This window comes from Oryctolagus cuniculus, chromosome 4 (assembly GCF_964237555.1).
Source record: "Oryctolagus cuniculus chromosome 4, mOryCun1.1, whole genome shotgun sequence".
Classification (NCBI taxonomy): domain Eukaryota; kingdom Metazoa; phylum Chordata; class Mammalia; order Lagomorpha; family Leporidae; genus Oryctolagus; species Oryctolagus cuniculus.
In genome coordinates, this window is record NC_091435.1 from 17,062,538 (window position 1) to 17,206,716 (window position 144,179).

At 39.1% G+C, this 144,179-nt stretch overlaps 2 long non-coding RNA genes and 2 pseudogenes across 2 annotated transcripts; 2 read left to right on the top strand and 2 right to left on the bottom strand.

The window, feature by feature from the left end:
- The first annotated feature begins 1,556 nt into the window (after positions 1-1,556).
- On the top strand, positions 1,557-108,147 carry LOC127494004 (uncharacterized). Its single transcript, XR_011387753.1, has 4 exons — positions 1,557-1,780; positions 95,807-95,941; positions 100,374-100,462; positions 104,645-108,147. It is a non-coding gene; the product is annotated as an uncharacterized lncRNA (long non-coding RNA).
- Positions 72,195-74,172, bottom strand: LOC100338670 (pyruvate dehydrogenase E1 component subunit beta, mitochondrial-like; annotated as a pseudogene).
- Positions 76,488-91,678, bottom strand: LOC127494006 (heterogeneous nuclear ribonucleoprotein A1-like; annotated as a pseudogene).
- Positions 108,148-132,680: 24,533 nt separating the features above from the next.
- On the top strand, positions 132,681-138,135 carry LOC127494008 (uncharacterized). Its single transcript, XR_007924775.2, has 3 exons — positions 132,681-134,073; positions 135,946-136,159; positions 137,235-138,135. It is a non-coding gene; the product is annotated as an uncharacterized lncRNA (long non-coding RNA).
- Positions 138,136-144,179: the final 6,044 nt, after the last annotated feature.

Below are 144,179 nucleotides of genomic sequence, written 5' to 3' on the forward strand. Positions count from 1 at the left end.
TATGAACCACTGTTCATTCAGGAACATGTCATTCAGTCTCCATATGTTTGCATATTTTCTGGAGTTTCTTAAGTTGTTAATTTCCAGCTTTATTCCACTGTATTCAGAAAAGATAAATGATATAATTTCAATTCTTTTGAATTTGTTGAGACTTCCTTTATGGCCTAGTATATGGTCTATCCTAGAGAAAATTCCATGCACTGAGGAAATCAGTGTGCATTCTTCAGCTGTTACAGAGATGCAGAGGCAGAGAGAGTGAGGTCTCCCATCTGCTGGTTCATTCCCGAGATGGCTGCAATGGTTGGAGCAGCTGGAGTTACGCTAATCCAATGCCAAGAGCTAGAAGCATTTTCCTGGTCTCCCATGCTGGTTCAGGGGCCCAAGGACTTGGGCCATCTTCCACTGCATTCCCAGTCCGTAACAGTGAGCTGGATTGTAAGTGGAGCTGCAGGGATTCGAACAGGCGCCCATATGGGATCCTGGCACTTTACCCACTAAGCCACAGCAGCAGCCCCTGCATTTCCTTAACCCATGAGTTTGCTTTTCATCACTTTTGTGTAATTCTATCATAATTCTTTTGAATTCCTTTTCAGGCATTTCATCAATCTCTTCATCTTTTTTTTTTTTTTTTTTGACAGGCAGAGTAGACAGTGAGAGAGAGAGAGAGAGAGAGAGAAAGGTCTTCCTTTTGCCGTTGGTTCACCCTCCAATGGCCGCCACAGCTGGTGCACCGCGCTGATCCGATGGCAGGAGCCATGTACTTATCCTGGTCTCCCATGGGGTGCAGGGCCCAAGTACTTGGGCCATCCTCCACTGCACTCCCGGGCCATAGCAGAGAGCTGGCCTGGAAGTGGGGCAACCAGGACAGACTCCGGTGCCCTGACCGGGACTAGAACCTGGTATGCTGGTGCCACAAGGCAGAGGATTAGCCTAGTGAGCCGCAGCGCCCGCCCCAATCTCTTCATCTTTACATTGTGATATTGCAGCATTATTGTGTTCCTTTGGGGGAGTCATACTGTCTTCCTTGTTCTTGTTCCTCATGTTTGAAAGTTATTTTTAGGTATTTGTAGAGCTACTTATTAGTTTTCTCCTTTGATGGATTTTATCTGTGATGTGCCTCTGTGACATATTTCAGTCTCCTCTCCTTCAGTGGATATTCAGAGGTGTGTGCTGGGTGAGGCCAGGAATCTCTGGTTAGTGTTTGAGAATGGTAGAAGGGTCTAGGGTGACACCCACATTGGGCATGGTAGACCTCTAAGTTCAGTAGGGGGGAGGGTGTGATCACAGTGGCTAGCGTGATCACTTTCTCACCTCCCCTCTGCCAAGTTGACCAATGCCCAGCATGAGCCCACAGTGGCTACACCCCACTCACATCCACAAGAGCAACACAAAGGATTGTACTGTGCTCTCTGTGAACACAGAGCCATCTGTGCACAGAACCTGAGTACCCACCCCAGGTACTCAGGGATATCTGATCCTTGAAGCCAGACACAGTGATCGCCCAGAGACCCAGCTACATTCCATGCCCATTGTGCAGTCACAGAATTCTGACAGTCATAGCATGAAGGGCTCCACCTGTCACAGAGAGCAGGGCATCCACTCTCAGCCCTATGAGGCTGCTCCATTTGTGGAGAGAGCTGAGACCTTCCCAGACCCAGCTGCCTTTTGGTGTTCTGCCTTGGCAGTTTAAATACAGGCACCGGTGATACATGAGGAGGGTGCACCTCACAGGCTTAAGTGGGTGTCCTGCCCCCTTCCAACTCTCCAGGACAGACTCAAGGTCAGTGGAGACCGCAGATTTTTCCCTCAGATATAACCCGCTAGTCACACATGCAGGAGCTGTACTTGCATGGCTGGCAGCTTGTACTTTCCTTTTAAGATGGCATATTTCCTGGGAGCCCTTGTGGAGGGGATGGAAAACAGACAATGTGGTCTTGCTTCATGGGTTTAGGTGGGCACCCTGTCACTAGCTAGTGCTGCAGGCCATGTTCAGAGTCCTGGTGGTCCCCAGGGTTCTCTCACAGGCAATATCCCCAGTGACACGGGTTGCTGTAGTCTCCTCTTATTTCTCCATAAGAAGATGGTGTATCCTGATGCTGATTCTGATACTGGAAGGAGGGGAACACAGGACCACTGCCTGACTTTTTATTGCTGAGTATGGTGCTCTGCAGGAGTAGGGGAGGGGAAGAAGCAGTTCAACTTCCTTGCTCCAAGCCTGGTAGTTGCTTTCCAGGCTGAAGTAAAAGCCAGTAGGTGCCTGTGGAATTCCTTCTCAGCTAAAACTGTGGGCAGAGGGACAAGAGATGATTTCTTCCTCCCTTGTTGTGGAATGATTGTGGCTCACAGTGGGCAGCTGGCTTCACCATGTGGTTGGCTGCAGTGATGTCCCTGCCCTCTCTCCTTCTGTCCTATGGAGTTTTTGCTGTTTTTTCAGTTCTTTGTCAAACATTTCTGATAGTCCTCTCACAGATTTTGATATGTTGTTTTCATTTTCATTTATTTCAAGAAAGATTTTGATTTTCTTTTCAATTTCTTCAATGGTCCATTGATCATTCAGTAGCATGTTGTTTAATTTCCAAGTATTTATGAGTATTCCGTTGTTTTTCTCATTGTTGATTTCTAGTTTTACTCCTTTATGGTCCGAGAAGATAAAATATATGATTTCAATCTTTTTAAATTTGCTGAGACTGGATATGTGGCCTAATACGTGGTCTATCCTAGAAAATGTTCCATGTGCTAATGAGAATTTGTATTCTGTAGCTGTTGGGTGAAATGTACTGTAAATGTCTGTTAGGTTCATTTGCTTGATTGTGTTTCAACTCTGATGTATCTTTACTGATTTTTTTGGTCTGGATGATCTGTCCATTGATGAGAGTGGGGTGTTTAAGTCGCCCACTATAACTGTATTGGAGTCTATCTCTGTCTTTAGATCTAATAGTATTTACTGCTTATGTCTGGGTCATCTTGTGTTGTGTGCATATATGTTTATGATTCTTATGTTTTCTTGCTGAATAGAATCTTTCAATGTCCTTTTTAAAAAAGAGTTATTTATTTGAAAGGCAGAGTTATAGAGAGGCAGAGGCAGAGAGAGAGAGAGAGAGAGAGAGGGAGAGAGAGAGGGAGAAAGGGAGAGAGTGAGCGTGCGAGAGAGGCACATTTTCCAACCGCTGGTTCACTCCCCAAATGGCCGCAATGGCTGGAGCTGTGCCTCCTCTGGTTCTCCCACGTGGGAGCTGGTTTGGAATTGGAGCAGCAGGGACTTGAACCAGTGCTGATATGGGATGCAGGCACTGCAGGTGGCAACTCTATCCACTACGCCACAGCGCCGACCCCCAGTATTTCTTGTAAGGCTGGTCTGGTGGCAGTGAATTCTCTGTTTTTGCTTATTTGGAAAATACTTTATTTTTTCCTCATTTTTACAGGATAGCTTTGCTGGATATAATATTCTGGGTTGTGTGGGGAGCAGCCCGGACTGGACTGAGTTACTGGAATTAAGACTTATTCTATGCATCTGCTCTCCCACAATATGGCGCTGGGAGAGAAGTAAACAGCTTCTGCACAGCTGCCTCCAGTTCAACCAATAAACTGTAGGACTTGCTCCTGATTGGAGAGCAGCGTACTCGGCGTGTGGGCAGCCGAGTTGGGATTGGCGGAGGAGGACTATAAAGGAGGAGAGAGACGGCATGCACGAAGGAACATCTAAAGGGAACATCTATCTGAAGGAACACCTGTGCAGCCCCCGAGAGAGCCGGCCGGCCGGCGGTATGCTGCTCCCCCGCGGAAGTGGGGAAAGTGGCTAGGGGGAACCACCCTTCCACGGAGGTGGAAGGGACGGTAGCCAACCCAGGAAGAACCAGCAGCAAACCCGGGGAGGGCCGAGCAGACAAAAGAACAGCGCAGGGTCCTGTGTCGTTCCTCCACGAAGACGGGGAGCGACATAATGGTGCCGTGACTCGGATATGAAGCCTAGGCAGGGCTTAGTGTCGTTCCTCCACGAAGAGGGGCAGCGACAGGGTTGGAAGTATTTTTTTCTTTTAAGATCTTGAATATATCATCCCACTCTCTTCTGGCCTGTAGGGTTTCTGTTGTGAAGTCTGATATTAATCTAATTGATTTTCCTCTACATGTGACTTGATGCTTTTTCTGCCTTTACGATTCTTTCCTTGTCTTTAACTTTTGACAATTTGACAATGATATGTTTTGGAAAAGAAATTTTTTGGTTGAGTCTGCTTGGAATTCTTTGAGATTCTCATGTCTGGATGTCCATGTCTCTTTTAAGACCTGGGAAATTTTCAAATATTTCATTTAGCAAGTTTTTAATGCCTTTTTATTTTTCTTCCCTTTCAGGAGTACTTAACATATGAATATTTGGTCATTTAATGGTATATTTTACATAGACTTTCTTCATTCTTTTAAATTCTTTTCTCTTTTTTTGTCTGATTGGATTCTAACCTTTTTTATTATTACCTAGAAACCTTTTATTTAAGGTATACAAACTTCATGTATTTCATAAATACAACTTTAAGAACATAGTGATTCTTGTTGCCGTATCCTCCTTCCCACTTTCACTCCCACTCATCATCCTCCTTCCTATCCTATTCCCATTCTTAATGTTTACTGAGATATATTTTCAACTAATTTTGTACACATGAAATTAACCATACTCTAAGTAAAGAGTTCAACAAATAGCATGGAAAAAAAACTGTTCCCCAACAGTCAAGACAAAGGCTGTTCAAAGTCATCGCATCTCAAAGTGTCAACTTCACTTCTACAGATTACCTTTTAGGTACTCTATTAGTTACCACAGGTCGGGGAGAATATATGCCATTTGCTTTTTCGGGACTGGCTTATTTCATTAAGTATAATGTTTTCCAGTTACATCCCTTTTGTTGCAAATGACAGGATTTCACTTTTTTTAATTGCTGTATAGTATTCCATGGTGTATATTTTCCACAATTTCTTTATCCAGTCTTCAGCTGATGGGCATTTGGGTTGATTCCATTTCCTAGCTATTGGGAATGAAGCTGTAATAAACATGGGGGTATAGATAACTCTTTCATATGCTGATTTCATTTCCTTTGGGTAAATTTCCAGGAGTTGATTGTCTGGAGCATATGTCAGGACAGTATCTAGGTTTCTGAAATATCTCCATGCTGTTTCCACAGTGGCTACACCAGTCCACATTATCACCAACAGTGGATTAGGATATCTTTCCCCCACATCCTCTCCAGCATTTGTTTGTTGATTTTTATATCAAGCCATTCTAATGGGAGTAAGGTGAAACCTCATTGTCATTTTGGTTTACATTTCCCTGATAGCTAGTTATCCTGAGCATTTTTTCATGTGTCTGTTGGCCATTTGGATTTCCTCTTTTGAAAAATGCCCATTTGAGTCTGTTGCCTATTTCTTAACTGGATTGTTTACTTGTTGTTTATTTTCTTTAACACTGCATATATTCTGCATGTTAATGCTTTATCAGTTGCATAGTTTGAAAACATTGTTTCCCATTCTGTTGGTTGACTTCACTTTGCTGAGTGTTTCTTTTGCAGTACAGAAGCTTCTCAATTTAATGTAATCCCATTTGTCAATTTTGGATTTGATGTCCTGCACTTCTGGGGACTTTTTCCAAGAAGTCTTTGCTTATGGAAATGTCTTGCAGGGTTTCCCCAATGTTCTCTGATAATTTGATGGTTGGTCATAGATTTGGTCTTTGATGCATTTTTGAGTGGATTTTTGAGTAATCTGTAAGATAGGGGTCTTATTTCAAACTTTTGCATGCAGAGATCCAGTTTTCCCAGCACAATTTATTTATTTATTTTAAAGATCTACTTATTTTTTATTTTTATTTTATTTTTGACAGGCAGAGTGGACAGTGTGAGAGAGAGACAGAGAGAAAGGTATTCCTTTTCCATTGGTTCACTCTCCAGTGGCTGCTGTGGCCAGCATGCTGTGGCCAGTGCACCGTGCTGACCCGAAGCCAGGAGCCAGGTGCTTCTCCTGGTCTCCCATGAGGGTGCAGGGCCCAAGGACTTGGCCCATCCTTCACTGCACTCCCGGGTCACAGCAGAAAGCAGGACTGGAAGAGGGGCAACAAGGACAGAATCTGGCGCCTCGACCAGGACTAGAACTTGGTGTGCTGGTGCCGCAGGCAGAGGATTAGCCTATTGGGCTGCAGTGCCAGCCAAAGATCTACTTATTTAGTTGAAAGAGTTAGACAGAGAGAGGAGAAATGGCAGAGAGAGCGAGAGAGAGAGAGAAAGGGAGGGAGAGAGGGAGGGAGACAGAAAGTCTTCCTCCTCTGGTTCACTCCCCAATTGGGTGCAATGAGAGCTGTGCAGATCTGAAGCCAGGAGCCAGGCACCTCTTCCAGATCACCCATGTGGGTGCAGGGGTCTAAGGACTTGGGCCAGCTTCTACTGCTTTCCCAGGCCATAGCAGAGAGCTGGATTAGAAGTGGAACCAGCTGGGACTGGAGCCGGCATCCATATGGGAGGCCAGCACTGTAGGTGGTGACTTTACCCACTAGGCCACAGCACCACCCTCTCCACAGCACAATTTATTTTCAGACTGTACTTGCTCCAAGGATTGATTTTAGCTACTTTGTCAAAGATAAGTTGGTTGTGGATGTGTGAATTCATTTCTGGGGTTTCTCTTCTGTTCCATTTGTCTTCGCATCTGTCTTTGTGCCAGTTTTGATTATATCTACCCTGTAATATGTCTTGAAATCTGGTATTGTGATGCCTCTCGCTTTGTTTTTGTTATATAGGATTGCTTTAGCTATTCAGGGCCTCCTGTGTTTCCATATGAATTTTAAGCATTGATTTTTCTATATCGAAGAAGAATGTATTTGGTATTTTGATTGGTATCACATTGAATATGAAAATTGCTCTCAGTAATATGGACATTTTGATGATATTGATTCTTTCAACCCATGAACATGGAAGACTTTTCCATTATTTGTTGTCTTCTTCTATTTCTTTCTATAATGTTTCTAATTTTCATTATAGAGATCTTTGATGTCCTTGGTTAAATTGATTCCAAGGTATTTGATTTTTTGTAGATATTTTGAGTGGGATTGAACTTAGAAGTTTTTTCTCAGCCATGACATTGTGTATATAAAGGCTATTGATTTTTTAGTTTTATTTTTATATATTGCCACTTCACCAAACCCTTTTATGAGTTCCATAGTCTCTTAGTGGAGTCTTTTGTATCTCTAATATATATAAACATGTCATCTGCAAATAGGGATAGTTTGACTTCCTCCTTCCCAATTTGTATTCCTTTGATTTCTTTTTCTAACATAATTACTGTGGCTAAAACTTCCAGGACTATTTGAAATAGCAATGGTGAGAGTGAGCACCCTCGTCTGGTTCCAGGCATTAGTAGGAATGCTTCCACCATTTCCCCATTCAACAGGATTCTGGCTGTAGGTTTTTCATAAATTTCCTTGATTGTGTTGAGGGATGTTCCTTTTATACCCAATTTGCTTAAGCTTTTCATCATGAACAGATGTTGTATTTTATCAAATGTTTTCTCTGTACCTATTGAGGTAATCATATGATTTTTGTTCTTCAATTTGTTAAAATAGTGTATCACATTGTTTGATTTGTGAATGTTGAACTATCTCTACATTCTAGGGATAAATTTCACTTTGTCCAAGTGAATGATCTTACTGCTGTGCTACTGGATTTGATTGGCTAGTATTTTGTTGAGGATTTTTGTGTGTATGTTTATCAGGGAAATTGGTTTGTAGTTCTCTTTCTGTTGCATCTCTTTCGGATTTTGGAATTAATGATGCTGGCTTCATAGAAGGAATTTAGGAGGATTGCCTCCCTTTGAATTGTTTTGAATAGCTTGAGAAGAAGTGGAGTTAGTTCTTCTTTAAATGTCTGGTAGAATTGAGCTGAAGCCTTTTGCTACTGGGTTCTTCATTTTGGGAGGGGTCTTTATTACTGCTTCAGTTTTTGTCTCAGTTATTGGTATGTTTCAGTTTTCTACATCTTCATGGCAGAATTTTGGAAGGTTTTATGTGCCCAGGAATCAATCCATATCTTCTATGTTTCCCAAATTGTTGGTATACAGCTCTTTGCAGTAATTCCTAATGACTCTTTAATTTCTGTGGTATCTGTTGTTATATTTCCCTTTTCTTTAATTTATTTGAGTCTCCACCCTCAATTTTTTTAGTTTTTAGGCCAATGGTATATAATTTTTTAAACTTTTTCATTGATATTTTGAATTTTTGTTTCCATTTTGTTTATTTCTTCTCCAATTTTAATAATTTCTTTTAATCTACTAATATTGTGTTTGATTTGATGTTGCTTTTCAGGTTCTTTAGATGCATTGATAGCTCACTTATATGGTGCCTTTCCAGTTTCTTGAAGCAGGCTCCAATTTCTATAAACTTTCTTCTTAACATTGCTTTTACTTCATCTCGTAAGTTTTGATAAATTGTATTGTCATCTTCATTCATTTCCATAAATTTTTAAATTTCTCTTTTGATTTTTTCTATGATCTACTCTTCATTTAGGAGCACGTAGTTCAGTCTCCATGTATTTGCATATGTTCTAGAGATTCTTGATTTGTTGATTTCCAGCTTCTTTCCATTGTGGTCAGAGAATATGCATTATATGATTTTGATTTTTTGAATTTGCTGAGACTTGCTTTATGACCTAGCATGTGGTCTATCCTAGGGAAAGTTCATTGCATTGGTGCAAAGAATATGTTTTCTACAACTGTAGGATGAAAAATTCTGTAGATATCTATTAGGTCCATTTGGTCTACCGTGTTAATTGACTGTCATTTCCTTGCTGAATTTCTGTCTATTTCAGCTGTCTGTTGCAGAAAGTGGGGTACTGAAGTCCCCCATTACTATTTATTATAGTCTATGTCTCTCTTTTTTAAACTTCTATTTAATAAATATAAATTTCCAAAGTACAACTATTGGATTACAATGGCTTTTTCCTCCCTGTAACTTCCCTCCCACCCGCAACCCTCCCTTCTCCTGCTCCCTCTCCCATTCCATTCACATCAAGATTCATTTTCAATTCTCTTTATATACAGAAGATCAGTTTAGTATATATTAAGTAAATATTTCAACAGGTTACACCCACACAGAAACACAAAGTGTAAAGTACTGTTTGAGTATTAGTTACAGCATTAATTCACATTGTACAACACATTAAGGACAGAGATCCTACATGGGGAGTAAATGCACACTGACTCCTGTTGTTGACTTAACAAATTGACACTCTTGTTTATGGCATCAGTAATCACCCTAGGCTCTTGTCATGAGCTGCCAAGGCTATGGAAGCCCCCTGAGTTCACCGACTCTGATCATATTTAGACAAGGCCATGGTCAAAGTGGAAGTTCTCTCCTCCCTTCAGAGAAAGGTACCTCCTTCTTTGATGACCTGTTCTTCCCACTGGGATCTCACTCGCAGAGATCTTTCATTCAGTTTTTTTTTTTTTTTTCCCCTGGGTGTCTTGGCTTTCCATGCCTAAAATACTCTCATGGGCTCTTCAGCCAGATCCAAATGCTTTAAGGGCTGATTCTGAGGCCAGAGCGCTGTGTAAGACAACTGCCATTCTATGAGTCTGCTGTGTATCCCACTTCCCATGTTGGATCCTTATCTCCTTTTTAATTCTATCAGTTAGTATTAGCAGACACTAGTCTTGTTTGTGTGATCCCTTTGACTCTTAATCCTATCATTATGATCAGTTGTGAGCTGAAACTGATCACTTTCACTAGTGAGATGTCATTGGTACATGCCACCTTGATGGGATTGAATTGAAATCCCCTGGCACATTTCTATCTCTACCCTTTGGGGCAAGTCTGATTGAGCATGTCCCAAACTGCACATCTCCTCCCTCTCTCTCTCTCTTTTCCCCACTCTTATATTTAACAGGGATCACTTTTCAGTTAAAATTTAAACACCTATGAATAATTATATGTTAATTAAATAGTTCAACCAATAGTATTAGGTAGAACAAAAAAAAATACTAAAAGGGATAAAGTATTAAGTTGTTCATTGACAGTCAGGACAAGGGCTGATCAAGTCACTGTTTCCCTGGAAAATGCCATTTTTCTGGTTTCCCCCATCTTCTCTTTGTATAGATTTTTATAAAACCTAAATATTTGTTGAATGAATTATGTTACTGCCCACATTATACAGTTTTTTCATTTTTACTGGGTATATAATCACTGCCATATAATATCTTTAAAATATACATGTAAATGGATTATAGTAGTTTCACAAGGTTGTGCAGTTACCACCATCTAATTCCAGAACATTTTCATCACCCCACAAAGAAACCCAGTACTCATTAGCAGTCAGTCTCCATTCTTCCCTCTAACCCCTGCCTCTGGCAAAACACCAACTTACTGTCCACCTCTATAGATTTGCCTGTTGTGGACATTTCACATGAATGGATGCATAAAAATGTCTTTTCATAACTGGCTTCTTTCACTTAGAACAATGTTTTCTTTTTTTTAACTTTTATTTGAAGAATATAAATTTCCAAAGGACAGCTTATGGATTACAATGGCTTCCCCCCCCCCCCACAACTTCCCTCCCACCCACAACCCTCCCCTCTTCCGCTCCCTCTCCCCTTCCATTCACATCAAGATTCATTTTCAATTCTCTTTATATACAGAAGATCAATTTAGCATACATTAAGTAAAGCTTTCAACAGTTTGCACCCACACAGAAAAACAAAGTGTAAAATACTATTTGAGTACTAGTTATATCATTAAATCACAATGTACAAAACACTTAGGACAGAGATCCTACATGAGGAGTAAGTGCACAGTGACTCCTGTTGTTGACTTAACAAATTGACACTCTTATTTATGGCATCAGTAATCACCCTAGACTCTAGTCATGAGTTGCCAAGGTTATGGAGGTCTTTCGAGTTTGCCAACTCTAATCATATTTAGACAAGGTCATAGTCAAAGTGGAAGTTCTCTCCTCCCTTCAGAGAAAGGTATAGAACAATGTTTTCTAATTCATCATATTGTAGATATATCATGGCTTCAACCCATTTATGTATAGAATAATATTCCATTGTTTGGATATACCAATTTTATTTATCCATTCATAATTTGTGACATTAATGTGGTTTTTATTTTTAACTATTATGAATAATGCTGCTATAAATATTTATGTTTTTATACAGAACACATACATTTAAATGTAACTTATCAAAATTGAAAATTAATATTCAAATGATTTATTGATATCTATGATATGAAAATTTTTTAAATGTATAAAACATACCAGTAGCATTTTGTCTTGTCTTCATTTAGACTTTTCTGTTTAGTTTCAGAATTCATTTAAAAATTATTTTGGTATATAAAAAGAATACTGTCCTATATTATACTACTTGTTTCTACTTTCCCTAAAGAAAAGTACATATGGTATGTGTATATAGACATATTTCTAAGACATAATTTTAATTATTGAATACATTTCAATATTTTATTTTAATTACTGAGTTATGTCTTCTGAAAGGCCACCACAAAACACACCAAACACCAGAATAAGGAAGGGGTTTATTGACAGGAGAAACTTGTCAGGGTGGAGGAGGGAATGAAAAAGAGGGACTGGACCAGGAAACAGGCCTTGATATAGATACACAGGGATGAGGGATTGGGAACAGCTAAACCTGTTAGAGTCGGGGTGGGACTGCCACTTATGGTTGGGCCATTTGGTCACCTGACTCCTAGTAAGCCAGGCTGGGTCCTGGAGAACCTACTATAGGAGTCGGTAGTTGGGCTAGAGCCCAAGATGGCGTCCAGGGTTTGAGATGGTGATTTTAGATAAGATGGCACCATTTCACTACCGTCTTCTGTACAATAGAATTACATTTCTTGAGGACAATTCCTTCAGATTATTCTCCATTTTTCCCTTTCTTTCCCTTCCACTAGCAGCTGGTGGGTACCTGAAATGTTTGCTGAAATGAGTTTATAACATATGTGGAACCATAGAAGGATCAGGATTGAAAGGATTCCTAGAGACCAATAATATTGTGAATAACCTTGGTGATACAGCATTTTTAATTAAAGGTAGATTTTAACTAATTTCTGTAATTTTGGTTCTTACAAGTTTAATCACCATGTTCTATTCTATTCTATTCTATTCTTTCTATTTAGCACAGAGAGATAAAGGAAGAAAGAGAGTGAGTGCTCCTACCCACTGATTCATTCCCCTTAAGTCTACAATAACCAGGGCTAGGTAGACTGCATTTAGAATCTAGGGACTCAGTTCAGGTCTCCTATGTGGGTGACAAGGACCCAAGCAACTGAGCCATTATTACTGACTCTCAAGATGTGCACAAACAGGAAGCTGGAGTCAGGAACTGGAGCTTGGGTTCAAACACAGGTACTTGATATGGGATGCATGCATCCTGAGTGGTGTCTTAATTACTAGATAATATTCTGACTCCTGTGCTGTATTCTTGAATTATCCATTTGGAAAGACTGAAAAAAGAGTTATATGAAGAAAGAATATATTACCACCTCTAGTCTTGCCAAAGTGATCCAACGTGAGAATGATCAAGCTGCCAATTTTTGGGCAGTAGAAAAGGCAGAGAAGCTTGCTGAGCTGCACTGAGAATATGCAACCAACAAAATCGCCACTGAGAAAAGCTCTACATTACATAGCCTGTGTTCCTTCATCGGCACATTGTAAGGAAAAGAAGGGGATGGACGGGGACGTGGTAGGCTAAGTGACTAAGCAGATATGTTGATTTTTTTAAGAAGTTGGGAAAGGCTAGATAATGTCTGGGACCTCACTATATCAATGATGAGACTACAAAATGCAAGGAAGCAATAGTGTAAAGAAAGTGTGTTCTTTGTGGAGGAAAGTGGTGGCTATCTTTGGGACAGGACACATGGAAGAAAAGCTCAGTTGAGAGTGTTAAGGGCATTGTATGAGTTTCCTATTATTTCCATAACAAATTACCTTAAAATTAGTGGTTTAAAACGATCACATTTATTGTCTCAGTTTTTAAAAAGATTTATTTTTTGCACGACAGAGTTTTACACACACACACACACACACATACAATGAGATAGATAGAGAGAGAGGGGTACCATCTGTCCATTGATTTAGTGCACAAATGACCACAACTGCCAGAGCTAGGCCAGACTGAAGTTAGAAGCTTGGAACTCCACCTGGGTCTTGCATTTGGGTGCAGGGGCCCAAGTACTTGGACCACCTTCTACTGCTTTCCCAGGTACATTATCAGGGATCTGGACAGGAAGTGCAGCAGCTGGGACCTCATGAGATGCTGGTGTCATAGGCAGTGGCTTAACCCAGTCTGTGAATACTGGCCCCTATTTCACAGTACTATAGTTAAGAATTCCAGGTGCACTTACCTGGTTTCTCCATTATGGGTCTCATAAAGTGGTAATTATATTGCTAACTGGGTTCTTGTCAGGAGGCTCTGAATGAAAACCTGCTTTTAAACTCATCCAGACTTTTGACAGAGTTCAGCTCCTGCGACTCCAGGACTAAGATCTTTCTCCTTGTTTGCTGTCTTCTTGGTGCCTTACTCAGCTTAAGGCCACTGGCCCCTTATATTACCTCCTCCACCTTCAAAGAGCACTAGTGGGTAGGGCCATTTTTATGCTTTGAAGCTCTCTGATTTTTCTTTCAGCAGCAGAATCAATATTGACAGAAGAATTTGCTGATGATTCTCAGATAATGTGACAATTTAACTGAGCCTCATCAATTCACCTTATACATCAACAAATCTTATTTGAAACTTCATTTTTAGCCAGCAGTCCATATTCATTTTCAGCTTTAGAGGAAATTATTCTTCATATCTGGTGTGTTAGATATTTGTTACTATAATGAAATACCTGAGGTTAGGCACTTTACGAAGAAAAGAGGTTTTTGGACCCCACTGGTTCAAGCCTCTGATGAAATGTTGCTTCTGTCAGCGTCCTGAGGTGGTGCAGGGCAACACATGGCAAGAGACAGGGAGCACACAATACTTAGAATAACGTTATCATTAAAATGAAAACGGTGGGGGCCAGCTCTTGGGCATGGTAGGCTATGCCTCTGCCTGTGACACCGACATTCTGTATGGATGACTGTGAGGCCTGGGAAAGCAGTGGAAGATGGCCCAAGTTCTTGGGCCCCTGAACCTGCATGGAAGACCCAGAGGAAGCTCCCAGCTCCTGGCTTAGGATCAGCCCAGCTTCAGCTGTTGTGGCCATCTGGGGAGGGAACCAGTGAATGGAAGACCTTTCTATCCATCTCTCTCCCTTTCTCTCTCTGTAATTCTACCTTTCAGATAAGTAAAAAATATCTTTTCGAAAAATTAAAAATAAAAAGGGTGGAACTTTGGTGTAGTGGTTAACATGCTGCTGTGGGGCCAACACTGTTGTGGTGTAGTGGGTTAAGCTGCTGCCTGTGATGCTGGCATACCATATGGGCACTGGTTTTTGCCCAGGCTGCTCCCCTTCCAACCCAGAACCCTGCTAATATGCCTGGGAAAGCAGCAGAGGATGGACCAAGTGCTTGGTGCCTGCCACTGATGTGGGAGTCCCAAATGAAGCTCCTGGCTCCTGTCTTCAGCCTTGTCCAGCCCTGACCATTGTGGCCATCTGGGGAGTGTCTTGGCTTACCATGCCTGAAATACTCTCATGGGCTTTTTAGCCAGATCCAAAGCCTTAAGGGTTGATTCTGAGGCCAGAGTGCTGTTTAGGACATCTGACATTCTATGAGTCTGCATAAGATCAGAGTTGGTGAACTCAAGAGGCTTCCATAGCCTTGGCAACTCATGACGAGAGCCTTGGGTGATTACTGATACCGTGAGTAAGAGTGTCATATGTTAAATCAACAACAGGAGTCACTGTGCACTTACTCTCCATGTTGGATCTCTGTTCTTAATGTGTTGTACTATATGAATTAACGGTATAACTAGTACTCAAACATTACTTTACACTTTGTGTTTCTGTGTGGGTACAAACTGTTGAAATCTTTACTTAGTATATACTAGGTTGGTCTTCTGTATATAAAGAGAATTGAAAATGAATCTTGATGTGAATGGGATGGGAGAGGGAGCGGGAGATGGAAAGGTTGTGAGTGGGAGGGAGGTTATGGGGGGAAAAGCTACTATAATTTATATTTATTAAATAAAAGTTCAAAAATTAAGTCAAATATTAAGTGGAATTTACAGTAAGTGCACAAAACATGAAGAATTCATTCCCTTTCTATTGTATAACTGACAATTAGAGTGGGATAAGAGTACCACCCTGAATCCTTTTCTGGCCTTACCATGAGTGCCTTACCTGTGTCCCACAGTTGTATCCTTCTTCACATAATTTTATATGGGTTGATATGCTTAGGCCTACATTTTTTATTGAAGATTTATTTATTTGAAAGTCTGAGTTACACACTGAATTACAGTGAGTTATTTATTTGAAAGTCTGAGAGGCAGAGAAAGAGAGAGAGAGAGAGAGAGGACTTTCACCCACTGGTTCACTCCCTAATTGGCTGCAATGGCCGGAGCTGTGCCAATCCAAAACCAGGAGCCAGGAGCTTCTTCCAGGTCTCTCACATGGGTGTAGGGGTCCAAGGACTTGGGCCATCTTCTATTGCTTTTCCAGGCTATAGCTGAGAGCTGGATCAGAAGTGGAGCAGCTGGGTCTCGAACTGGCACCCATATGGGATGCTGGCACTATAGGCGGTGGCTTTACCGCCTACATCACAGTGCCAGCCCCAGGCCTAAACTAAAAAAAATTGTTTAGCCACAACTTACCTTCTCAATCACATATTTACAAACTACTTCTATATCATTTATAGACATGATTAGAGCAACTTTGTTATGAGAGCTGACTAAAAACAACTTATTATGGTAGCACTAGGTTGTACTCTGTCAAATATTGGTCAGTGTGCACCACAGCTTTGTAGGATTTATGGAGCTCTTCCAGAATACACTAAGGTTCTCTGGGTCAAATATTTGAAATTTCACCTACGTAGATTCCTTTATTTTCTGGATGAGGAAAATGAGGTCCAAAGAGATGTGTCCCAAATGGGCTTGCAGGGCAGCACAGCCAAGGTGAGGCAGGTGGCAGATTCTGTATGGCCTCTGTTCCATTCCATAGTCCTTTGATCAACTGCTGATACACTGAATTAGCATGTTGACTGACTTTGTGGTTCCTTTGCTGAATCTTGTGTTTGTGATTAGCATTATTGATGTTAGAAAGAGGCTTTGGCTGTTGCTGGTATAATTAACTGTATGTTACTGGCTGGCATTGTGACACAGCAGATAAAGCTGCTGCTTGAGAAGCCGGCATCCTATATGGGCACCAATTCGAGTCCTGGCTGCTCCACTCTGACCCACTCCCTGCTAGTGGCCTGGGAAAAGCAGTGGAAGATGGCCCAAGTGCTTGGATCCCTGCTATCCTTGTGGGACACCTGAAAAATGCTTCTGGCTCCTGGCTTCAGTCTTGCCCCAGCGCTGAGCATTGCAACCATCTGGGGAGTGAACCAGTGGATAGAAGATTGCTTTCTCTCTCTCTAACTCTGACTTGTAAATAAATAAATAACCTATAAAAATTAACTGTATTTGAAAATATAAATTGGCAAAAATACTGTAGACTCCTTTCTATCATTTTGTGAATAAGTTGTAATTATCCATGGAAGCCTTCAGTGGTCTTTGTAAGGATGACAGTTAAAGTTTGACTCCTTAATTGATTGGCAGTGTAAATATTAATTTCTGATTAAATGGTGTCATCTAAGTACTAGTACTTCAAAACAGTTGTGGAGAAAGTAGAATTAAAGGATCAGTTTTGAGGCAGATGTTTGTTGCAGTGGTTAAGTGGCCAATGTATTGGAGTGCCTGGTTTAAGTACTGGCTACTGTGTTTCCAATCCAACTTCTTGCTGATGTACACAACATGGGTAGTGGTGATGATGGCTCACATACTTGGATCACTGCCACCCATCAGGGATTCTTGGATTGAGTTCTTCTATTAGGTTTCTGGCTTTGGCCTGGGCCAATTCTGGCTTTGGGGAGTGAAGTAGTAGATGGATAATCTCCCTCTCCCTCTATTTGTGCCTCTCTCTCTCTTTCACATGATTGAAAAAAAAAGAAATATGAAAAAACTTCAAAAAGTTCACGGAAAACAGAAATAAAAGATCAGTTTATTTCAGTGTAAAAACTAAAAGTTTATTTTGGTGTGAAATTTTTTTGAAAACAAAGCATAAAGAGTTCTTTAAAATTTTGTAGAAAATACATATTGTGATAGAATATTCATGAGCTTCATTTTTTTTGTATCAACATAAACTTTCCTTTTAATTCCATTTTTCATGATCTGTTTTATGTGTCCTCATAGATTCCTGCTTTGTGAATTGTGGGGAGCAATTCGGACTATACTGTTACTGGAATTAAGATTTATTCTATGCATCTGCTCTCCCACAACATGGCGCTGGGAGAGAAGTAAACAGCTTCCTCACAGCTGCCTCCAGTTCAGCTAATAAACTGTAGGACTTGCTCCTGATTGGAGGAGAGCGGCGTGCTCGGCGTGTGGGCAGCCGAGTTGGGATTGGTGGAGAGGACTATATAGGAGGAGAGAGACGGCATGGTGGGTGTGGGTTGGTTGGAGAGTGCATTGGAGAGTTCGCGGGGAAGTTCGTTACTTCGTTCTTTCTCATTTCTCTACTCATTCTTGCTTTGGGAGTTTGCTGTTTACTTATTCTTACTTTACTATAGAAAGGACTTGTAAAAAAAAAGGGAACAACAAGCGCCCGGTCCGGTGCGGCTCCTCCGCGTGCGGAGGAGCAGCAAGTGGTGCCGTGACTCGGATAGGAAACCTAGGAGGGAAAGACCGGGAAGAAGTGGGAAATTACTGGAGAGAGAGACTAGCAAAGAGCCTAGGGGAAGGCCGGACGGAAAGAGTGCCGGTGAAAAGCTAGTCAGAACCTAGAAAAAAAGCCGCGGGGGAAGAAAATTAGAAGCTAGGAAGGAGGTATTAACTGGGAACGTCTGGGAGACTCAGTCTTCCATTACGCTCACTGCTCCAACATGTCACAGACGGTACAGACAATGGAGTTCTTTGGCTACTCTTTGCCCACTGGCTACCTCTTCCTCCTCCTGGGCACCATCCTCTGTTTCTCCCTAAAGATCATCCATGGGCTAAATATGGTTTCTCTCTCTCTCTCTTCCTACTCCCCACCTCGTCGCAGCTTTTCCTCTAAGCAAGGGAAACGAGGGGGGAGGAAAATTCATGCATTCGTAAGAGCAATCGTAGAGACGTCCCCCTGGTTTCCACAGCAGTGGAGGCAGGTGGGACGGAAAATGCGCGAGGCTGGGGAACCGATAGAAGTGCTGAAGCTGTGGCAACTCGTTGATCAGGTGCTTCAGAACCCCACGGAAGGGATCGAGTTGTTGCTTAATGAGGGGAGTGAAATGCAGGAAGAATTATGGCAGGGCAGCCAGGCGAGCAACTATTGTAACGAACAAGTGAGAAGAAAATCAAAGAATGATTTAGAGAGCCAGGAAGCTTATGGGGGGGAGAAGGAAGCTGAGGAGGGAACCTCGCCCCCGAGAGAGATGCCTGGCCATACAAGGCTGGCAAATTCAACCACAAAGGATGAATCACCACCCCGGTATCGCCCATTGGTACTACCAAAGTTTCCTCCTGTAAAGAAAAGCCCCTTTTTTCCATATGAGATTGAAGAAGAGTGGGAGGAAGAAGGAGTGATGGAGGGAGTAGGTATGCAGGAGGAGCTAGAAAGGCCAAGAACCGAAAACAAGCAAAGGGGAGCTGTTTATAGAAAACCTGCTTGGGAGCAGTACCAGGAACCAGGCCAGGTGTTTCCTGTAATTCAGGATCCACAGGGAAACAGGGGATGGACGCCTCTTGACCATAAATTACTTAAAGAGTTGCAGCAATCAGTACAATTGTATGGGCCCCATGCAAGTTACACTCAGGCAATCCTTGATAACATCGGGCAGCAAGGCCTAATACCTGAGGATTGGAGAAACTTAGTAAAGGCGGTGTTAGGCGGGGGTGACTTCCTCTTGTGGTTAGCTGCCTATAAAGAATTTGCGCGAGAATATTCAAAGCAGAACTATCAAACAGGGAATCAAGCATGGGATGAGGAAATGTTAAATGGAGAAGGGCGATTTGCCTGTCCCGATGAGCAGGCCCGATTACCAACAGCTGTCCTCTTACAGGTGAGAGAGATAGCAAGAAGAGCCTGGAAGGTGATACCCAGAAAAGGAGAAGTAAGACACAGCCTAACTAAGATAGTACAGGGCCCTACCGAACCTTACGCTGATTTCGTGAACCGATTAATGGAAGCAGCAGGAAACATTTTCGAAACCGTGGAAGAAGCAATGCCCTTAGTCAAAAGATTGGCGTATGAACAGGCCAATAAAACATGTCGGGAAGCTCTTAGACCATGGCAGCATAAGGACATCCCTACCTTTTTGAAAATCTGTAGGGATGTCATGGATGATGTAGTTTCTGGATCACATGCTGCAGTAGCAGTAACCCGACAATTTAGACAGAACATGAGGGGACGTATATGCTTTAGATGTGGTCGAGAAGGGCATCTAATGAGGGAATGTAGGGCCAGATTTCCAGCCCGAGATCGGCAGGGCATAGAGAACTCGAGAAGACCAGGCCTTTGCCCACGCTGTAGAAGAGGAAATCATTGGGTCAGTGAATGTTACTTTAAAATAAACAGCGCAGGCAATCCCCAGAGGATGCCAAATGAGCCGGGCCCCATAAGAAGATCAGGTGTATATGGTCAACAGCAAAAAAACGGAATGTGGGCCCCTGCACCCCGGGGCCAAAACAATCGGTGGGTGCCACGGTCCCAAAACCAAATATTTACCGCGCAGAGTTACGAGCCACCGAATATTCGGTACTGACACCTCAAATGGGGCCACAAGCCATAGAGGTGAGGGCAGAAGCAATTTCAGCGGAGCATAACGGACTTGGAATAATCGTAGGAAAAGAAACAAATGCTTTGAGAGGCCTAATGGTCATCACCGGAGTCATTCAATTACCTTTTGATAAGTTAAAAGTGCTAATACAATCTACAAAGGGTATTATTCAAATCAAACCAGAAGAACCTGTGGCTCAAATACTGATCATGATTGGAGCGCAGGATGTTCATGGACCCCAAGGGGAGAAATTTGCAGCCTTATCCCTATCTCTAGCAGATCGACCTCTGTGGACCTTAACCATTAGAGGAAAGTCGATTCAGGGCCTGCTAGACACAGGTGCGGATGTAAGTATAATTTCGGAAAATGATTGGCCGAAGTCATGGCCCCTTCAGCCAGGAGATAATACTTTAGTAGGCCTAGGTGCGGCCATGACACCATCAAGGAGTGCTCAGGTGCTTCATTGGCAGGATCAAGAAGGGAACAAGGGAAATGTGTAACCTTATGTTAGTGCACTCCCCATCACATTATGGGGAAGAGACATTTTAGAACAATTGGGACTGACGTTAACAAATGAGGATCAATTGGAGAGTTCTACAGAACGGCGTATTATGTATAAAAAGGGATATCCGGAGAGAGGATTAGGCTCCAGAGAAGGCAGAAGGGACCTAGCCCAGCCCAAAGGCGATTTTAAAAGACAGGACACGGGTTTTTCGTGGGGGCCACTGAGATGCAGCCGCTGCCATTGTCATGGCTGGACAACAAGCCAAAGTGGATACCACAGTGGCCCCTTACCCAGGAAAAGCTGGCTGCGGTAAATGATATAGTATCACAACAATTAGAGGCAGGCCATTTGCAACCATCAACCTCCCCATGGAATACGCCAATATTCGTGATAAAGAAAAAATCAGGGAAATACCGGTTGTTGCATGATTTACGGGCTGTTAATCAGCAGATGCAACCCATGGGGGCATTGCAACCCGGACTCCCGGTTCCTACTATGATCCCAAAGCATTGGCCACTAATAGTACTCGATCTGAAGGACTGCTTTTTTAGCATACCTCTACATGAACAAGACACTCAGAGGTTTGCTTTCACCGTACCTTCCATTAATCATCAAGGTCCCGACAAAAGATATGAATGGAAGGTGCTTCCCCAAGGAATGACTAACAGTCCTGCCATATGCCAGCTATATGTTGACCAGGCAGTAGAGCCGGTTCGACAACAGTGCCCAAAAGTACAAATTTTACACTACATGGATGACTTGTTAATAACGGCTGAAAGTGAAAGTCACCTAATGGAAGCATATAAGCTGCTGCTATTATATTTGGAAAAAGTTGGGTTACAAGTAGCGCCAGAGAAGATACAAAAAGGGGAAGTAGTACAGTACTTAGGACTTAAAGTAACTTCTGAAAAGGTAACCCCATTAGAATTTGAAATTGCAATAGATGGGTTACAGACCCTTAATGACTTCCAAAAATTATGTGGCAATTTAAATTGGTTGAGGCCCTATTGTAAATTAACTACCGAAGATATGATGCCATTATTCAATATTTTAGAAGGAGATGCCCAGCTTGATTCCCCTCGTAGATTGACAATAGAAGCCCGCTTGGCGTTACAGAAAATTGAAAAACAAATTAAAGCAATGCAGATGGAAAGATGTGATCCACAACAAGCCCTAGAAATATTAATTTTTATGGAACAGCTGTATCCCTTCGCAGTCATTTGGCAAGGAGGACCCTTGTTGTTTGTATACCCACATTCACATGCACCGCGTGTACTATACACCCAAGGCATTGCGGTGGCCGATTTAATATTAACAGCAATAAAAAAGGCGACAGAAATGGCGGGGAAGACTCCAAAGCGATGTGTAGTTCCCTTTGCTCAAGAGGCAGTAGAAGCCTTTACAAGGGAATGCTGGCAATGGGCATACATAGTTCTCATTCTACAAATAGAGATTGACAATCACTACCCTCGCCATCCATTTGTTAACTTCTGCACACAGGTTTCAATAAAACGGGTGCAGAAGGTGCGAAGGGATCCAATTCAAGGGGCAGTTACCGTATTTACGGATGGAGCTAAAGGCGGAACAGGAGCAGCTATATTTAACAATCAACGATATTTTGTTTTAACAGCATCCCCTTCTCCACAACATGCAGAATTAGCTATTATCGCAACAGTATTACGCAGAGAGAGCGCACCCATGAATATTTTGTCTGATAGTGCATATGTGGTGAATGCAGTTCAGATGCTCGCTACACAGTGCCTTATTCTTAAATCCTCCTCAGTCTATTCTTATCTAAGTGAAATTCAGGGGTTATTAAATCAAAGAGAGCATGCTATTTACATAGGCCACATAAGAGCTCATTCTAATTTACCTGGCCCACTTACTCGAGGAAACATGATGGCAGATCACTATTCAAGATTCTTGCTTGCATGCACCGCTTTGGAACAAGCTAAAGAATATCACTCTAAATGGCATGTTAACACCCACACTTTAAGTTTTAAATTTAATATTCCCCGCAAGCAAGCAGAAGATATCATTAGATCCTGTGAAAAGTGCGTTGTTACCATAGTTCCAAAGATTCCTACGGGAGCCAATCCCCGTGGCCTTAAACCAGGACATATCTGGCAGATGGACGTTACACATATCCCCTCTTTTGGGCGACAAAGCTGTGTTCACGTCACTGTAGATACATACTCAGGTGTAATTATGGCCACAGCCATGAATAAAGAAGGAGTACAACAAGTAATCCAACACTGCTTGCAGGCTTTTGCAGCCTGGGGAGTTCCTCATGTGATCAAAACGGATAACGGCCCAGCGTATACATCAAAGCGTTTTGCTGCATTTTTGAAAGAATTCGGAATCTCCCATATTACCGGTATTCCATACAATCCACAGGGGCAAGCTGTGGTAGAACGCGCTCACTTATATTTAAAAAATTTAATAATTAAACAAAAAGGGGGAATAGGGGAAATGGCCACATCCAACAAGGATGTCTTGGCCCTAGCTCTTTATACAATTAATTTTTTGAACAAGAAAAAGAACGGTAAAACACCTGCAGAAATGCATACTCAATCAGTTGATAAGGAATCAATACAGTGGGTAATGTGGAAGGATTTACAGGACAACCAATGGAAAGGCCCGTTCCCCTTACTCAGAAGAGTACGAGGCGCCGTTTGTTTTTTTCCACAGGGGGCGGCACAACCAATATGGACCCCTGAGAGAAGAATTCGGTTGATAAACCTGCCAGCAGAAGATCTAGAAGAAGAAAACTCCATTTGAGGAAGAAAACAATGAATAACCAATCCCTGGGATCTTTGGAATACGGGACATTTTTCAACAAAATCTGAAGTAGCACGACAAACAAGAGTCAATAGCATGAAGATCACACTGAACTTTACACAGGCGCGTATCAACGCCAAAAAATAAAAAGAAAGGGGGATCTGTGGGGAGCAATTCGGACTATACTGTTACTGGAATTAAGATTTATTCTATGCATCTGCTCTCCCACAACATGGCGCTGGGAGAGAAGTAAACAGCTTCCGCACAGCTGCCTCCAGTTCAGCTAATAAACTGTAGGACTTGCTCCTGATTGGAGGAGAGCGGCGTGCTCGGCGTGTGGGCAGCCGAGTTGGGATTGGTGGAGAGGACTATATAGGAGGAGAGAGACGGCATGGTGGGTGTGGGTTGGTTGGAGAGTGCATTGGAGAGTTCGCGGGGAAGTTCGTTACTTCGTTCTTTCTCATTTCTCTACTCATTCTTGCTTTGGGAGTTTGCTGTTTACTTATTCTTACTTTACTATAGAAAGGACTTGTAAAAAAAAAGGGAACAACAAGCGCCCGGTCCGGTGCGGCTCCTCCGCGTGCGGAGGAGCAGCAGTGAATATCTGTATCCATTTCAATTACCTTTCATACGTTGCTCACCTAAAAAGGCCTTATCCAGTGTGTAGGACAATTTATATAAGCTCATTTATGCTTTCTTGCTAGTAAATAGTTGGTAATACATGTCTGTCTGTATGAACAAATGGGGATATTTATTTTCATTAAATCTTGATAGTGAGGCTGTGAGAAAATAGTAGTCACCATTAGCCAGGATTAGGCACCTGACTGTACTCTAACCAGGCTCTTTGAGCCCCCTTCTCGGCTGAGCCATAACCTTGGCCTTTATGGAAATGAGTGGATGCTAACATAGCCTCATTTCTAGATCCCCTTATTGAGTGCCTGACTGAGAAAATGCAGAGCTGTGAAAAAGATTCGCTGCCTCTTCCAGGCAACACTTAAAGAAGGGGTTGTTGTCTCCCAGCCTTTGTGGGACGATAGGTGGCTAACCCTGATGGACTCCAGTTGGCAAACATGGATGGATTTCTTGTGAATCAACTCCCCCTGCAAGCTTCTTATAAATTTCCACCTCCTGACTACTGAGTACCTGCTTGCTCCTATCCTTACTTCCTCATTCTCTCTTGAAAACTCCCATTCACTACTCTAAAAGAGTTTAGTTCATATTGGACTTTTTCTCTGTTCCAAGAGTTTATTGCTGATTAAAATCTGTCCTTATCACTTTAAGTCCTGTCTGGCTTTATTTATTGTTGACGTTTCAACTTCCTTTGGCAACCACTAGAAACTGGAGTGCATGACCAAACTGGCTTAAGCAAGTTTACAACTATAGGCTGTGTATAATTCTGAGAGTCGATGAGGTCTTAAATCCTCTGATCCCTTAATGTGTTTTTCTTCCCCCTTTATCACAACTGCAAATGAATTTATAGAAAACAGGAGTTGCTGCTGTGGATCCTTGTGACTTCCTGACAAGTGGTTGGCTTTGCTGTCCTTTAACTTTCTGCCCTTGTTGGTGCTACTGCTTTTGAGACACAAAAACTCATGATCAGTTGGGCTCCAGAATCATTCCTTGTAGAACAGAGTTGGACCCATAGGTACTAGGACATCAGGGTGGGGGAGCAAAGTTGGATTTTTGACCTGAGGGCTTGGAGTTTAAGGGAGTTATGGGTTCACTTGAGATCTCAGATGCTATGGGCTGAATTATGTCTCTTCCTACCCCCTGCTCTGCCATTCATGTCATTCATCTATTAAAGTCCCAGAATGTGACTGTATTTACAGATAGGCTCTTTGCTGTAGAAATCATGTTAAAATGAGGTCCTCAGGTGGGCCCTACTCCAAGATGACCGATGTCCTTACAAGAGGCAATTAGGACATTGACACTCACAGAAAGACCATGTGTAGAGACAGGGAAAGATGGCCATCTACAAGCCAAAGAGTGAGGCTGCAGGGGAAACCAACCCTGCTGACACTTTGGTCTCAGAATTCCAGCCTCCAGACTTCTGAGAAGACAAAATTCTGTGGTTTCAGCCACATTTCCTATGTCACATTGTTGTGGTCGCCTGGCAGCCTAGCAGACCAATCTGCCAGGGCAGTTTGTCTCTGATTTGGCCTCCCTGAGCTCTGTCCTTCATGTGTGGCTACGGCCTTGGCTCTCAATCTGAAGGCTCACAGGCTGGAATTGGGTTAAACATGCGGGGTGCCTAATAACATTCCTTTCCATTAGAGCAAATTCCAGGAGGCAGCCTAATGCCCAAATGACCTTAAAGGAGGAAGTGGCCTCAGATAGAACCTCAGACTCCCAAATGAGAAACTTCCTGTGGACATTCCAAGTGCTTCTAAAGATGACCTCGCAGATGTAACATTCTGGGTAATTTTTATTCTCTTCTCTGCAGGTGAGGAAATCTTCCTTTAGCTCCAAATAAAAAACACATACTCTGCTGCTAAAGAAATGGAAATGATTTCTCAATTCCAAAGATGGAAAGGCCCCAGGGTTTGTGGCTCTCTTCCTTCTCAGTGAGATTGTCTAACTCTGAAAATCCACCCTATCTGCTAGCAAGTAAACCAGGAGGGGCTGTAACTTAGTGTTTAAGCCTCTGCCTCCAGTGCTGGTATCCCATATGGGCAATGGTTTGATGGTTTGTGCCCTGGCTACTCCTCTTATGATCCAGTTCCCTGCTAAAGTGCCTGGGATGCAGTGGAAGATTGCCCAAGTGTGTGGCCCCTGCATCCAATTAGGAGATCTGAAAAAGGCTCCTGGATCCTGGCTCTGGTTTAGCCTATCTGGCTGTTGTGGCCATTTAGGGAGTGAACCAGAGGATAGAAGATCTTTCTCTCTGTATCTCCCATTCTTTGTCTGTAACTCTGCCTCTCATACAAACAAACAAATAATTTTTTTAAAGAAAAAGAAATTAAAGGGATACAAATTGGGAAGGAAGAAGTCAAACTATCCCTCTTTAAAGATGATGTGATTCTTTATTTAGGGGGCCCAAAGAACTCTACTAAGAGACTATTGGGACTCATAGAAGAGTTTGGCAAAGTAGCAGGATATAAAATCAGTGCACAAAAATCCACAACCTTTGTATATATAGGCGATGCCATGGCTAAGAAAGAACTTCTAAGATGAATCCCATTCACAACAGCTACAAAAACAATCAAATACCTTGGAATAAACTTAACCAAGGATGTCAAAGATCTCTACAATGAAAATTACAAAACCTTAAAGAAAAAAATAGAAGAGGATACCAAAAAATGGAAAAATCTTCCATGCTCATGGATTGGAAGAATCAATGTCATCAAAATGTCCATTCTCCCAAAAGCAATTTATAGATTCAATGCGATACCAATCAAAATACCAAAGACGTTCTTCTCAGATCTAGAAAAAATGATACTGAAATTCATATGGAGACACAGGAGACCTCGAAAAGCTAACTCAATCTTGTACAACAAAAACAAAGTCAGAGGCATCACAATACCAGATTTTCGGACATACTACAGAGCAGTTATAGTCAAAGCAGCATGGTACTGGTACAGAAACAGATGGCTAGACCAATGGAACAGAATAGAAACACAAGAAATCAACCCAAACATCTACAGCCAACTTATACTTGATCAAGGATCCAAAACCAATCCCGGGAGCAAGGAAATTCTCTTCAACAAATGGTGCTGGGTAAAGTGGATTTCCACGTGCAGAATAATGAAGGAAGACACCTTACACAAAAATCCACTAAACATGGTCTAAAGATCTAATTCTGCAACCAGACACTATCAAATTATTAGAGAAACCTCAGAGAAACCCTGCAAGATATAGGCACAGGAAAATATTTCTTGGAAAAGACCCCAGAGGCAAAGGTAGTCAAAGCCAAAACTAACATTTGGGATTGCATCAAATTGAGAAGTTTCTATACTGCAAAAGAAACAGTCAGGAAAGTGAAGAGACAACTGATAGAATGGGAAATAATATTTGCAAATTATGCAACCAATAAAGGATTAATAACCAGAATCTACAAAAAGATCAAGAAACTCCACAACAACAAAACAAACACTGCACTTAAGAGATGGGTTAAGGTCCTTAATAGACATTTTTCAAAAGAGGAAATCCAAATGGCCAACAGACACATGAAAAAATGTTCAGGATCACTAGCAATCAGGGAAATGCAAATCAAAACCACAATAATGTTTCACTTCACCCCAGTGAGAATGGCTCACATACAGAAATCTACCAACAACAGATGCTGGTGAGGATGTGGGGAAAAAGGGTCACTAATGCACTGTTGGTGGGAATGCAAAGCCAGTATGGAACTCAGTTTGGAGATTCCTCAGAAACTTGAATATAACCCTACCATACAATCCAGCCATCCCACTACTTGGAGTTTACCCAGAGGAAATTAAATTGGCAAATAAAAGAGCTATCTGCACCTCAGTGTTTATTGCAGCTCAATTCACAATAGCTAAGACATAGAATCAACCTAAATGCCCATCAACAGAAGACTGGATAAAGAAATTATGGGATATGTACTCTATAGAATACTATACAGCAGTAAAAAAAAGATGAAATCTGGTCATTTGCAACAAAATGGAGGTATTGGAAAACATCATGCTGAGTGAAATAAGCCAGTCCCAAAGGGACAAATATCATATGTTCTCCTTGACAAGTGACAACTAACTGAGCACCTAAAAGGAAACCTGTTGAAGTGAAATGGACACTATGAGAAACAATGTCTTGATCAGATCTTGTCCTGACTGTCGAGGAACAATTACTATTTTATTCCTTTTAGTATTTTTTTGTTCTACTTAGTACCATTAGTTGAACTCTTTAATTAACACACAGTTATTCTTAGTCGTTTAAATTTACCTGAGAAGTGATCCCTGTTAAATATGAGTGGGAATAAGAGAGGGAAGAAATGTACAGTCCGGCACATGCTCACTCGAAGTTACCATTAATGGTAGAGCTAGAAATGTGTCAGTGGATTCCAATTAAATCCCATCAAGGAGGCATGTACCAATGCCATCTTATTTGTTTAAGTGATCAGTTTTAGTTCATAATTGATCAAAAAGATAAGACTAAGTGTCAAAGGGATTACATACATAAGACCAGTTTCTGCAAATAATAATTGATGGAATTAAAAAAAGAGAATGATTCTACATGGGAAGCAGGATGTGTAGCAGACTCATAGAATGGCAAATGCTCTAAACAGCAATGTGGCCTCAGATTCAGCCCTTAAGGCAGTTAGATCTGACTAAAAATCCCATGAGAGTTTCTCAGGCATGTTAAGCCAAGACACTGTGCCAAAAAAAAAAAAAAATTGACCTAAATGAAAGATCTCTGTAAGTGAGATCCCAGCGGGAAGAACGGGCCATCAAAGAAGGCAGTACCTTTCTCTGAAGGGAGGAGAGAATTTCTACTTTGAATATGGCCTTGTCTAAACAAGATCAGAGTTGGTGAACTCAAGAGGCTTCCATAGCCTTGACAGCTCATGACAGGAGCCTCGCATGATTACTGATGTCATAAATAAGAATGTTAATTGTTAAATCAACAATGGGAGTCACTATGCACCTGCTCCTCATATAGGATCTTTGTCCTTAATGTGTTGTACTGTGCGAATTAATGGTAAAAATGCTACACACTATACTTTATGTGTCTTTGTAGGTGCAGTCTGTTGAAATCTTTACTTAGTATATACTAATTTGATATTCTGTATATAAAGATAATTGAAAATGAATCGTGATGAAGAATGGAATGGGAGAGGGAGTGGGAGATGGGATGGTTGCAGGTGGGAGGGAGGTTATGGGGGGAAAAGCCGCTATAATTTAAAAGTTGTGCTTTGGAAATTTATATTTATTAATAAAAGTTAAAAAAATAGAAAGTAAACGAGGAAATTGATCTTAGGATTGGGAGGAGAAAATCACAACTACTTTCAAAATATATCGGCCCTTATGGTTTCAATGGCACGTCCTAAGGTAGGCTATGATGTGCCTCATTCTGTCTCTTGCTTTAGTATTTGCGTTCTACTTGCCCTGTTTGTTGGCAATGATAGACAGCCTTCCTCCCCATAATTATATTGTTGGCAGTCCCTTTGGATATTTGAAACGCTTAAACACAGTTAAATAAATTGTGGCTTTTCCAAAATAAAGAAACTAAGAAGGGTGAATCAGGCTGTATTCTGCCTGATGTCATTTGTGAATATACCAATTTGGAATCTATCAGTTTTTTATGTTTTGGGATTGACACATTTTTTCCCTATGGATCCTTACATTTAAAGAAATATTTTAATAGCAAATGTTTTCTATTTTACTTCTGTGAATTTTATATTTAAAATGGAAGTACATTTACTTGTTCTGTCTTCTTACATGCAGTAGACTTGGATGGGAACAAATCAATTATTTTGAAGCACCTAATAAATATGCTAAAAATAATGTTTAAAGTGTAATTTTTCTAAAATTTACCAATATATGTTAACTCATAGAGCCTTGTATAGTTGATAAATCACTGAGTTACTGGGTACTATGATTTTAATGTGGGCATATCCCTCCCTAAATAAATATGTGGAAATCTAACTCTATTTTTATTTTACAGATTTTTATTTATTTATTTGAGCAATAAAGTTACAGAGAAAGGGAGAGACAGACAGAAAGGTCTTCCATTCACTGGTTCACTTCCCAAATGACTGCAACAGCCAGAGCTGGGCCCATCCAAAACCAGGATCCAGGAGCCTCCTGTGGGTCTCCCATGTGAGTGTAGGGGCCCAAGCACTTGGGGCCATCTTCCACTGCTTTCATAGGCCATAAGCTGGGAGCTGGGTCAGAAGAGGAGCAGCTGGAACATGATCCAGTGCCTATAGGGGATCCTGACAACACAGGCAGAGCCTCAGCCAGCTATGCCACAGGGCCAGCCCCAAAATCTAACTCTTAATAAATGCGACAGTTTTAAGAGATGAGACTTTTAGGTGGATAGAAAATCATAAGGGCCTCACCCTCATGAATGCGATTATTGCCCTTATAAAAGAGGCTGAAGGGGCCTGCCTCGCCCCTTCTGTCATGTGAAGGCACAGAGGAGGTATCGCCTCTGATTAACAGGTTCTCATCAGACACTGAATCTACTGGCACGTTGATTTGGCAATTCTCAGCCTCAAAGACTGTGAGAATACATTTGTGATGTCTGATATTTGATCAGTTTGAGGTTTTTATTATTGTGGGAGGAATGGACTGAGACATGAGATACAGTAAAGAATTCTCAAGATTGATGCGTTAGTCTGGAGAAAAACTTGTAAAAAATGCAAATTGGGGTTGGTGTTTGAGGTGTTACATACTGTTTAGAGTGGCTGCCTCACACATAGCTGTGCCTATATCCAGTAGCTTGCTCCAACTTCTGATCCGAGGTTCCTGCTGAAGTGGTGATGGCTCAGTAGTTGGGTTCCTCAACCCTACATGGGAGACCTGAATTGTTACTTTCTGGTCATTAAGGGCACATGGGAAATGAACCAGCAAATGGGAGAGTGTGTGCTCTCTGCTTCTCAAATAGATAAATAAAAATCTAAAAAATGCGGAGGGATAAGCAAGTAACTGATTGTGGAGTATGAAGCAATACAGTGTTCCTAGGAGAATCATTGTCTTCTCCTGCCTCTGAATGAGTTAGGCTCTCATGAATCCTGTATGTGAGTGTTTGAGGTCTTTGACCACTGGTGCGACCTGAGCTATTTGAGTAGCTAACCCTATCGAATGTGTTCTCCTGAAGTCTTGAAGAACATTGTCAAGTAAATAGCAAGAGAAATATCACTACTTTCACACTTCTTTTTTCTTTTTTCTTTTTTTTTGACAGGCAGAGTGGACAGTGAGAGAGAGAGACAGAGAGAAAGGTCTTCCTTTGCCGTTGGTTCACCCTCCAATGGCCACCGTGGCCGGCGCGCTGCGGCCGGCGCACCGTGCTGATCCGATGGCAGGAGCCAGGAGCCAGGTGCTTTTCCTGGTCTCCCATGGGGTGCAGGGCCCAAGCACTTGGGCCATCCTCCACTGCACTCCCGGGCCACAGCAGAGAGCTGGCCTGGAAGAGGGGCAACCGGGACAGAATCCGGCGCCCCAACCGGGATTAGAACCTGGTGTGCCGGCGCCGCTAGGTGGAGGATTAGCCTAGTGAGCCGTGGCGCCGGCTCACACTTCTTTTTTCAATTGTCTAGCTATTTCAAATTACATAATCACATGAGCATATATATATATATATATATTTGTGGCTGGTGTCTGAGCTACATTTATGTTAGAACTGTTGCTGAGGAATACAAAATATCTGAGGTTCACTTTGAGAGTGAGAAAGTAGATTTGAATCCACTTCCAATAATGCAGAAAGAATGTCAGGCAAATTTTTGGTTGAAGTATTATGAAGGATTTAACTTAAGTGATTGACAAAACACCAAACATGCGTTTTTCTTGCCTGTCTTCTCACCTCCCTCTCTTCTTTTTTCCCTGCCTCTCTTTCTCTATTCCTTTACTTTTTGTTCCTTTTCTACCTGCCTGACTTCCTTCCTCTCTCCTTTCCTTCTTCCCTCCCTCCTTTCACTATTTCTCTATTTTGGGTTCTTTTTCTGCTTTTTTCACTTGGAGGGAAGAACAGGATAGCTGGAATCAAATAGTTTTTTTTTAATTAATTAATTTTATTTATTTGAAAGAGTTACAGAGAGAGGTAGAGACAGAGAGAGAGGTCTTCCATCTGCTGGTTCACTCCCCAGATAGCCACAGTGGCCAGATCTGTGCCCATCCAAAGCCAGGAGCCAGGAGCTTCTTCTGGGTCTCCCACATGGATGCAGAGGCCCAAGGACTTGAGCCATCTTCTACTGCTTTCCCATACCATAGCAGAAAGCTGGATTGGAAGTGGAGCAGCCGGGTATCAAACCAGCACCCATATGGGATGCTGGCTCTTCAGGCCAGAGCTTTAACCCACTGTGCCACAGCACCAGCCCCAGGTTTTTAACTTTTAATTTAAAAAAGTAGACAGATATAGGAAGAGACAATGGAAGCCAAGAAGAGAAGAACAGAGCATGTGGGTAGCCTGAGACAAACAGACATCCTGAGCTGCCTACTCCTGTGGCACAACTTTAAGCCATGGTCTTTAAACATTTGTCCTACACTTAATGCACAGAAGGGGCTGGGCACTGTTTAGAGCCCAGGAGGAGGAGGACCACCTGGTGCACAGCACAGTTTCTCTATATTGTTAAGGGAATTTGGCTCTGGGCCCCAAATTTGCACGTCCTCCTCCACCAAACAAGAGTCCAGCACGCTCCAGATAGGTAGCAGAGCAGGACCTATTTTCAGTTCTCCTCTTTTTGATTACAACTGCTTAACTTTCTCCTAAACATATGCAGTTCTGTCCTTGAAAAATATTTTAATAAATACCATTTTCTCTGTCTTGATAAATCTCCACTGGAAACTAAATATCCCAGTGATATGTAATATCCCTTCTAGATTGGTATGTGGGGCAATTATTATTCTAAATGAGGGTGAGAGAGGAAGAGACTTTGTGGGAGACAGGACTCAGTAAGGTTAAGTTCCAAATGTTGTAAAATTTATTTGTGAATGTGAAAAGAGAGAGGTTCAAGGATCATATTAATGTGTTCAGTGTCGCTCCCCGTCTTCGTGGAGGAACGACACAGGACCCTGCGTTGTTCTTTCGTCTGCTTGGCCCTCCCCGGGTTTGCTGCTGGTTCTTCCCGGGTTGGCTACCGACCCTTTCACCTCTGTGGAAGGGCGGTTCCCCCTGCCACTTTCCCCACTTCCGCGGGGGAGCGGCACACCGCCGGCTGGCTCTCTCGGGGGCTGCTCAGGTGTTCCTTCAGATAGATGTTCCTGGTGCATGTTGTCTCTCTCCTCCTTTATAGTCCTCTTCCACCAAACCCAACTCTGCTACCCACATGCCGAGTACGCTGCTCTCCTCCAATCAGGAGCAGGTCCTACAGTTTATTGGTTGAACTGGAGGCAGCTGTGTAGAAGCTGTTTCCTCCTCTCCCAGTGCCATATTGTGGGAGAGCAGATGCATAGAATAAGTCTTAATTCCAGTAACTTAGTCTAGTCCGAGTTGCTCCCCACAGATCCCCCTTTCTTTTTATTTTTGGCGTTGATACGTGCCTGTCTTCGGTGCCCTGTGGCACACACTCTGCTCTGCTTGCTAGAGTTGCCCACAGGTGCTTACAAGCCCTACCAATCAGGCAAACCAAATCCGGGTCCTCTCTTCGCCATGTTGTGAGGAGGTTTTTAGGCGCTGATGCATGCCTGTGTTCGGTGCCCTGCAGTGCATGCTCTGCTCTGCTAGAACTGCCTGCAGGTGCTTACAAGCCCTAGCAATCAGGCAAACCGAATCCAAGCCCTCTCATTGCCGTCTTGTGGGGAGACTTATTGGTGTTGATAACGTGCCTGTCTTCGGTGACCTGCAGCGGGTAAGCTGCTAGCCACCAGCAGGTGCTTATCGTCTTACTAATCAGGCAGGCCGAATCCAAGCCCTCTCATTGCTGTGTTGTGGGGAGGCCTTATTTTTCTCTATTTCTCTATCTCCGGGCATTCCTATTTCTCCTATTTTACTTCTATCTACCAGCATTCCTATGTCTCTCATTTTATTTCTAAACTTCTGTTTCTCTTATCCCCGTGGCTTCATCCTCCCTAACATATTTTTCTCTACCCGGTATGTTTCCTAACTTTTCTTCCAACAATATTCCCCTCTCACTTCTCCTGGCTTCTCCCCACAGTCCGTATCCGAGTCCAAGTTTCTTCTAGGTTTCACTTTCACTTTCAACCTGCAGTCTGTATCTGAGTCTAAGTTTCTTCTTGCTTTCACTTTAAATCCTAGCTTTCAATCCTAACTTCTTTCCCACAGTCCGTATCTGAGCCTATGCCTAGGCTTTCAATAGCTTCTTCCGGCACCTTTTCCGTCCGGCTTTCCCCTAGGCTCTTCTAGTCTCTCTCTCCGGTATTTTCCCGCTTCTTCCCTCCTAGGTTTCCTATCCGAGTCACGGCACCATTATGTTGCTCCCCGTCTTCGTGGAGGAACGACACAGGACCCTGCGTTGTTCTTTCATCTGCTCGGCCCTCCCCGGGTTTGCTGCTGGTTCTTCCCGGGTTGGCTACCGACCCTTCCACCTCTGTGGAAGGGCGGTTCCCCCTGCCACTTTCCCCACTTCCGCGGGGGAGCGGCACACCACCGGCCGGCTCTCTTGGGGGCTGCTCAGGTGTTCCTTCAGATAGATGTTCCTGGTGCATGTTGTCTTTTTCTTCCTTTATAGTCCTCTTCCACCAAACCCAACTCTGCTACCCACATGCCGAGTATGCTGCTCTCCTCCAATCAGGAGCAGGTCCTACAGTTTATTGGTTGAACTGGAGGCAGCTGTGTAGAAGCTGTTTCCTCCTCTCCCAGTGCCATATTGTGGGAGAGCAGATGCATAGAATAAGTCTTAATTCCAGTAACTTAGTCTAGTCCGAGTTGCTCCCCACAGTTCAGCTCCTTTCTCGGGAGTTTGCTTTGCAAGAAAGCCTACTGTCTAGTGTATTCTGCCATTTGAAAGACAATGTGCACTTTTAAAAATGATGTGACTGGCCCTGTGGTCCATGAGCCTAGAGTTGTTTTGCTTCACTGTGAAATGAGTATGTCATAGGCTTAGTAATTTTCTGCCTTCTAGTGAAATGGTAAGAAAGACTATATGTTGGCTTAAAGGTTTTGCAAATTAAATTATGAAATATTAGTCTTATGGCAGATTTCATGTGTGACATTGAAACCAACATTTCCAAAGAATGGAAATGATTCAGAGCATTATGTTTATGACTGTGGAAGCAGCAGTCAGAGGTAATTAAAGAAGCCACACGTGCTGGTGACTAAGGGTATAAATGAGATTTATGGAATGATGATGTCTTTGTGTTGCTATACCAAACTCAGCAATTTGGAAAATAGTGTCAAGGATTCTGAGTCTCCTAAACAATTAGAAACAACATGTTTCTACACAGCCAATCATCCATGTTGTATTTCCTGGGTAGGAAATAACTTTATCTAGTCCTGTAAATGGTTGCTTTCATATTGCACGAAAATAAAGTTGGTCTTTTTTCCCCTCCAAGGCGGGGTATCTGCAGGGACAGTTCCTTTTATTGTAATCAGAGAAAAGTTTGTCTGAAAAGGGAGGATGCATGAGAGCATTGACCTGAGTTTTTCCCATGAGTAGTGACCATACGGTGCCTTTGATTTTCCAGTAAGATCTATTTGGATCTCTATCCTTCCTTCCTCCAACTCTGTTTCTCTCCCTCCAAGGCTTGTTCTCACCTTCTTTTCAAGATATGATTAACAGTTCCTCATCTGTTTGGCTTCTCAAAGGGCAAAGGAGAGGCCCAGGAGAAACATACATATCTTAGGAAGACCCAGAGCTGGCTACAGTCTCTTAAGCCAGAATCTCTCTGTGAAGACTCCTCAGTCCATAGGATTGATCCCTGTCCTTCACAGAAAGGTGCTTCTGTTGGCTGCAAAGCCCAGAGCATAACTAAGACACAAAGTTCAATGTGTCATATCAGTTTCTAACAAGACAGACCTGCAAAGACACTCCTCAGACTCACTAGCTTAGTGGAAAGGTCACTGCCACGCAATGTCAACAACCAAGAGTCTTGGGAGAACAAAGAATGTTCAGGTATGCAAAGCTTTTCATAAGTTATTTTAGTGAATAGTGATAAATCATATTCTTATGACTTCAAGACAGCATACACCAGCAAGAAACGAAAATGTACGCTGGAGGTTTGAAAGATATCACACATGGCTGAAGGAGTTGGCTGTGTGGGAGAATAAGTGCTACTTTATATTTTTATTTCATTTTTACAAAATAAAGCAAAGTTTTTTTTTAAATCATGTGGGATAGAGTCATTTGCATCAGATTCTTTGCAAATTTAGAAAGCAGGCACAATTTCTCGAAACTATAAATTCTGTATTCAGTTTAAGAAAGTGTATTTTTGATTGAGGTTAACACAGTGGTTAAGTTAATGGAAAACATGCTTCCATTTCAGAGTATTTCCACCAGAATCACTGGATTCTGTACCACAGTCTGTTCCTATTTTGAAAAAAAAAGTAGTGCTATCATATGACCTAAATATGCATTTTTTCTCTTATTTAACTCTTCTACATTCATGTCCTTATTTTCTTCAGGTATACTCAAATAAATGAAATAGTAGGAATTCAGATGAAAATGCTTCCAAATATATATATCCTTAATATTTCATAGTCATAAAAATTGCTTATAACTTGAACTTCATCTCAAAGTAGGGAGCACCATTTTTTCCTGCTGCTACTTGAATGATGTTGGAATTAGGGAGAGAAGCAGAATATTTAAGGAAGGATTCCTCAATCCTCTATGAGTTACCTTTTGGCTGGTAACAAATCAAATTCATTGACTCAAAATAGCAATCACTTTTTTGGGGGTGCATGTGGATCTTATATAGAAATAGTTGACCTAGCTGGTTTCAGCTAGGTAGTGCTGCTCCAGGTTGGGTCAAGTTGGGCTTAGCTTCTTGTTTGGGCTTAGGCTTGTCAATATGTGTTAATTCTGGGTCCCTGTCTAGATGGGCAGTGGCTATCAGAGCAAGCTCCTCTCAAGGTGAAATTCAAGAGGGCTAGAAGGAACATGGCTTAAGCAAAGAATTGGTGCAGTATTGCTTTCACCCATGTCTCAGTGTTCAAAGTGAGTTATATGGCTAAGTCTAAGGGAAATTTCATGTAAGGATCTCTAACGTCCATTGATAAAGGCATGGAGCAGAGTAGAATTGGAAGCCATTAATTTAACCCATCAGAAACCCCAATTCATTCTCTTCTTCCGACAAACAAGAAGGTTGATATTATGTTGTTTTTGCTCTCTCACTGGTCAGCCAGTCAGAAAAAGGGAGGTAAATGCTTTCAGAAATGATTTAGCTTTCCTTAGGCCAGTAATTTTCAACCTTTGGTGTATGACGGGATTACTGGTGAGGATAATACAGTACAGATACTAGATTCCCCTTTAAAATGTGGGAGAGCAACTCATTTATATATATATATATATATATATATATAAAAGATTTATTTATTTATTTGAGAGGCAGAGTTAGAGAGAGAGAGAGATATCTTCCATCTTCTTCTTCACTCCCCAAATGGTTGCAGAGGCCTGTGTCCTGGGCCAAGCAGAAGCCAAGAGCCAAAAGCTTCTTCCAGGTCTCCCATGGGGATGCAGAGCCCCAAGGACTGCCTTCCTAGGTACCTTAGCAGAGAGCTGGATTGGAAGTGGAGAAGCAGCGACTAGAACCAGCAGCCACATGGGATGCCAACATTGCAGGTGATGTCTTTACTTGCTACGCTACAACACCAGCCCTATCATTTATATTTTTAAAAAATTCCTAAGTAATTTTGATGTACTTTAATGTTTGAGACCCACATCACAACACTAAGGTTTATTTACGTGGCCAGCTTGGTTCTCAATTCTATGGAATGCTGGTAGTTTGGTAAATGTGATTGATTACATTACTCAGCTTTTCCCACACGTACTGTACCTCTTTGTTCCATAGCTGTTAGAGCTGGCCTTGTGACTTATTTTGAGGAATACAATGTAGGCAGTTGGAAATACTCCCCATTCATGTGAGGCTTGAAAGCCATTATGCTTTATCTCTTTTGCTCCTGCCCTTTGCCATGAGAAGAACTTAATGTCAGGTAGCCACAGCTTCATCAGCCCATGAGGGGTCAGAACCAGTCAGTACTAGAGTGTTGAGGGCCCTGGAATGAAGGATATAAACCAAGTATATGACTGGCAACACAGTCCCTGTAGCTACCTCATGGGTCTAAATATAAAAAATAAATTTTAATCACTATAAGTTGATAATTTTTGGGATTGTTTTTATACAGCTTTACTACAGCAAACTGAAAAATACATCCAATAACTAAACGTGGGTATAAACTGGGATAAGATATTCTATGCTGAGTTCTCTTCACATATTACTTCCTGATTTCAAGATCCTTTTTCATGACTTACTTGAGGCTTTCTTTAGTGATTGTTTTAAATGTGACCTAATCTGCTTGAAAATACTTGAGGAAGGGGAAAATTAGTTTCTAAAGTAATCTGACAAGGAAGTAGAACATTCTCAGGATTGTTCTTTTTTAAGTTTTATTTTTTATTTATTTAAAAGGCAGAGTTACTGAGAGAGGAGGAAGAGTAGAAGGGAGAGAGAGAGAAAGAGAAAGAGAGAGAGAGAGGATTGCTTTTGATTCTAAATTTTTCCTTTTAGGACTTCTTTCTTTTCTCCTAGATTAGAATATTTGAGAGTAGTAATATACTTCAGAATAAGAGTATTTTTTCTATTTGTTTGATCAGAATGATAACTCACTAATGATTATTAATATATAACTATGGAAATCCAAAATATTTTACATGTATTAATTCATTTAATTCTCCCAACAACTCTATAAGGTGGGGACTAACATTTTCCTCAGTTTGTGGGTGGAGGTTTGGGTCACACAGACCACACAGCCTGTAAGTCATAGCATGGGGAAATCTGATCTCATAACCTGTTTTTTTGATCTTTTGGCTGTTTCATCTAGTAGTGCTTTTTTCTAAACAAGTTATAATATAAGGATGTTTATTCAAATAAATTTCAGTAAAACAAAGAAACAAGCGCCACAGTATGACTAAAATTACACCACAGGAAATCCTGGGTGGGATTAGCTATTTTCCTATGAAGAAGATGTTCCACACAGGACTCCATATTAGTGTTTCCACTAGAGTGTCTCTTCTTTCTTCATTTTATTTTTATAAAGGGAAAAATTTAATGTATTTAATATGTGTAGTATTAAGAGCATAAATATATTTCCCATCCTACTTGCTTAACCTGACTTCATTTAGAACAACATAATACTCTAAAGAAAGCAAGCTGTCTACTTTGCACCTGCAACAGAAAGATTCTGGATCTCAGAGATGAAATGTACTACAATACATCCTTGAGAGTGAATGACAATTTTCTATTGCATAGTCCACCTTCAATTTCCCATAGTTTTGCTTTAGACCACTTATTTTCTCCTCTGTATTCTAATTCTTTCATCAAATAAACAGAAATTATGGCTTTTCATTCCATTTTGACCCAGAAGCCTGATGGTAAATTATACAATTTCTAGCAAAGCATTTCATTGGAATAAAAATCCATCAGAACAACATATTTTTATATATTCCATGAATTCATAGCAATGAGAAACAGCTTGCACAAGCAGAAGTAGCAATCTAAAAGTTGTATAAGTAATAGCATATTGACATACCCTTAGGTACTGTTGTATTATTAAAAATGATCTAGGAGGTACAAAGGATATTAAAAGAAAGAAGTTGGACAGAACACAGATGTGTTAGGCAGACCCGATTGCTAGGAGGTGATTATGAATACTAACTGATATGATTTGAAAATAAGAATATGATAGAACTCAAAGCTAGTTTTATGAGTTTGTGTTCAAATTCTTTGCATTTTGGAACTTACCAGATAGTGCCTACATCAAGGGGTTAGCCTGGCATTCAGACTCATATGAAAAGTTTCCCTATTCCAGATTTTATTTTCTTTTTATTGCCCAAGGTTAAGAAATCTCAGTAAACTGTGAGGCTGTACTAAAAATTACTTTAAGATATATCTTAGCCCATTCAGGCCTTATTAACAAAATAGTTTACACTGTGTAGCTTTTAAATATCAGACATCTATTTCTTACCATCTTGGAGATGAGAAGTCAATGACCAAGATCCCAGCACATCCAGTGTCTGGTGAGGGCCCATTTCCTAGCTCATAGTTCCTTCTTGGTGTGTCACACCATGGTGAAAGGAGCACATGAATTCCCTTGAGTCTGTTTCGTAAAGACACTGTTGCAATTCAGGAGGGTTCTTTCAATAGCATCATATTGAATATTAGGATTTTAACATGGATTTGAGGGGGACACATTCAAATCAAAGCTGGAGATAACTCCACAAGGGCTTGATATGATAACTTACAGGAGATGAACATCTTTTAGGCTCAGGAAAATTTTGAATCAAGCATAGAAATGTTGAATAAGATGACATCCATACTACCCACGATTTATGTGTTGCCTTGAGACTGTCCTCCGTGTACGCATATGATAAGTATTTATACTAGGGGAATTTGGGCTGTGTATCAGGATATGCTTGGTAAGACTTTAGTAACAAGTAAATTCCAAATCATGGAGAATTTAAGGAGTTTTCCTGCTTTTGCTGTGTGTTCACAAGGAAAGGAAGGGGGATTTGCTTCAAATTGTCCTCATCAGGGGCAGATGGAAGGAAGCCCCAGGGTTTGGAGCATTCCTAATAAATGACTCCAGGGAAAGAAGACATAGAACTGGATCTTGAGGTTTTCAGACTAGAAAGTGACGTATGTCACTTCTGTTTATATTTTATTGTCCAAGCACATGGCTAGACTAAACTTCAATGGACAAGGGAACACACGATTGCCATAAATCTGGAAGACTGGGAGGAGGTGATTTATCATTAGTGGTAATGCAACCATCATCCATTAAATAATGTTAGACATGGGTTCTAATTCAAACTATTCAATCTACATAATTTAGATTTGTGATTTCAAGGTTAAAGAGATGAAATTGAATTTTATCAACAGTATTGGAAAATTTGAAGGTAATCAATATGAATTGTACAGATTCTCCTTATTTAAATGAGTTCACTCATGTCCCAGCAAATTAATTATAAATTTAAAATTATATAATTTGAAAATGCATTTAATACACAAGGAACAGGCAACATAGATGGGAAATTTGTAGACATGACAAGACATGAAAACACAAAACATAATATTTCTAAACCCTGGCAACACAGTGCACTGTTGAGTGTTGGCTGTTTTTACACATGATCATGTGGCTAAGTGGAGCTGAGTTTACTGCCACTGACCATCACCATGAGAGAGCATTGTTCAGCAAATCACCAGCTCTGAAACAGATCACAAGCCAAAGTTTTAAGTACAACACCTATCAAATACGAGTTACTTTCGCAACAAAATTGTTAATCAAACCATTGTAAGTCAGGGACTACTTGCATTTATGTTTATTAAATAGGGAAGGGTTATTTAAATGCTGGTAAATGTTTCTTTCTTTTTTATTTTTGAAAGTGATCAATAAATTTCCCATGTTTTGCAATTTAAAATAAAGCAATCTCTATAGATCAGCTCAAGATAGGGGCATAGAGAAGGGCTTCACTTTCCTCAACCACAGAAAAATAGAAAAATATCAGAAACAGGAAGGAAGGACTGAATTTCCAGCAGAATGACTGAAGAAGAACTTCAGTTGATTGGAAAATGAAAATGTGGGATATATATATTTATATATATTAATTATTTCTATGACTGAGTGATATTCCATCAGGTGTATATATACATATGTATATATACATATACACATGTGTGTATATATAATGAAAATGTGGATATACATATTTATGTATATTTTTATATATTCATTCTTTCTATGACTGAGTGATATTCCATCATGTGTATATGTATATATATGTATGTATATGTATATTATATATACACATCATGTATATATAATGAAAATGTGTATATAATATTTATGTATATTTTTATATAGTCATTCTCCACATGATGGAATATATATGTATATATATATATATATATATATACATGATGGAATATCACTCAGTCATAGAAGGAATGAAACCCTGACATTTGCAACAAAATTGATAGAGCAGGGAATTATAATTCTAAGTGAAATAAGCCAGGCATACAAAGACAAATATGCTTTTCCTTATATGTGGAAGCTGATTCATATATAGAGTAAGAAAATTGTGTGGATGTTAGAATATTTGGCATGTAGACAGTTGTAAATATTGGCTTCTCTAAGCTATATCATCTGCATGACAATGTACCCTTCGCTTCTCACTTTATGATCATTGTCATCTATCTCACATTATGTGTCATTAATGAGCTTATTTTCAAGAAAAATACCTGTGTATATATAATATCTAAATATGAAATGAATATGACAAAATGTTAAACATTATTAAATCTTAGAATTAAAAAAGGATCAACAACCAATACATAGAGTTTGAAATCCAGCAGAGAGAAAGGAAAAAAGCATGCTGTACCTCCTACCCAAAGCACTAGAGGTGGGGATGTGTGACATGCCATCTTGCTTGGAAAAGATAAGCAGAAAGAGCCATGATGTCTGTCATCCCTGAAGAGACGCAGCCCTAAGAACAGGAAAATTCCCCCGACCTCAGTGGCTTTAAATCCAGTGTAGAAAGCTGACTTGGGTCTAAGTGATTCCTTTGCTTCACAAAAGGAACCTGCATTGCCTCTACCTGCTTCCAAATCTCTAGACCTGAACTGTTGTGGTACAGTTGCTGGGGAATTCCATCTATCTTAGGGAACATCAGGCAGCTGTCAGATTCAGAGACAAGGTGCTTTCCAGAGCAGAGAGCAGGCTCCTTGCATGATGTAACTGTGGGATTTCTGGGCATGAGCTCCTGAGCCACATTTGGTTTCTATGTGCTACCTAGGGAAACTCCCCTCAGTTTTTTGGAGCTTGGTACAAGCAGCAAACCATAAAATCACCAGACAGCCAGACCTGAGAAAGTTCCCATCTAAATCTCTTAGCACATGATGTTGGGTAGGTTGGGCATGAGCCACAGTATCATCTTTACATTCCCGTTTCCCACGTACTCTGCAATTCTTGGACTGTCACTGTTGGAGCTCTAATTCTTGTCACCTGTGGTATCTGGAGAGCCCTGTTTGCATTCTTCTGCTTCAGATTAGTGGCTGCTGGTCCTGAATCCCCAGCATAACTGGCACTCATCCCATGAGACCTGGATAAGTACTCCATTGGATTCTGTAGCTCCAGTACTGTGACTATTAGTATACTAGATTTCTCAGACTCACTGGACTCTACTCCATGGGAGCTAGGAAAGAACTGGTCTGCATTCTACCACTGTAAACCCATACTTGACAGTGTACATGTAATTACCCTATAGGACTAGGGCAAGGTCCCCTTCAGATATCACAATACTGAAACTAGGGCTTTTGGTGCAATAAGCCCTGGCATCTGTAATGCCTGCCTAGTAGTACCTGGAGAAGGGCCTTTCTGCATCACACAGTCCCAGAACTATAGCTATTGGTGAAAAAAGACCCAGAATCACTCAGGCTTGCCTGGCAGGACAAGGGAATAATCCCCACTGTGTCCTATAGCACCAGGAATGTGACTACAGCTATCATGATGCCTAGTTTGATTGATATCCAATTCTCTGGGACTGAAGATACAGAGTTTAAGAAGCCCACATCCACTTCAAAGTCATACTACTCTCTTGAACTGCTGCAGACTAGACAACTATGGCACTCATAGACCCTGCAGATATTGATTACAGCTTGAGAAACCACTCAGAGCTTGCACACCTGGGATAACTTAGAACTAAAACCAAATCAACAATGCAAGTAATACTCCATATTTCATCTAAACAAAATTTTTTCCCAATTAAACTACTCCATAAATAAGAGCTACTAAACTAGTTGCACAGACATCAACATTGGAACATGGGAGACGTGAAGAAGCATGATAGCATGATAATTCCAAAATAATGTAGTAATGCTATAGAAATATATCCTTATTTGAAGGAAATCTGTGAAGTGCATGAAAAAAAACTTTCAAAATAATGGTTCTAAGGAAACTCAATGAAATGCAAGATAATACACATAGACAATTTAAAGAAATAAAGAAAACAATACATGATATGAGTGAGGAACTCAACAAAATCACTAAAAATTAGAATTTTTAGAGCTGAAATATTAAACAAGGAATACAACTGAGAGTTTAAAAAATAGAGTACACCAATCACAAGAGAGAAACAGAAAAATGTCAAATTATATATAGAGGAAAACCCAACATACTAATAGCAGTTTTCTTAGCAGAAATCCTATAGGCCAGAAGAGAATAGGATGTTATAAACCAGGTCTCAGAATAAGAACACTTTCAACCAAAACAGTTTATCCCATGAAACTTTCTTTTAGAAGTGAGGGAGAAATGAGTATTTCTTAGCCAAGCAAAAATTGAGAGATCATCACCACCAGATTAGCCTTATAATTCCTGTAGGGAATCCTACATTAGTAGTAAATCATAATTAAAACACACAAGAGTATAAAATCCACTAACAGAACAGATAATAACCAATAAACAAAATGACAAGGATTAGTTCTTATCTATCAATATTAACCTTTAATGTAAATGGATTAAATTACCCAGTGAGAAGATTTAGGTTGCCCAGATGATTTTTTTTAAAGAAACTCATATAAAGATACATATAGGTTGAAGGTAAGATTAGAAAATGAGATGCCATACAAATGGAAACAAAAAATGAGCTGGAGTAGATATATAAGAGAACAGGTTTTAAATCAAAAACTATAAAAAGAGACAAAAAAGGACAGTATATATTGACAAGAAGATTGGTTCAGCCAGAAGATATAACAATCATAAATATATATTCAACAACACAAGAACACAAAGATATGTAAAGCAAAATTGCTGGGAGAGATAGATTACATTACAATAATAATAGGGGATTTCAGCACCCTACTGTCATTAGTGGATAAATCATCCAGACAGAAATCAACAAAGATATATCAGAGTTGAGGAGATTCCAAGATGGTGGAATAGGGAATGACATACTGTGCTAGGTTAGGAATGAGCAGTGAAAAAACAAGTATAGTAAGTGCACTCTCAGGGGAGAATTGGAGAGACAACCATACTGGAAATCCTACAAGAGGAAGAGGAATGATGTGGACTGGTGCAGAAGGTACACATGTGCAGCATGAACACAATCACAAAGCACAATTGCAGCATCCGAGAGCTGTAGCAGGAGGCAGCTTGTTGATGGAGTTGAAACCAGACTGTAGCAACCTGTGATGATATAGTTGAAGGAGAACGAGGTGTGAGTCTGAACAGGAGCTCTGTGATCAAGTGGTTGCTAGTCGTTGCTGGCGGACCCAGTGGAAGTAGAGGAGGCACATTTATCTCACCCTGACTTCCCACAATACTGCTGCCAAGCTGAGAAAGGGCAGGCACCATTTGGGGTTAAGGTGGGAGCTGTGGAAGACTTTGTGTACTCGCATAGCAATTGGCTGACAGGCCATCTTCTCTGCAGCACTGGTGGTAGTGGCTGGGAGACAGCAACATTTGGACAGTGGCTCTTGTGTAACATGTGATCCAGTGACTCTAGTGGAGGGAATAATCCTCAGTCCCCACTGACTGAGCCTGGCTGAGAGGGGGCTGGGCAACCAAATAGGATGGTGAGGAGCCCACAGCCTCCCAGGAGCAAGACACCTTGAAGTAGCTGTCTCAGGGGACATCTTCCTCTCTAATAGACTGGACAGCCTGGTACAGCAGAAAAACCTCTGCACCCAGTGGCTGTGGGAGCCCTGTGTACTGAGACCATGGGGAATTGATGGTTACAGAAGAAGGTGCAGGGTGTAGCAGGGTCTCTGGGTAATCATTGGGTGCAGCTCCACATGCTCACAGCTCCTTGGTTAATTAGAGCAGATAATTGCAGCAGAAATTGTGCTCATGGTGAGGACTGTGCAGATCATTTGTGCTATTCTTAGGTGGCACAGAACACACTGGAGACTAACACCCGGGTATTGAGTCTAGCATGCTCAACTTGCATGTTGCCCTAGATTCTCACTTCACCCCTGAACATTGACCAGAGCTCCCTGGCCACACACCTCTTGGTATTCACTGAAAGTGTAGAAGTCCCATTAAGCTACAGAGGCATAGCGCAAAGATAAATACCATCAGAGGAAAAAAAAACAAAAAACAAAAATAATCTCCAGAAATGCCTAAAAACATAGAAACTCAAGAAACAGGACCAGATGGATTCACTGCTGAATTCTACCAGACATTTAAAGAAGAACTAACTCCAATTCTTCTCAAACTATACAGAATAATTGAAAAAGAGGGAATCCTTCCAAATTTTTTCTATGAAGCCAGCATCTCCTTAATTCCTAAGCCGGAAAAAGATGCAGCATTGAAAGAGAATTACAGAACAATATCCCTGATGAACATAGATGCAAAAATCCTCAATAAAATTCTCGCCAATAGAATGCAACAACACATCAGAAAGATCATCCACCCAGACCAAGTGGGATTTATCCCTGCTATGCAGGGATGGTTCAATGTGCACAAAACAATCAATGCGATACACCACATTAACAGACTGCAGAAGAAAAACCATATGATTATCTCAATAGATGCCAAGAAAGCATTTGATAAAATACAACACCCGTTCATGATGAAAACTCTAAGCAAACTGGGTATGGAAGGAACATTCCTCAATATAATCAAAGCAATTTATGAAAAACCCACGGCCAACATCCTATTGTATGGGGAAAAGTTGGAAGCATTTCCACTGAGATCTGGTACCAGACAGGGATGCCCACTCTCACCACTGCTATTCAATATAGTTCTGGAAGTTCTAGCCAGAGCTATTAGGCAAGAAAAAGAAATTAAAGGGATACGAATTGGGAAGGAAGAAGTCAAACTATCCCTCTTTGCAGATGATATGATTCTTTATTTAGGGGATCCAAAGAACTCTACTAAGAGACTATTGGAACTCATAGAAGAGTTTGGCAAAGTAGCAGGATATAAAATCAATGCACAAAAATCAACAGCCTTTCTATACACAGGCAATGCCACGGCTGAGGAAGAACTTAACTTCTAAGATCAATCCCATTCACAATAGCTACAAAAACAATCAAATACCTTGGAATAAACTTAACCAAGGACATTAAGGAACTCTACAATGAAAATTACAAAATCTTAAAGAAAGAAATAGAAGAGGATACCAAGAAATGGAAAAATCTTTCATGCTCATGTATTGCAAGAATCAATATCATCAAAATGTCCATTCTCCCAAAAGCAATTTACAGATTCAATGCAATACCAATCAAAATACTGAAGACCTTCTTCTCAGATCTAGAAAAAATGATGCTGAAATTCATATGTGTGGGGAGCAGCTCGGACTAGACTAGGTTACTGGAATTAAGACTTATTCTATGCATCTGCTCTCCCACAATATGGCGCTGGGAGAGAAGAAAACAGCTTCTACACAGCTGCCTCCAGTTCAGCCAATAAACTGTAGGACTTGCTCCTGATTGGAGAGCAGCGTACTCGGCGTGTGGGCAACCAAGTTGGGATTGGCGGAGGAGGACTATAAAGGAGGAGAGAGACGGCATGCACCAGGAACATCTAAGGGGAACATCTAAGGGAACACCTATGCAGCCCCCGAGAGAGCCGGCCGGCGGTGTGCTGCTCCCCTGCGGAAGTGGGGAATGTGGCCAGGGGGAACTGCCCTTCCACAGAGGTGGAAGGGACAGTAGCCAACCCGGGAAGAACCAGCAGCAAACCCGGGGAGGGCCGAGCAGACGAAAGAACAGCGCAGGGTCCTGTGTCGTTCTTCCACGAAGAGGGGGAGCGACATAATGGTGCCGTGACTCGGATATGAAGCCTAGGCAGGGTTTAGTGTCGTTCCTCCACGAAGAGGGGGAGCGACATAATGGTGCCGTGACTCAGATAGGAAACTTAGGAGGGAAGAAATGACTCGGATAGGAAACTTAGGAGGGAAGAAATGACTCGGATAGGAAACTTAGGAGGGAAGAAATGACTCGGATAGGAAACCTAGGAGGGAAGAAACGGGAAGAACTGGGAAAATACCGGAGAGAGAGACTAGCAAACAGCCTAGGGAAAAGCCGGACGAAAAAGGTGCCGGAAGAAGCTATTGAAAGCCTAGGCATAGACTCAGATACGGACTACGGGGGGAAGCTGGGAGAAATCTCTAAGGTCGAAAGCGAAAGTGAAAGCTAGAACAAACAGACTCGGATGCGGACTGTGGGGAGAGGCCAGGAGAAATGAGGGAGGAGTATTGTTGGAGGAAAGCTTGGGGAAACATACCGGGTAGAGAAAAATGTTAGGGAAATTGAAGCCGCGAGTGTAGGCTGAGGCGGAGATGAAAGCCACTTTGGGATTCTCAAGTTAGCCCGGGAATGGGGGGCGAAAAGTTGAAACCAGAAGTGGAAACGTAAGCCAGGTTGGGATCCGTCTGATTAGCCCGGGGAGCAGAGGACGGGAAGCCAAATCGTGGGGCGGAGACGTGAGCTGGGTTGAATTCACCAGGCTAGCTCGGGGAACTTGGATTGAATGCTAGTGGTGGAGACGTGAGCTACGCTGTGTGACTCGCAGAGGCTGCCGTGCGCAGACAGAGCGTGCGGGGCACAAGGAGATAGGGAACGCTGGGCTAAGTGCGAGACCGCAGAGTGTGCGCGCAAAGCCGAGCCGCGCAGATGAGAGAGGCGCGGGCTGAAGCGGCTCAGAGCCGGAAAGCCGCCGAGAGGCAGCCTCGGGGCGGGCGCCGGGAAGCCGCAGGGATAAGAGAAACAGAAGTTTAGAAGTAAAATGAGAGAAATAGGAATGCTGGAAGATAGAAGTAAAATGGGAGAAATAGGAATGCCCGGAGATAGAGAAGTAGAGAAATAGAAAGGCCTCCCCACAATACTGCAATGAGAAGGCTTGGATTCGGTCTGCCTGATTAGTGAGGCGATGAGCACCTGCGGGCGGCTAGCAGCTTATGCGCCGCAGGTCACCGAAGACAGGCACGAATTAACATCAATAAGGCCTCCCCACAACACAGCAATGAGAGAGCTTGGATTCGGTCTGCCTGATTAGTAAGGCGGTAAGCACCAGCAGGCAGCTCGACCAGAGTATGAGTCACAGGTCACCGAAGACAGGCACACATCAGCGCCTAAAAACCTCCTCACAACATGGCGAAGAGAGGACCCGGATTCGGTTTGCCTGATTGATAGGACTTGTAAGAACCTGTGGCAACTCTAGCAAGCAGAGCAGAGTGTGTGCCACGGGGCACCGAAGACAGGCGCGTATCAACGCCAAAAAATAAAAAGAAAGGGGGATCTGTGGGGAGCAGCTCGGACTAGACTAGGTTACTGGAATTAAGACTTATTCTATGCATCTGCTCTCCCACAATATGGCGCTGGGAGAGAAGAAAACAGCTTCTACACAGCTGCCTCCAGTTCAGCCAATAAACTGTAGGACTTGCTCCTGATTGGAGAGCAGTGTACTCGGCATGTGGGCAGCCGAGTTGGGATTGGCGGAGGAGGACTATAAAGGAGGAGAGAGACGGCATGCACCAGGAACATCTAAGGGGAACATCTAAGGGAACACCTGTGCAGTCCCCGAGAGAGCCGGCCGGCGGTGTGCTGCTCCCCTGCGGAAGTGGGGAATGTGGCCAGGGGGAACTGCCCTTCCACAGAGGTGGAAGGGACAGTAGCCAACCCGGGAAGAACCAGCAGCAAACCCAGGGAGGGCCGAGCAGACGAAAGAACAACGCAGGGTCCTGTGTCATTCCTCCACGAAGAGGGGGAGCGACAATATGGAGACACAGGAAACCTCGAATAGCTAAAGCAATCTTGTACAACAAAAACAAAGCTGGAGGCATCACAATACCAGATTTCAGGACATACTACAGGGCAGTTGTAATCAAAACAGCATGGTACTGGTACAGAAACAGATGGCTAGACCAATGGAACAGAATAGAAACACCAGAAATCAATCCAAACTTCTACAGCCAACTTATATTTGATCAAGGATCCAAAACCAATCCCTGGAGTAAGGACAGTCTATTCAATAAATGATGCTGGGAAAACTGGATTTCCACATGCAGAATCATGAAGCAAGACCCCTACCTTTCATCTTACACAAAAATCCACTCAAATGGATTAAAGATATACATCTACGACCCGACACCATCAAATTATTAGAGAGCATTGGAGAAACTCTGCAAGATATAGGTACTGGCAAAGACTTCTTGGAAAATACTCCAGAAGCACAGGCAGTCACTGCCAAAATTAACATCTGGGATTGCATCAAATTGAGAAGTTTCTGTACTTCAAAAGAAACAGTCAGGAAAGTGAAGAGGCAACTGATAGAATGGGAAAAAATATTTGCAAACTATGCAACAGATAAAGGGTTGAGAACCAGAATCTACAAAGAAATCAAGAAACTCCACAACATCAAAACCAACAACCCACTTAAGAGATGGGCCAAGGACCTCAATAGACATTTTTCAAAAGAGGAAATCCAAATGGCCAAATGACACATGAAAAAATGTTCAGAATCACTGGCAATCAGGGAAATGCAAATCAAAACCACAATAAGGTTTCACCTCACCCCGGTGAGAATGGCTCACATTCAGAAATCTACCAACAACAGATGCTGGCGAGGATGTGGGGAAAAAGGGACACTAACCCACTGTTGGTGGGAATGCAAATTGGTTAAGCCACTATGGAAGTCAGTCTGGAGATTCCTCAGAAACCTGAATATAACCCTGCTATTCAACCCAGCCATCCCACTACTTGGAATTTACCCAAAGGAAATTAAATTGGCAAACAAACAAGCTGTCTGCACCTTAATGTTTATGGCAGCTCAATTCACAATAGCTAAGACCTGGAACCAACCCAAATGCCCATCAACAGTAGACTGGATAAAGAAATTATGGGACATGTACTCTATAGAATACTATACAGCAGTCAAAAACAATGAAATCTGGTCATTTGCAAACAGATGGAGGAATCTGTAAAACATCATGCTGAGTGAATTAAGCCAGTCCCAAAGGGACAAATATCATATGTTCTTCCTGATCGGTGTCCAGTAACTGAGCACCAAAGGGAAAACCTGTTGAAGTGAAATGGACACTATGAGAAACAGTGACTTGACCAGCTCTTGTCCTGACTGTTGATGTACAGTGAATACTTTATCCATTTTAGTATTTTCTCTTTGTTTTGTTCTAGTACTATTGGTTGAACTCTGTGATTAACACACAATTATTCTTAGGTGTTTAAATTTTAATGAAAAGTGATCCCTGTTAAATGTAAGAGTGGGAATAAAAGAGGGAGGAGATGTACAATTTGGGACATGCTCAACTGGACTTGCCCCAAATGGTGGAGTTAGAACCATGACAGGGGATCCCAATACAATCCCATCAAGGTGGCATATACCAGTGCCATCTCACTAGTCCAAGTGATCAATTTCAGTTCACATTTGATCACACTGATAGGTCTAAGAGTCAAAGGGCTCACACAAACAAGACTAGTGTCTGCTAATACTAGCTAATAGAATCAAAAAGGGAGAGAACTATCCATCATGGGAAGCGGGATGGGATGCACAGCAGACTCATAGAATGACAGATGTCCTAAATAGCACTCTGGCCTCAGAATCAGCCCTTAAGGCATTCGGATATGGCTGAAGAGCCCATGAGAATATTTTAGGCATGGAAAGCCAAGACACCCTGGGGAAAAAAAAAGGAAGACCTAAATGAAAGATCTCTGTGAGTGAGATCCCAGTGGAAAGAACAGGGCCATCAAAAAAGGAGGTATCTTTCGCTGAAGGGAGGAGAGAACTTACACTTTGACTATGTCCCTGTTGGAATAAGATCAAAGTCAGCGAACTCAAAAGGCTTACATAGCCTTGGCAACTCATGACTAGAGCCCAGGGAGACTACCGACACCATAAACAAGAGTGTCAAATTGCTAATTCAACAACAGGAGTCACTGTGTACTTACTTCTCATGTGGGATCTGTCCTTAGTGTGTTGTCCAATGTGAAGTAATGCTATAAGTAGTACTGAAACAGTATTTTACACTTTGTGTTTCTGTGTGGGTGCAAACTGATGAAATCTTTACTTCATATATACTGAATTGATCTTCTGTATATAAAGATAATTGAAAATGAATCTTGATGTGAATGGAATGGGAGAGGGAGTGGGAGATGGGAGTGGTGTGATTGGGAGGGAAATTATGGAGGGGAAAGTCATTGTAATCCATTAACTATACTTTGGAAATTTATATTTACTAAATAGAAAATAAATTAAAAAAGCAAAAGGCGAAAGATTCATACGATCTGAAGAGAAGTGAGATTTAATGCTATAACTAGTACTCAAACAGTATTTTTCACTTTATGTTTCTGTGTGGGAGCAAACTGTTGAAATCTTTACTTAATGTATGCTAAACTGATCTTCTGTATATAAAGAGAATCAAAAATGAATCATGATGTGAATGGAAGGGGAGAGGGAGTGGGAAAGGGGAGGGTTGTGAGTGGGAGAGACGTTATGGGGGGAAGCCATTGTAATCCACAAGCTGTACTTTGGAAATTTATATTCATTAAATAAAAGTTAAAAAAAAAGAAAAAAGAAAAAAAGAAGAAAAGAAAAGTAAAAAAAAAAAGAAACTCAAGAAACAAGAATAAGGAAGATACCATGACCCACCCCAAAGGAACACAACATTTCAATATTAGCATCTGAAGATGAAGATATTGAGGAAATGCCAGAAACAGAATTTAAAACATTAATCATAGGTTTACTCAAAAGCCATCAGAAGCAAATCCATGAACTAAAAAAAATACATAACATTAATGAAAGTTTTCCTATGAAATTGAGCTTTTAAATTGAAATCTAAATGAAATAGGGGGCTGGCACTGTGGTGTAGCAGGTAGAGCTGATGCCTGCAGTGCTGATATCCAATATTGGCACTGGTTCATGTCCTGGCTGCTCCACCTCTGGTCCAGCTTTATGATATGGCCTGAGAAAGCAGTGGAAGATGGCCTATGTCCCTGGGCTCCTGTATGCATGTGGGAGGCCCTGAAGAAGCTCCTGGCTCCTGGCTTTGGATCAGCCCACTCCAGCCATTGAAGCCATTAGGGGAGTGAACCAGCAGATAGATGGATTCTCTTTTTCTCTCTCTCTCCCTCTCTCTCTCCCTCTCCCTCTCCCTCTCCCTCTCCCTCTCCCTCTCTCTCTTTCTCCCTGTGCCTCTGCATTTGCCCCTCGGTAAGTCTGCTTTTCAAGTAAAATAAATTAATCCTAAAAAAATGAAATTAGAAATGAAGAATTCAATAGATCAAATAAAAATGCAGTGGAAAGCCTTATTAGAAGACTTAATGAGACAGAAGAAAGAATATCTGATTTAGAAGACAAATCTTTGGACGCCTTACAGTCAGGAAAAGAAAGAAGAAAATAGAAAACTTAGAGTGTTGGAGGTTTATGGGTTATTATCAAATGACACAACATATTAATCTTAGGATTTCCTGAAGGTGTAGAAAGAGAGAATGGACTAGAAGCCTTATTTAGTGAAATAATTACAGAAAACTTCCCCAGTTTGGAGAGAGAGAGATGAATGCCCAAGCAGAGGAAGCACTTTGAACTCCTAATAGACATGGCCAGAAAAGATCTTCACCACCACACATTGTAGTCAAACTCTCCACAGTAAGACATAAAGAAAAGATTCTAAAGTGTACACAAGAGAAATGCCAGATTACTTTCAGCGGATCTCCACTTAGACTCACAGCTGACTTCTCATCAGAAACCCTTCAGGCTAGGAGAGAATGGTGAGATATAACCCGTCTTAAGAGAAAAAATCTGTCAATCCAGAATTCTATACTCTGCAAAGCTCTCATTTATGAATGAAGGTGAAATAAAGACCTTCCATAACAAACAGAAATTGAAAGAATTTGTTCCCACTCATCCAGCCATAACAAAAGATGCTTAAGGATATACTAAACCAAACATAGAAAGAAAGCTATCATTATGCAAGAATGTGAAAACAGAAAATCCTCCAGTAAAAGTACAAAAGAAATAGAAATTAGGAATATTAAGGAAAAATGGCAGGGCAAAATTTTTACTTATCAATAATCACCTTGAATGTAAATGGCCTCAACTCTCCAGTTAAAAGATACAGACTGGCTGAATGGATTAAAAAACAAGACCCATCTATTTGCTGCCTATAAGAAACACATTTCACCAAGAAAGATACATGTTGACTATAGTGAAATGATGGAAAAAGCTATTTCATGCTTATGAAAAGCAAAACAGGCAGGTGTTGCCACCCTAATAATGGACAAAGTTGACTTTAACATAAAAATTGTTAAAAAAGATGAAAAAGGGCACTATGTAGTGATCAATTATGTGACTATAAAAAAGGTATATTTATTACATACTCAATTTCAGGGTTCTTGACTATTTTAAATAAATGTTAATGGATCAAAAGGGATACATAGACTACAACAGAATAGTAATGGGGAACCCCAATACCCCACTTTCATCAATAGATCAACTAGACAGAAAATTAAAAAGAAACAAAGGAGCTAGCTGACATTATGGACAAAATGAACATAACTGATATCCACAAAACCTTTCATCAAACAGTTGCAAGAATATACATTATTCTCATCAATGCATGGGCCTTTCTTTAAGATAGACCACATGGTAAGCCATAAAGCAAATCTCAGCACACTCAAAAAAAAAATCAAAATCATACCATGAGTTTTCTTTGACCACAATGGAATGAAGCTGGAAATCAATAAATAAAGAATCTCTATAGCATATGCAAACACATGGAGACTGAACATGTACCTGAATTGACAGTGGGTTGTAGAAGAAATAAAAGCAAAAATCAAAAAAATTCAGGAAACAAATGATGACAATACATCATTTCAAAACTTACAAGATAGAGCAAAAGCAGCATTAAGAGGGAAGGTTATAGCAATCTGTGCCTACATGAATAATTGGAATGGCACCAAATAAATGAGCTATCAATGCATCTCAAAGGCCTACAGAAAGAGTGACATAACAAACCCAAAATTAGGAGTAAAGAAATAATTAAAATTAGAGAAGTAAAAAGAGCTTAAACCAATGAACAATACAAAAGATCAGTGAAATGAAGAGCTGTTTTTTGAAAAAAAAAAAAAGTGATACATTATTGACTCAATCAACCAAAAAATAAAAAAAGAGAAGACTCAAATCAATGAAATCAGAGATGAAAGAGGAAATGTAACAACAGATACCACAGAAATAAAATCATCAGGAATTACTACAGAGACCTGTATGCCAACAAGTTGGGAAACCAAGAAGAAATGGATGGATTCCTAGACACTTACGATCTACCAAAATTGAGTCATGATAACATAGAAAACCAAAACAGACCAATAAACAAGACAGAGATTGAATCAGTAATAAAGGCTCTCCCAACAAAGAAAAGCCCAGGACCATATAGCTTCACTGCTGAATTTTACCAGACATTTAAAGAACTAACTCCAATTCTTAAACTATTCAAAATAGTTGAATGGGAGGGAGTCTTCCTCAGCTCCTTCTGTGAAGCCTGCATCACCTGAATCCCTAAGCCAGAAAATGATACAAGAGAAAGAGAACTATAGACCAATATCTCTGATGAACATAGATGTAAAAGTTCTCGACAAAATATTAGCTAACAAAATATTAGCTAATCGTATCCAACAATACATCAGAAATATTCACCCAGACCAAGTGGGATTTATCTCTGGTATGCAGGATGGTTCAGCATTTGCAAATCAATAAATCTGATACATCACATTAACAAACTAAAGAACAAAAACTATATGGTTATCTCAGGATCACTAGCTATCAAGGAATGCAAATGAAAACCATGGTGAGGTTTCACTTCACTCCAGTTAGAATGACTCTCATACAGAAATCAACAATGACCAATGCTCACAAGGATATGGGGAAAAAGATGCCCTGATCCATTATTGGCGGGAATGTAAACTGGTGCAGCTACTGCGAAAGACAGTATGGAGATACCTCAGAAATTTGAATATAGACCCATCATATGATCCAGCCTTCCCATCCTTGGGAATTTACCCAAAACAGAAGAAATCAACATATGAAAGGGTTATCTGTACCCCTCCATGTTCATTGAAGCACAACTCACAATAGCTAAGATATGAAATCAACCCAGAAGTCTATCAACTGTTGACTGGATAAAGAAATTATGGTATATATACACTATGGAGATCTAATCAGCTGTAACAAAAAAAATGAAATCCTGTCTTTCACAACAAGATGGATGCAACTGGAAACCCTTATACTTATTGAAATAAGTTAGTTCCAAAAAGACAGATACTATATGTTTTCTCTGATCTGAGGTAACCAAAAGAGTACTTGAAATGTAATGTATTAGAGTGAAATAGATATTTTGAGATTCATGATTGTTTACAGTCCTGTCTCTTTTGTTTAGGAGCAGGTTTTTTTTTTTTTCTTCATACTATTTGTTGAACTCTTATACTTAGTCAAGGGTTAGTTATATGATCATTAAGTAAGCTGAAAATAGATCATTGTAAAAATTGAGAGTGGGAATGTGAGCTGGAGAAGGAGAAAGGGTTGGAGTGTGGGCAGGAGGGGGGGTAAGGGAGAAAGTCACTTTTCCTAAATCCATACATATGAAACACATGAAACTTGTATAACAAATAAAGTTTAAAAAAATCAGAGAGGATCAAGTCACTTGATCAGCATAGCCCTGACTGTTAATGAACAACTTAATACATTATCCCTCTTAGTAGTTTTTTTGTCTGTTCTACTTAATATGACTGGTTTAATTCTGTAATTAATACACAGTTATTCTTAAGTGTTGAAAATTAACTGAAATGTGATCCCTGTTAAACATAAGAGTGGGAATAAGAGAGGGAAGAGATGTATAATTTGGGACATGTTCAAGCTGACTTGCCCCAAATGGTAGAGTTAGAAACATAGCAGGGGATTCCAATTCAATCCCATCAAGGTGGCATGTACCAATGCCATCTCACTAGTCCAAGTGATCAATTTCAGTTCACAATTGATCATAATGAAAGGACTGAGAGTCAAAGGGAGCAAATAAACAAGTCTAGTACCTGCTAACACTAACCGATAGAATAAATAAAGGGGAGAGTGATCCAACATGGGAAGTGAGATACTCAGCAGACTCATAGAATGGCAGATGTCCTAAATAGCACTCTGGCCTCAGAATCAGCCCTAAAGGCATCCGGATCTGGCTGAAAAGCCCATGAGAGTATTTCAGGCATGGAAAGCCAAGACACTCTGGCAAAAGATCTCTGTGAGTGAGATCCCAGTGGAAAGAACAGGTCTTCAAAGAAGGAGGTACCTTTCTCTGAAGGGAGGAGAGAACCTCCACTTTGACTATGACCTTGTCTAAACAAGATAAGAATCGGAGAACTCAGAGGGCTTCCATAGCCTTGGAAACTCATGACTGGAGCATAGGGAGATTACTGATGCCATAGACAGGAGTGTCAGTTGGTAAAGTCAACAACAGGAGTCACTGTGCACTTACTCCTCATGTAGGATCTCTGTCCTTAATGTGCTGTGCATTGAGATTTAATGCTATAACGAGTACTCAAACAATATATTTCACTTTGTGTTTCTATGGGGGTGCAAACTGTTGAAATCTTTACTTAATGCATACTAAACTGATCCTCTGTAAAAAAAAAAAAAAGAAATTATCAACTCCCAGCTTGACTCTCACTGGGATTAAACATGACAATAGGTCTGATCTGATTTCATCATCATTAAAAAAAAATCATCTATTTTTCACTTTATGTTTCTGTGTGGGAGCAAACTATTGAAATCCTTACTTAATGTATACTAAGTTGATCTTCTGTATATTAAGATAATCAAAAATGAATCTTGATGTGAATGGAAGGGGAGAGGGAGTGGGAAAGGGGAGGGTTGTAGGTGGGAGGGACGGTATGGGGGGGAAGCCATTGTAATCCATAAATCGTACTTTGGAAATTTATATTCATTAAATAAAAGTTAAAAAAAATCAGAGAGGAATCATACTTTAAGCACTTAAGACATTTGTAGAACATTTCACTCAGTAGCTATAAAAGACATAGACCACATATTAAGCCACAAATAAAATCTCAGTAAATTTGAAAAAAAAAATAGAAACAATATTGTATATCTTCTCAGATCACAAAGGAATACAACCAGAAATCATTAAGAACAATAATAGAAATTTTACAAATACACGGAAATTGAACAACATGCTACTGAATTACCAATGAATAAAAAATTTAAAAGAGAGTTTCTCAAAACAAATGAAAATAAAGCATAAAATATCAAAACCCATGAGATACAACTAAAGCAGTGTTAAGAGGGCAATTTATAGCAATAAGTTCTGACATTAAAAATAAAATAATTTCGGCTGGTCCCGTGGCTCAATAGGTTAATCCTCCACCTAGCGGCGCCGGCACACCGGGTTCCAGTCCCGGTCGGGGCACCGGATTCTTTCCCGGTTGCCCCTCTTCCAGGCCAGCTCTCTGCTGTGGCCCAGGAAAGCAGTGGAGGATGGCCCAAGTGCTTGTTCCCTGCAACCCATGGGAGACCAGGAGAAGCACCTGGCTCCTGCCAACGGATCAGTGCGGTGCGCCGGCCACAGTGCGCCGGACGCAGCGGCCATTGGAGGGTGAACCAACTGCAAAAGGAAGACCTTTCTCTCTGTCTTTCTCTCTTTCTCTCTCACTATCCACTCTGCCTGTAAAAAATAAAAAAAAAAATAATTTCAAATAATATAATGATGCATCTCTAGGACTTAGAAAAACAAGACAAGCTAAACTCCAAATTAACAGAGGGTGAGAAATATTAAGGGTCAGAGCATAAATAAATAAAACTAACCCCCTAATGCAAAAATAAATGAAAAGCTGTTTTTAGAAAAGACAAACAAGCAAGAGAAAACTTTAGCCAAATTAACAAAGAAAAAAGAAAGAGCTCAAATAGATAAAATTAAAGTTGAAAAGAGAGACTTTATAACCGATACCACAGAATATAAAGGACCATAAGAAACTACCATAAACAGTTATACGCTGACAAATTGGAAAACCCTGAAGAAATGCATAAATTTTTGAATACATAAAACCTACCAATATTATATTAAGAAAATACAAATCTAATCATACCTGTAACAAGTAATGAGACTGAATTGATAATTAAAAATTTCCCATCAAAGAAGAGTCCAAGACTTCACGGTTTTACAACTATATTCTTCAAATCGCTTAAAGAGGAACTGACTACAATACTCAAACTCTTACACAATATTAAAAAAAGAATGAAGCTCTGTCAAACTCTCTTTATGAGACCAGCATTACTGTGATTTTAAAACCAAACAAAATATAATACAAAAGAAACTACAGACCAACATCAAGGATAAACATGCATGCAAAAATTCTTAATAAAATATTAATAAACAATTCAGCACTACATTAAAACAGCATACATCATGATCAAGTGGGATTTATCCCTAATATGCAAACGTGATTCAACATTTGCAAATCAACAACTGTTGTAAACCACATCAATAGAATAGAGAATAAAAATGATAAGATCATCTCAGTAGATGCAAAATACTACTGGATAAAATTCAATATGTATAGAAGGAATATATCTGAAAATTATAATAAAAGCTATTTATATGACAAAGGAACAGGCAAAATCATCTTCAATGTGGAAAAGTTGAGAGCCTTTCCCTTAAAATCTGGAACAAGAAATGGGTGTCACCTTTTGCCACTCTTATTTAAGATGGCATTGAAGATATTAGCAAGAACCCTTAGGGAAGAGAAAGGAATGAGTCAATTTGGAAAGAGGAAATAAAAATATCCATGTTTGCTGGTGACATGATTTTGTACTTGGAAAAATCCACATACTCCACCAAAAAGCTGTTAGATATAATAAATCAATTTAGTAAAATCTCAAGAGAAACCGAGAAAGATATCTTATACAAAATAGCTATGAAAACTTAACTATTTAGTAATATATTTAACCAAAGATGTGAAAGAGCTCTATAATAAAATTATAAAACAGTGATGAAAGAAATCATCAAGGACATATAAAAGTTATTCCCTGTTCATGTGTTGTAAGAATTAATATCATTAAAACATCTATACTACGTAAAGCAATTTACAGATTCAATGTAATCCCTATCAAAATACCAATGAAATTCTTCACAGAATTAGAAAAAACATCTCAATATTCATATGGAACCACAAAAGATCCAGAATAGCTAAAATAATCCTCAGCTAAAGCATCAAGCTGGAAGCACGATAGTATCTGATTTCAAATAATATTGCAATGATGTAGTATTGTATGATACAGGCATAAAAGCCAACACATAGATCTGTGGAACAGAATAGGAACCCAGAATCCATATACATATAGGAAACTGATTTTAAACAATTTTCCCAAGAATATACTCTAGGAAACGGATAGATTTATGAATAAATGGTGTTGGCGAAATTAGAAATACATATGTAGAAGATTGACATTAGACCCATACCTATAGTCATATACAAAAATCAACTTGAAATGGATCAAAGACCTAAGTGTTAAGACCTAAAATTATGAAATTCCTAGAACAAAGGGAGAAATACTTCAAGACTCTGGTGGAGGCGATGATCTCTTTTAGAAAACCTCAAAAACAAAAGCAGCAAATGCGAAACTAGAAAAATGGGATTATATCAAACTTAAAAGCTTCTACAAAGCAAAAAACATTGATCAGTATGGAGAAAGAGACATTTGATGGAATGGGGAAATATTTCCAAGCTACTTATCTGACAAAGGTTTGAGGTCCCGAATTAATTAGGGACTCAAAAAGCTGAACAACAGAAAAATAAAACAAAAACAAACAAAGGAAAAAAACAACCAATCCAGGCCATTTCCCCATTTCTGAACTGTGTCTAAAGAAGAAATACAAATGTCCAACAAATATGTGAAAAAATGTTGGTATCACTACACATCAGGGACATGCAAATCAAAACCACAATGGAATACCAAGTAATCATTGTGAGAATGGCTATCAAAAAGAAAGTAACAAGTGCTGATAAAGATATAGATAGAGGGGAATCTTACACATTATTGCTGGGAAAATAAATTGGTGTAGCCACTATGGAAAATAGCATGGAGAGTCTTTTTTTTTTTTTTAAAGATTTGGACCATCTTCCACTACTTTCTCAGGTGCATTGGCTGGAAGCTGGATCAGAAGTGGAGCAGCCAGGAATTGAATTGGCACCTATATGGGATGCCAGCACTGTAGGCGGAGGCTTTACCCACTATGCTACAGCACCAGTACCTGGAGATTCTCAAAAAAAAAAAAAAAGCTAGAAATAGAAATGCCACATGATTCAAAAATTCTATTACTGTGAATTTATCTGAAACACATGAAATCTTTGTGTCAATGAGATACCGATGACACTGTTTCTATAACAACACAGACACAGCAGCCAAGACATGGAATCAACTAAGATGTCCCTCTTCAGATGAATGGATAAAGAAAATGTAGTATATAAACATAATGGAATATTATTAGGATGCAAAGAAGAATGCAATTATGTGATTCTTGGCAAGATGGATGGAACTGGAATGTAATATGTTACCTGAAATGAATCAGATGCAAAAAGACAAATACTGCATGCTCTTTCTCATATTTGGTAGCTAGAAAACTCAGTCTGAACACAATATTAATTACTGCTAATCTGGAGGAAGTGAGAGGGATAGAGGGAGTTTGGATTAAATGAATAGAGGACTCTGGACGTAGTTCATTAATTGTGACAAATAAATTACATTAATATGAGATGTTAAAAATAGAGGAAGCTTGGTATGGGTTATAGATTATGGCAAATATACTAAAATAAGATGTTAACTTTTGGTGAAGGTAAGTGTGGGATATATGGGAACATGTTATACAACTTCACAATTTATATCTTGTTAATTTAAAACTATTTTGAAGCAAAAATTAGTAAATCTAAATAACTGATTTTAATGTGTTCATAAACCTGTTTAAAAGTGACAACATTCTTTTGGAGGAATACTTGGGGTAAAGGTTTTGTGTTGAATTTAAAGTTTAGGAAGCAATTAGGGTTATGAATTTGTTCACATTGTTAATATTAATTTTTAAAACCAAAGTAATCTTCTGAATAGAAACTCTTCTTTTTGTGTATCAAAATAGTGTTACATACTGTCGTATTCTAAAGGCCTATTGTGTTTTCCTTTCTGAGTCTTTCTGCCTGAGAAATTATTATTATTACTGACTGAAGCATGCAGGACTTAGAGACAAATAACAACAGAGGGCTAGCTACAAATGTAGAGCATAATAAAGACCTGAAGATGCCATTTTCTAGATTTCTAGTAGATGAATATCTTTTCTTTAAGCTTAAATATATAAAGATCAAGTTTTTTTTGATTTTTTTTATTTTTTAAACTTTTATTTAATAAATATAAATTTCCAAAGTACAACTTTTGGATTATAGTGGCTTTTCCCCCCATAACCACCCTCCCACCCACAACCATCCCATCTCCCACTCCAATCCCATTCTTAAGATCAAGTTTTAAGAGGCAACATATCATGCTCCCAATACTTGCAATGCCCCTCATTTATAAGAGCAAACTGCAGTACAGGTATTTGGTGGTAGTGGAAATAATGTATGAATATTTGAGTTAGATGAAGGGAGAGAAAGAAGAAAAATATTGTATTTGATGAAATCCATCATTTATGAATCCTTTAAAATGTGGACCTTTGTAGTGATTTATTTCTGATGAGAAAGAGCAAGCAAAGTACTCAAAAACATGTGACACAATTTACACAATGTATATACATATATTTATTTATGGATTCATCTGTACCAAAAGAAATCAAAACAGCTTGGCAAAGACCATACAAATACCATACAAGTCAAAATGTTTGTTCCATGTGACTTAGGAATATGCATGAAATTTCCGTATCGGATAAAATATTTTTTAATACCTAAACCTATGGAGTGGTTTGACAAATGTCAACATGTATCATAAAACTTCTAATTTTAGTTTTAATGTCTATACATTTTGTTTTGTTATATGTTCCATCATTTTGTAATAGGACTATACAGAAGTTTGTGCTAAAGGCCATGGGATGTCATAGGTTACTGTACTGTATTATAATGTATATATGTACCTATATAAGTATATATTTGGTGTTTATTTGTGTTAGTTTATTTCTACTTGCTCTCAGTTTGCATATCCTGCTAGATGCCTCACTGATGGACTCTCGCTCTTGCAACAAAAGTAAAGAGATGCCAATTGTCTTGAAGCAGATGCCAAACCCACAAAATAATGATTATATGTTTGATTTCTACAGTTTATTTCCCCCAAAGTGCACATTTTAAATTAATTCCACATTGGAGTGAGAGAGCATGCTAGGGGCTAATGGTGTTAGGTTAGGTTGGCTTTGTCTTAACATCATCAATGATAACAACCACAAAAAAGAGGGAGCAAGGGAACAAGAAACTACAAAGGGAACAACAACAAATCCCTCAAAAGACACCAACACTGCATTAAAATTAGGGTTATTGCATGACATTGAACTAGTTGGTTCTTTCCCATGAGTCATGGATGGGAATCTTGAGGTGCATATACTACTGCTGCATATCCCCTTTCATCTGCATGCTATACTGCAGAAGTCCCAAACCAAGGCCCACAGGCTGGATTTGGCCTGCAGTCATGTTTCATTTGGCTTGTACAGTGTTTAAATTTTTTAGAGCCAATATTTGGAAATTGGAAGGTTTCACATAAAAATCCAGATTTCTGGCGTCTCTCAAAAAATTAGAAGATCTGGGAACAGTGAACTCACATTACTGAGTCATAGTCTATGGCTGCCTGGGAAGCTGCTGCCCTCTTTAGACAGGCATGTGTTCTCCAGTTCTCACCAGTTCAAAGCTTCATAGCACTTATCATTGCACTTGTGCTGTTTCTCTCGGTAAAAAATTCTCTCTAAGCAGTGTCTTTGTCAAAAGAATGTGAACAATTTGGCAGATGTATCTTCCAATCTCATTATTTATTGAATACTTTTTGCTCCTTTCTTTTTTCTCTCAGACATTGACAGGAACTTCTCTGTTTTCCATCAATGATCAGGGTGAATACTGGAAGGTTCTCAGAGGCATGCTTCTTGGTTTTCCTTTTCTCCCAGAGACCAAGTAAGATCAGGCAAAGGGGATGTGAGAGATGAAGAAAGAATGGAGAGGCCAATAAAAGAGTGTGTCAGCTTTTGATTCTCCCGTCGTCTCCAAGCTTTTAAGTTCAAATATTCTAGACCCTTTTGTTCCTTCAGCTCTATGGATAGCAGCTGCTTCCTGTCTTTGCTAATTTTATTTGTCTAAGAGTTCACTTGTTTCTCTAGTTAACAAATTTGAACTAAGTTAATAATTATTTATGGTGTTTTCTCTCCATTTAAATAACTCTTTCCTGACCAGTTGCTGCCTGACAGAGAGGAAGGGCTTATTCCAGTTGTGCTGTCAAATATGGTCATTGTAGTCATCTTTAAATATAAATTTAAAGTTAATTAAAATAAAAAACTTAATTCCCCAGTTATGTTATTCACACGCGAGACTCAATAGCCGGCCTGCGCCGTGGCTCAACAGGCTAATCCTCCGCCTAGTGACGCCGGCACACTGGATTCTAGTCCCAGTCAGGGCGCTGGATTCTGTCCCGGTTGCCCCTCTTCCAGGCCAGATCTCTGCTGTGGCCCGGGAGTGCAGTGGAGGATGGCCCAGGTGCTTGGGCCCTGCACCCCATGGGAGACCAGGAGAAGCACCTGGCTCCAGCCTTTGGATCAGCGTGGTGCACCGGCCGCAGTGTGCCGGCCTCAGCGGCCATTGGAGTGTGAACCAATGGCAAAGGAAGACCTTTCTCTCTCTCTCTCTCTCTCTCTCTCTCTCTCTCTCTCACTGTCTACTCTACCTGTCGAAAAAAAAAAAAAAAAGACTCAATAGCCACATGTGACCATGGGTTACTGTATTGGCCAGTGCAGATAGAGAACATTTCTGTTATCACAGGTGTTCCACTGCATGGTGCTAGATTTGAGGGATGAGAGGGAAATGTGAAGGTAAGATTTCCATTAGAACCAGGGTGTGAAGTGGAAGGAACTCAGGATGCGCCCTACTTGAGGAAGACAGAAAAATATAGAGATTGGGACAGGCTTTTGGTGCAGTGGTTAAATTGCACTTGGGGACTCCTGCATCCTAATCAGAGTACCTGGGGTTGAGTCCTAGCTTTGCTTCATCCCTAATTGCATCTTCCTGATAATGCACATCCTAGGAATTAGCATATGATGGCAAAAGTTCTAGAGACTAGTGTCACCCATATAGGAAACCTGGGTTGAGTTGTTGGCTACTGGCTTCAGCCTGGCCTAATTATGGCTGTTACAGATATTTGGGGAGGTAGCCAATGAATGGGAACTCTGTCTCTCTTTTTCAAATAAAATAAATAACCAAATACAAAACAAAACAAATTATAGAAATAAAAAGTAGAGAGATTCTCTGATCACAATGCAATTATGGTAAATATCCACGAAAACAGGAAACCTCCATATAGTTGAAAATTAATGATAAAGCATGATTATAGTGAAATATTTCATATGTAGGTTGAGACTTATGAGTAAAGTAGTGTTAGAGGAACATTTGGAGCCTTAACTCAATATTTTCAAAAGATTAAAGTTTGGAACATTAGTAAGCCAAGTATCTATATCAAGAAGTTACAAAGAGAATATCAAATGAAATAAAGATGGTAGAAATTAATAAGCTCCCTGATTGGCGACAACTAACTGAGCACCAAAGGGGAAACTTGTTGAAGTGAAATGGACGCTATGAGAAACAGTGACTTGATCAGCTCTTGTCCTGACAGTTAATGTACAATGTAATACTTTATCCATTTTAGTATTTTTTTTGTTCTAGTACCATTGGTTGAACTCTGTAATTAACACACAATTATTCTTAGGTGTTTAAATTTTAACTGAAAAGTGATCCCTGTTAGGAATTTGGAAAACATTATGCTGAGTGAAATAAGCCAATCCCAAAGGGACAAATACCACTTGTTCTCCCTGACAGGTGACAACTAACTGAGCACCAAAAAGGAAACCTGTTAAAGTGAAATGAACACTATGAGAAACGGTGACTTGATCAGCCCTCACCCTGACTGTTGATGAACAACGTAATACGTTATCCCTCTTAGTATTTTTTTTTGTTTGTTCTACTTTATACTTTTGGTTGAATACTGTAATCAATACACAGTTATTCTCAAGTGTTGAAACTTAACTGAAAAGTAATCCCTGTTAAATATAAGAGTGGGAATAAGAGAGGGAAGAGATGTGCAATTCGGGACATGCTCAAGCTGACTTACCTCAAACGGTAGAGTTAGAAACATACCAGGGGATTCCAATTCAATCCCATCAAGGTGGCATGTACCAATGCCATCTCACTAGTCCCAGTGATCAATTTCTGTTCACAATTGATCATAATGATAGGACTAAGAGCCAAAGGGATCATATAAACATGAATAATGTCTGCAAATACTAGCTGATAGAATAAAAAAGGGAGAGAACGATCCAACATGGGAAGTGAGATACACAGCAGACCCATAGAATGGCAGATGTCCTGAATAGCACTCTGGCCTCAGAATCAGCCCTTAAGGCATGAGGATCTGGCTGAAAAGCCCATGAGAGTATTTCAGGCATGGAAAGCCAAGTCACTCTGGGGGAAAAAATAAAAAAAAACCTAAATGAAAGATATCTGCGAGTGAGATTCCAGTGGAAAGAACAGCTCATCAAAGAAGGAGGTACCTTTCTCTGAAGGGAGGAGAGAACTTCCACTTTGACCATGGCCTTGTCTAAATATGATCAGAGTCGGTGAACTCAGGGGGCTTCCATAGCCTTGGCAGCTCATGACAAGAGTCTAGGGTGATTACTGATGCCATAAACAAGAGTGTCAATTTGTTAAGTCAACAACAGGAGTCACTGTGCACTTACTCCTCATGTAGGATCTCTGTCCTTAGTGTGCTGTACATTGTGATTTAATGCTATAAGTAGTACTCAAACAGTATTTTTCACTTTATGTTTCTGTGTGGGAGCAAACTGTTGAAATCTTTACTTAATGTATGCTAAACTGATCTTCTTAATATAAAGAGAATCGAAAATGAATCTTGATGTGAATGGAAGGGGAGAGGGAGTGGGAAAGGGGAGGGTTGCGGGTTGGAGGGATGTTATGGGGGGGAAGCCATTATAATTCATAAGCTGTACTTTGGAAATTTATATTCATTAAATAAAAGTTTAAAAAAAAGAAGCAATAAGAAAAAAAAAAAAGAAAGAAAGGCAGGACATTGTAAAGAAGGGTTTTTATGTACAGTTGCCTGATAGCAACTGTATCACCAAAGACTCTGCGAGAACTACAACCTAGCACAAAGACCACGACCATGTTACACAAAAAATACTCTGCAAAAACGTCTGCATAGCAAACATCTCTTCAACCTCAGCCTGGCATCTCCCATTGTTTTTAATCCTTGTGGCCAGAAACTATTATTTGTAAACATCCTATGCCTTTTTTTTAAAAATTTATTCGACAGATAGAGTTAGACAGTGAGAGAGAGAGAGAGAGAGACAGAGAGAAAGGTCTTCCTTCCATTGGTTCACCCCCCAAATGGCTGCTATGGCCAGAGCTAGGAGCCTGGTGCTTCTTCCTGGTCTCCCTTGTGCATGCAGGGGCCCAAATACTTGGGCCATCCTCCACTGCCCTCCTGGGCCACAGCAGGGAGCTGGACTGGAGGAGGAGCAACCGGGACTAGAACCAGGCGCCCAACAGGTGGAAGATTAACCAAGTGAGCCATGGTGCCAGCCCAAAACATCCTATGCCTTTAAAAACTTCCTCTTGCCTAACCTCATGGAATATTCTTATAGTTTATTATGACATATTCTCATTGCAATACTATTTTATTCCTAATTAAATATTATTAATCATTTATCTGAGTCAGTTAGGTTGGCATAGGGATGAATATAAAGTGTTAAAGTGAGTCTAAAGATCAACTGGGAAAATAAATATAGAGTGGACAAATATGCCTTTATGTGAATGTACAATAAAAACATCAGATCAACCATATAGTATATATGCTTGATACCTATTCCAATCATAGGCAATATATGTGGGATAAACTTGACCTGTGACATCATGTCAGTGTACCATGGATGCTTCATTGGTTTGTGTTACTTGTATCTAGGCAATGAGAATCAGAAGAGGGACTAGATAACCACCTTGTGCATCAGGGCAGAAGCCTTTTACCAGGCAGTTTCACAGATGGAAGCCCCTTCAGTTCTACTTTAGGACAATTTAAAAATAGTACCTCATTTTACGTTGACTTGAGGCTGGTTACACTTGCTTATATGTCCATATAATATTATCTGAAACAGTCTGTGGCCACGCTGAGCTGCCTGCTTCTCTATGCCATGATCCCGAGAAGATTCCAATTATTCTTTTGTTAGAACTGTGGTTGTAAAGCTTTTGGGTTGGGAATGCTATGATTCTGACATAATTTTTCTTATAAATCATGCTATTTTAGTGTTTTTTAATTTAAGTGGTATTTTGGTGTTAAGGCAAATACTGTATTGAGATTAATTATTGTAGATCTGTCCATACAACCTATATTTGGTGTGCAGGCTTGACTTTTGGAGTCCTAAACATCCTACACTTTTTGAGATTTTACACACTAAGCTAAAAATGAATTGCTTTAACTCAGAGAATGACAATTCAAATGGTCTATGTCCCCAACTGAATAAAAATTGAGGCATTTTAAGAGTTAATTTTATTCACCCTGTTGGTTTTTTTTTTTTTTTTTTTTTTTGCCTTTCTCCTCTTGGTACACACGTTATATAGTTAATATCCCTAGGGTAGAGAGCTTTTTCAATCCATGTATATCTAGGAAGCTTAGCATCATTTATGGCTAAGTAAGATCATAGTTTTGCTAAGTAATTTTTTTGTGGTTGGCAGCCTTAAAATTTGGGATTGTTGGCTCCTTTTTGAATATTATATACTAAATGTGGATGAGTTTGCAGTTCAAATGTTAAAAAAATCTCCAGTATACTTTGTGCAAATGAAAGAATAACCATCTAAGTTACAAAGAGCTATATCTCAAGTATTCTTTCAGTCTTGTTATTTCTGCAGTTATAATTTTCATAGTGTTACGGCAGCCTGCCAGTGTCAACAAATTTATGTTTTCTTGTGGGATAATTGAATTGAGATTTTTCTGCCCTGACATGAAGTCAGAGTATTAAAGTTGTAAACCTTTGGGTTAGTTTTGTAGTGGGGGAAGCTGATTCCTCCCTGAAGTCACCCTGGTCATAATTTAGATACAAAAAAAATTGCTGTTGTTTTAGATAAACAGTTCATTTCCTTTTTTTTCAGTAGCTGATCATGCAACTTGTGCATAATTTGTCTTTTTCCTTCGGTTTTCTTAGATTTTTCAGTAACCTCTTGGCTCTTCAACTGCTTCTGTATTGCGTTATATAGAAAATCTTTGTACCTAAGAAGGATTATGAAATTGGGTTATTTAAATTTGTGAATTTCAGCCAATGTTTGTTTTAGAAAGTTTTGTAATATGAACATATATGGGGGCCCAGCATTGTGACATAGAAGGGGAGGCCACCGACTTCAGTGCCAGCATCCTGTATGGGTGCTGGTTTGAGTCCCGGCTGCTCCACTTCTGAGTCCTCTCTCTGCTATGGCCTGGGAAGGCAGTGGAGGATGGCCTGAGTCCGTGGGCCCCTGTACCCATGTGGGAGACCTGCAGGAGGCTCCTGGCTCCTGGCTCCTGGCTTCAGATTGGCACAGTTCTGACCGTTGCGACCAATTCGGGGGTGAACCAGCAGATGGAAGACCTCTCTCTCTGTCTCTCTGCCTTTCCTTCTCTCTCTGAGTAACTCTTTCAAATAAATAAATCTAAAAAAAGAAAATATATGAACAATTGCTTTTCAAAGTAATTTAATATGCTGGTGAGCATGAGAAAAATTTATCAGCAAGAGTCGTTAACTGGTCCATGCCATTTAAAACAGATTTTAACACTGGTGTTTACTGAGCATTTACTATGAACTGAATTTCACAGATATTATTAATCCTTATAGTAATCTTAGAAGATGGGTTTCCCCATTTTTCTGTAGGATGAACTAAAGTTCAGAGAAATATTATTTCCTGGGAATCACACAACAGTCAAGTAGTATAGCTAGAATTGGAATCTAGGTCCCTCTGACACTGAGGTTCTTATATCATATTGCCTCTTGACAACAGACATATCTTGCATTGTGTTTTAAGGAATGAAGAGTGTTTTAAGTTTTTTTAAAATCTATTTCCTTTTGGGAAGAGATGATAGAATATCCTAAGGTGTATGAAGAAAATTGCTTTAGTTTAGGTGGAAGTGTGATTTTTTCATTCTCTTAAAAATGTTTATAGCAATACGCTAGTTACTGAATTAATAAGGATGTTATATGGGAAGTGCTGGGTTGATTTTCTTTTATATTTATTTTACACAGATAAAGGAGAGGCAGAGAGAGAGAGAGAGAGAGAGAGAGAGAGAGAGGTCTTCCATCTGATGATTTATTCTTCAATTGGCTGCAATGCCTGGAGCTGAGCCAATCTGAAGCGAGGATCCAGCAGCTTCTTCCAGGTCTCCCACATGGGTGCAGAGGCCCAAGGACTTGGACCATCTTCTACTGCTTTCCCAGGCCACAACAGAGAGCTGAATCTGAAGTGGAGCAGCTGGGTCTCGAACTGGCACCATATGGGATGCTGGCACTTCAGGCCAGGGTGTTTACCCGCTGCGCCACGGTGCCGGCCCTGGGTTGATTGTTTTCAATGTGGCACCACCACCATCATCATCCTCTTCTGAGGCTGAAGATCATATTTCCCTTTACCCACACACACTTCTCTGTGTGGTGCTGGGTTAGAATTTGCCAATGAGGTCTGGCACTCTGGCATAGGAGGCTAAACCTCTAACCTGCAGTGCTGGCATCCCATATCAGCACTGGCTTGTGTCTTGGATGCTCCTTTTCTGACCCAGCTTTCTGCTTATGACCTGGGAGTACAGTGGAAATGGCCCAAATGCTTGGGCCACTGCACTTATGTGGGGGACCTGGAAGATGCTCCTTCCTGCTGGCTTCAGATCGGCTCAGCTCCAGTTGTTGCGGCAATTTGGGGAATACACCAGGGGATGGGAGGCCTGTCTCTCTGTCTTTCCCGCTCTCTATCTGTAACTCTGCATCTCAAATAAATAACTAAATAAAATCTTAAACAAAAAATAACTTGTTGGGGTTGGGGCTGGTGCTGTGGTGCAGCAGGTTAATACCCTGGCCTGAAGTACCAGCATCCCATATGGGTGCCGGTTTGAGACCCAGATGCTTCTCTTCTAATCCAGCTCTCTGCTATGGCCTGGGAAAGCAGTAGAAGATGGCCCAAGTCCTTGGGCCCCTGCATCCATGTGGGAGACCCAGAAGAAGCTCCTGGCTCCTGGCTTCAGATTGGCACAGTTCCAGAAATTGCGGCCATCTGGAGAGTGAACCAGCAGATAGAAGACCTCTCTCTCTCTCTCTCTCTCTCTCTCTCTCTCTCTGCCTCTCCTCTCTCTGTGCAACTCTGACTTTCAAATAAATAAATCAATCTTTAAAAAAAATAAAAAGAAAGCAAAAAGAACTTGCCAATGAGAGGCACTTCAGTGAGATTTAAAAGCTGCGGGTGAAGTGCAGGCTGATACCCTGTGAAGGTCCCAATCTTTGGATGCAGCTGGTTTATTGACCTCTCCGCAAGCTTCCACAGAGTGGCTCTGCCACTTTCTTGGACTTTCCAGGCCATGTTTCCTTGAGATCGTGGTAGAGGAGGTGGTGTCCAGATCTTTTCACAACGCCCAGTTCCTGGGTTGTATCAGTTTCTTTTTTTGCCCCCATAGGTTGGAATTTGTTTATTCCTTATCAAAACAATCTACATTAAATGTATAGATTATATTATTTTATATATATTATTTATATATATTATATATTTATATATAATATATATATTAAATAATATATATTAATAATATATATTAATATATATTATTATATATAATATATATTATTAATAATATATATATTATATATATTATTTATATATATTATATATATTTATATATATATATATAATAATATATATTATTTAATATATATATAATATATATATAGGATAAATCTTTAAGACTGCCACATCCATATCTGTCCTAGTGAGAAAGGGTAAAATTTTCTATTTATTCAAAAAACAAGGCAAGTGTAACAGGCAAAAGCAAGCAGGAGTCTAGGGCAGGAGAGTAGAGAATTTTCCACATGCAGACATGTTTAAACTTCTTCCAGTACAAAACACATGTTGTTGCTGTAGGAATTATTTTATGAATAGTGAGGTCTTGCAGTACGATCCAAGTAAAGTACTACCAGGTATTTTAAAGAAGTTTTAATGGCTTGATAATCTTGTCCTAATTATTTAGTTTTCTTTATTACTAATATGATATCTTTGACTTGAGGTATAGAATTGTCTTCTATAATCTTTACATAAGGGATAAGGACATCAGCACCAGTGACATGAACAGCAGGTGCATCTAGGAAATTGAATGCAGAGACTTTCATGATCTTGGCACAAGCTTCAGCTCCTTTTTTTTTTGACAGGCAGAGTTAGACAGTGAGAGACAGAGAGAAAGGTCTTCCTTCCATTAGTTCACCCACCAAATGGCCGCCACGGCCAGCGCGCTGCGCAGATCCGAAGCCAGGAGCCAGGTGCTTCCTCCTGGTCCCCTATGTCGGTGCAGGGCCCAAGGACTTGGGCCATCCTCCACTACCCTCCCAGCCACAGCAGAGAGCTGGATTGGAAGAGGAGCAACCAGTACAGAACCCGGCACCCCAACCGGGACTAGAACCCAGGGTGCCAGCTCCGTGGGCAGAGGATTAGCCAAGTGAGTCGCAGCACTGGCCACAAACTTCAGCTTCTACTCCAAACTGTGGCCAGCCTCCTTCCACCATTACCAAATGATTTGTATTCATGATGCTGACTTGCATGGTTTCAATGTTCATTGGTTTGATGGGATGCAGATTTATTACCTCACATTCAACTCCTTCTTTAGAAAGCACTGTTGCATCTTCTAAGCAGTGCTCCACAATTCTTGAAGGGGGCAACCAGGGTTATATGTGTCCCTTGTCTTCATGCTTTGACCTTTTCCACAGAAATCAGAAAATCATTTGATTGAGCTTTGGCATACAATTCAACGGGGACTCCATACATCAGTTTTTTCTCTAGCATCACCTGGCTGATTTTATATGCCCTTTTGCATCATCTAAGTTCCAGGTGCTACAATCCTTTAATCCTGGGTAATACCAATAACTTCCAGCAAAGCATTGTGAGTATTGGGTAGCTACACGTACAGAGGCACCACTGGGTCCCTGGAAGTCTGTCCACACAGACTGAAGGCCTGCCAGCATGTAGTAGGTCTTGGCGTGTGGGTTCATAACCTGATTAGTGGCTTGCATAGAGAAATTGAAGGTCACAAATTCACAAATAGCCTACAACACGCCATAGCTGCACACTCAGTGATTTCAGCAATGTCCATCTCAGATAAAGGAGTGTCTATGATCCTCTCATCTCTATATTTCTTCCACAGGCCTTGACTAACTTATATGTCCCATCATACTAGGCAACTTCTTCCCCTCGCAAAAATACCTTCTCATCTCTTTCCAGCTCCTTATCCATAGCTTGATTTCTAGCATCATGAACTGCTACCTGCAGTGTTACCAACACAGTCTGGTGAAATTGCCTTTCCAGCAGCCCAAATACCTGCTAAAGATGATCTTACCACCAGCCCAGAAACTGCCGCCATCTTCACCATGTCTTCTAAATGCTGCCTAATGACCTGTATCTGTTTCTTAAATTGTCCAGGAATACATGACTTTTCCCTTCTCCGTAGAGAGACAGTCCAAATCTTCACTGCTGCATCCACTCATATTTACGTAACCTCAATTTCTATGTAATCTATTTTTCCTATAATGTGGATGTTGCCTTTATTTTCCTGACCAAACTATACTGATATAAAGTGGGACATTTTGTCCACCTAAATAAGCTGTAATAACACACAAATTTTCCATATTTTAGAAATGAAGAGTTGTTTAGGTTAATTTCAAATGTGAAATTAGAAGCAATGTAAATTGCAGAAGAATATATAGTAATAAAGATTTCTTAGTGTGGACATAATATATTTCTTTTTTTATTTAATGAACATAAATTTACAAATTACAGCTTATGGATTACAATAGCTCCCCCCACCATAACTTCCCTCCCACCCACAGTGCTCCCCTCTCCCACTCCCTCTCCCCTTCCCTTCACATCAAGATTCATTTTCGATTATCTTTATATACAGAAGACCAATTTCACATATAATATATTTCATTTTATTCAGAAAGCATTCTATACAAAGCCAGAGCTAAAAAATACAAATAAATCTAATACTTATTGAAAGCTTATCATGAATCAGATGCTCAGCTCTTTAATACATATTATAGCCTCACAAAGTAGATATTATTATCTTTGTCTTACAGTTGAGGATTTTAGGCCTAGAGAGAATAAGTATCCTTCAGAGGTCACAAATTCTGATTATCTTATATCAATTTCTACTGAGCTATACACTGGTATTAGATGCTCCCTGCTTCCAAAGAGTTTTAATTCAACTGAGATGTATTTGAAAAAGAAAATAGAGTTCCTATTATCTTTGATAAAATTAGATAGATTATTTAAAAATGCTTTGAGCTATGTTCACTTTTTTATTTATAGCAAATCTTTATGCATTTTGATATTATCATAGTTAAACACAATTGCCTCATGCAGTTAACCACAGAGTTTTCATATTTTGCCTTTTCTCTATATTCTGGCTTATCCAAAACAAGCTCAAATAAAAATTCATTTTACTAATTGAAATGTATGAAAAATAGAAAATAAGAAGAAAGCAAAGGACTTGGTTATTTTCCAACAGCAGGACATTTTGTCATAATAATTCACAAGAAAAACAAAGATATTCTTATTTCTAAGGATTATTGGTCCCAAAATTTGCATTGAGAACACATGCAATTATTCCACAGTGCTCATATGCCAATCTGAAATCTTTTGAGAAATATTTGAATTCAAAATTAATTAGCTTGTAGGTGAGTTCAATTAACTTGAAGATGGACATTTATGCATCATAGAGTGATGAGAGGAAAAACAATGCTTTCTGCAATTGCATATTTTTACATAGTTTGGCAAAATATTCAAGTAGGCAATTTGAAATTGTCTTCTATATTTAGCATTTTATGTCCTTGGCATAAGGAATTCTCAACTGTCAGACTTGTATTTTCAGAAACCTGCAGTAATTGAGTTTCAAGAACAACCAACTGAGCATGTTACCAGTTTTTCAAAATTGGGCATGTGATGCTACAACTGTGAATTGCAAGCAGATTTTATTTACATGTTGCAATAATTCTATACTTCTAGCCAGGATTTTGTGTGGATAGCACTAAATGGAAAGCTAAAAAAATGGATATGTTAAAATGTGTGTATTATGTTTCTTCTTCATAAAAGGAACTTGGCTCTGGCAATTTCCATCTCAGAGAGCATCTGCTCAGAAATAAAATTTTAAGCTTTCTCTGTTGGGGAACTGGCATATAATAGCCTAATGGATCTGTAATTTTTGTACAAATTCACTACTTAAAAAGATCCTCATATGTCTAAGGCTGACCTTTAGTCTTTTTTTTTTTTTTCCAAAATGAGTGACTAAGCAGAAAAAGAAAATGCTAGAGAAAACCATGAAAGCAATTAGTGGACAAAACCACTTTTCATAGTGTGTACTGTCAGAGAGTACTTGAATAAGACATTTGCTATTTCAAAAATTACTAAACATGTGGCTTTAAAGGACATGGACTGTGATACTTCCTTAATGTTCTCTCATCTTGAGGAACTGTCCTGATGGCTTACAAGAAGAGTGAGACCACTGTGATACTCTGTGACTTAAATTCACACGATCTCTCTGAATTTCATAAATTTTCCTCTTCATTGTTGCTGTGCTGTCTGCTTACTTAATAATTGTTAAATCATTTTTGTTAACAAGTTTCAAATACCACTGGTCAACAATAATTCCTATTGGAAAACATAGATTGAATGCGGGTCAATGTGGATCTCTTGTATCTCACAGGTCTTTGTGAACTTAAAGCTAATTATCCCAAGGAACAAACCAATTTGGAATCATTTTTCTTTTTGCTAGCCATGGTGTCAGACACATCCTTTATGATCACTTTGGCTTGCATGATTTTTCCATATTGGATTCTTTCATTAATGCATGCATTAGACCAAGTTCAGTTGACATTTGGAATTTCAAAGTTCTTTATAATATTATTGAACTAAAAAAAATTATCCAGAACTCTAGATATCTACAGAAGCAGTAATGCTTTCATTTATTTATTCTTTTATTTGGACAATGGAAACAATAGACAAACATGAAAATTACCAGATGGTAGGAAAGACTATGAAGAATAGTTCCACAGATGACAGGGGTGCTATTTTAGCATGGGTGAACAAGAGAGGCCCAAGAAGGTGTTTCATTTAAAACAAGGTATGAATTAAAAGAAGACATTATGCTTGGATAGCTTATGGTATTGGGGTGGTGATGGTGAGTATCCCAGGTGAGGTGAATAGCTAGAGCAATGAGCCTTACTTTGGAAACAAGGGTAGAATATACTAGAACCACAAGTTTGATGTAGTTGTTGTCTAGTAAGTGAACTGAGGTACAGATAATGTAGGCCTTCCTACATGTAGAATAAGTACTATAGGATTTTTTTTTGCCCCTGAAGGATAGAAACATTAGAGAATGTTAAAAGATGATATGAACTAGTTTATGTTTAAGAAGGTTACTTTAGCTTCTGTAAGAAGTATAACCATACATTTTAGAGAAAGCAACAAAAAAATGTTAGACAGCTGGAGGAAGATTCAGGTGAAAAATAATAGTAATGAGTTGAATTACAGTGAAACTAGGGGGATGTGGTAAAGTGGAGGAGTTTGTGGTGTTTATTATTAGTATCCCATATCCTTGATTGTGAGACTAAAAGTATATTGTCAACATTGTAAAGGCATAGCATTTCTTAAAGGACTGTCATATGTTGTTCATATGTTCTGTTCTGGACGTTTTAGTCATAACTTGGCTAGACTTATTACATAATTTGGCTTTAGTGTGACTCTGTGTTCTCAAATATATTAGAAACATGCTACCCAAAGTTGTGAGGAAAGAAAAAATAAACATACAATGCTATTCTTAAGACCTCAGGTAAGTTACTCTATCATTTGAGCTGCATTTGGCAGTGAACAGCAGAAAACACTACAGCCAGTATTCATGAGAATTACTTGATTATTTTTACCTCTTAGTAAAGTCAGCAAACATTGTTTGCATTTTAAGTTCTTAAAAGATTAAAATATGGTGTGAATAATTATTTGTTTTAAAAACACATTTATTCAGCATCATGATCAGACTATAACATTTAGCAAACAGCATACAAAAAAAGAAAAAAGAAAGAAAAAACATTACAACCCCTTGTCAGGATGCTTTATACTTTCCATAGATGAAAACTAAAACAAACTGTTATACAATTAGTCACAAATACAGTCCTTGAAGTTTTTTCCCATATCCATGAGTATTGTCTAAAATGTGTCTTCTTTGTAGTAGCTACACCCTGCCACCACTGTACTTGGCCAAGTTCATAAATCTGTTGTAACACGTATCTTCCCTTTCACTCCTCTGGCTCTCCTCTGCTGTTAAGTTTTGTTTCCTGACAATTATTAAAACCTTTTGCCCCTATCATAGGTACTGCTGCTGGTAGAACTGCCATAGCATCTTGATTTCACATTTTGACAAAATATTGTCCTCTTCAACCATAGGAGCCAGAGTTTCTACCTCCAAAATTTTCTTCCTTCATGGGTCCAAAAATTGAAGATTGATTGTGTAATTGTCAAAATCATTGTAGCTTCCACGGCTTCCAAAGTTGCTTCCATCATTACCAAATCCATTGTAACCATTCCCATTGCCATCATAACCAGCACCACCTCAGGGGCCACCAAAGCCACCACAACTACTGACTTTTCCTCCATGACTGAAGTTGTCATTGCCACCAACACCATATCCATGACTACCACCAAAGTTTCCAGAACCACTTCGACCTCTTGAGGTGGGTGAAGCACTGGTCATCTCCTGCTTTGACAGGGCCTTCCTTGCTTCACAGTTGTACCATTCACAGTATGGTATTTCTGAATGACAATCTTATCCACAGAGTCATGGTTGTTAATGGTCACAAAAGCAAAACCCCTCTCCTTCCACTGCCACACCCAGTCATTACCTCAATCACTTCGATTTTCCCACACTGTTCAAAATAATCTCTGGTGGGCTTCCATATCTTCTTCAATGTCACCAACAAAGATCTTTTTCACAGTTTGATGTGCACCTCGTCTTGGAGGATCTTTTCGTAAGACAGCCCTTTTTTTTGCTCCACAAATCTTCCATCCACCTTATGTATTCTTTTTTTTTTATCTTTTATTTAATGAATATAAATTTCCAAAGTACGACTCATGTGTTACAATGGCTTCCCCCCCATACCGTCCCTCCCACCCACAACCCTCCCCTTTCCCACTCCCTCTCCCCTTTCATTCACATCAAGATTTATTTTCGATTATCTTAATATACAGAAGATCAGCTTAGTATACATTAAGTAAGGATTTCAACAGTTTGCTCCCACACAGAAACATAAAGTGAAAAATAATAGATGATTTTTTTTAAATGATGATGAAATCAGATCAGACCTATTGTCATGTTTAATCCCAGTGAGAGTCAAGTTGGGAATTGATAATTTCTTTTTTTTTTTTTTTTTTTTTACAGAAGATCAGTTTAGTGTACATTAAGTAAAGATTTCAATCGTTTGCACCCCCATAGAAACACAAAGTGAAATATACTGTTTGAGTACTCGTTATAGCATTAAGCCTCAGTGTACAGCACATTAAGGACAGAGATCCTACATGAGGAGTAAGTGCACAGTGACTCCTGCTGTTGACTTTACAAATTGACACTCCTGTTTATGGCATCAGTAATCTCCCCATGCACCAGTTATGAGTTTCCAAGGCTATGGAAGCCCCTTGAGTTCTCCGACTCTTGCATTCATAGATGCATCTACCTCCTCCATGGTGGCATAGGTGACAAATCTGAAGCCTTTGGGTCACTTGGAGTTCGGGTCTTTCATTACTGCAAAGTCCATGAGCACTTCCCATTGCTCAAAATGGCTCCTCAGACTCTCATCAATTGTGTCAAAGCTCAGCCCTCCAATGAAGAGCTTCTGCCATGGTTTGGGCTCTTTAGGAGACTCTAACTTAGATATTATGGTGTTGGGAAGAGAGAAGTTGATGATGTTTCCTTAACGGTGTCCACATGTAGAAAGAAGTAAGCCAAGAGAGAACATATCTTGTGAATCACTTTTAAAACAATGAAAAGCTTTGCCTTCTTGTAAAGAAATGTAGTGAAGCAACCTCAGAAATACAATGACTCAAATCAGATTCAAAGATCTTAGATCACATAAATGTGGTAATTTAATTTTCTACACAATGCTAAAAAAAATTAGGAGACAGGTGTAATATAGTATGTTGTGGACTGTTGAAATTTGACCATTTTGTCTTACAATTTTCACATTTTGATGTTTTTTCTTCCCATCCATTCTTTTTTACTTAAATTTCTATTTTTTATTTTAGTAAAATGCTGGCACACTAATGCACAGGAGACCTCATTTTCTATTTCCCTCTAATGACATTAGCCAAGAGCCTCTGGGGTGACTGATGTCAGAGAGACCCTAAGGAAAATGATGTGTTTTGAAAAAGCATAATGTGATCTTAATGATAGTGCTCTATGGAAGATATTATGTCAGTTTGGTAATTACACAGTACAGACAAAATGAAATCTATTGTGATAGGTATGAATTTCAATTGGGTTGAGATTGCAAGCTACAATGAAAAATTTTAGGTGATCATCTATTCAAGTGACAGTGGTTAGTAACTAAATAACACTGTCATATCAATTGTATACGTAAGACATGCATCTATGATACTTTGTACTTCATCAAATAACTCTATTTTTAGTAAAGTATTATCTAACTTCTCTACAGCATTAAATAAATCCAGCATAAGCTGCATTCTTTATTCATAGTTCCCATGAAATATTGGGAGACAGTCACTATTATCATGCAGTAGGTACTTACTAAGCAGTAAAAGGTTTTGCATTTGATAGTGGGCAAAAATGTCATGGGAGTGTACAACAAAGAATTTTGGTCAGCAAAATTTACACTTATTTTCAGACGAACACTGAAGTTTTATCCTTCAGAATTAAGCTTACTTATTTCATAGAAATAATAATTATGCAACTCTAAGTGAAGTCTACTCTCTTCTTGACAGCATTCTTGAAAATCTTGATTCCCTGCTTCTTCTCTCATCCAATCACTTTTGACATAATATTCATTTCTGATTTGCCTCCTACCACTGCATTCAGCTTTGAATGCTTTTCTGACTCTCCTCTGTTTCCTCACTTCTGAATGGAAATAACCTCCTAAGGTACTCTTCTATTCCTCTTCTCTAGCCTTTTCTCAACTTCCTCTTTCCCCAAACCCCCTTCATTCTCTGAGTAGCTTCAACCATCTCATGGATCCAACACACATTTCTATGCATACATCTTCCAAATTGGCAACTTCACCCCTTCCTTCTGAAAACCAGACTTCAGTTCCCAATTGTTGGCCAGACAGTACTCCCTGGCTGTCACACAGATGTCTGTCCCTCTAAATATGGCCTCAAGTGAACTCAATGCACAAAATTGCTCCTCCATATGTTGTCTACTTGTACTCCCCACTCCCCCATTTCTAAAATATGGAAACCGTAAAGTTTTGTGACTCCTTCTGTCTCAACCCCTATGTCCAATTTGTCACTAGAGACATCATGAATCCACCTTTGAAATGTCTCTTAATTCTTTCTTCTCCTTTCCATGACCATTTTTCCCTTGATAATTCTGCACCTTAAGATCTTTTGTCTGAACTCCCTGCCTCTTGTGTTTCAATCCATTCCCCGTATTCATCCATTTTAACACATCTTGACTTCTATTGTCTGAAGAATTATGTCTGAACTCTCTGATGTCTTTCACAGCCTTCTAACATAGATTTTTAGCAACATTCCCATGCTTACATAAGAAATACTTATTTCAAAATATGCCATGTATTTTATTTTTTTCCTTGTCATTTACACTTCATTATTTTACTTTCTTTATCATTTCATTTTTATTTATTTTATTATTTTTTTAACTTTTATTTAATGAATATAAATTTTTTTTGCTTCTTCTCAGGCTATGTGTTCTGCTTTAATTTTCCTTCCCACTTTCCTCAAATTTTTACACCTTTGAGCCATGGCATTTTTGCTCTCTTGGCCTGGGTAATTTACTTAATGCTTAGTAGAACAAACTCCTTCTCATGATTCTAGATAAGATATCATCACTTCAGAGAGGCTTTCCAGACTAAGACTCCAAAGGAGATTCTTTAGTAATATTCTAGCATAGTTATTTACTTCTGACTACTAATTATTCCAAAAAATTTATAACCAGCACCATATTGAATGGGGGAAAAGCTGAAAGCATTTCCAGAACCAGAAAGGATGCCTACTTTCACCATTGCTATTCAATATAGTTCTAGAAGTTTTAGCCAGAACCATTAGGCAAGAAAAAGAAATCAAATGGTTACGAATTAGAAAGGAGGAAATCAAATTATCTCTGTTTGCAGATGACATGATCCTCTACACAGGGAATGAAAGGATTCCAGTGAAAGACTGTTGGAACTCATTAAGAGAATTTAGTAAAGTTACAGGCTATAAAATCAACACACAAAAATCAATAGTCTCTGCATACAAAAAAAATGTCATGGCTGAGAAAGAACTCATTAGACTAGTACCATTCACAGTAGCTACAAAAAATTTAAGTACTTTGGAACAAATTTAACCAAGGATGCGAAAGACTGCAAACAAGAAAGAAATATAAGACACAAAAATGGAAAAAATCTTCCATGTTTATGGATTAAAAGAATTTACATCATCAAAAGGTCCCCAAAATGGGAAGTGAACCAGCAGATGGAACATGTCTCTTGCTTTCTGTGTTTCTCCCACTTTCTCTCTGTAACTCTTTCAAATAAATAAATAAATATTTTAAAAAAGAAACAAAGCCAGAGGCATCACAATACCAGATTTCAAGACATATTATAGGGCAGTTGTAAACAACAGAGCCTGGTACTGGCACAAAAATAGATATGTAGACCATGGTACAGAATAGATAACCGAGACATTAAGCCATGTGTCTACAACCAACTAATCTTTGTAAAACAGCCTAAAGTAAATCCCTGAAAAAAAGGCAGTCTCTTTAACAAATGGTGCTGGGAAATTTAAATCTATGCATGCAGAACTGTGAAACTAGAACTCTACCTTACATCTTATAAAAAAATCAACTAAAATGGATCATCAAATTACTAGAAGAGAACATCAGAAAAACGCTGCAATGTATTGACACAGGCAAAGACTTCTTGGAAAAGATCCCAGAAGCATAGGCAATCAAAGCCAAAATAGGCAAATGAGTTTACATCAAACTAAGAAGCTTCTGCAGTGCAAAAGAAGCACTCAATAAGGTGGAGAGGCAACTGACAGAATGGGAGACAATATTTGCAAAGTATGCAACTGATAAAGGATTAATATCCAGGATATAGAAAGAACTCAAGCAACTCAATAACAAAAAAACAAACAGTGCAATTAAGAAATGGACAAAGGATATGAATAGCCATTTTTCAAAGAATGAATGCTCAGGATACCAGCCATCAGGGAAATGCAAATGAAAACCACAATGGGTCTCACCTTATCCTACTTAGAATGGCTATCATCCAAAAGTGAAGAAAAATAATACATGCTGGTCAGGTTGTGGGGAAAAAGATACTCTAAAACAAACGTTGGTGGCAATGTAAATTAGTACAACCATTACAGAAGACAGTATGGAGATTCCTCAGAAATCTGAAAATAGATCTAATATATGATCCAGCCATCCCATTCCTGGGACTTCGCCTAAAGGAAATGAAATCAGCATATGAAAAAGTTGCTTGTACCTTCATGTTTATTGTAGTTCAATTCACAATAGATAAGCTACTGATGACTAGATAAGGAAAATGTGGTATATTACTCATCTAGGAAAAAGAGGAAAATCCTGTCTTTGGCCATGAAATGGATGCAACTGAAAACCATTATGCTTAGTGAAATAACCCAGTCTCAAAAATATAAATATATGTTTTCTCTGATATGTGGTCATTAATATAGAATACCAAAATATATAGGAATGAAATGGACATATCGGGATATGTTTGTCATTTTTAGCTCTTATACTCCTGATGAACTATGGTCTTCCAACTTCTTATTTTTTAAATATTATGCTTCATGGTGAATTAAGCCTATGATTATAGAGTGGATTACAATTGTCTTTGCAAAAATTAATAAAAAAGGGCTGGCGCCATGGCTCAATAGGCTAATCCTCCGCCTTGTGGCGCCGGCACACCAGGTTCTTGTCCCGGTTGGGGCACCAGATGCTGTCCCGGTTGCCCCTCTTCCAGGCCAGCTCTCTGCTATGGCCCGGGAGTGCAGTTGAGGATGGCCCAAGTGCTTGGGCCCTGCACCCTCATGGGAGACCAGGAGAAGCACTTGGCTCCTGGCTTCGGATCAGTGCGTTGCGCCGGCCGCAGCGCGCTGGCTGCGGCGGCCATTGGAGGGTGAACCAACGGCAAAAGGAAAACCTTTCTCTCTCTCTCTCTCTCTCTCACTGTCCACTCTGCCTGTTCTCTTTATGTTAATAAAAATAGATGGGAAAATTTTATTTATGTATTGGTTTATTTCTGCTTCCTCAATAAGAATAGAGCTTATTTTTAGAAAGCATTTTGTCTTGTAATTGCCCTCTAATTCCAAAATACTACATATTACAGTATATGCTCAATAATATTGTTGAATGAATCTATGAATGAAAATCTTGTTCACTGAAGCGATGTATTTTGGCTCTTTGGTATATCACGTGACTGCTTTTGAATCTCAGATAAGAATGCCCTTTGTGTCTTTAGTCCCTCCTTCTAGATGTGTTCAGTTTTTATGAAAATGATGTTCTCATTTCAAACTTCTCTTTTTTTAATTTAGTTAAGTCATGATTTTAAAGAGAGAGGAGAAAAGCAAAGAAAATTGTTGATATTATCTTGAACACAGAGCCAGATTTAATCCAGCTAATTGTTGTCTGGCTCTCCTGGTGTATCACTGTGAGGAAAAGTTCCTGTAGTATTTTACAGAACTCTCTGAATTGAGACACAAGAGACTCAAGTTTTATTCTCTAGGCTGCCACTTTCTGTACATAATCATGGTGAGGCAATTCTTTAACCTCTGTGGACCTCAGACTCACAATTCACAAGATCAAGGTTGCAGTAACTGATCTCAAAATTCTCTTCCATATTTAGAGTTCTTTGCTTCTTTGGCTCATTAACCTAACTCAATCATTCAATGCTTATTAACTTTCTTCCCAAAGAGGCACCATATTAGATGGTAGAGATGCGATCAGCAGTGGACAAGGCAGACTTGAGCCCACAAGGATCTTACAGACTAATAGCAGGGATAGAGATTTTAAAATAACACAACTCTTTTCCTGGGATGAAACAGGTACTTCCACAGGAATCAAACACTCTAAATTTCACATATTTTTTCCAGAAATCAGCTTATGGCATAGCTAGTAACTTTCAGGACTTTCATTAGAAAGTGAGTCAAAGTTTTATTTCAAAAAAACTATTTACACACAGGAGGTTTGTTTGGGCAACCAGCATGATAGCAATGTTTAACAATGGAATGGATTATTTTTAAGGTGTTTTAATTTTTCAAGTTCCTAATTTCTTGTTCTTGCATTTTAGACCGGGAGTAGAGTGGGTAGGAGAGACAGTGAAGAGGTGAAATTATAAAACACCATTAGACTACTTCAGCTCCTGCTGAAACATTTGGCCCTGATGATTTACATTTTACTCTGGCTATTAAGCCCTCAGTCTCATGTAGAGTAAATCCTGTGTTCAGTGATATTCAAGAATCATAGGGTATGTGGTTTCTATTCACTCCAACTGAGAACTGAGCAGGGTGGACTTCCAAAACCTTCATCCTTCACTCATGGGGAATTCTTACAGGCAATGGATACTTCCAGCTTTTGTTTCCTTTGCTATAACACTAAAACAAAGTGAACCACAGCAGGTAGAGGTTGGGTAGAATTTGTGGCTTTCCCCTTCAGAACTCTACTAATGCTGCTTTCTCTAATACCTTTAAAACCTGGGTTAGCCTGTATTCTGAATCCTGAATATGTTTTATACTCTCTGCCAACTCCCCTTGGTGGCCACATGTCATGGAAGGTTATATTTTTTAAAAGATGATTATTTCAATATCTCTTACTGCTGATGTTCTCCTTCAGTGTGAATTCTCCATTCTACTCCTTCAAGAAGTAGACTATATTGCTCCTTATGTTTCTGGCCTATATGAGTTGCTCAACCACCAGAGTGAATTAGAAGGGATGTTCTGGTACTTTGAGAAAATTTATGAGAAATCTTGTAGCTCTTGTCTTGAATATTTGCCCTTGTAGCAGCCCTTAGGCTTATCATGCCCAAAGCAATGCTGTGAGACACCCAAGCTACATGGAAAGGCTACATGTAAGTTCAGTGTTTGACAGCCCTAGCTGGATTCCAATATGCTACTCAGCATCAATTCTTAGCCATGTGAGTGAATCATTTTGCACACCTAATCCACGAACTTTCAGAGATCTCTACATCCAGCTGCTACCTGACTGATTCTATTTGAGAAATACCAAATAAAACCATTCACCTGAACCCAGTCAACAGTACAAGGACCACGACAATAACATTGCTATGTTGTGCCACTCAGTTCTGTAGTAGTTAATAGAAAACCAGAATACTTCCAAAACTTACGAGTCTCTTGGGTCAAGTCTTTGGAGGAAGAGAGAAGTACCACACCCTCTTAACCCCCATCCACCGGAGACAACAAGAAAGAGGCAGCTGCTTCCTCATATCCTCTTCTCCCTGTTTACAATATTCTGTGTAATGGGGATAGGGCACAATGTCCCTCAGGAGAGGCTTACAAAGCTTCTTGTTTTTGGATACCTCCAGATTTCCCCACAATGAGGAAGACTGACAGTGTTCTTCATGGTCATCCTTATGGTACCCATATTATAATGATGACATACATACAGCAAACCATTATGCATGCTGAATGTTATTTCTTGAGATAGAGATATTTTATCAAAATGTTCTTCAGAGCCATATTTTGATTCTTAATCATCCTTTACTTCAGTGATTGTCAACTTTAATCTGTTGGAATCAGACATGCTGAATCTCAGCTTTATCCTTTGGAGATTAAACATATCCAACATCACAGTCCCTCTAGGCTTCTGTAATACATCTTCGACTGGGCAGACAAAAACAACAGAAATTTATTTCTTATAGTCCAGGAGGTGGGAAGTCCAAGCTGAAGGCCCTGGCATATGTGATGTATGGAGAAAACCCGTTTCCTGGTGCAGAGCTGAGATCTTCTTTCTGTGACTTCACATGGTGGAAGGGACACACAAACTCCCTTAGGTCACTTGTATGAGGACACTAATCCCGATCCCAGGGGTTTTCCCTCCTGATCTAATCCCCTTCAAAAGGCCAGACTTCCTAATAGCAACAATTGGTGATTATGTTTCAACATGCGAGTTTTGAGAGGAAACAAACATTCAGATTACAGCAGTGGGGCCCAGGAATTTCTTTTGGGAAAAAAAATTGCCTGGATGATTTTATACACAAACTCAAGGGATCACACCGTGAAAAATTCTGACTTCTTTGGACTCTTTTCTGTGTTTCTCAATCTTTAAACATTTTAAACTGTCCCTGAAATTTTTGTTATTCTTACCCTATATTAGGCATGTCATTACTGATCATGATCTTGGGCAAAAATTGACAATGAGATGAATGAATTAAAACATATTTAGAAGTGAAGGCATTCATTAGAAATTGTAGGCTGACTGAGTTGGATCGAAATCATTGAATGCTAAGAAAAGTCTTATCTGAAGCCATCCCTAAACTAGCTTCTTGGTGTAGGTTTGGGGTGCATGTGCAATTGTTTCTTCTTATTTGTTGTCACTTTGTCTGTATTTTTAGTTATCAGTTTACCATGGTCTGAAAATATTAATGGAAGGTTCTAGAAATAAACCATAACTTTTAAATTGAGGTTAGAGTAGCATCACAAAATATAGTGTGATCTGCTCTTCCATCTTGGGACATGAATTATCCCTTTGTCCAGCATTTTTGTACTGCCTTAGTTACCTGCCTTGTAATGAGAAATAGATAAATAGATATAGGGAGAATTTACACAACTTTCATTATAGTATATTATGATACTTGTTCTGTTTACTATTATTCTTGCTTTTATTCTCTTATTGCCTAATTGATAAATAGAAAAAACAGTATGTGGAAGGTTTGATATGATCCTCATTTTCAAGTATCCTCTGGTGGTTTTGAAGTGTGTCCCCATGGATAAGAGGGAACTTCTGAGAGCAGTAAAATGGCAGAGCACAGTAGTGTAACAGAGATCTAGCAGAAAAGTTTACTCTTTGTATCCCAGGCTCTTCCAAAAAACAGGTAGATAAGTTGCTTGGCCCAAACCCACACTCTGCGGGTTTCCAGAATGGGAAGAAGAGGAGCAGGAGATGAGATGACTCAACAGTGTCCTTGGTAAGACGCCCCCATCCTGAGGGCAGGCACAGGCAATTTCATTCCTGTAACTCACCAAGGAGCCTTCAGATTTGTGGTTTTCCTTCCTGAAGCCAAGTATCCATGGCCCAGGGCACTGACCTCAACCAGGAGAGGCTTTGTAATCCAATGCCAATCTCTCATTGCATTAGTGAAAATATGGAGTGAAGCAGTATTTGTGCCTGAGGACCCAAAAATTAGATTTCTCATATTTTACATTGCCTGGTCATCATAACCATCAGAAGAAATTAGTGAATCACTATGAAATAATTATTAAAATGAGAAATTGATTCACTTAAATATTCATAGGCTTTAACTTTCGGTGAAAGAATTAAGATCCTATGAGTTGTTTAGTTGTTTAGTTGGAGTTCGTAGGGTGTTCAAACTTGGTTATGTTTTAGAGGTTATCTCCCTTGCCCTAGTAGCTTTACAAGATCCAAGGAGCTTTCCCGATATGGCGACTGGGGTAAAGATTCTCTGGTGTAAATTACGTGACTGTCTTTCCTGAGATGCTCATTGTGTAGGGCTGCTGTTTCATCAGAGGTGGGCAGTTAAGTGTTCTGGATAAGAAGACATATAAGTGGTCAAGCTGCAAGCCTTAGACAGCCCATTCTCAAAGTCCCTGCTGTCCTTTAGTACAGAGGCAGGGGTCACAATTCCCATTCCGTGGAGAACCTGAGATGGTTGCTTTCACACCAAAACATCACCTTCCCTTGCTCATCCTGCCTTATTCTACTGAGTACAAAAACTGTGCCCTCTCCTGCAGTTGTGGCATGAGAAGATCAACTTTTAAAAAATCACGGTGCAGGCATCTTCTATCTGGCATAACAGTGTGGGAAGGAAAAGGAGTCTTTTTTTTTAAAATTCCTTTGTAAATCTATACCAGTAAAAACAAAACAATGCAAAATGCAAAAGCAAAACAAAAAAGGAAAAAATAAAATGAGAATCTATTTAGTTTTTTTATAGTACATTCTATTACAAGTAATTTTTAAATTAAAATGTCTAATGTCTAATATTTAGTCTGATATTAAAATATTCACATATTTGTCTAATATTTAATTTATAAAAATATAAATTAAAATGTCTAATATTTGTAATATTCTATTATCAACACCCTGAGAGTATCAAAGAAATGGAGATCTATTCTTCCTGGCTTTGTTTAGAATATCATACACACGTGGCACTGTGCGTGCTGTTGAGAGCAGGCACAGTCTCCAACAGATGACAGCAGTGTCAGGCAGAAGCAGTAATTAGAAATGGACCCAGGACAAAGTATGGGGAGGGCTGCTAGTATAAAGCATATTATTTAAACCAGGAGAGAATTGCTGCAAGAGAAAAAGAAATGACTGATGGATGCCATGTCCTAGCTGATATGATTTGTTTTAGATCTCAAATAGAGACTCCCAGGATTATCTGGTGGTAGTGGAGCTGGTAGTGAGATAATATTTTTCAGGTAGCTAGATTTCTGCAAAACTAGGGATTTCCAACACGAATTCTATTTAGAATGGAAATGTTTCCATTGGCTTGTGGTTAACTCTTGACCCCACTTTAACCCCACTGCAATTACTCCCAGGATCTACACATTGATTCACACATCCTGAAACTCAGTGAATCATGTAAACAATTTTCTTGTTGGCTATCTGAAAAATTTAGAAATAAGCATTTTTATTCTCTGCCCTCACACGAGGATGCCAACACTCTTGAAGGACACTTAAATGGTCGCCTCTCCTTCTGAGCCATGTCTTGAGTCACAATCTTGGATCTCCATTGTGTGTCCATCTCTTTCCAGGCCACTGGTTAGTACAGAAAATCATTAGAAATGCTTCATGTTTGTTTCTTCTGCTCTGAATTTTCTAGTTCCTGCTCTGAGTTGTGGAATTTACAAATAATTTAGTATCTCCTCCCCATCTGCACACACTCCATTATTTATGTTTGTCTATCTTTTCATTTATTTAAATATTTATTATGTGCCACAGACTATGGATTTCTTCTAGAATGTGTTCCTCTTCTAAATTTCAATGCAGTTTCCCTAGACCTATGCCTGCTGATAGGTCCTTGCATCCAGGACAAAACTTAGCCTTATTTTCTCTTCTCTACCATAGTTCATCTCAGAAACCTGCTGGTTTACTAATACTTTCTCTTGATTCAGTCTGGCTTTGTCCCTAGCATAACTTTGAAGTTGGCTCTCACAGCTGGGACAAGTTTTGACAGATTTTAACAACTGGAATTCTGAGTCCAATAAATAATACACAAAACAGCTTTTCTTAATCAGGGTTCGTTGTCTGAACCACCAAATACAGAACATGATTGCAACAACTGTTTTCTCAATTCTTATAACAATAGAGGTTGGAAACAAGACATTAAAATCATGTCTACCAGTCATATAAATGATATTTGGTTTGATATAATTCACTGTTACTTATAAGACATTTTAGTTATAAAAATTTCACCTTAGGTTTCACCTCTTCCATGAAGACTTCCTTGACTTTTTCAGACTTTACTTCTCCATAGTATGTTATTTTCCATCTTTATTCTTTATTTTGTAATTTGATCAATTACTATTTCCTATTATTGTCTGTTTTCAAGTATGCCTTGTCTCTTGAACTGAAGTAGTATCAATTCATGGAAGGTAATGCCATTGCCCAACACTAAGACTGGTAGTGTTGAATTAAAATGTGCTGTATTGAATTGATCTGCATTCTTTACTTTCCTGATGCATGCCTTGGTTCTTGTGTAAGGCCTGCCTTTTTGGAAGTCTGTTGTTAAGATAATTGGAGCAACAATTACTTTGAGCCCTCAAATATTTGATTTATGCCTTGTTTTTGGCCTAACTAGATGCCATGGTTTGAACAAGATACGATTCTTGAACTCATTCTGGGCTTTAAACCCCAAAGCCATGGATGATGCTACTAAGGGGGTAGAAACTTTATCCAAGTATGATAGTTAGGAGGTGGACATAGTGGGAAGTCGCAGATCTTTTGGGGCAGTTCCTGAGAAGACAATTCTCACAAGATGGTTGGTTATACAATACAGCCACGGGTTCTCCGTTTCTTGATTTGCTACATGACCCTTCCCATGCACTGGCTCTGCCACTGCCAGTTGCTGCCAAACCAATGGGGTCACTAAATTTTCAAATCCAGAACTGTGAGCCAAAATAAACGTCTTCCCTTCATAAGTTGTCTCAGGTATTCCCCTGTAGTAATGAAAGGCAAACTCCTCTTTACCTGTCATGAGCCAATCTGTCATGAAATGCTGCCATTTTGCTCTTCATTGCTTCTTTTTTTTTTCTTTTTTAAAAATTTCTTTATTTATTTGAAAGTCAGAGTTACAGAGGGTGAGGGGAGTGCCTGCCTATCTGCTGATTCATTTCCTAGTTGGCTGCAACAGCCAGAGCTGAGCCAGGATGAAGCCAGGGGCCAGGAGCTTCATCCTGGTCTCTCACATGAACACAGGAGCCTAAGCACTTGAACCATCTTCTGCTGCTTTTCCCAGGTCATGAGCAGGGAGCTGTAGTGGAGTAGTCAGGAGAAGAAACAGCACCCATCTACGATGTTGGCATTGTAGGCAGCGGCTTTACTTTTCTGTATGACAATGCTGGCCCTGACCGTTTCTTAAATTGGTTTCTTCCCCATTTGTGTCACTCTTTCAGGTCAGACTTGTTAACTCTTGTTTAGGCTACCATAATATTTCTTAACTGATTTTCTTACCTTTGGTTTTATTTCTCTGTAATAAAATCTTGTAGTTTCTCCCATTAAGAATGAGCCCATTTCTCTGCACTGCACTTCCCTTGAATCTAAGCTGGCCTTGTGACTAGCTCTGACTAATGGAATATGGTGATGATGGAATATTCTACATTGTGAGTTCAGAACTCAAGGGGTCTGGGAGCTAGCACTCCTGCTGCTATCCAACTCCTCAGCTGCCTTCAGATCCTTAAGAAATCAGGTAGAATCAATTGAGCTGACCTGACCAGAAGAATCATTCTCATTTTTACAAATTGAATCATCACTCTTTCAAACTTCTAGGTTTTGGATTTTTTTTTTTTTTTGGTAAGCAGAACAAACTAATTACTAATTGATATACCTCTGAGATAAAGAAAACCAAATTGGACAGCTTATTTTGCTTAGAATTCTAAAATTCTTTCCATCAACTGCTGTAAACAAGGCTCCTAAGATCTGGTTCTACTTGACTTCTCGATTGTTATTTCTCTTCAAAGTCTGTGTTATGGTTTTTTGCTTGGCAGTATGGAAACAATCATAATTCTCCCTGTGCGCTGTATGCTTCCTTCCCTTCCCGCTGTTCTTCCTCCAACTCCTTTCCACATAACTACCTGGTCACAGATTAGACCCCACCTCCTCCAGGGTGCCTGATGTGTTAGATGTCTCTCCTGTGTTCTCATGATACTTTTCTCTTTTCCTGATCACTGCATTTAAAGACTTTCTTTTCAATTATTTGTGCTCCCTTGCTAAGTAGATCAATCTTTCTGAGACAGGTTTGCATCTTAATCTTATATTTCTTCCTGCTTAATAAATGCCCTATATATGTTTCAGGAATGAAAAAATGAATAAAATGTGGCATAAAATGGATAAGTTTGCAGTTGCTCTTCACTTTCTAAAGATCAATAATAGCCATTCTATTCATTTCTGTCTATGAATTCTATTTTTCCCTTGTTTAAGGAAATAATTCCTAATTAATATAAGCTTTATTGATATAAATCAAATTAAAAGTAGGAACACAGAATTTTTTTCATACAATAATTATAAACTGTCATGTTTATATTAAAATACTTCAATATTAAAGGCAGTGATAAAACTGATGTCTTTCCTTTTCACAATTCTGAACTTGTGATTGTCGAATTTACTTAACTTGACTCCTTGGACAAATTCTACCACCAGTTTTGAAGTACACTCTTGCCTATCCGTACAAACCCACTCAGCAGAGGGACTCCTCAGTTTTATAAATACATGAACTCTGAATGACTCAAAGTCTTGCTTACTTCAGAACAAGGAGCAAGCGATCTGTGTGGATGAGAGGACATCTGTGGCAGTCAGATGAAAAACGTCATCTTTGTGATCATGTCATTTTCAGGTCTCTTGAAGCAGCACAATAAGCTTCATTTTGAAAAAAAAAAGTTGTTTAGTACTAAGGCAATTGACTTCTTATTCTTTTTCTTTTGTTCAAAAGTGTTTTCTTTCTTTTTCAACTTAGTATTTTACTTGTTACTTCTGAAATAACATGTTTTTAATTTATGTTAGTCAAAGGCTTAATTCTCCACTAAATAAAGAATCATATGAATAAAAGTATAATGAGCTAGTTCAGCAAGAGTATAGGCAAGGGTTATAAACAATAATCATATGAAATATGTTCACTTTCACACGTATACACTAAATTTTAAAATTAGCCATTAAAAATGAAATTCTTTCATTCACATCAAAGTGATTGCAACCAGAGGGCATCAAGTTGAATGAAATAAGCTGGATACTGAAAGACAAATACTGCATGATCTCCCTTATGTGTGGGAGCTAAAATTAAGAAGAAATTTAAAAAAAAAGGAAATGCCTGTTTGTATTGCCAATATTGTGTTTTATAAAACTTTGTTTTATATATTTCTCAAAAAACTTAAGAATTATATACTACTAAAATTTTAATGATATGTGTTTTTTAAAAATGATTATTTATTTATTGGAGAGGTAGAGTTACAGACAGAGAGGGAGAGACAGAGACAGACACACACACACACACACACAGAGAGAGAGAGAGAGAGAGAGAGAGAGATCTTCTATCTACTTCCATGTGGGTTCATTCCCCAAATGGCAGCAAAGGCTGGAACTAGGCCTATCTGAAGCCAGGATCCAGGAGCCTCCTCTGGGTCTCCCACATAGGTAAAGGGGCCCAAGCACTTGATCCGTCTTCCACTGCTTTCCGAGGCCATCAGCAGGGAGGGGGATTGGAATAGGAGTAGCTGGGACACGAACTGTTGCCCATATGGGATGCCAGTACCATTGGCTGAGGCTTAGCCTACCATACCAAAGTGCTGGCCCCAACTGAATATTTTAAACTTTCCTGTATATGAGTGAAGTTGCTTCTATTAAGGAAAAAAAAATGCACATCAAATCTGTTAAACCCGGTGAATCTCTGTGTGATAAAAATCAGACATGTGATAATCTATGCACATATCAATAGGAATGAAGGTTGGAGAGAAGAGAATCCAAAGAAAACAGGAGAAATTAAAATTGCCCCAAATCAATATCCTAATATGGAAAGAAATAATAGAATAAACATATAACACATGTACTCACTTTGCCCACAAAATTATGACAAGACTGAGTCAGTCTATATACAGAAAGAGATATGAATATTTTGCTTGGAAATCCAAAGTGAAAATAAAGAGAGGAAATGACTTAGCAGGAGATTTGTACGTGAGCACTCTAACATACTCCCAGCATAGCAACGCAATCTCCATTCTCTGCAGGTGGCACTGGCTTGATTTTAAGAAATTATTAAAAAATCATGCCATCATATTTTTATAGTTGTTTGGGGTTTCCAATTTATCTGTGTGGCTTCTACCATGTGGTTTTTCAGAAAAATTTTCCACTTGTAATTTTGGTGATACAGTTTTAAAAAATGAGTATAAGTAATATCGTAATAGGGGTTTGGGTATAATTGACAGTCATACCCTTTCCCTTGATTACAAGTAGGGTTGTGTTTGTCCAGACAGATCATCACAACTCAGAAATGAAGAAGGTATAGTGGGAATGGGCAGCAAAGTGCTTACACTATGGATCAAATAAAATCATTTTCCAGATTTCAATAGAGGCTTAACTTGGGAGAAAAAAAAATGTGTAGTCCTGTTTTTGATTGTTTTGTTTTTTGTTTTTGTTTTTGAACTTGGACAGGTCAGACCTGGCAAGTAACATGGGTGTGGTGGGAGGGTGGAGGTTGGTGATAAGAGGATTGGCCACTTGCCATGTGCAGAGAGGTTCAGTTTGTGAAACAAGCAAAAATAAGAGCATAATTTGATGGCTTAAAGGAAAACAAAGTTTGATGCTGTTTCATAGAAAGTGTCATGATGTCTCTTTCTGTCCATCAAAGCTCATTTTACATTCCAATAACCATAAAAACGTTGCTGGTTCTGTAAAAGAGAGCAAAGTAGAGAATCACGGGTGGGCATGTGTAGCAAGTTCTCACATGTGACCTGTAGCTAAGAATAGTGTCTGGCTTTGAGCAAGCACAGCAAAAAGTACTTCTTGTAGCAAATGGTAAAAAGGTAAGCGTTGAGCCATTGCTGGTTGAGTTCCTTGGAGACAGAATCTCATTCTATTGAAGATAGTATATTAAAAAGATCACTTTATTAATCAAAAGAAACCAGTAACGGAACACAACCAATGTAGACAAGTGCGAAGAATAATGTGGAGAAAGGTCTGTAGCAGTTTCTGTAGTAGAACTAGCCCTTTAGCAAAACAATGCAACATTGATGATCTAGGCTGCACCGTCCAGTATGGTAGACTCTAAACACATGTAGATGTTTGTTCAATTTTTAGAAAGATTTATTTGAAAGGCAGAGTGACAGAGAGAGAGGGGGATAAACTGAGAGAAAGAGAGATGTACCATCTACTTGTTCACTCTCCAAATAGTCACAATAACTGGAGCTGGGCAAGGCTGAAGCCAGGAGACCAGAACTATATCTGGGTTTTCCACATGGGAGGCAAGGGAACAAGCACTTTGCCCATCATCTGCTGCCTTCCCAGGAACATTATCAGGGAACTGCATCAGTAGCAGGACAGGTGGAACTCGAACTGGTGCTCCAATATGGAATGACACCGTGGCAAGTGGCAGCTTAACTGTACCACAATGTCAGCTCCACAGGTAGCCATGTAATTTAAGTTCAGTAATAGTAGATAAAAATAAAAACATTCTGTTTTTCAGGTACTTTCACCATGATTCAGAGGCTCAGTTGCCTTAATTGCCACATATGTCCAGTATCACGTTGTGCATCACAGAGTCATCAGTTCTATTGGATAGAACCAGAAGCCTGGGATTGAACCCTGGGTCTACAACTTGGTAATGACATGGCCTTTGATTGCCATTATGTAACATGGGCACAGGTGAATGTATCTGCCTCCAAGAGTTATGAAGATTAAATAAATGAATTTTTATATTAAGTATATAGAATAATGCTTGATACACAGTGGTGATATATCAATAGATTTTAAAGAAATGGGTACCTACCGCCTATAATCTGTACTTTGCATACCTTTATGCTCACTTCAGTTTCTTTTTTAAGCTTTAGTTCAGGATCTATCCTCTGAATAATAGCAATATTAGTACCAGTTAGATAGAGACTCCCTCCTTGGAGAACCGCTCATTCTCTAGTACCCCTCATCCTCCAAGTTTCTAACTTCTAATAATTTCAACATTATTCTTCTCTTCCAATCCTAAGGGCAGTAGCTACTATCCTGCAAATACATTCTTAATGCCTTAGCATTCCTTCCTTAGCTCTATAGATTTTCAAGATCTGGACTTAAAAAATTCTTTATAATAAATTTCCAGTTTCTTTTTAAAATTTTTATTAACATAAAGAGAACAGATTTAATGTATTTCATTGGTACAATTCTAAGAAGATAGCCGTGCTCCCCTCTCTCCCTCTCTCCCTCCCTCAAGCTCCCTCCTTCCTTCTTTCATGCTTTTTTCTTCTTTTTTTTAAAATAAAGATTTTATTTATTTATTTGAGGGGCAGAGTTACAGACAGAGAGAGGGAGATCCAGAGAGAAAGGTCTTCCATCCATGGGTTTACTCCCCAAATGGCCATACAGTTGGAGCTGGGCTGATCTGAAGCTGGGAGCCAGGAGCTTCTTCCCGGTCTCCCCGACATGTGCAGGGGTCCGAGCACTTGGCCCATCTTCCACTGCTTTCTCATGCCTTAAGCAGAGAACTGGATTGGAATAGGAGCACTAGGGAAGCAAACTGGTGACCTACGAGATCCCGGCACAGCAGGTGGAGGATTAACCAACTATGTCACAACACCGGCCCCTCTGTTTTTTTTTTTTTTTCATAATTTTTGCAAAATCATAATTTCAGTTTACTCTATAATCATAGGGTTAATATACCACTAACCATAATATTCAACAAATAAAACATAAAGACCACAGTTCCACAGAAGTATAAACAAGGGCTAAAAACATCAATCAAATCATAAGATGTTCATTTCATTCCTATACATTTTTTTGTGTTCTATATTAACTACTACAAATAAGAGCAAACATATAATATTTTTCTTTTGGAGACTGGCTTATTTCACTAAATAAAGTGATTTCCATCTTGTTGCAAAAGACAAGATTTCATTCTTTTCTATGACTGAGTAGTATTCTATTTGTATATATACCATGATTTCTTTATGCAGTCATGAATTGTTGGACATCTGGGATGATTCCATATCTTATCTATTGTGAATTGAGCTGCAATAAACATGGGGATACAGACAACTTTTTCTGGTTTTTTTTTTTTTGTGTGATATAAGGATTTTTATTTTTTTTTAGAAAACTTGAATAAATATAAATTTCAAAAGTACAACTTTTGAATTATAGCAGTTTTTCCCCCCATAACTTCCCTCTCACCTGAAAACCATACCATCTCCTACTCCCTTTCCTATCCCACTCTTCATTAAGATTCATTTTTAATTATCTTTATATACAGAAGATAAACAGTATATACTAAGTAAAGATTTCAACAGTTTGCACCCACATAGACACACAAAGTATAAAGTACTGTTTGAATACTAGTTTTACTGTTAATTCTCATAGTAACACATTAAGGACAGAGATCCTACATGGGGAGCAAGTGCATAGTGACTCCTGTTGTTGGTTTTAGAATTGACACTCTTATTTATGACGTCAGTAATGACCTGAGGCTCTTGTTATGAACTGCCAAGGCTATGGAAACCGCTTGAATTCACAAACTGAAACCTTATTTAGGCCATAATCAAGGTGGAAGTACTCTCCTCCCTTCAGAGAAAAGTACCTCCTTCTTTGATGGCCTGTTCTTTCCACTGGGATCTCACTCACAGAGATCTTTCATTTAGGTCATTTTTTGCCAGACAGCTTTTTCATATGCTTATCTCATTTCCTTTGGATAAATTCCCAGGAGTGGGATGGCTGGGTCATATATAGGTATATCTATTTTCAGATTTCTAATGAATCTGAATAATGTCTTCCATAGTGGTTGCACGATTTTACATTCCCATCAACAGCATCTTAAATTAGCTTTTCCCCAACTTCCTTGCCATCATTTATTACTTTGATTTTGTATGATAGCCATTTTAACTGGGTGAGGTGAAAACCCACTGTGGTCTTTTTGTGTGTGTGTGTTTATGTGTTGGTATGATTTTAGAGCTGTTTCTTTTTTAATTTTTTTAGTTTTATTTATTTTTAAGCTGGAAAACTTTTATTTAAGGCATACAAACTTCATACATGTCACACATACAAATTTTGGAGCATAGTGATTCTTCCCACCCTAACTTCCCTCCTGCCCACACTCCCACTCTTCTTACTCCCCCCTCTCCTATTTCATTCCCATTTTTTGCAAAGATCTCTTTTTAATTAACTTTATACACATAAGATTAACCCTGTGCATTTCCTTGATGGCTAGTGATCCCAAGTATTCTTTCATGTGTCTATAGGCCATTTGTATTTCATTCTTTGAGCCATGGCTGTTCATGTCCTTTGCCCATTTCTTAACTGGATTGTTTGTTTTATTATTGTTGAATTTCTTGAGCTCTTTATAGATCCTGAATATTAATCCTTTATTAGTTGCATGCTACAAATATTTTCTCCCATTGTGTTGGCTGCCTCTTTACCTTGTAAGGAATCACTCATGCTAATTTTTAGTAATTCATGGAAACTAACATCAATTGCATATTGAAATTTTGTGGGCCAAGTGTTTCACCTGCTTTAAGTGCCATTAAATTTCCATGATGGTGAGAATATTTATCCCAAAGGTTACTCAGCTAAGAGAATATTTTTTTTGAAATTGGCTGATTTTTAACTTCTAGAGCATTTTCCACTGTGAATATTCCAAAATTCATCTTATATTGTCTTGTCTTATAAACCAAGAGAGATACATGATGAGAAATGTTAAAGGAATGATTTTGGATTACAGATTTAATAATAACACACTATCACCATAAGTACTAAACGTATGCCAGGTATTAATGTAGGGGCTTTACATATATTAAATTAATTTATTCCTCATAACTCTGTGAGCTATGCACTAGTATCATTTCATTTTATGTAAGTGTCAATAGAGGTTCAGAGATTCAGTAATCCACTTAAGTTTACACAACTAAGTCTTGCAATACTCCTTGGGACTCAAATGCAATTTCAGATGTCTGTTTTCATAACCGTGGGCATACAGATGACAAGAGTACACAGAGTGTTAGTCTAGTTGGATACCTCACAAGTGCAGACTAGAAGCTGGTACTCACAATAAACAAAGCCAAGGAACTTCACTTAGTAGATGCCCAGCTCCATAAGCTATTTTAAGCCTGCATGATGTGTGTGCATATCCTGACTCGCCCTTTCCTTGGGAACCATAGGGAGAAATGTACATACATGGAAATGTGCTATTTGCTGCTGCACCAGATTTGGCAAACACTGTGGCACGTAGCCTCCATCAAGGAGGAGCCCTTCCCTGCATGCAAATGCATGTGCTTTGCAAGTTCGGATCCCAAAGATACCCTGTGAACACATTCTGATCTTCCTCCCCAACAGCTGGGGCTGTTTGAGAAAAGGAAAAGTGATGCATTTGCGAAGACCAACTATCTGCTTGCAGTTCTTAAAACAATTTTCAATGAAATAAAGGCTACTGAGTCAGAGGATATGACATCCTCATTTGCATGATTCAGAATGGCAGTGACGTGGGGCAGTCAATCACTGGGGAGGAGTTCCCGAACATGGAAATGCTGAACAATTACACCGGCACTGTTTTTGGCACCAAATGAATGATCTTAGCCTACTGAAGTCTGCTCCCTTGGCTCTGGCACAGGAAGCTGGTGGCTATCAGAACTTCACAGTAGGTGATTCCTGTTACCGCCCCAGCGTTTTCCTGGAGTGGGAGGCTCACAGCAGTTTTCTGCAAGGTACAGAAGGTGGTGAACTTCTCACACGGAGCCTGATATACAGTGCTTGGTGCATGCCTGTCTTTTGAAGGGCTCATAGAATATTCTATTGCATTAGAATAAAAATTTTTGACTTGGTTACAAATGTAGAGGAAAAGAAAATTAGGCCACCTATGAACGGTTTGAAGTTGTACTCAAAAGTTTGATTTTGTGTCCTGGGAAAATGGTCCACAGTTTCCATCATATTCTCAGATGTCTCTGTCCACTAAACAATTTGAATAATGTTCCTGTAATTACAAAGTCAGGATCAAAAACAAACTTTTCTGACCTATGACAGTGAAATAGATTTTTTTTAAAATATATGTTTATTTATGATTACAGACATAGAGAGTGAGAAAGATCTTCCATCTGCTGGCCAGAATTGGGTTGATCCAAAACCAGAAGCCAAGAGCTCCTTCCAGGTCTCCCATGTGAGTACAGGGGCCCAAGCACTTGGGCCATCTTCTGTCGATTTTCCAGGCCGCAAGCAGCGAGCTGGATTGAAAGAGGAGCAGCCAGGACACAAACCAGTGCCCATATGTGATGCCAGCGCCACAGGCGGAGGCTTAGCCTACTATGCCACAGCGCCAGCCCCTGAAGTGAGTTTTAGATGGATCCTGCTGATTCAGGAGCGGCAGCTTCATCTGTTGATATGAAAGCCTTCAGTGTTCTCATGGGAAGGTATTTGTAAGACACAGAAGACTGTCAGCATAACTGCCACACCAGGCTTAGCTAGTGGCAGCTCATTTATTCAGTGGTTTTCTTGTTCAGTTTCTTCTATTCTCTAAAAAGCTTGCCACAGTTTTGAAGGACAATAGACCAAAAGAACTGCTATGTGTCCCTTTGCCACTTAATAAGAGTTTAGAATCTTGGCTATGGATTTTCAGTAGTGAATTATATCCTGTAAGGCAGAAGTAGTTATTGAGTGTTCTTGCTTAAGGTGGAGGGCCCAGCTACTTTCTACTGCTCTGCATAGTTAGGTGAACTCTGACAATTGAGGGCTCTATTCCTAACCTCTACAGAGACCCAGCCTTCCCTGCCTGGCACACAGATTCAGACCTGCTTTCTCTCAGGCCATTTGGGAGCAAATGCCCCTTTTATATTGATTCTGGTCTGCACAATCTTGTCCACTCACAAGCACATCACGACTCTGGTTTAGATGCTGCTGCGGGAGTAACGCTGTGGGTTGCCAAACATGGGTTTGATAAGGTGGCAAGCGTGGTAGGAGCCGCACAAATGGGAGGAAATGGAACTCTGACTAAAAATGTCTTGTGTGATGTGTTGATAAATGAAATAAGCCACCTACAGCAAGAGAAAACTTGTTAGAACTGGTTCTACTTTCTTCCTCATCCCACTGTCAAACTCCACTGCCATTTTTCCTATGGTGATTCATCCAGGAGCCATTTGCTGCCAAGAAATCACTTATTTTGGCTTTCTATTAGCTACATTCATTGGCTCAACTCAAACTGTACAGTAGGCATTAGAAGAGAGAGAAGGTATCTTGATGAACTATTCTATAAAAAGAGCTCCCTTCCCTATAAGCCAAAAGTTAACAAGAACAAACAATTCCATTTCTGTTTCACTGTTTTGACAGTTAAAGGGAATCGGTAATGTTGACAGCAACAGAAAATGAGAATATGTCCTGTTATGTCTCCCTTAAACTTCTTTCTACTAAACATAAAATTTATTCATCAAATACAGGAAACAAAGCATATCTTCTTTATTATTGGGCAAGATTTGTTATTAACCTCTAGCATTCAAAAGAATAGAAGTTACTTAATTAAAAATATTAAAGTGTAGAAAATCCATTTTCAATCATAATTGTGCTGTTATAACTAAAAAGAACATGAAATTTGATAAAGAGATCATTTTGCCCTTTTTCACTCCAATTGCCAAAAATCCAGGAGCTTCTTAGAAATACAAATTTTTGCATCCCACCCCAGATTACCCAAAAGAAAATCTACATTTTAACAGGGCAGTCAGGGGGTTTGTATGCTCATTCATGTTAGAGAAACCCTGGTTTAGGTTAACATATTAGTGCACTTACTATTATAATACTGAAATACCTGAAGCTGGGTAACTTTTTAAAGAAATGAGGTTTATTTAGATCACAGTTCTGGAAGCTCAATGTCATAGAAGCAGCATTGACTTGGTGCTGGTGATGAACTCATGACATATGGCATCATGGTGAATGAAAGACAGATTAATGGTGAGACAAGAAGATAGAACACTTGGAAAGTCTAGTCTTGTGATCTCCCACTAGGCTCTGCTTCTTAAAGATCTCATCTATTAACATCCCAACACTAAAGAACATGGTTTCAACACAGGAACAGTAGGAAGCACACTCAAAATACAGCTGGTAATGTTTTCTAGACAATCATCCTAAACACCTTCGGGTGGTGGACTGTTAAGAAATATTATAGAAAGTCTATTAATGATTATTAATTATATTATTATTAATTATTCATACAACTCTCTGTTTTACCAAACTTTTCCCTTTAGCATTGCTTTACAAGAATGGACCTAGGCAAACTTATTTATAATTCAAGACAATGCCACAAATTTCGATAAAAGATAGTTCTGGCTGGTAGCCCACTCTCTAGTTTTCCAAAAACATTTCTATACATTATGCTTGACATATATATGCTTACCAGATGTCTGCTGTGTTTGTTCCTAAACCTGCTAATGCTACAATGCAAATGGATAAAATCTTGAGTGTGAAGATAGTGGTTCTGTTTGCTTATTGTACGTGGACATAGCAACTGTAAGTGATTAAGAAATTTTAAAACTCTAATAGCTATGTAGACTCTAGTTCCTTTATTAATATCTTTTTTAAAGATTTATTTATTTTACTTGAAAGTCACAGTTACACAGAGAGAGAAGGAAAGGCAGAGAGAGAGAGAAATGGAGAGAGAGGTCTTCCATCTGCTGCTTCACTCCGCAGTTGGCTGCAAAGGCTGGAACTGTGCCGATCTGAAGTCAGGAGCCAGGAGCTTCCTTTGGGTCACCCACGTAGGTGCAGGGGCTCAAGGACTTGGGCCATCCTCCACTGCTTTCCCAGGTCATAGCAGGGCGTTTGATCAGAAGTGGAGCAGCCGGGTCTTGAACCGGCTCCCATATGGGATGCTGGTACTGCAGGTGGTGGCTTTATCCTTTACACCACAGCTCCGGCCCCTTTCTAAATATCTCTAAGTCTTTGCTTTAGTTCAAAGAAACTGAAACCAGAAATTGTGTGCCCTGCCTTGTGGATGTTAACACACAAGAAAGATGACTTTACTGTTCCATCAATAGACATATATGGAAAAGAAAGCCCATTGTCTATATCAAAGTTGCAAATGGTTGTATACTTAGTTACATATTTTAGTTTCATATCAGGTATTATGCCCTAAAGATGCATCTGTTTTTTTTCCCCCTGGTTTCCTACTCTGTTGAACTTTTGTCTTTATCAGACTGAATGCCAGTTATAATTTTGTCAGTGTTCTTACTACATATTCCTGGCTCTTATCACAGACCACTGAATTAGGGTGGAGCTCAGAATATGTATTTTTAAAAACATTTAGCAGTAAGTGAGGCTTGCAAATTATTGTATTATAGACTCTTGATGTATCAATCAATGCTACAAATACATGAGAAATTCAACAGATTTATTGTTATGACCCTTGTCTATATTATGAGGGTGTTTTTGCTTTTTATTGTTAAACTTCTTATTTGGCAAAATCTTTTTTTTTTTTTTAATCAGTTATAAATGTGATTTTTTTTTTTAACTTTTATTTAATGAATATACGTTTCCAAAGTACGAATAATGGATTACTATGGCTTCCCCCCCATACTGTCCCTCCCACCCACAACCCTCCCCTTTCCCACTCCCTCTCCCCTTCCATTCACATCAAGATTCATTTTCGATTATTGGCAAAATCTTAAGGATTCTTACTGTAATGAAAATTTAAAATATGTTATCTCAGAAACCAAAAATGAAAAAGAAAAGGACAAGGAAGGAGGGTGGGAGAGAGCTGAGGGAGCAACAAAGGGAATGTAATAATGGTCTTAGAATTGTATCTACAAGCCGGCGCCGCGGCTCACTAGGCTAATCCTCCGCCTTGCGGCGCCAGCACACCGGGTTCTAGTCCCGGTCGGGGCGCCAGATTCTGTCCTGGTTGCCCCTCTTCCAGGCCAGCTCTCTGCTGTGGCCAGGGAGTGCAGTGGAGGATGGCCCAAGTGCTTGGGCCCTGCACCCGCATGGGAGACCAGGATAAGTACCTGGCTCCTGCCATCGGTGTGCCAGCCGCAGCATGCTGGCCGTGGCAGCCATTGGAGGGTGAACCAACGGCAAAGGAAGACCTTTCTATCTGTCTCTCTTTCTCTCACTGTCCACTCTGCCTGTAAAAACAAAAAAAAAAAAAACAAAAAACAAAAACAAAAACAAAAAAAACACACAAGAATTGTATCTACAAAAACATTGAATCTTTTAAAAACTACTAACATAGTTTCTAAAAATTTTCAGGATTCTCATAATTAAAAAATAGTAAAACAAAAATCTCAGCTGACTTCACAGATAGCCTTTTGAATATCATTTGCATTTCATGGTGTGATTTTTTTTTTGATGGTTTTCTCAGGCTGAATCTACCAACCTCTCAAATAGTTCATCTGTAAGCCAGCAACAAGGAGAACTTGGATTGTGGCCCAAATTTCAGAGTATTTAAATCTCTTTCTGCACCTCCACCCTACTGAAATGGATCAGAGGGGTACACATACCTTCTTTGGAGAGAACTCATAACTTCTAGTGACTTCTGTTTTCTTAGCCACTGGTAAGTCAAAATGAGAAACTGAGGAAAGGAGATTTTGAAGGGGCTAAGTTATATTGACTTGCTAGACCAGTGAATTCAATTTGTCCTTCAATCCCTGATGCGGTTGACCTCATATTCAACCTTCCAGACTCCAGAGGGAACCTGGATGCCTATAGGCTATGGATCTATGGAAACATAAATAATATTTACATGAAAAGAGGGCAGGAAAATGAGATTATCATTTCCTTGTTCAATTAAAAATGACAGCTACAGTTATTTCTGGATCAGAGTTGAGTCTTGTCTTTAAGACATTAAAAATGCGGACTTTTAAAATGACATTTTAAATGAACTGTCTCATGGGTCTGTCACCCAGCCTACCATTCACTCTCATAGCTGCTTTCCTAGTGCTAACATTTGGCTACCATAGCCACACCCAACGTCCACCAGTGTATTTGCATTTACTTTGGGACTCTTGCTTTGGAAATGCACATTCTGGCTATTTGGGATGAGAAATGCCCTGATTTGTTTTGATATGCAAAGCCCAAGTTGAAATATATCCTGGAAATAGGGTGATTGCTTGACAATAATGGACCGAGGCAAACATTTATAATTCAAGACAACGCCACAGTGACTTCACCCTTGGCCACAGAATCTGGCTGTCTGGTTATGATTTGCCACCCACCTCTTCCTCTCTAATTACCAGTGAGACTTTAGAGAAAGAGACCATTTAAATCCAAGCAAACTAAATGTATCAATTGTCTTTGAGACACAATCTGCCAAGACTCTGAGGTAAATTCTATCATTTCTCACATTTCGCCTGTTTCCCAGACTTGCCTTGAACTTGCAAGTCATTGTGGGCATAGTAGGGTGAGGGAAGGCTGTACTTACAGGATATACAGGACCAGGCTTTATCAAGCATTTGCACTCACAGGGTCTGTTGGGAGAAGAGGCAAGTGATTCATACAACCAGGCAAGTTCAGGAATCCATGGTTTAGGATTTATTTAATTCTGTTGCCCTTTGAATACTGTAAGCTTCAACAAAGTGAGATTTACATGGTAGAAAATGCATACATCTGGGGGCCAGAGCCATGGCATACTAGGTTAATCCTCCACCTGCGGTGCCAGCATCCCATATGGGCGCTGGTTCTAGTCCCAGTTGCTCTTCTTCCAGTCCAGCTCTCTGCTGTGGCCTGGGATAGCAGTGGAGGATGGCCCAAGTGCTTGGGCCTCTGCACCCGCATGGGAGACCAGGAAGAAGCACCTGGCTCCTGGCTTCGGATCGGCACAGCTCCAGCCATTGCAGCCATTTGGAGAGTGAACCAAAGGAAGGAAGACCTTGCTCTCTGTCTCTCTCTCACTGTCTGTGTAACTCTACCTGTCAAATAAATTAAAAAAATCTAAAAAAAAATAAAATGCATACATCTTAACTGTATGGTTCAGAAGGTTTTGATACAAGTGTAACCATCATTCTGTTGAAAATATGGAACATTTACACAACCCCAGAGACTTTCCTCACCCTCCGCTTACAGTAAGTTACCTATACCTCCAGGCTCGGGCAACCACTGCTCTGATTTCCATCACAGGCTAATTTTACCTGTTCTAGAATCTCACACAAATAAAATCTTTCCATATGTGATCTTTCGTGCTTGGCTTCTTTTGTTCACTCTAATGTCACTGATTTTCGTGATTTGTGTTGATGCACATTTCAGTAGTGTGTTTCTTTTTATTGCTGATCAATATTTGAATGGATCTTCCTCAGTCAGCTTATCTATCAATCTTTTGTACACATTTGGGTTGCAGAGAGTTATAAGGTCTTAGGAATGAAAACTGCTGTTGACACTCAGGTACAGTTGTTCCTTCATAGCAGCTGTTCAGTTTCAAAGGATATTTTCAATATTTTATCATAAAAATTCAGTACAAATGAAATATTTTTTTGACAGGCAGAGTTAGACAGTGAGAGAGAGAGAGAGACAGAGACGGAGAGAAAGGTCTTCCTCCATTGTAATCCATAAGCTGTACTTTGAAATTGATATTCATTAAATCAAAGTTAAAAAAATCAACAAGAAAACTGAAGATTTAATTGACACTGTAGACAAAATGGGCCTAACAGAGATCTATGGAACTTTCCATCCCTCAGTTGAAGAATACATATTCTTCTCAGCGGCAAATGGCTTCCTCTAGGACTGACCACATACTAGGCCATAAAGCAAGTCTCAGAAAGTTCAAATAAATCCAAATCATACCATGCGTCTTCTTGGAGCACAATGAAATGAAGCTGGAAATCAGAATTCAGAAATCCCTAGAGCATATGCAAACACATGGAGACTAAACAGCATGCTCCTGAATGAACAGTGAGTCATAGAAGAAATCAAAAGGGAAATCAAAACTTTCTGGAAGTAAAGGACAAAACAACTTTTCAAAACTTACGGGATACAGTAAAAGCCATGTTAAGAAGAAAGTTTATAGCAAGAGATGCCTACAGCAAGAAAGTGGAAAGGCAGCAAATAAATGAACTATTGATGCATCTCAAGGATCTAGAAAAACAACAGCGAAACAAACCCAAAACTAATGTTAGAAAATAAATAATAAAAATTAGAAAAGAAATCAACAAAATTGAATTGCTTTCTCTGGAGCATTGGTTAGAGCAGCTTTGTTGTGTTTCTGGATTCTCTTCCCCTTTTACGTAAATATTCTTGCTTGTTTGTGGCATATGTCATATAAAAAATTAACCCTGATACGGATGAGTACAACCTTTCCAAATTCTGAAAGTCTAGCTCCACTTTTTTGTTCTCTTTGCTCCTCCAAATATCTTTAAAATGTGGGCTTCTGTGAAGACCGTTTTTAAACAAGGGAGCATCCAATCCTGCATTTGATACTACCAGCATAGGGAACTTGGAAACAAGTGAAGGAAATGGCGTATCCACTCCACATTTTCATTGGCAATTAACCCGGTAATGCCCTTTCAGCAGATGAGGGTTGTCAGGGAGGAGAGATGAAGAAGCTATGTTAATTTCTGGTGAGTAAGACTTGGAGAATGTTTGGCAATGACAAAAGAAATAAAGGACTCTTGGTTAGAATGCTTTTCCCAGTTCTTTGACACCTTGCCAATGCTCTATGGGGGTTGAAGATGAGCAGAGATGGGCAGGAGTTCGAACTGAGTTCCAAAGACAGTTGTTGCAGTAATTCTTTCACTACTGAGATCCACTAGTTATAATGAACAGATTGAAAATCAAATAAATTGGTATGGGAAACTTGCCTAGTCTCAACTGGGATCTTTTCTAACACTCCTTTGTTACTTCCTGAGGCAAGAGATCAGCAGAATTCAATATGGATAATCCTAATCATACTGAGTTAAGCTTTTTGAAAAAGTTTTTTTTAAACTTTTATTTAATGAATATAAATTTCCAAAGTACAGCTTATGGATTACAATGGCTCCCCCCGGCCTTAACTTCAATCCCACCTGCAAACCTCCCCTTTCCCGCTCCCTCTCCCCTTCCATTCACATCAAGATTCATTTTCAATTGTCTTTATATACAGATCAGTTTAGCATATATTAAGTAAAGCTTTCAACAGTTTGCACCCACACAGAAAAACAAAGTGTAAAATACTATTTGAGTACTAGTTATATCATTAAATCACAATGTACAAAACACTTAGGACAGAGATCCAACATGAGGAGTAAGTGCACAGTGACTCCTGTTGTTGACTTAACAAATTGACACTCTTGTTTATGGCATCAGTAATCACCCTAGGCTCTTGTCATGAGTCGCCAAGGCTATGGAAACCTTTTGAGTTCACCGACTCTGATCATATTTAGACAAGGTCGTAGTCAGAGTGGAAGTTCTCTCCTCCCTTCAGAGAAAGGTACCTCCTTCTTTGATGACCTGTTCTTTCCACTGGGATCTCCCTCACAGAGATCTTTCATTTAGGTCATTTTATTTTTTTGACAGAGTGTCTTGGCTTTCCATGCCTGAAATACTCTCATGGGCTTTTCAGCCAGATTCGTGTGCCTTAAGGGCTGATTCTGAGGCCAGAGTGCTGTTTAGGACATCTGCCATTCTATGAGTCTGCCGTGTATCTCGCTACCCATGTTGGATCATTCTCTCCCTTTTTGATCCTATCAGCTAGTATTTGCAGACACTATTCTTGTTTATGTGATCCCTTTGGTTCTTAGTCCTATCGCTATGATCAATTGAGAACAGAAATTGATCACTTGGACTAGTGAGATGGCATTGGTACATGCCACCTTGATGGGATTGAATTGGAATCCCCTGGTATGTTTCTAACTCTACCGTTTGGGGCAAGTCAGCTTGAGCATGTCCTGAATTGCACATCTCTTCCCTCTCTTATTCCCACTCTTATATTTAACAGGGATTACTTTTCAGTTAAGTTTCAACACTTGAGAATAACTGTGTATTGATTACAGTATTCAACCAAAAGTATTAAGTAGAACAAATAAGCAAAAAAAAAAATACTAAGAGGGATAACGTATTAAGTTGTTCATCAACAGTCAGGGCAAGGGCTGATCAAGTCACCATTTCTCATAGTGTTCATTTCACTTCAACAGGTTTCCCCTTTGGTGCTCAGTTAGTTGTCACCAATCAGGGAGAACATATGATATTTGTCCCTTTGGGACTGGCTTAGTTCACTCAGCATGATGTTTTCCAGATACCTCCATCTTGTTGCAAATGACCGGGTTTCATTGTTTTTGACTACTGTATAGTATTCTATAGAGTAAATGCCCCATAATTTCTTTATCCAGTCTACTGTTGATGGGCATTTGGGTTGGTTCTAGGTCTTAGCTATTGTGAATTGAGCTGCAATAAACATTAATGTGCAGACAGCTTTTTTGTTTGCCAATTTCATTTCCTTTGGGTAAATTCCAAAGAGTGGGATGGCTGGGTTGTATGGTAGGGTTATATTCAGGTTTCTGAGGAATCTCCAGACTGACTCCATAGTCATTAAATTCATTAGAATAAACATAAACTAAGTTTGACAGTATGAGGTGTATCTAGGTTTTGGAGCAAAGTAAATTGCTGCATGGTTTGGATTGTTGACAGTCACTTTGAAAACAATTTGGCCATATCTACTAAAGTTGATGCTGCACCCTCTGGGCAGTTTCACTCTGCAGTGTATACAGAGAAGCTCCCCTTGGCCAGGTATACCAAGACTAGTAAATAAGTGTGATTTTCAAGCAATAAATCAAGAAAATATTTTGGGCTAGCATTGTGTTGAAGCAGGCAAAGCCACAGCCTGCTATTCCAGCACCCAATATGGGTGCAGGTTCAGATCTCACTATCTCTACTTCTGATCCAGATCCCTGCTAATGGCCTCAAAAAGCTGTGAAGGATGTCTCAAGTGCTTGGGCCCCTTTCACCCACAAGGGCTACCTGGAGGAAAATCCTGGCTCCTGGCTTCCATCTAGAGGAGTCCCAGCCATTGTGGCCATTTAGGGAGTGAGCCAGTTGAAGGATGGTTTCTCTCCCTCTCTCTTTCTCTCCCCCTCTTTCCCTCTCCAACTTTGCATTTCAAATAATTAAGTAAACTTTTAAGGAACAGAGGAATACTAAAATCTTCATTATGATAAAAATTAACAATCCTAATATGTTCATTTGAAATGCATCTGGGCTGGACGTTTGACCTGGTTATGATGATGCAGGTAAAGGCACCCATCCCTCATCTGAGTATTTGGGTTTTCTCCTAATTCTAGCTCCTGACTCCATGGTCCTGATAACACAACTCTTGGGGTCTGTAGAGTTGACTAAGTAATCGAATTCCTGCCACCAATGTGGGAAACCAGGTTTAAATTCCTAGCCTCTGGCTTCAGGGCCTACATGCCCAGAAGCATTGCAGACATTTGGAGAATTAAATTTCTCTACCTCTCAGATAGATTTCTAAATATTAATAAGTAAAATCTATCTGGGTGAGATATATTATATACTTACCATCCATAGTTTTATTTCATTTACATATGAGGAAGTGAATGTTTCTATGTAGAAAAGTCATTTTTGTTTCTAGAGAATTTAAAAGGAAATGATTGTTCTATGATAACCATTAGACATTGTTTGGTAAAGATTAGCCCAGTTTAATGAGTGAAATTAGCCACATATCAGTGTGCACATTTGACTGCATGAGCCAAGTTTTGCTTTAGAAGACTTTTAAACATAACAATCCAAAGGAAAACTAAAAAGATGATACAAAATACAGGCTTTTGAAAAATACATTTTTCTTAAAATATAAACTGACATGATGTTATAAATCAGGAAGATGTAAATATACCCCTGAGAACCAAAAGTAAATGGAACTATCTTGTTTGGTGATTTGAAGTGTTAAGAGAAATCCTTTACTTTTTCTGCAGAGAAGATAAACTGTTATAATATCAAATTCATTATAAATTTAAATATACCATGGACAAGTCATTTGCTCTAATGAAAACAGAATGAATACACATCTACATACATACATATAAATCTTTTATTGTGGGAAATAAGGTTTAGGAGATTCCAAGATGGTTGATTAGAGAGCAAAACACTGAACTAGGCTAGGGATAAAGAATAAAATAAATAAAGGGGAGAGTGATCCAACATGGGAAGTGAGAATCTCAGCAGACTCATAGAATGGCAGATGTCCTAAATAGCACTCTGGCCTCAGAATCAGCCCTAAAGGCATTCGGAGCTGGCTGAAAAGCTCATGAGAGTATTTCAGGCATGGAAAGCCAAGACACTCTGGCAAAAGATCTCTGCGAGTGAGATCCCAGTGGAAAGAACAGGCCATCAAAGAAGGAGGTACCTTTCTCTGAAGGGAGGAGAGAACCTCCACTTTGAATATGACCTTGTCTAAACAAGATAAGAATCGGAGAACTCAGAGGGCTTCCATAGCCTTGGAAACTCATGACTGGAGCATAGGGAGATTACTGATGCCATAAACAGGAGTGTCAATTGGTAAAGTCAACAACAGGAGTCACTGTGCACTTACTCCTCATGTAGGATCTCTATCCTTAATGTGCTGTACATTGAGATTTAATGCTATAACGAGTACTCAAACAATATATTTCACTTTGTGTTTCTATGGGGGTGCAAACTGTTGAAATCCTTACTTAATGCATACTAAACTGATCCTCTGTAAAAAAAAAAAAAAAAAAAAAAAAAAAAAAAAAAAAAAAAGAAATTATCAATTCCCAACTTGACTCTCACTGGGATTAAACATGACAATAGGTCTGCTCTGATTTCATCATCATTTTAAAAAATCATCTATTATTTTTCACTTTATGTTTCTGTGTGGGAGCAAACTGTTGAAATCCATACTTAATGTATACTAAGCTGATCTTCTGTATATTAAGATAATCGAAAATGAATCTTGATGTGAATGGAAGGGGAGGGGGAGTGGGAAAGGGGATGGTTGTGGGTGGGAGGGACGGTATGGGGGGAAAGCCATTGTAATCCATAAGTCGTACTTTGGAAATTTATATTCATTAAATAAAAGTTTAAAAAAAAAAAAAAAAAAAAAAAAAAAAAACCTGTAGGTAATGCACTCTCAGTGGAGATTAGAGAGAAAATCACATTGGAAACTATAAAAGGTAGAGGACTGCCATAGACCTGTGTAGAAGATATGGACATGCAGCATGAACCAGGACACAACACACAGATGCTGCAGCCAAAGTCAGAGGGGGTGGCAGCTTAGAGATAAAGGTGAGACCAGACTGCAGCAACATGTGCTGATAGAGTTGGAGGGAGAGCACGGTGTGAGTCCAGATTAGAGCTCTAGGGACTAGCTGGTACTAGCAGTCACCCACGGACTCAGTGTAAATAAAAGGTGTGTATTTATCTCACCTCAGTCTCCCCACAACACCCATTGATTGGCTTAGAAAGTATGGATGCCATCTGGGGTTTGGGTGGCAGCTGCCAAAGCCTTTGTGTGCATGCACAGCAACTGGCTGAGATGGGATGCCATGGTCTTAGTAGCACTGGCAGCAGTGGCAGGGAGAGAGCAACACTTGGCTAGTGGCTCTTGTGTATGTGTGTGATCCAGATTCTAGTGGAGAGAAGTAGCCAAATTCCCCACTTACTTTGAGTCTGACTGGAAGGACTGGCAGGTGGTAAGACACCCATGAAGAACTCTGAGGCAACCCGAGTAAGGCATAAAACAGGCTCTGGGGATCAAGCTGCATCAGTGGAGCTGTCTCAGGGAATATGTGCTCTTCTGGTCACCAGACAAGCTGGCAGATCAGAGTAGAAACTCTGCACCCAGAGACTGTGGCAGACTTGTGTGCTGAAACTGTGTGGACTCTGTGGTTACATGAGACAGTGCAAGGTGTAGCTGAGTCTCTGGATCAATCACTGGGTGTGGATTCACATACTCAGACCTCCTTGGTTTCCTGGGGCTGGTCATTGCAGTGGGCAATACACTCTTAGTGAGGACTGCGTAGGTCATTTGTGTGGCTCATACAGTGATGTTGATGAGTCTTGAACCCACTGGGGAATAACACTGGATTGCTCAGCTTAGAGAGGAGGCATGGGGGTGATCATACCAACAGAGGTGACCATTTCCCCCTCTGTTAAAAGGAGGTCATCTACGGTGCCCAACTTGGTTGTAACCCTGAATACTTGTTGCATCCTGGAGCACTGAACAGAGCTCTCTGGTCACATCCAACATTCAACTCTTGCTATTTATTTAAAGTGCAGATATTCCAAAAGCCACAGAAGCATATAGTTCAAAGATAAAAGCCATCAAAAGAAAAAACCAACAACTAACTCCACAAATGCCTAAAAATAAACACAGAAATTCAAGAAACAAGAATAAAAAATGCATTATGAGTACCCCAAAGAAACATAACATTTCAACATTAGAATGTGAAGATAAGAGATTAAAAAATCCTGGAAATAATATTCAAAGGATTAATCACAGCATTATTAAAAAGTAATCAATGACATGAAGGAAAATTATCCCAATGAAATTGAGATTTCAAAAGGAAACCAAAATGAAATATTAGAAATGAAAAATAGATCAAATAAAAATGCAGGGGGAAGCCTTGACCAAAAAAAAAATAAAAAGAAAGAAAGGTCTTCTTTTTTCCGTTGGTTCACCCCTCAAATGGCCGCTATGGCCGGCAGTGTGCCGATCTGAAGCCAGGAGCCAGGTGCTTCCTCCTGGTCTCCCATGCAGGTGCAGGGCCGAAGGACCTGGGCCATCCTCCACTGCCTTCCTGGGCCACAGCAGAGAGCTTGGACTGGAAGAGGAGCACCCGAGACAGAATCTGGTGCCCCAACCGGGACTAGAACCTGGGTACCGGTGCTGTAGGCGGAGGATTAGCCTAGTGAGCTGCAGCGCTGGCCCTAGAATATCTTTTTGTGGCTTGTTAACATTCATATATATATTTTGTTTATTCAAAATTTTTGTCAATTTCTTTCCTAAAGTGATTTTTTTTTATTATTGAGTTTTAAGAGTTCTTTGTTTATGTCTTTTGTATACACATACACATGTACGCACACCTGACAAATGTTTGCTTCCAGTCTGTGACTTGCCTTTTTTTTTTTTTTGTATTTATTTGCTCTACTGGCTTATTAGCTATACTTTCTTTATTTATATTTAGTTAATATTTAATAGCTGCCTTTGACTTAAAATATATCAAAGTCTGTTTAGAATCAATATGATACAAATGTCATACTCCACCTTACCCAGGTAGTACTTACCACTTTCCCTTGCAATAACTTTACCATGATATAATTCTGTTTTCCACATGATCCAACCTTTGTGCCATTTTTGGGGTGGCTGTCACATGTCATGTGAAAAGTCCATCTTCTTTTTGCTCTAAATAGTCATTCATCTTTTAAGGAAAAATGTAATAATGAGAAAAAAAAAACATGGCTCATATTTGCCCAGTATTATATCATAAAATACATAATAAAATGTATTTTATATCATAAAATACATATTTCCATTTCCAGGGATCTTGATTCTTGAAGATTTGAGTCTATGTCTGTCATTACTATTTTCTGCATCTTGAAAAAGATCCTTCAGAACTTCTTTTAGTGCAGATTTGGTGCTGGAAAATTCCTTTGTCTTTTGCTTATCTTAAAATAACTTCAAAATCCTTCTTTAAAGGACATTTTCTCTTTTTTGTTACTTCAGTGACAATATACATTTATTCATGTTTTTTTTTTTAAACTTTTATTTAATGCATATAAATTTCCAAAGTACGACTCATGGATTACAATGGCTTCCCCCCAATACCGTCCCTCCCACCCACAACCCTCCCCTTTCCCACTCCCTCTCCCCTTCCATTCACATCAAGATTCATTTTCGATTATCTTAATATACAGAAGATCAGCTTAGTATACATTAAGTATGGATTTCAACAGTTTGCTCCCACACAGAAACATAAAGTGAAAAATAATAGATGATTTTTTTTTAATGATGATGAAATCAGAGCAGACCTATTGTCATGTTTAATCCCAGTGAGAGTCAAGTTGGGAATTGATAATTTCTTTTTTTTTTTTTTTTTTTTTACAGAGGATCAGTTTAGTATGCATTAAGTAAGGATTTCAACAGTTTGCACCCCCATAGAAACACAAAGTGAAATATATTGTTTGAGTACTCGTTATAGCATTAAATCTCAATGTACAGCACATTAAGGATAGAGATCCTACATGAGGAGTAAGTGCACAGTGACTCCTGTTGTTGACTTTACCAATTGACACTCCTGTCTATGGCATCAGTAATCTCCCTATGCTCCAGTCATGAGTTTCCAAGGCTATGGAAGCCCTCTGAGTTCTCTGACTCTTATCTTGTTTAGACAAGGTCATAGTCAAAGTGGAGGTTCTCTCCTCCCTTCAGAGAAAGGTACCTCCTTCTTTGAAGACCTGTTCTTTCCACTGGGATCTCACTCGCATTTATTCATGTTTTGAAATTATGAAAGCAATTTACCTTGGTTACATTGTTCTTTGAATGTGCATAATTCTTTTTGAAATCAGTACATTTCAGTAAAAGTACAAGGGAGGCCGGCACCGCAGCTCACTAGGCTAATCCTCTGCCTTGCGGCACCGGCACACCGGGTTCTAGTCCCAGTCGGGGCACCGGATTCTGTCCCGGTTGCCCCTCTTCCAGGCCAGCTCTTTGCTGTGGCCCGGCAGTGCAGTGGAGGATGGCCCAAGTGCTTGGGCCCTGCACCGCATGGGAGACCAGGAGAAGCACCTGGCTCCTGGCTCCTGCCTTCGGAGAGGCGCAGTGAGCAGGCCGCAGAGTGCCGGCCGCGGCGGCCATTGGAGGGTGAACCAACGGTAAAAGGAAGATCTTTCTCTCTCTCTCTCTCACTGTCCACTCTGCCTGTAAAAAAAAGAAAAAGAAAAGAAATCAGTATTCACATAATGATTTTTGCAACTGTGATAAAATTCACATAGTAAAAAATTAATTTTAGTACACAGCTAATTATTAATTATATTTGCATTGTTGAGTAACCAATCTTAAAGAATTTTTCAACTTTAAAAATAATTTCTATGCCCATTACCCATTTTCCTGTCTTGTCCAGCATCTATCTACCAATTTTTTTTTTTTTTTTTGACAGGCAGAGTGGACAGTGAGAGAGAGAGAGACAGAGAGAAAGGTCTTCCTTTTGCCGTTGGTTCACAGATACAATTATAAGAATATAACGATACTTTCCTTTCTCCCTCTTTCCCCTTCCTTCCTCCTTCCTTTCATCTTAATTTTTGAGATAGCACATTTTAATTTAGATTATAGTCAAAGGCATAAATGCTCCACTAAATAACGAGCTCAACAAGTTAAAAATAAATAGACCACAGTTCAGTGGGAATATAGGCAAAGTTTATAAATAATAATCAATTGGAAAAAATGTCCATTTCACTCATATACAGTAAATTTTAACATAATCACAGGTCATTAAAAGTAGCATATTCTGACAAAGATATAAAATAAAGTTTGACAAAGCTAGTTTTGCAAGAATACCAATCCACACAGGCATTTGTTTTTTCTTTTTAAATTTAGCTCCCACATATAAGGGATAGCATACAACATTTTTCTTTGTTGAATGAATTAAAGGACATTTTCAGTACATACATTTCCCTTGTAGTTTTATTTCTGGTGCTGTTCATTACTCAATATAAGTCCATATTTTCATATGCTATCATTCCCCATCTACATTATCCCAATTACATGACCAAAACAATTTTATTGAATTCAGTTTTCTCATAAACAAAATAAAGAATTAGATTGGATTATGTTAGAGATCCTAAATGCTATAATATTTCAAGACTTTTCCAAAAGTAAATTCTAACTACTTGGTTTCCTTGAATAGAAGCTCCACAAGTATTAGTATCAAGAAGTACTCTGTTTTGGAATACACAGCTTTTTTTAAATTTGTGGATGATTCTAGAATAATTTTATTAGAATAATAACTACATCTATTCTGTTACCAGAAAAAGGTGTTAAATATTGCCTTTTTCTCTAATTTGGCTGTACTTTGATATCTAGGAGTTCATTCTGCTTAGTACAGAGAAGCCATGTTCTTTCACAATGTGTAGTCTAGAGCTGGCCACTTTGGTACTTGGTGTAGTCACATGGAATCATGAATAACTGTGAGTACCCCAGCTACAAACAGCTCACGGCAGCACACTGTTTGTTCAGTTGGCATAACTGGCTTTCTTCTTTGGGTCCCTGATTAGTGATCCCAGTCCTCACTGACTTTTCCACTCAGGAACTTGATGGTCTATCCAGCTCTTTTCAGAATGCTTTTCTAGATACTGTAGAGTCTGAATCATCATGGTCACTTGTGGAGATGGATATGAAATAGACCATTGACTTGGAACCTTGAGGGTATCAGACACATGACTGAGCATGTCACCACCTAGAAACCACTGGTGCAACCCTCCTTTTGCTGAATTGGAATTCCCCTCAAGTGTCAGCAAAAAGCAGAAGTCATATCTGTTTTCATCCATGTTCTCATGTCCTTTGTTTTAGATAGAATTGGGAGAATATGCCATATCTTTTGGAGAGAAGTGATTGGTTTAGAAATGTTTCTAATAACAAACTGGATTGCTAAGATAATGTGGCATCTCAGTGGACAAAAGAGGCTACTTCACCCCATTATTCAAACTTGTAGTTTACATTAGCAGAAACTTTCCATATACTGGATAAACTCCTAATACAATTTTTCTGTTTTTGTAAAGACTAGAAATGAATACTTTTGTTGTTGTTTGTTCCTTTGTTAAAGAAGGGTCATACATCTCAGTTAATATAGCTAACAGAACACAGAGCAAAATTGTTTTACTGATAAGATAATATTTGTTTTCTGAGGTTCATAGTCTTCTAGTTTTTGCTTGGTCATGAGTATGAAACTGCTGGCATGTGCTTGGCCCTGCAAGTTGGCATTTGAATTTTAAGAGACATTTTCTTAGATTTACTGAGTCATATGATGTTTACCTCAGATTATGGTTTGTGGGACTAGTAGTTCCTTAATGCTCTGTTGAGTTGCATGTTATGCTTAGTCCTTAGCAACCCCAAACCAAATTAAAATCATATTACTTTAATAGTAACATTAATTATTGTTGATGATGGAGAAAGGAGAGCACCAAATTAATAGCTCTAAGCTATATTTTTTTAGTGAAGACACAGTCTATCCACACAGTGATTTAAAGGATCCAAAAATGATGATTAATAAGAAATAACAGAGATAAAATGAAGATTTTAATGGTAGCAAATGGAAAGAAATCCTAAAAGTTTTTTTTTTTTTTTGGCTACTTTATTCTAGCATCATTGGGAGAGGTACCAATAAGTGATAAAATGTAAGGCTTCATAATATCATCACAGGATCATGTGATTTGGTGAAGCAAAGTTAACTTACGAAATGACATTAATTTTGCTTTGGCTCTAGTCATTATTTCAGTGTCTTTATACCAGTCTATGGTATTTATTTCATGTATTTCAAAATATATATATATAACAGATATATAACAGAAAGTGTCTTCTAATAAACATAAAATTATATGAATTGTTTTAAATTTTCACAAACTATTTGGAACCAGTTTATTAGCTTACTGGGGCTGTCATTACAAGGAAGTACGATCTGGATAGCATAAGCTACAAAGATGTCTTCTCTCTTAGTTCTGGAGACGAGGGATTTGAAATCAAGGTACCAGCAGGATTGGTTCCTTCTGAGGGATGTGAGGGAAGATCTGTTGTAGGCCTTTTTCTTTGGCTTGTAGATGTCTCTTCACATCATCATCTGTAGCTGTCTAAGTGTCTGTATCTCTTCTTTTGAGGACACTGATCATATTGGGTTAGAACCCCACATTAATTAGATTCTTTTAACCTAGTTACCTATGTCTTTGAAAAGAGTCACATTCTGAGGTTTTTGGGGTTGGATTTCACAGTAATTTTTTATGCTTTATTTATTTATTTGAGAGACAGAATTATAAACACAGAGAGAAGATACAGAGCGTGTTCTTTCATCTGCTGGTCCACACCCCAGATGGCTGCAGCAATCAGGGCTGTGTGAGAAAGAAGCCAGTAATCAAGAGCTTTACCTGGGTCTCCCTCATGGATGCAGGGACCCAAAGACCCGGGCCATCCTCTGCTGCCTTCCCAGGCACACTAGCAGGGAGCTGGATTAGAAGTGGAGCAGCCAGGACTCGAACCAATGCCCATAGGGGATCTGGTGCTTCAGGCCATGGCTTTAAACCACTGAGCTGCAGTGCCAGCTCCTCACATTAGTTTTTTAGGGGAATGAACTTCAGCCCATTATTATCAGTGAACACAGGATACACCACCAAATGCGACTTTATAATTACCTCTTAAAATTTGCTTACATTTTCATTTTATTTGAGAAAGAGAGAGAGAGAGAGAGAGAGAATCTCCCATCTGCTGGCTCACTCTTGAAATGCCCGCAATACCACAGGCTGGATCATTTTCAAACCAGGAGCCCATAATTCAGTCTGAGTCTTCCAGTAGGTGGCAGGGACTTAAGTACTGAGTTATCACCTGTTGACTCCCATGGTGCACATTAGCTGGAAGCTGGATTGGAAGCAGAGCTAGGACTCAAATCTAGGACTGCACTATGGGATATATCTGCTGAACCAAATGCCCACCTAGTTTATTATTAAAATAAAGCTAAGCTCGGCCAGCGCCGCGGCTCACTAGGCTAATCCTCCACCTGCGGCGCTAGCATTCGATTGGGGTGCCGGATTCTGTCCCAGTTGCTCCTCTTCCAGACCAGCTCTCTGCTGTGGCCCGGGAGTGCAGTGGAGGATGGCCCAGGTCCTTGGGCCCTGCACCCACATGGGAGACCAGGAGGAAGCACCTGGCTCCTGGCTTCGGATCGGCCACTTAGGGGGTGAACCAACAGAAAAAGGAAGACCTTTCTCTCTGTCTCTCTCTCTCACTGTCTAACTCTGCCTGCCAAATAAATAAATAAATAAATAAAGCTAAGCTCAGAAACTTTATGAACTGATGGCAATTTTTCACAACTATACTGAAAATGTACACTAGTCTTGAATGATACATATGCCAAGATGCTGTCAAAAATAGAAGTACTTGAGGACCAGTGTTCTTATCCAAGCGTACAGGAAGCCATGGGGTAGTGTTCAAGAGGATCAGTGACAGATGAAAGACTAATCTTTCAAACCATATCAATTTACTTAGAAACTTTTGGGAAAAGAGAGATGTGTCCAAAATATACAGTTAAGTGAGCTTCATGTGTTGTCTAATGATATTTAACTAACTTTGCTTTAATAATCAATTCAAAATAAGATTTGAAGTTCAATTTTGACACAAAACTTTTTTATTTATACTAGAGGGTGGCTTAAAAGTATAAAACTATGAACTCTGTGTAAACATATAAGTCATTAATCAAAGAATAAGTGTCCAGAAATTATAAGAAAATATGCCAATGAATTCCTTTTGTAAGACATTCAAGCAAAACACATTTTTGTTTTTCTGGATATAGAGTTGCAAGTCATGAAAACTTGAACATTTTATTTTGAACAGTGAGATGGCAGAAGGAAAGGCTATGAGGAATTTGAAATTTTTGAGTGACATTTTATACATAGTAATATATTCTAATGTATTATTACATATTATATTAATATGTGTTGCATCATTCATCTTATAAGATTTAAGTGATTATTCTACTTTGATACTTTTATCTTTCCTGTTATTCTTTTTATCTTTAAGGCACTCAAGAATTCCAAATACTAGAGTATTAGACATCATCAAAGCATTCCAATGTTGCTGTTTCCAGAAAAAAACCCCAAATTTGAATTTTCTAAACAAGATTTATTTTTTATTTGAAAGGCAGAGTTCAGAGAGATAGAGAGAGAAAGAGAGAGCGAAAGAGAGATCTTCTATCCTCTGGTTCACTCCTCAAGGAGTGGCAAGGTCCAGAGTTTGGGCAGACTGAAGCCAGGAGGCACGAGTTTCGTCTGGGTCTCCCACATGGGTGGCAGGGGCCCAAGCACTGGGCCATCTTTCACTGTTTTTACAGGAGCCTTAGCTGGGAACTGGATCAGAAGTGAAACAGCCAGGAATTGAACCACACCCTAATGGGATACTGGCACAGTAGGTGGCGGTTTAATCCACTGGGCCACAGCCTGGGCCCCAGAATTTGAATTTAAGGCCTTTGAAATACATTTTTATCCAGAGACTGAAAAAGGAAGTTCTACATAATAGGCTGCCAGGGTGGCAGGAATCAGTGGATTCTTTGGATTGTGAAGAAATGACTTTTGCATGCCACCAGAAAGCAGTGTTTGAATGCCTTTTACAGCAGAGAGAGAAAATTCATAGCATTGGTAACTATAGGTAGCATATCCCGGAACTTCTCTCAGTACTTGGCAGATTGAGAGTCCAACAGTAAATAATTATGGAATGTGAAAGAGAGACGGTGTTAGAGTTGGTGTTCCTCAAATTAAGCTTCTTCAGTATAAAATCAGCACAAAGTAACATTCTTAGCATTTTAGAGAAGATACATCTTTATGGGCCCATGTTTGCTTCTCCATCCTCGATTTATGTTGTTTTCCCTTACCCCCTGCACTCCAGTCCTGACAGACTTGCTTTGATTTCTCATCGTGAAACTATCTCCCATCTCAGGGACTTCGCACACATAATGCCTGTGCCGGGCAGGTTCTTCTTCTGGATCTTAGAATAAATATAAGAATAGCCTACCTGAGCAAGACTATTCTGGAACAATCCAAATTAGCCACTAAGTCATCATCTGTCCTGTCACCCTGTACTTCTCTGACTCCTGTATGTTGATGTCATATTTTTCTTGTTTATTTGTGACTACCTAATTGTTGGTGGCCACCTCACTGAAACAAACTATGAGCAAGATGTTATCTACCTTTTTTTAAAAAAAAAAAAAAGATTTATTTATTCATTTGAAAGGCAGAGTTACAGAGAGACAGAGGCAGAGGCAGAGAGAGAAGTCTATCATTGACTGGTTCACTCCCCAGATGGCCACAACGGCCAGAGCTGCACCGATCTGAAGTCAGGGACCAGGAGCCAGGAGCTTCTTCCAGGTCTTTCATGAAGGTGCAGGGGCCTGAGGACTTGGGCCATCTTCTATGGCTTTCTCAGGTCATAGCAGAGAACTGAATCAGAAGTGGAGCAGCTGGAACTCGAACCGGCACCCATAAGGGATGTTGGCCCTGCAGGTGGCAACTTTACCTGCTATGCCACAGCCCTGACCCCAACCTTACCTACCTTATAATCACCATACCTGTACAGCCTTGAATAATGCTTGGCACATAGTAGTTTCTCACTTAGTATTTGGGAATAAATGAACATGAAAGACAATTATTTTACTGCCTACCTGCCCACCACACAGGTTAGCTCCTATCCTGAGTGATATTTTGAGTTCCCCATGGTATAGAGGGCAAGTTGGAATCCACCCTGGGATGAGAGACTAGACTGGTAGTGAAGGATTTAACAATTGTGATGTCAGAGGAACTGGTAACACTCAATTTGGAAAGTATTTGAATGGGAAATTGAAAAAGAAGCTACAAGGACATAATATTCAACTTGTTAAAGTAAATAATTTCTGATAATTTTGAATTGTCCCATATAGGAATAGACTAGTACCCCAGCACAAGAAATGTCCATATAAAGACTGCATAACTGAATATCAGGGAATTTTCAGAAAGAATTTTGTAGGTGATCAAATTATTAAAAACCTCTACAGTTCTAAAAAATAGGGCATTCTAGGGGCCTAGAAACTGCTGCCTGCAGTGCCAGCATCCCATATGGGTGCTGGCTTGAGTCCTGGCTGGTCCACTTCTGATCCAGCTCTCTCTCTCTCTGTAACTCTTTCAAATAAATAAATAAATCTTTATATAAAAATAGGGCATTTTAATATCACAAGGCTTTTAATAAAAATCATAACAATTTTTCGTAAAAAACTAATCTCTTTTTATTATCTTTCACTAACACATTTAAGGCAAGGTTAAAATCAATACTGCTAGATATAAATCCATATTTCAATTGATTTTTACTGTTTAAATTGCAGGACTTTTTGTGATATCTGATGAAAATTGTCATTGTTTCTAAAGTTTCACGATATGATTACTGAAGAACTTGCCCCTAAAGCAGGACCCATTTCCTAGTTGCTTTTGTTATTGGCAACACCTCACATCCCCAAGAATCTTTCTAAGACCCTTTCCCCCTGTGTGAGGATTACAGCAATTATGTCTAGATAATTTTATCCCTATGGTTATAATAAGCTGAAAGTTATCAAATGAATTAAAATTCCACTGCCAACCCCTATATATTAGGAAGCATTCCTTTTCAGGTTTCATGTACTTAACACAGTGAGTGGAACCTGATATATGAAGCTTGTGAAGATGTCCTTATCTATACTTAAATTATTATGATTATGTTTCCCTTTGATGTAAAAATCTACATTACTTCTGATATATTCTCATATCTCTTTCTATTTATATGGCCCACTTTGGAGACCACTGCTCTATAAACCTAATTATAGTGCATTAGTAAATAAGATTCCTGCATTGCAGAAGACAAGTGTGACATTTCATGCCAGACAGGTTATGATTCTCATTGTTTCACTTTGGGTATTCCAGTATAGAATTCAAAGAAGTGGTGTACAATTAATGACTTTTTAAAATTTTGGATTAATATGAATTACGTATAAATTGTTATGGGGCATATTGGAATATCTCAGCAGATATACACAACCTAAACCAATCATAAGAGACAATGAACCCCTTTAATTTCCTTTATCAATTATAATTTATAATTACTGTACTATTCTATGGAAAACCAGAACAGCAATTATTGTAATATGCAATTTTAAATCTTACTCCACTGATAATCTACTGTGGAATTTTGGTGCTGATGCTGATGCCAGTGTGCTCATGTCCCAATAGTCCCCTTTGTTGGTGTTGCAATGGCATCTCACTATGGGGGTTGGAAAGGGTATGGGGGGCCGAGAGAGAGGGAGAGAGTAGGAAATAAAAAGAAGGAGATGATAATGATGATGAGGATGGGAGAGGGTAGAGAAGAAAGGGGGTAAAGAAGGATAAAGGAAAGAGAGAAAGTGCTAGCAAAATACTGAAGAATGTATTTTTCATCTCTTGCTTCTTCATAGCATTTTCCTACCTCATTCTGCTCAAGAACTATGTGTTTTACCAAGAAAAACCTGAGTGCCAACACTCAGGATGGGAAGTTAAGGCAGCAAATTGGAGAGCCAGTTTTAAACGAGGAACTCCTCTTTATTCTCCTTATATCTTAGCATGCTAGAGCATTCTTATTGTACACGTTAGAAATTCTGTCCTCGTAGAGAAGAAGAGGCACTCTGAACTATGCATTTCCTAGAAACACTGGAAGGTCAGGAAAGGATTATGTTATCCTATGTAGAGTAAAAAAAAAAAAGACTTCATTGAAGACATAATGCATACAGAATTGAAAAAGATCCTTTGTCCAAAAATGCTTCAAAACTTGAAACCACATTTGTGCTCTCCTTAGAGGCTGCTGAATTAGCAGGTGAGGCTGTGCTGTGTGCCATGTGGGACACTGGTTCCATTTCTGATAACAACTTCTTGGAAAAGGTTTAAGTCAGATATCTTTGAAATTCCATATTATAGCAAGCCATGTCAATGAAATGTTGCTGTAATCTCATTTTTATAAAGGCATTTTCTTCAAAAAAAGTCATTAAATTTTACAAATTGCCCATTTTTCCCCTGATAGTCTTAGAGTCCAAGAAAATGGCAAAGACTATAATTGAAATCTTGGCTTTCTATAAGTTATTTGATCATATTTTTTTACTATGAAAACTTTTGGAAAACTTTCCATTTCAAGGTTGTGTTAAATTGAAAAACATTTGATGTGCAGGTTTCAAGTATTTTTTTCCCTGTGTGAGAAATACTAAAACGAATTATAAGTAACAATTTAATCAAAGAACAACTCCTTAGCCAAAAGTTAAGAAAAAGTCCATAGAAAATTTTGACCATATCAGATTATGAGGTTATGAATCAATCGTAAAGGATATATGTGTTTGTAGATGGAAATAGACATCTTAGGTAATTTTGATTTTATGTACCCTACATGTTTCATCTTTCCTGAGTTAATTACCTGACTGGTATAGGAAATCATGGATGTACCTAGCATTGTGATTCTGGATTCAATTCCTGGATGGAGGTTAGGAGGAGAAGAATTATAAACTTGTTCATCAATATGCCTGTCCTCAATAGAAGTTCATAATGTGAGCCTTAGAGGTATTAGATTGTTAGTTTTGCTTAAGAAATGTTTCCATCGTAAATAAAGCACCTGCATTGCTCCCTGAATGAAAGTCAAGTTTCTCTCCCCTCTGAGAAAAGTACAATTGTATAATGATGCTTTATAACAGAAATACAGATACTAGTCAGCAAGCTTCATCAGAGCAGATTACTAAGGGTTGGATTCGAGGACATTACCTCTATTTCCAATGCCATTTTTAAAAATTAAATAAAATCTTGAAGTTGATGGAAGTTTTTGGTTTGTTTGGATACACAAATTGACAAATGCCTTTGATATCTATCCTAAAACGAATTTTTTAATAATTGGAGAATGAACACATCATGACACTGACCTGGTTTTCTCTTAAAAGTATGCCATAATTTCTTCTGACAAAACATATTGATTGATAGTTTCAGACTCGTCCTTTCATTAAGCAATCCATATACTCAACTGAATGCTAGATGTTCACATGTCAGTGTTGTACCTTCTTTTCATATCCAATCTGACCACAATTTGAAAATACCATTCAATTAGTGATGTAACTCAATTCTTGGATTTTGTCAATGACATCATCATATTTTGTCTGTTTAGGATTAAAAATTTGTGACAATGCAGCTTAAAATTCTTCAGCTATTTGTAAAAACACTGCATAGATTATCAAGCTCTCCACAGATGTATAGTTTTGGAATTTTGATATCTTTATTATAAAATCATGTTAACATATAGTGGCTGCATTATCATTGTCTCTCTTTTCATATACATAATCTTGGGTCAGATCTTCATTATGTCATAGGCTTGTATTCAGTAATAGCTGCATCATTTACTGAAAGCTGAGCTGTGGTAGGCCTTGCGACGTAGCAGGTAAAGCTGCTGCCTGCATATCAGTATCCCATATGAATTCCAGGTAGAGTCCTGCTGCTCCACTTTCAATCCAGCTCCCCACTAATATGCCTGGGAAAGTAGCAGAGGGTGGCCCAAGTGCTTGGGACTGCACTCATATGGGAGAACTAGAAATTCCTCGCTCTGGCCAGGGATTACCATCATTCTGAGAGTGAAACAGCAGATGGAAGATATTCTCTCTCTCTCTCTCTCTGTTTACCCCCACCCCCCCTCCCTCCCTCCCTCTCTCTCTGTAATCTACCTTTCAAATAAATAAATAAATATTTTTTTTTAAAGATGAGCAACTATTATGTGCCTGACAATATGCACAGTGGTTATAGTAACAAATAAGAAAGAAATAGTTCCTGCCTCCATGAAGTGTAAAGTGTAATGGCAAAGGTATAGAAGAGGCCAGGTAGGCCTGATGATTAGGTTGAAGAAGAGTAGATTCCCATTTTGCATGTAGCAAACCTAGTTTTACGTGTCAGCAAACCTAGACAAATTTGTTTATGTCTGTAATGATTATATCAATTTTCTTCAAATACCAGTTTTATCACATCATCATATTAAAAATAAACTAAACTTTAATATTTTTTCCAATCTGAATACTTCTTGGAAGCTCCCATGATCTTACAATGTCCTACTCCTTGACATGTGTTACCCAGGATACTGAATTCTAGAATTCTAATTGGGAATTTTTCCTGACTTACTTTACCCGATCTCTGTGTCTTCACTTATGACATCCCTTCGTTTTTTACTACCATGTGGTTTTTCCCATCTATAAAAATCCTGGTCAGAATAGATCTCTTAGGACTTGTATGGCCAATATTATTGTAATATTATTGTTTCTATATCTACTATTACTTCAAGTTTATGATCTTGATTAGTGAATTTTTGTGTAATCTGGCATTTCCAACAATACCTGCCAAGATGATAAGTAATTTCTTTTTTCCTACCCTGAAAAACACTGTGTGAGAGTGTGTGTTATGCTTGTTGTCATGGAGATTTTTCTTTAACAAGTGGGCTAACGATAATTTTTGTGGTTGAAAAATCACTAATAGGTCAAGATAACATTTTTGTACAAAATGTTGTAGAAAATTTTAATGGAACATAATTGTCATAATTTTATTGTTGCCCTCTTTTGGCATTGAAATGGAAAAATCAAAGTTATGGAACTTGCTGATAAAGTATATGGAATTTTCCACTCAAAATTGGCCTTTGGATTAACACTCCCATACTTGATATTAATATGTACATAATAAATACACATGTAATATATACATTAACTCACATAGATACACATATATAGAATATATATTTACATATATATGTATTAAAATTTTTAAGTATCAGGAAATTTGGATTGGCCACTCATGAAGATGGAGTAATATGGTTTTCATAATTGAACAAAAGCTTCCAGATGCATTCAATCATGTTTAAAGAGCTACAAAACTTACTCAGTTAAAACAATTCAAACTTACCAAGGCCTTTATTCTTAATTAGAACAAGTGTCTTTGACATATTTGAAGACATTTGGCTTAAAAATAGCCAAGTTAAAAGTATTCAAGAGTGACACATGAGCACCATTCTTGATTGCACTCTGCCCTCTCTATCTGTTGGAGGCATCCATCTCTTTGACTTCAAAGAGAGTTCTTCAGAATGAAGCTTCTACACAGGGAAACAATCTGTCCCTCTTCCGCTTCTGTTGTGTTTGGAAGTCAACATTCCTATCTGTGTACAATTGAGCCCTGGGATGTACTGGGTCTGCCAAAATGTCCAGCACTGTATCACATTCCAATGGACGTCCTTTGTAAAGCTTCTGTTTACCAAATGGAAATCCTTCCTTGGCTCTCTGGGAGGCAGAGAGCTATGAGTAAGAGTAGACCAAGGCCTGAAAGTTGAAATTATGCATCCTTTTTGTTGCCATAAATACATTAATGAGTGGATCCATCCTACAAAGCCTATACCTAAAATCAGAGAGAAAGTAACATTCAAGAACATACCCTGTGGTCACTACTGATTTCTGACAACCCACTTCTCTTAAAATAGCCATATGCACAGACCTGTACAAGAAAAATTAATGCGCAAGAGCAACTTTTTGAGGCACAGCATGATCCCAATGCATCCAAGAAGTCTTCGGTTCTGACCACTTTACTACATTACCAAGCAGAAGAGGGAACCAAGACGTTTTAGGAAGATATGTGTAAAATGAAAAAAAAAAATGATGTTGTAAGGCTTTGAAGGCAGAATGTTGAGTGTAGACTGTGACAGCAGACAAACCTGAATTTGATTCCTGGAAATATCCTATACCATATAATCTCAAGTTAAGTTTTCTAAACTAATATTACTTCTGTTTTCTCATCTGCAGAATGAGGGGGTGGGAAATAATACATATCCTCCTACTTTATTGCGAAATTCAATTTATAATTTCTGGCACATAGAAGGCATTTGTATTAGGGTTCTCCAGAGAATAGAACCTGCAGGGTGCATATGTTTACACATACGCACATATGCACACACACATATATGACCAGAAGTATTAAGAGTAGTTGACTCACCCAAGTATGGAGACTGACAAATCTCAAGATCTACAATCAGTAAGCTTGAGGCCCTGAAAAGGTCCATATTTAATTTATAATCAGGATAGAAAAGATTAATATGTCAGCCTAAGCAATCAGGCATGAGGAATTGTTCCTTTTTTTGTTGTTATTTGGGGAAGGAAAACCTTTCATTATATTCAGCTCTTGAACTTATCAAATGGGACCTACTCACATCCAGGTAGCTAATTTGCTCTCAGTCTTATCAATTTAAGTATTTAACCCATCAAAATACCCTCAGAAAAACACCCACCAATAGTGTTTGACCAAATATACGGGCTCTCTGTGGCACAGTCAAATTGACACACAAAACCACCTATCCTTGTGCTTTATAAATGCCTTCTATTAACGGTAGTGAATAGAAATGCTCTTTTTTTCCCTCTGAATGCATTTAACTACAGTTCTGCTGAAATCCAAATGTCATATTTCCTTTTCAACAAAATTATTTTAAATGAAAAATAATGAATTATTTATTATTTTATTCATAATAATAGTAATTGTTTCATCACTACCAAAAATGATCCAAATCAGGAAAGCACTAGAACATGTAATAACACAAATTATTTGAGTAGTCCACTATTTGTAAATTTATTTTTAATTGAAATATTCAGTCATGATGAAAAATATGTTGCTACTAGTTTGGGTCACAGGAGTCTAGTTGCCATATGATTTTCTCTCTTCCTTCTTCCCTTCCTTCTTTCCTTCCTTCCTTCCTTCCTTCCTTCCTTCCTTCCTTCCTTCCTTCCTTCCTTCCTTCCTTCCTTCTTCCCTTTGAAAGGCAGAGTTACAGAGAGGCAGAGGCAGAGAGAAAGAGAGAGAGAGAGAGAGAGAGAGAGAGAGAGAGAGAAAGAGAGATCTGCCATCCACTGGTTCGCTCCTCAAATGCCTGCAACGACCGGAGCGGGGCTGACCTGAAGTCAAGAGCCAGGAGCTTCCTTCAGGTCTCCCACATGGGTGCAGAGATCCAAGCACTTGGGCCATCCTGTACTGCTTTCCCAGGTGCATTATCAGGAAGCTGGAACAGAAATGAAGTAGCTGGGACTTGAACCGGTGCCCTGTGGGATGCTGGCATTGCAGGCGGTGGCTTTACCTGCTAAGCCACGGTGCCAGCTCCACCATGTGATTATAATAGATTAGGAGAAAGAAATTTCCATTTTATAACTTTGGGTAACAGGGCCTTCCAATATCCTCCCCCTTGCTGAGCATTTTGTAAATGAGGTCATTCACAGGCCAACATCATATAAAATGATTATGTCTAATTTCATGTATTATAGATATTGGCTCCATAAAAATCAAACCTGCAACTTATCTGGAAAAACTCCATCTGTCTTTCCCATAAAGGGAGTGGCAAAACCCATTACTATCATAGGAAAACACTTGAAGGATCCCTTTTTAAGGCAAAGAGACCAAATCCAGTCCTGTATGAAGTGGAATACAGTGAGAGTCTGGATAACCTGATTCTAATCTCCAACTCTGCAAAAAATCTTTAGGTAACCTTGAGTTACCTCTATCTTCTCAGTGGAAAGTAGGAATTAGAGCAGAGTCTGGATCGAAACCAAGGGATTCCATGGACGGTGGTGACTTCTTCCTAGGACAATTGCTCCACCTCTACCAAATGAGTGTGCAGAGGTTGCTGTATTGACTAGTTTAGACAGTCCACCTGCAGTTCTCAGTGCCACCCTCTGTTAGGCACACACCTCTGGGTGAACCAAGTAGGAACCTGAGCCTTGCTGTGAAGACCACATTGCCATCATTCTAACTTTGAGCAAAGACGGAAAGGGCATTTTTCACAACTACAGGCTGAGATTGAGCAACTAAAACTAAATACCACAGTGGGAGTGATTTCATGGAGTTATGAGCTTATTCAGAGAACAAAAGAGTGAAAAAAAATAAAGCTTCCCTGGAGCTATAGCTACGTAAGTATGAAGAGGAAAATGCAAAAAATGAGAATAACTTCTTATTAAAAACAATATTATAGTTTATTTAAAGATTTTACTCAATTTTCCCCTTTCCACATAAAACATACACAAACACACTTGTCTATCTCCTCAGTATTGTGGAAGAGAGGAACTTTCTTGGTTTACTCTGGAAAGCAATGTTGTCATCTGCCATGTGTCACTAAGAGGTTGCTATGAATTCCTTATGTCACCATTGAATGAGGTATCTAAGGGGATGCCTAAAAGTGAGATTAGGGATAAACTAGATTGAGTTTCTCAGAAGCAGTTTTGAGATATGAGAGTCGGTGGCCAAGTGGTTTTTGAGGGAAGTGTCCCAAGGATACATCCATAAAAGAGCAAGAAGCAGGTAAAGGATAAGAGGAAGCTGATCATGGAGGATGGTGTCAAGTTGATTCTTCAGAGGAGCTATGCTGTGTGGTTTATGCCTCAGTTTATCACCACTGGAGGCCAGTGAGTGGTGCATTCTTCATAGGAATGAGGATTTCCTAGCATCTACTGGTCTCTGAGAGGCTTGCTGGCAAACAGACCCTAGGAACTCTTGAGGGGATTTGTCTGAAGAAGAGTGTTGGGTGCTGACTGTTAGGAGAGACATTTAAAGGAACCCAAAGAGATCTGGGATAGCTCAGATGCATGGCATGAAGTTCACTCCACAAAGAAGCCCTGGTTTCTTCAATATGGTGGATACAGGGTTGATCAGATGAGCTTTAGTCATTCCTCCCTCTGTGGTTTGTCCCAAAGTTCAGCTTCCATCATCCATCCAGACTCTATTCATTCTCTTTGGAATGGGGGATTCCTTTCAAAATGTGACCTAGATATTCGTAAAGCGACAGAGATCTTCATTCCTGAGCAGTCTGGAGCCTGGTTAAGATGCATTTTGGTGCCCAAAGTCAAAACATAACAGGGAAGCATCAGTAATGCCCTACAGGATCCCTGGAGGTGTAGACTCAGAGTAGCCTGCAATGGGTCACAAAACACAGATTGCAACAATTTTAAAGTCCTAGATACTTATTTATTTATTTCATATAATTTTTATTGTAATGAAAGTAAAAATCAAGTAAAATAAAGTTTGAAATTTTATTTGGTTGTTTAGCACATTCTCTGCTACATATTGAGTATTAATTAACTATTTGGTGATTAAATACATAAATGAAGCTTTTTAGATGCTCTGTAAATAATTCTACAAATTAATACAATGTTATAATTTTAACAAAATACAGACAATATATTTATTTGTTTTTAAGATTTGTTTATTTATTTGAAAATAAGAGTTACATAGAGAGAGGAGAGGCAGAGAGAGGGGGGGTCTTCCAACCACTGGTTCACTCCTCAATTAGCTACAATGGCAGGAGCTGTGCTGATCTGAAGCCAGGATCTAGGAGCTTCTTCCGGGTCTCCCAGGTGGGTGCAGGGGTCCAAGGACTTGGGCCATCTTCTGCTGCTTTCCCAGGCCATAGCAGAGAACTGGATCGGAAATGGAGCAGCCGGGACTCGAACCAGTGTGCATATGGGATGCCGGCATTGCAGGTGGTGACTTTACCTACTATGCCACAGTGCCAGCCCCCAGACAATATATTTGTTACTAAAGGCAACCCATAAAATCCAGTTTTCCAGGAGGAGTAAGAATGCATCAAGTTATTTTTTTCCTTAATATTTAGAAAAAATACTGAGAAAAAATTTACCTTATTTTGGAATCCAGAATACTCATCACAAAGAAGAAATACTGGGCTTTCACAACCCATTATTTGATGACAAAATAAGTGCATTATGTGGAAAGAACATTGCAGGCTGCCCCAGGAGAAGCTGTGCTGTGTGGAGAGCCTTAAACTTTTTGCTTCCTGACCAGGTATTGGCAGATCATGTCCAAGGACTAAGTTTGATGATGAGCCTGCAGATTACAAAATGATCAGCTGTGCTACCTTCTGCACTGATTTTCAAATATTAATTCATTCAACAAACACAGTATCTGTTGAGTGCCTATTCTGCTACCTTCAGTTCTTGGTAGCAGGGAAACAGTGATGAGTAGAATACCTCCCCACCCTTTGGGACTTGCACAGATTTTTTTCTGCTATGACATTTTTCCCCCTATCAGCCTAAATCTGTCCTGTATGCATCTTTTTTTTTTTTACTTATTTATTTGATGGGGGACAAGGTGAGAAAGAGAGAGAAGGAACAAGAGTATGCCAATCTGCTGGGTTCCTTCTCCAATGCCTACAATGGAAGGGGCTGGGCTGGGGCCAAACCCAGAAGCTGATTATATTATCCACATCCACAACTGCAAGGAAGGCAGATATATTACACTACTCACATCTCCACGTGAGCCGTCACCTACTGGCTCCTAGCACCTGCACTAACAGGAATGTGGAATGAGGAGCTGGAGCCAAGAATTGAACTCAGTCTCTCTGCTGTAGGCATGGGTGTTTTAACCTCAAGGCTAAATGCTTGCTCCTTCAAGTCCCCTTCATCCTAAAAATACCTCTCCTTTTTCTAATTAGCACTCCTGAAGTGTGACTGGTTCAAACTCTATTGAGTCCTTTTCTCAAATATCTTTCTTCTTTATATGAATGTTTCTTCCCAGTTTATGATCTTTCCACGCAGCATCACGACAGAAATCTGACTGAAGCCCTTTCTCCAAAGTCTGATGTTTCTCAATTCTTTCCTGAAAACTACTGCAGAAGAAATTTGGTCACTGAATAAATCAAGTTGTCCCTTGTCTATTGAATTCAGTAGAAACTATTTAGCATGGTTTATAAGATCCTGGAAAAATGGGTTTATACTCACTGCTGCAGGCTGTGTCATTTTTTCCCCATTTACTTCTCATCTTATCAGACTCCTGACAGTTCCAGGAATTTCCAAGAATATGTTCTGGGCTAACTTGTCCAGGCTGTTCTCTGTTCGAAATTTTTATTCTCCTTATTTTCCACCTGATAAAGTCCTACTTATCCTTCAATACTTAACTCAAATATTAGCTTGCCTGTGAAGCTTTTGCTAAGTCCATCTGCTTATGTTCTTATTCTCTTTTGCCTACTACAGCTCATTGTGTTGAAGTGATTTCTTTTGCATGTCTCTGCTTTTCAACAGACTGGAATGTTTGAGGGTAAGGCTCTGTTCATTGATTTCCTGAGTTCAGTGACTGACAGTAGGAAACGAACTATATGAGTGATAACTGAAAAAAAAAAAAAGAGAAACTAAGAGAATTCCTATTAAGTTATATAGCTCTTTTGGGGTCATTTATCAATTATGATTTAAAAATTATGGAAACTATGAATTCACAGGATAATTTCACTATTCTTAATATGAAGCATAAAATGTATTTTATACTCATTTTATTCATCTCTTTATTTAAAAATAATACAGAGATGTGTAAATTCAATGATAACACAGATTTCACAATTGTGAACATTTTGCTGTACTCACTTCATATATAGATGTTATATACACACACAAACACACACATATATGTATATACATACACATACACACACATTCTTTTTTGAAAACAAATGTGGGCCGGCGCCGTGGCTCAATAGGCTAATCCTCCGCCTGCAGTGCTGGCACATGGGGTTCTAGTCCCGGTCGGGGCGCCGGATTCTGTCCCAGTTGCCCCTCTTCCAGGCCAGCTCTCTGCTGTGGCCAGGGAGTGCAGTGGAGGATGGCCCAAGTACTTGGGCCCTGCACCCTATGGGAGACCAGGATAAGTACCTGGTTCCTGCCTTCGGATCAGCGTGGTGCACCTGCCGCAGTGCGCCGGCCGCGGTGGCCATTGGAGGATGAAGCAACGGGAAAGGAAGACCTTTCTCTCTGTCTCTCTCTCTCTCTCACTGTCCACTCTGCCTGTCAAAAAAAAAAAAAAAGAAAGAAAACAAATGTGAATATATTAATATCACCCAATGTGCGATCCATGACAAAAATCAAAACTGAGGAAAGAAATGTGTATAATTCAGTTAAGGCAACCTCAATACATAACTATATATCAATTCATATGGCAGTCACATATTTTTACCATATACATATTATATATATGCATGTCCACATTTGAGAGATAACATGAAAATTGTCATTTTGTGTCTGACTGATTTCAATAGCATCATTATTTGTAGTTCCAACCATTTTGTCGCCAATGTCAGAATTTCATTTATTTTATGGCTGAGTAATATTCCATGGTGAATTCCATTGACACACAGTGATTTCTTGACATATTTTAATTAAAAACTATTGTATTTTCTGTCTCTCAATTCTGAATTTATAATTAATTTTTTTTTATTTATTTGAAAGTCAGAGACACAGAGAGAGAAGGAGAGGCAAAGAGAGAGAGAGAGAGGTCTTCCATCTGCTGGTTCACTTCCCAGTTGGCTGCAATGGCTGAAGCTGTGCTGATCCTAAGCCGGGAGCCAGGAGCTTCCTCCGGGTCCCCATATGGGTGCAGAGGCCCAAGGACTTGTGTCATCTTCTACTGCTATCCCAGGCCATAGCAGAGAGCTGGATCAGAAGTGGAGCAGCTGGGACTAGAACTGGTGCCCATATAGGATGCTGGCAGTTCAGGCCAGGGCTTTAACCCTCTGTGCCACAGTGCCGACCCCAGAATATAATTTTTCTTAAATCTGAAAGTTTATACCCTTTGGCCAACATCTTTCTATTTGTCCCACCCTCCAAGCCCTGACAATCCCTTTCCTACTGTTGAAGCACTATGTCTTAAAGATCCCTTGGGACCATCCATATGGAATGCCGGCACTGCGAGTGGTGGCTTTATCTGCTATGCCACAGCTCTGGCCCCTATAATATGTTTTGATTCTAGCTACATCCATAGATTAAACAAAACGTAAAATTCCATTTTAAATTATATTTTAACTTTCCCATATGGGAAAAAAATCAAAAATTGTTCGCACTACAATGAATTATGATATCATGAATATTCTGAATCAAAGCTTTTCTAACTTGGTAGTTACTTGAAACTCATTTTTGCTTGCAGGAATTTTTTTTAAAGAAAATGTTTTAACCTCTTGAAGGCAAAGAGACAAGGAGACACTTAAAGAGAAAGATCTCTCATCCAGTGGTTCACTCCCCAAGAGCACACAATGGCCAGGGATGGGTTGGGGCTGGCCGGAAGACACACAACTCAATCAAGGTCTCCCCTGTACATGGAAGGGACCCACGTACTTGAGCAAGCACCTGCTGCCTCCCAGGTTTGCTTTGTTTGGCAGAGTTGAAATTGGGAACCAGAACCAGGAAAAGAACCCAGGCACTCCCATGGAGGATATATCTTCTTGAATGCTAGGCAAAATGCCCATTCCAGCTTATAGGAATATCAATACACAAAAACACACATCACTGAGAGGTTCAGAGAGACATTTATTGCATTCCCTATAATCTAAAGATTTTGGGACTTAGTATGTGAATTATTTGTTATAGTAATTTCCCCTTATCTACAAGGGATGCATTTCAAGACTCCTGATAGATACTTGAAATATTGAATTGTACCAGATCCTAGACATAAATACATATGATGCTTTTTAATTTATTAGTCAAGTAACAGATGAACAATAACTAATAATAAAAACGATTATACCAATATACAGTAATGAAAGTTAAGAGAATGTGATTGCTCTCAAAATAGTACACTGCACTTAAATTAAAAAAAAATGTTGTATTATTTAAGGGCAGAGCTACAGAGAAAAAGAGGGAGAGAGAGATCTTCCATCTGCTAGTTCACTTCCCAAATGGCTGCCAACAGCCAGGGCTGGTCCATTCTTGTTCTGATGTTGTCACATGACACAATGTCTTTGTGATGGGATGAAGTGAGGTGAATGTAGAAGGCATTGTGAGGTAGCGTTAGATTACTGGGAAAGGGTTTTGAACACAAGCACTGCGACACTGCGACACTGCGACACTTGGTCTCATAACTGAGATGACTGCTAAGTGAGTGTTGTGCAGTGCATACTATGCTGGGCAAAGGTGTGATTCACATCTTAGGTTGGACAGAGTGGGACAGAATGAGATTTCATCACACAATTTAAAACTTCTGAATTGTTTATTTCCAGAATTTTCCATTTCTGCTATGGTGGATTGCAGGAAGCTTAAACTTTGGAAAATTAAATCAGGGATAAGGGGGTATAATTATAATTTTGGGAAGACCATGAACTTCATGAAAAGGTGTATTTGCCTAACCTAAGTTGGGAAGGTTATGTGAAAGCATAATAAGGATTCTTATATGTTATCTGTAAAATTAATTGATCGTTCCAAATTCATATTCTGTTTCAGAGACAATGAACACTTTGGTATAATCTGGAATCAAACAGGTAGTCAACTTTTCATCACTATAGGGGAATACCTGACACACGCCATAAATGAAGAAAAGAGGTATGTTTAGTGACAATTTTGAGGTTCAAGGGCAGGACATCTGCATCAGCTCAATTCTGCTGAGGAACTGAAGGCAAATGGTAGAAGGCAGATAGCAATGCAGGAGTGTGTGTTGAGGCAAGAGGGCACATCTCAAATCAGGAATAGAGAAAGGCTGAGTAAGCCACACTCAGGCTTTCATAACAATCCTCTCCCAAGAACTACCAAGGACTCCCACAAGATCTACTTTCCAAGGATATGCTTCCAAATGACTAAGGACCTCTCACTAGAACTACCTCTTAAGTTTCCACAGCATTTTCCAATACTGTCAGCCTGTAGGGCAAACCTCCTATCTTACTATATCCTGAAGGACATGCAAACCAGTCTTAAATCATATCAGACAGTGTCCAACGATCTCAACTACTGTGAGAGATTCTGCAATATAATTTAATAGACCTCATATTTGCTGATTGTTTACCTTATACAATATACTTCATTCCAGCATAATTCTAGAGTTTAAATTTGATATTCACTGATTAAAGAAGTAAATGACTATTTTTAAGAAAAAATGGATTTAGCTTTAAAAAATTTGATCTCAGGTGTTAGGAAGAATTCGACACCGTGGTTAGGATGCAGCAAACCCAAAGGGTGGCTCCATAACCTTGACTACCTTGGTTTTCAACACGGCACCTGACTGCTAGATGATTTAGAATCTTAAGCAAACCTAGCAGTCAGCACCATTTTCTATAATTTGTCTGAGCTGCTCACACATAGAGTGTTTTTGTATACACATGCACATGCACACACAAAGATGTTGCTTGGAATGCTTGATCCCATACTGGAGTGCCTGCGTTCAAGTCTTGGTTCTGATTCAGCTTCCTGGAAATGCATACTGTGGGAGGCAGCAGATGATGGCTCCTGTATTTGGGTCCCTGCCATCCTTATGGGAGAATCAAATTGAGTCCCAATCTCCTGGCTTTCACTTGGCCTAGTTCCTGGTTGTTGCAGGCATTAGGAAGTGAACCATCAGCAGATGGAAGATCTCTCTTTGGCCAGGCTGAAGACAGGAGACTGGAATTCTATCCAGTATACCACATGTGTGGCAGGACATGGAGTACAAGCATTTGAGCTATCATTTGCTTCTTTTTTAGGGTAAGCTACTGCCTGTGCCATATGTGCACTGGTTCCAGTCCCTGCTGTTCTGCTTCCAGTCCAGCTCCCTGAAAACATGATTTGACCAATGGAATACAATAGAAACCCCAGAAATTAACCCACACAACTATAATCAACTAATCTTTGACAAATGAGCTAAAATCATTCCCTAGAGAAAGGACCATCTGTTCAACAAATGGTGTTGGGAAAATTGGATTTCCACTTGCAGAAGTATGAAACATGGACCTTACCTTACACTTTACACAAAAATCAACTCAAAATAGATCAAGTTTCTAAACCTTAGGCCTGAAACCTTCAAACTACTTCAGGAAAACATAGGGTAAATTTGAGAAGACACTGGCCTAGGCAGACTTCTTTTTGAAGACCCCAAAAGCATCGGCAATAAAAACAAAAATAGACAAGTCAAGTCAAGAAGATTCTGCACAGCAGAGGAAACAATTAGCAAGTAATGAGGCAAATGACAGAATGGCAGGAAATATTTGCAAACTATACAACTGATAAAGGAGTAATATCCAGAATATAAGGAGCTCAAGAAACTCAACAATAACAAAACAAACAATATAGTTAACAAATGAATAAAGAATATGAACAGGCTTTTTCAAATAATGAAATACAAATGGCCAACAGACACACAAAAAAGTACAAGATCACTAGCTATCAAGGAATTGTGAATACAAACTACAGTGAAATTATCTCCTCACTTCATTTAGAATGGTTATTATTCAATGATTAAAAATAATAAACACTGATGAGGATGTGGTAATGAAGGTAGCCTAACACACTTTTGGTGTGGATGCAAAACAGTATAATCATTATGGCAAACAGTACGGAGATTTCACAGAAAACTAACAAAAAGATTTATCATAGGACCCAGATACCCCACTCCTGGGAGTAATATCCAAAATAAATGAAATCAGCACATCAAAGTGTTATCTTCAATCTCATGTTTATAGCATCTCAATCCACACCAGCAAAGATATGAAATCAACCTAGATGTCCATCAATTGATGATTGGATAAAGAAAACGTGATATACGTACAGGATGGGATATTAGCCATAGAGAAGAATGAAATCCTGTCATTTGCGTCAAAATTGATGGAACTGCAGATCATCAGAAATACAAATATTACATTTTCTCTTATTTGTGGAAGTTAGTATAGAGTAGATAAAATGTGTGGATGTCACATCATTTGGTATATAGTGTGTAAGTATTGCTTTATTGAATCATAGCATGTAAATGACAATACTCTTTTCTTCTCCCATGTAATGATCATTTTTCTGATCCCATCACTTTATGATATATATTTTCAAGAAAAATAGCATAAAATGAAAAAGTGAAAAACTGAAAGCTTTTCCTCTATGCTTTCATTGTTTTGAATGTGGATATATAATTTCTTCAACAAGACAAGAACAAGACAAGGATACCCACACTTGCTAAATAGTAATAGGAGTATTGGTCACAGTAATTAGGCTAGAAAAAGAAATATGAAGCATCAAAATTGAAAAAAAAAGAAATAAAAATATATTTTTTTCAAGTAACAAGTTTATATATGTTCTTATTTAAAACTCTATAGGACTACACATACAAAAATGATCCAAAGAATTAATTCAATAAGTTGTAGCATATAAAATAAACATAGAAAAACCTATTGTGCTTCTATATATTAACAATGAACCATCAGGAAAGGAAATGAAGAAAAATCTCACATAGTATCAGAAAGAGTAAAATACTTAACAAATTTAACCAAGAAAACAAAAGACTGAAAACTATAAAGCAGAAGAAGACACAAACAAATGGAAAGATATTGTGTGTATACACATATTGCAATAATTAACATTGTTAATATGTTCATGCTTAAAATAATCTATGGATTCAACACAATCGCTATCAAAATCCAATGACATCTATTTTTGTAGAAATAGAGAAGGGAATCCTAGAATTCACATGGAACCACAAAACACTCTAAATAGCCAAAACAATCAAGAAAGAATAAAAGTGAAAGTGCTAAATTGCTAATTTTAAAATATATTATAAAGGTACAGAAATTAAAATGGAGTTTTATATGCAAAAACAGACATAAAGACCAATGGAGCAAAATACTGAACACAGAAATAAATCCATGCAAATAACAATGACTAATCTTTGATAATGGTGCTAAGAACATGGAATGGGAGAAATATATCATCTCGTCGGTAAATTTTATTATAAAAATTGGATCACCACATCTGAATTAATGAATTTGGATTATTATCTTACACTATACACACACAAATATCAATTCAAAATTGATGAAAAACTTAAATGTAAACCTGAAACAGTACAACTCCTGGGATAAACAGAAGTTTTCTACACAATGTCATCCTTGGCATTGATTTCTTGGAAATGACACCAATGGCACACGCAACAAAAACAAAAATAGGCATGCAATAACCTCTTACACTAAAAATTTTGTGCACAGCAAAGGACACAATTAACAGAGTGAAGAAGGAACCTAAGGAATTGGAGGAAGCATTTGCAAACCACAAATCTGATAAATTGTTAATATCCAAAATATGTAGGAAATTCCTACAACTCAATAACAAAAATCCCCTTAATCACTTGATTAAAAATGGGTGAAGGGTTTGAACTGCTGACTTTCAGTTATTTAATAAATGTTCTTAAAGGTACAACTTAAGTGTAAGGCCCTTGTTGTATGTAGTGATATGAGATATAAGCTTGTGGGGTAAGTAATTACACAGTGACAAGTCGACTGATAAATGTTATGGTAGCTTTTGGTTCTTGCTTTTTCGAAATGGTCATATTGGCCTCTATTTGTAGAAATTGACCAGAGGTGTTTACTGTGGTCATGGTTTTCAAAAGATCAGGCTTTGGTGGTTTAAGCCAATAATCTTAATTGTAGGTGTACGAATTGAGTGGTTTTTCATGTCAGAGAAATTGTAGCCTAATCAAGATAATGTGTCCATTAATTATGTTTGTAGAAATCCTTTTAGAAAACTATGCAGTATAATTTGTACTGTAATTTTTTAACTCTTCTATTTAATTATGGTCAAAAATACCGACTACTAAACTAAGATGAGGCTTGAAACATTTTTCCCACCAGTATAGATTTACTGTTATGTAAACCAAATGCTGATTAGATCCATATGGAAAAGAAATTTTGTATTCATGAGGCATTGCATTTTCAAAATAGGAACATATATTATTAGGGTAGTATGCTGAGTCATTAGCTTCCTGAGCAAATGGCTTGTTACAGACTTTTTAGTAAGTTAGTATGGAAAGTTAAGACCAACTCTTTTAGTATGTCATCTATTCAATCGGTGGAAAATGAATGTTCACACATAAGAATTTCAGACCAGGGCAACTCCTGTCGTGGATCCTTTTTTGTAATCTCTGAGAAACATCTTGGCATAGTGAAAAAAAGAAGGTTATAGAATTAAGATTCAGACATAGTTGTGTAACCTTATGCATGTTTCTTAATTTCACTAAGCCCCTATTTTCTTATTTGGAAGGTAATAAAATATTATTATCACATCTGCAAAGATGAGATGAGGTATTATGGAAAATTTCTCATCTCTCAGTGGTTGCTATGAGAATGAGAGTGGTTATAATTGTAGCATCCAACTGTTTAGCAGAGAATCTAAAGTAGTATTATAAAATTAATGATATTATTTTTAAACTAAGGAAATAACCTTAGAAATGATTTTATTTCAGGGATCAGTTGAGAGGTGAGCCTCTATTATCTTCTTTTGACAGAAAGCATGGAAACAGGTTCATGAAGGGAGCCATTTCAGAAACTCAACTGCTGGCCAATATTAGGAAAATTAAAGCACCTGTAACATTACTTATGTTTATGATTATAACATTAAATTTTAAAAGATCTATTAGTACTTAAGCATAATAATAAAGAAAAGGTAGACAAGATAACTAATGTTTTTAAATAAATTATTCTTAGGGAAAATGTTGACTGAAACAAAATATCAGTGGACTAATTTATTTGGTAAGTTTTATTATGTATGCTACACTCATTGAATAAAATTTTTATGAAGCAGAGCTGATGTCATGGTGCAGTGGATTAACTGGTATCTGTGATTTCAGCATCCAATGAGTGCCTTCTCATGTCCTGGCTGCTCCACTTCTGATCCAGGTCCCTGTTAATGGACCTGAGAAAGCAGCAGAAGATGGTCCTGCAACCATATTGGTTACTCAGATGAAGTTCCTGGTACCTGGCTTAGGACTGGCCAAGTCCTGGTCATTGGGGCCCTTAGAGGATAGAGGATCTCTTTATCATTACCTCTCTCTCTTTAACTCTGGTTTTCAAATAAATAATCTTTAAATATTTAAAAATTAAATTTCATGAGGCACAGCATTAAACTGTCACCCCCATAATTACAAAGAAAAAATGTTTTTCTATAATGGTGAATAAGTGAAAGCATCAATATTTAATGTTAACATTCAATATCATTAATAGACGATAACCTGATACTATATGCTTTCTGAAGTGACACATATGCTATAATAATAGCAGCTGTGAAGCATTAGTTAAATAATGATTGCTTGCATTTAATTAATCCCTTAAGACCTAATTTCCAGCTGGGACCGCAGCTCAATAGGCTAATCCTCCACCTGGGGTGCCGGCACACCGGGTTCTAGTCCTGGTCAGGGTGCTGGATTCTGTCCTAGTTGCCCCTATTCCTGTCCATCTCCCTGCTATAGCCCGGGAAGGCAGTGGAGGATGGCCCAAGTGCTTGGGCCCTGCACCCCATGGGAGACCAGGAGGAAGCACCTGGCTCCTGGCTTCAGATCAGCACGGTGCGCCGGCTGCAGGGTGCCAGCTGTGGCGGCCATTGGAGGGTGAACCAATGGGAAAGGAAGACCTTTCTCTCTGTCTCTCTCTCTCTCTCACTGTCCACTCTGCCTGTCCAAAAAAAAAAAAAAAAGACCTAATTTCCTGTTTACAGGAAATAAAGGCAGAAGATAAATACTCCAAGAACAAACAATGGGATATCCAGAATATGGGATATTTTATGAGATGTCTTTCCCAGACTCTTTGTGGGACTTCTCTACAAAAAAATGAGACATACTCACCATATTCTTTGGGTGCTTATTGATTCTAAACTGGATTTAAAAAAAAGATAAACAGAAATTTATGCTACATAGGTATTTGTTATTATATTGTATATACATTATTGTATATATTATATTGTATATACATTAGTATATACATTGTATATACATTAGTTCAGTGTTAGGTTGTATTCGTATTGTGGTTATATAGAAGGATATCCTTATATGTACAAAATACTTGCTGAAGTATTTAAAGTTGAAATATAATATTGTATACAATTTACTTTTCCATCAGGCAGAATATTCATCTAGGTGACATTTCTAGTGTTCATTATACAAACATTTCATCTTTTCTAAAGTTTTGGAATTTCCTAAAATAAAACACTGCATGCAAAAAATAAAAGCATCATAAAACTTTTTCAAATTTCAAATTGTGAATATAGTAAAATTTTCCTTCTTGAATCAGTTCAGATGAACATAGACAATTGGTGTTCCCTTGTGTCATCATGGAAGAAAATAGCTATATACCAATGATACAGAGTGTTTATCTTGATGACAAAGATAACTCTCTCAGATTATCTCAAGTCATTAAAAATAACATTTTCCTGCTGAAACTATTTTTATCAATA